Below are 143,741 nucleotides of genomic sequence, written 5' to 3' on the forward strand. Positions count from 1 at the left end.
ACTCTCGCCTGGAAAATTCCATGAATGGAGGAGACTGGTAGGCTGCAGTCCATGGGGTAGCTAAGAGTCGGACACGACTGAGCGACTTCACTTTTCACTTTCATGCATTGGAGAAGGAAATGGCAACCCATCCAGTGTTCTTGCCTGGAGAATCCCAGGGACAGGGGAGCCTGGTGGGTTGCCGTCTATGGAGTCGCACAGAGCCGGACACGACTGAAGTGACATAGCAGTAGCAGCAGCAACATTCTAAAGAATCCCCTTCCAACTTCTATCTCTCAGGGTGGGGAGGGACCAAGCTTCTCCCACTCCTGCAAGTTCCTTTTCCCTTCCAAATTCTTCTGATCAAACTAGGACCACACCTCATCTCCCCAGAGGGATAATTCCTGCTGGGACAACTTTCATCAGTCAATCAGCCCCTGTTATCAGAGTCAATTTGTCAGTTCAGCTCAGTCTCTCAGTTCTGTCCAACTCTTTGCGACCCCATGAATCGCAGCACGCCAGGCCTCCCTGTCCATCACCAACTCCTGGAGTTCACTCAGACTCACGTCCATCGAGTCAGTGAAGCCATCCAGCCATCTCATCCTCTGTCGTCCCCTTCTCCTCCTGCCCTCAATCCCTCCCACCATCAGAGTCTTTTCCAATGAGTCAACTCTTCGCATGAGGTGGCCAAAGTACTGGAGTTTTACCTTTAGCATCATTCCTTCCAAAGAAATCCCAGAGCTGATCTCCTTCAGAATGGACTGGTTGGATCTCCTTGTAGTCCAAGGGACTCGCAAGAGTCTTCTTCAACACCACAGTTCAAAAGCATCAATTCTTCGGCGCTCAGCCTTCTTCACAGTCCAACTCTCACATCCATACATGACCACAGGAAAAACCATAGCCTTGACTAGATGGACCTTTGTTGGCAAAGTAATGTCTCTGCTTTTCAATATGCTGTCTAGGTTGGTCACAACTTTTCTTCCAAGGAGTAAGTGTCTTTTAATTTCATGGCTGCAGTCAACATCTGCAGTGATTTTGGAGCCCAAGAAACTAAAGTCTGTCACTGTTTATACTGTTTCCCCATCTATTTCCCATGAAGGGATGGGACCAGATGCTATGATCTTCCTTTTTGGAATGTTGAGCTTTAAGCCAACTTTTTCACTCTCCACTTTCTCTTTCATCAAGAGGCTTTTTAGTTCCTCTTCACTTTCTGCCATCAGGGTGGTGTCATCTGCATATCTGAGGTTATTGATATTTTTCCTGGCAATCTTGATTCCAGCTTGTGCTTCTTCCAGTCCAGCGTTTCTCATGATGTACTCTGCATAGAAGTTAAATAAGCAGGGTGACAATATACAGCCTTGACGTACTCCTTTTCCTATTTGGAACCAGTCTGTTCTTCCATGTCCAGTTTGAGCACTCTCTACAATTTAGCTGTGAGATTATGACCACAGAAGGAGAAAGACAGTATGGCCATGATAGTAGACTCTGGAGGAAACTGGTTAAAACGGAATCTTTTGAAATTACAACACTGGTTCTTGCATGAAAAAGCTAGCTTGTTAAACAAAATTATGCCTAGGAGAAAGTTTGAAGTTAACTCTTATCATATGCATGAAATATACAGACCACTTTGCCTGAGACTTCAACTTTGAGCAAATTAAAACTTCAAGCGGAGAAAAAAAGGTTGGGGGGAGGGCAAAGAGACATTTTAAATCTCAAGCAGATAACTATGAGGTCCATGTCTGTCTGTCTGGATTTATGCATGTCTCAGTGTATGTCTTTGATTGCTGAGGTTAGGTTGTAAATGAGTTCTAGTTTAAGTGACCTAAAGAAAAGTAAGCACTTACAAATCAAACAATTCTAAATATAAGAGAAATTAACCTGAATTAATTTCAGCTTCACATAAACTAGGAAATATTCAGTATTAAATATCTGGTATTAATGTTTGGTGATCTAATTAATGTACACATGTCTAAGAGTCACTTATATTAAACATAACATTTTCATTATATCTAGGTTTAATATATTTAATCTTATTATATCTGTCACAAATTTGTCACCGAGGAAAGTGACTGGAGTCCAAAAAAACTCTTCAAGAAAAAAAATGTGAAAGAGATATGAGCTTTTAAATAAACTTTGTTAGGAATAATTATGCTTTAGGAATGTTGTTTGAAATAGTCTCTCCACATTGAGGCAACTTGAATTTCTAGGGTTTTGTTAAACTAAGTGATGGAAGTTTACTAAATAGCTAGGTCATCTCCAAATAAAATAAGTTTCTGAAACATTAATTACTGAGCACTAACTTCCTCTTACAGAGAAACTAGAGATTATGAACTATTAATGAATACGTGTGGTGCCATCCTGAGATGTTCTCTATAAGAAAACAAGTGTTTTTAGAAATTATCACAGGTATTTATGTTCACAAATCTACAGAATGCTAATATAAAGGACAGCTGATGGTTGTTTAAGGAAGGTAGGATATATGTTTTTAATAAAGAAGGTATAAGGAATGAAATTTCATTTTATTAAGGGAAAAGAAAGTAGGTCTGACTTACAGGTAGCTGTTTCTAAATGAACAAAGTGATAGATTTTTTTTTTAAAGGTTTATGGAAAGTGGACCCCAAGAAAAGAGTTTTGTGTATAATACAAATTTTCTTAATATGTTGAACTGCCTTTGATAATGGGTTTTAAGTTTCTTTACCTCTAAAGTGATCTGTTCTATGTTTACCTTTGAAATCTTGTGTTACTTTGGACAAGCAAATAACTATTGTTTCAGTGACCTATATGATCCAATCTGACTGTGTGTTATAAACTCTTTAGATATTTTTGGAAAAACTTCCTAAAATTAAATTCTAATGAAGTTCTTTGGACTTCTTGCTAATTTTGGAGTGCTTCAGAGGGCCCCTGAGACATCCCAAAGAGACATTAAAGTATTTGGGTTCATTTGACATGTTAAATTACTTGGGAAGTATTATTAGAGGAGTGATGAATCTTCTCAGGTTATATTGTCTGGTTGATGTTACTAATGTAGATATCCTAGAAATCATATGGAATTCATGAAAATCTAATATGTTCTGATAAAATATCAGTTATAATTCTAGTTGTCATGTTAAAGTGTCACATGTCATAGCAATGACCAAGTTGCTTTGTCGATTGCAATTTGATTCTAAATGTGCCTTCTATGATTTCATTCATAGAGGCACTAATGGTAAATGCTTCAAAAGCATTTCTGATGCTTTTGCAAGAATACTGCTACTTCTTCAAGGTTTTAACCAGATAAACAAATTTTGTAATTAACAGTAAACTGGTGCCAGAGTGAAATTTAGTTTTGTTTTTTCTTTTTCGATTCATAAAACAAAGTTTTCCCAAAATGTGGCTTTTGATAACAGACTATGTGAATTTATTTACCTTTATGTGATTTATATTTATTTTTAAAAGCTTTTCTTACTCTGGTAAAGTAAAAAAGCATTATTTCACAATGATCTGTGAAGATTATGGTGCATATAGAAAAAGCTTATTCTGCTTCTTAAAATATTAACCCCTCACTGTCAGACTTTTGCTATCCTGATGTCCTTAAACATGGCAATAGTCTACTCCTAAATCGGGGAATTAAAAATGGGTGAACAATAGCTGTAAGTCAGTCAGGGCTGTGGGAAATCCAAGACAGCTGCTTGGGTTTCCCCTGCTCCCTGACAAGCCTCATTTTTATGTGATGGGTTAAAGCCTTCCCAGACTGCAGGGTTAATACCCTCACACACACACACACACACACACACACACACACACACATACACACACACACACAACTATGTCTAACTAAATATTAAGTTTTAGTTTTGTTCATTAAAGTCTGTGTTTACTTTGACTCACTTCTGAGACAGTTCCTTGTTTATGTTATACTGCTAAAAGGTTTAAGTTATTGAAGAGGACACACTAAGTTTGTTTCTAAAGCTTATCTCAGTAATCAGTCTTTGGATAAAGATCAGATGCTCCAAGATCTACAAACAGGAAATTAACACCAGTCTATAGTCTTTGGGGCTTCCCAGGAGGCACTAATGGTAAAGAACCCACCTGCCAAGGCAGGAGACATAAGAAATGAGGGCTCAATCCCTGGGTCAGGAAGACCCCCTGGAGGAGGGCCTGGCAACCCATTCCAGTATTCTTGCCTGGAGAATCCCATGGACAGAGAAGCCTGGTGGGCTATAGTCCATAGGGTTGCAAAAAAGAGTTGGACACAACTGAAGTGGCTTAGTATACATAATCATTTACCAAACTAGGTCAGATGACCTGGGGATATACTGGGCTATATCCTATAGGTATAAGGAAATTCTTGCCTTAAATTCTTGCTTATGATCTTACTAATAATGGCTAGCTATATTTTCTATGTTGCCTGTTTCAGAAAATTGCTTCTTACATTATCAAACATGTGACTGAGCCTCTGATAACTGATGATATGTAGTTCCATATGTGATCAGTAATTGTAAAAATGCAACTCTAGATATGGGAAGAAGCAACAAGAGGGAATATTTTCCTGGGCCAAGAGGCTAGAAATACAGGTATGGTCCAGAGACTTTTGCTACTTGTGAGGCCTGGTCCAGTAACAGCACATTGAGTGGCCTGTCTGCGCAATCTTTGACAGAACTGGGAATGAACATTCCTAGCACCGTGGGACACAATGGCCATGAAATGCCCCCAAACAAAAGTCAAATTTATAACACTGAAGGGGCTCTGTCAACTGGAAATTGGCACTTGCCGTTTGCCTCTGTAAAGAATTAAATCATGACCACTGCAAGCTGCTGACCTTTGACACCCCCTGAAAGGAGTTCAGGGTGGAGATCAGAAATAAGCCACTCTGTGCTCTGGGAAAAACTGGAAGAACAGGCCTTCAGATAGTCAGGCATTTTCAGGTAAAGAATTTCATGAGCTCAAATTCTTGTATCTTCTCGTACCTAGAGAAACACTAACATCACAGATCAGCGTCTGGTCCTGGTTCTCCTGGCTAGCCTCGTGGCAGCTTTTCTACTTCTATTAATCTTTGGGCCATAAATCCTTAACCTTCTTGTTGAGTTTCTTTCTTCTAGAATACAACTAAGTCTCCCACTGGTAGTACAACAAGAATATCACTCAGCCCACACCCAGACAGTGGTGGAACAAGAAGCCTTATCGTTCCATGCACTCTCATCTCCCTCTGTAAATGTACCCTAACCGAAATCAGGCTTTGGGACCCAGGAACCCACAACACCCCTGTCCAGCTTGAAGAAGCCAGAGCAGTCATCAGCCCTTTCCCCGATGACCTGGGTCCCCATGGCTCAAGACAGGGATAGGTAGACAGTTATTCATGAGCAAGGTGTTAAGGGGCTAAAGATTTGGTCCATAAATAAAAAGAGAGGGAATGTGGCACTGTATACCAAGGCCACAGGTGTGGAGCCCTGTACCAAGATCACAGGATAAAAATCTCTGGAACTGACCAAGCCCCATAGCAACCGTTGCCATGAGCCTCTGGATGTAAACTGGCTAGTTCTCTGACCCCATACTAAGAAAAATACCCACCATATTACCTACCCCATAGCAATCTAACCAATCACCGAATGCCACTATTTCAGTAGAAATTTTCTCTGTTTTGATGCTATAAAATTTGGCTACTAGCCTGTTTGAAAGGGTTTTGCTCTCCCTTGTATTGGCCCACTGTTCTAACAGTGTTCCTCACTCTAATAAACTTTATTCTCCTTTCATTCTGCCTCATGTCTGAAAAATCTTTTCCAATCTGCACATGGACCCAAGACAATTACTTTAAATCTAAATGAATTAAATGTACCAATCAAAAAACATAGACTAGCTGGGCAGATGAAAACTTGTGCATGTATGCACTTCTACTTACCACATCACGATACTTACCCCCAAAATTGTATGTAATTATTTTATATTGTTAGGTTGATCATGTTTCCATTATGGCTGGCAATTGTAATCTTATTTTTTGCCTGGCTATTGATTGTGAAAACTGATAAACTTCTTTTACTATTATGATTATGTAACTATTATTCACTTAATATCATTGTATCATAACTGGTCAACAGAAAATAGTAGAATTCTATGTCATTAAAAGTACCGCTTAGTAGAAAAGTCTGTATCACTTTTTAAAATCAAAATTATCTGGGAATTTTTTGAAAAATACAAATGCCCACATATTGCTTTTTTCTCCAAAGCTCTAAATGTGTTTCTAATGACCAGCCATGTTTAAAAACAACCAGACTATATGATGACCTTTTACTTTTATCTAGTGTGTTTCACTTTTTCTATTTCCTGTGCAGTACTCTCATTTCAATTAGTTTATGTTTTCCAATTTCTCCAACTCTTTGTTGTTGTTGTTCTTTCTCAAACCTTTATCAAGAGTAGTGGAAAAGCTCTTGTATACAGATATATATGTGTGTGTATATATATGTAGTATGAGTAATGTGATAACTATTTTTGAAAATGTATGAACTTTTTCCTAGCTAAAAAATTATTTTGATTCCACTTGTTTTACTTCATATGAGTAGAATGCTAGATTTCTAACTTATATTCACTCAAAACTTCAATAAAATTCCATGTATTTTGGCATCTAGTATTACTGCTAAAAGTCGAAAAGTTTATTATCTTAGTGATTTTTCTAAAAATCGAAAGAGGCTTGAAACTTCTAATCCAACTCTGAGAACATGAAGAACTACTATGCTGTAAAAAAAATAAAAAAACAAAACAGGAAATAAACAAATGATATAGCATTATTAACTAAAGGACAAATTTTATTCAAATTTCACAAAATTTTATGTTAGTGTCTATTATTTGTTTTCATACCTGATCCAAGATTACACATTGTATTTAGTTGCATTGAGCAGCTCCAGGTTAATGCAACAGATTCTGGTAAATTCTCTTTTCATTTTTATTCTGTTACAAATATTTGCTAATTTGCCTTGCTATGGCTTCTTAGGTACACCCATCACTTAAAAGTAGATATTTAATTTACAAATACCTCCATTTTAAAAAATACCTTTGATATTAATTTCTCATTTTGAGAATAATTTCTCATTAAATGCATTTTTCTCTGCAATCACACTCTGTTTTTTTCAGTCTTCTCACTTTACTGAGGTTTTCAATGGCTAAGTCAAATATCTCTCTTGGTAAATGTCACATTGCACTTGAAAATATGTAGGGGTATATTCAAATCTTTTGATAGTGATTTCTAACATAATTCCACAGTGATAAGACAACAGGCTCTATATGATTTCAATACCTTTATAGACTATGAAATTTTTGTACCTTGTTTTATGTCCCTGGATATGTTCCAGTATCTCCTAGTTTATAGTCTATGGGAACCCAGAGAGAATTTGTATCCTACTTTTGTGTGAAAATTGTATAAATCTTAATTATGTTGAATTGATTCATGGTGCTTTCAGGTCTACTAGAACCCTCCTGCCAGTGTAGGAGATGCAGGAGATGCTGCTTTGATCCCTGAGTTGGGGTGATTCCCCTGAAGGAGGGCATGGCAATCCACTCTGGTATTCTTGCCTGGAGAATCCCATGGACAGAGGAGCCTGGTGGGCTACAGTCCATGGGGTCACAAAGAGTAAGATACGACTGAAGCAACTTAGCCTGCCCACATGCATACCCTTCTACTTTTCCGGATATTCATTCTATTAATTTTTGAAAGTTTGATATTGAAACTCCAACTAAAAATCTTAATTTATCTACTTAAAGAAATATGTGTAATATATAGTGGAACTACATAAAATTGGTTCTGTTTTTTCCTAGTGTTCTACAAATGTATTCTCATACTTGCATAATTTAAAAAATAGAAAAAGAAAAGGAAAAACAAGAACAAAGGATTACTGCACCTAAAAGTTTACAAAAACCAGCCACCTCCACCTCTTCTTTTAGTATTGATAAAAGAAGCCTGAGTTCTAACTCAGGTAAGATGGTTCTTTGGAACACTACCACTATCTTCTTGGTCTTCTGACTTTCCCAATAAAGTCACTATTCTTTTCCCCCAAACCTCATCTCAGTTTATTGGCCTCTCATGCAGGGAGCAGTAAGAGCCTAGATTCGGTAGTAGTGGTGGTGTAGAAAAAAACTGAATGGTAAGAATATAAGAAGGAAAATCCATGGGGAAGTTTGTGATGGTCAAGACAATGAATAGTGGTGACTAACTGGTCCAAGGAGATGGTGAGGCAGATTCAAGAGTCAGTCAGTAGGTGCAATGTCAAGTTATCACCAGTCACCACCATCACTTTAGGTCAATTTTTTATCTCTTAAAAGGACCTCCCAATTCCTACATAGTTACTTTTGTTTTATCCCTTATATTCCTCTCCCCATTTAAAATAAGCAATCAATTACTAATCCACAGAAATAAACACTTAGGACTGACTTTGACATCATTTAAGGCAATTCTCTCATTAATGACAAAATAGAGGTCACATTGTCCAAAGCCAAACAAAGAGTTGTTCCCCTGCTCTCTAATCCACTCTTCATGCCATTGCACAAGGACTTTTGTTTTCCACTCCTTATTTTTACTTACATAAATCCTCAAACAGAGATATATGTTCCTTCCATCATTGCTTTCATAATTTGTATTCTTTCTCCAGGGAGTAGGTAGGGTTGGAAGGATGTTAAAAGAGGGACACAAAATCCATCTACCAGCAGCAATGGCACTACTTACCCACTGAGCCCCTCCCTAGGGTCACTGGGCTGTAGAACACTCTCCTGAGTTGTTAGGTTCCACACTATAATCCTGCCTGCTTCCAGCCCAATGGGTATGCCTTCCCTTGGAAAGCTCACACTTTCGTCTGTTTGGGTATGGCATTAAATGGAATGTCATTCCAGTGACACAAAGCCACCTTTGTGGCTTTCCATCAATATCTCCCATTAAGAACAGCCAAGTGAGTGTCTGATGGGCTGTGTCTGATGGAAACTTCAATGGTTTAACAGTTCCAAACCCTGTCATACACGTCTAATGAAGGAACATACATATTTTCAGCTTGTCACAGAATGTGATACCCATGGTATAATAGCTTTCCGTATTTCAGTGTTTACCTTTAAAAGCTCACCTGCTACTTCCATATCACTGGCAGCTGTTGTTAAATTTCTAAGTAAAATAAAAAGATGGTAACATACAGATTGACATGTAGCATGCTATTTTTTTATGTAATAAAAAAGAGAACTAAAATTGTATACATCTGTATATGCTTGATTTGCATCAAGAAGCAAGGGAAGGGCAAGGCTACCCTGGTGATGCAGTGGATAAGGATCCGCCTGTCATTGCAGGGGACATGGGTTCAAATTCTGGTCTGGGAAGATTTCACATGCCTCGGAGAAACTAAGCCTGGTGTGCCACAAATTCTGAGCCCAAGCTCTAGGGTACATGAGCCCCAGTGAATGAGCCCCTATGCTGCAACTATTGAAGCCTGTGCCCCTAGAGCCCCTGCTCTGCAACAGGAAGAGCCCCTGCAATGAGAAGCCAGTGGACTGCAACGAAGGGTGGCCCCTGTTCTACGCGACTAGAGGAAGCTGGGGCACAGCAAAAAAAAAAAGACGTGGTCCAGCCAAAAATAAATAGATAAACCCTTGAACAAAATGAAAAAGAAGAAACAAGTGAAGGGCTCCTGTGAATTCAGTGGAGCGGTCACCTGGTCCTGGAGGGGGCGAGGAGCTGAGGGGAGAGTGGATGGAGACTCAGGTAGAAGTGATGCCTCTCAGGGTGTGGCTTTTTAGAGCATTTTGGTTTCAAACTTTGAAAATGTATTACTTTTTTAAGAAAATAAATTTTAATTTTCAAAAGTATACAAAGTAAAGAAGAAGGGGTCGGAGAGGGATAGGTGACCGGATGGTCTCCGTGCTCCCTACAGCCTCGATGGACAGGCTAGGGGAGGAGCTGAGAGATGCCCCCACAGGCCTGTCTCCAAAGGCAGAGGGAAGGAGGTGGCTTGGGGTCTGGGATCTGGGGAGAGGGAGCTGTGGCCCCCAAGCCCGCAGCTGCGTGGTCAGGGTCTCCCCAGCCCTTTAGCACACAAAGTTGATGGAGAAGATCCCTGGTGCCCAAGCCTCAGGCGCTTTCCTTGCTCTCAGCCTGGCCTGGGCTCCCTGTCTCCTGGGGGCTTGTGGTCAGAGGCTCCATCCTGAGCTGGTCAGCCAGAGCCTCCTCCATGCAGCGTGACTCTAGCTGACACATTTCCCCCCACCCACAAGACTGTGTCCTGAGCCACATCCAGAACAGAGCTGGGGGCCCAGATGTTCCCATTTTTTGGCTCTAGACCAGCTTAGAAAAATTACAGACCCAGCCTTCCTCAGTCCTCCTCTAAGTGGAGAGAGAATGGACTCTGCTCTTGAGAGGCCTCAGGTACTCATCCCGGGGGCCAGGCATCGACTGTCAGTCCATGTGATCCTTGTCTGTGTGGCTGTCTCCTGTGGAAAAATCTCTGTAGGATGGCTGATGGGCCCAGGAAATTAAGGCAAAGCTCCAGTCAGCCCTCCCTAGTATCTGCACCCTCTCTGTCATGTTCTGCTGGCTTGTCAACAGGAAGTGGGCTGGTTGAGATGGGGGCACTGCAGCCAGAGCAGGACAGACAGGAGCCAGGAGATGATTCCTCGACTCACGAGAAGAGAGAAGGGGCTCAGTGTTTACTGAGATTCTATTACCTGCTGAGCTTCACGGGGAGACAGACCTGTATTCAAATCTGGGCTCTGACAGAGAGTAACTGTGTGACCTTGAGCAAATGACATGATGTTCACTCTAAGCCTCAGTCTCATCATCTATAAAAGGAGGATAATAATAATAATAGCCCTGAAGATGAATGAAATGGAGATAATGTCACCTAGTAAGTCTGTTGGTGCTGAAAAAATATTGGCCACTCTGTCCCTTTGGGTCTAAGGTACAAATCAAACCCAGGCAGATTTTAAGGTCCTGAACCCACATGACTGGGTTCAAATCCAGCTCTGCCACCTACACCTGTGTGATCTTGACCAGCTAACTTCTCTGTGCCTGTGAAAATGGGGACACTAAGTGCACAGTTCAGGGGCTGCTGGGAGGAACAAATGAATCCGCAGCAGAGCTCAACCTGCAGTGAGCACAACACGTACGACCTCTTGTAACTGTTGTGTCCACAGCAGCCCCGCTGCAGCCCAAGTCTTCAGGGCCCCTTTCTCAGCCGACAGAACCTCTGAGCTGTCACCTGAGGTTTCTTCTGGAGCCAGGCTGGGCTGGTGAGGGTGTGCCCAGTTGGTCTTTTCTGGGTCTGCTTTTGACCAGGGATGGAGAAGTGGTGGGGGTGGGAGAGCTTAGTTCAAGCCCATCTCCTCACCCCCCACCACAATCGGTATCTGTTTCCATAAATCCCTCAAGCTCTTTGCCTGGAAGGAGGGTGAGCTTCCTCAGGGAACAAAGTTCCTCAAAACCACCCATCTGGGCCACCAAGCTGCTCATGGTGTGGGGAGTCCCTCAGATCTCTCCCCTCCCTAGATTGGCCCTGACCAGCCTTAAAGCTAATGACACCCTCTCAGCACTACTGCCAAGGGAAGGCACTCCCCTGGTCCCAGCTGCAGTGCCCCTGCCCCTCGTGCTCCCAAGTGTCCACTGCTGCCTGCAGCACACCATCCCTCAGGGCACCCGGTGACCGCAGTGATCCGTGTCCATGCTGAGCTGGGGCCAGCTGCCCATCAGCCCAGATGACTGGCCCCGGTTACACCCTTGTTACTAGTCTGGGATCTCTCCTTATGCAAATCCCATTAAAAAAAAGAGAGAGAGAGCTTGAGATCTCTGGTGCTTTGGGGAGAAGGAAGCACTTCCAGAACATTCTGTTTCTGGACCCTGGCAGACTCTAGCAGGGGCCCCAAATCCCTCCATTGCTCTTCTCACCTCTGCTCACTTCCCACGGGAATCTGGCACCCCATCTTTCTCCTCCCTCTCCTCCACAAACTTAATTTAAGCTTTGTTCTTGGTGTCAACCAGAAGTTGCTCAAATAATGCACAAAAGGAAACTGCTCTGCGTCATTAAGCAAATAGGGCAGGGAAGCCCACAGTCCATTAGGAGGAAACCATGATTTTGTCTTGAAATAAGCATGATATATTATGGGTATATTATTAAAAGTGCACACGTGCATGCTCAGTCATGTCCAACTCTTTGTGACCCCATGGAGTGTAGCCCACCAGGCTCCTCTGTCCAAGGGATTTTCCAGGCAAGAACACTGGAGTGGGTTGCCATTTCCTTCTCCAGGGGATCTTCCAACCCAGGGATAAAACCTATATCTCCTGTGTCTTCTGCATTGGCAGGCAGATTCTTTACCACTGAGCCATCTGGAAAATGCCAGGGTTATTTTTTAAATATAACATGAGGACAGGGAAGCCTGGCACGCTGCAGTCCATGGAATAGCAAAGACCTGGACACAACTGAGCGATTGAACAACAACAACAACGTGAGCTTACTGCCTCAGGCTCAGGCTGGGTCTCCTGGCCAGGATATATTCCATTTCTTCAGCCTTCAGTGGAAATGTTTGAGAATTCCTGGATTTGGTGCTATCTCATTTAATCCTCCTAAAAGCACCATGGCCTTGTGTGCTGGACATCTCCAGGGAGGGGAACCACTGAGAACCTAAACTCCCCACTATATCTGAGGATGTCCCCATTGTATATTTGTGACAGACTGGGCTTCACCCTAATAGGAAACTTAAAAGGTCAGATAAATATTGGACCTGCCCCGCAAGTGGGGCCTGGACACACACCTAGGGAGCAGGTAACAAACAGACACAGGTCAGATTAGAATTCCTTCTGCAGGGCCTGAAGCAGCATCTAGTGTGTGCTTCCAATGGCGGTGGTGCCTGGACCAGCTGCCCTTGACTGTGCCCTGGCTGCCCAGCTCACTTCCTTCCTGTTCTGAGCATGGTCCCTCCATAATAATTCTCCAAGCTACCCAGCATCCTTCTAGTACAGTTGTTCTCTGCTAAAGTTGCCAGGGAGAGTCTCCACAGGGTGTAATCATGTCTAAAAGCAGATGCTATTATCTCCATTTTCTGGTTGAGGAAACTGGGGCTTAGAGCAGCATAGACTGAGCACAGGTCAACTGTGTGCCAGGCTGAGTTCTGGTCTCAGTTCAGGGCTGGGGGACTTGAGACATGTAAGGGGGAAGTCCCTGAGATGACAAAGAGGGACTGGGAGAAGTTCTCAGTGGCTGGAGAGAGAGATCATGAGGCTGGAGAGGTAGAAAGGGGTCTGAGCTCACAGGGCTTTGGAGGTGATGTTTTGGAGTCTTTGTTTCTACTGAAGAGAAGCTTTCAAAGGTATCTTAGTTAGAGTTTAGTCCAAAACAGGCTTTGAGGGAAAGAATGGAAACAGGAATCAGTTAGAAGCTTATGGCAGGTGTCCAGCTGAGACGGACGGATGGATCTGGACCAGGTAGCCCTGCAGAAGAGGAAGAGTGGGTAGATTCATGAGTGTTTTGTGAAGAGCATCTGTGAAGGTGGTGCCATTGACTGAGATGGGAAAGATGAGGAAGGATCAGTGTGTCTGTGCGGAGGTGGTCCGGAGGTTCAAGAGATGTGATTGGACATGGTGAGTGTGAGGAGTCCTGAGACATCCAGAGGGAGAGATCAGGAGGCAGCTGGATTTGACTCTGGACCCCAACCGAGATCAACTCCGGAGGCAGGAATTCCAGAGTTTTCATCGTACAGCCTATTCACTTCATTCAATATCTTCATAAATGCCTACTATGCCCACTCACCCAAAAGAGCAGCCTGGCCACTCATACCCACACACTCCAGTAACTCTTCTCACCAGTTTTCCTTCATCACGGCATTTATCATCCACTGACCTAATACTGCATACTGGTTGTACATTGTCCATCTTCTGTACTAGAGTGTCAGCTCCACGAGAACAGAGTTCTTAGTTCTCTGCTCTCTGTCCAGACCTAGAACTGTGCCTGGCACACACTCGGTGCACAAGGATGTTTGTCTATTGAGTGGAGTCTTAAAGCCATCAGACTGGATGAGAACACACACAGAACATGGCACACAGAGAAGATGTGATCTAGCTCTAAGTCCTGAGGTCCTGAGAGCCTCAGATAATGGGGAGGAGCAGGAGGAGGGAGGGAAAGGGGGAGGAGACGCTGAGCCGCAGGGGCAGCTCTTCCTTTATTAGGATCATGGTGACGGTGCTGTTTGTGGGTCCCCACCTCCCCCAGCCCAGTGCTGGGCACCCTGTCTATGGGATCTGAGTCCCCTTCTCAGCCCTTTGATGCAGGAGACCCTGATCTCACAGAGGGAGACACAGAATCAGGAGGGCTGACTGAAGCTGGGGTCTCTCTAGAGCATCAGCCTCTCCTTCCCCATGATGGGGCTTCGTCCACTGAGAGCTGGCTGTGCAGGAGGCAGGGGCCAGGGGTGGGGGCGGGGCCACAGCACACACTGTCCTCTGGGGTCTTGACCCTCACCTCGGGGGCACCTAGGAAGTAAGGGGGGGTCTCCCCAGCTTTTCCATCCCCTGGGGCGTGCAAACCCCAGAGCCAGCAGCAGGACGTCAGGTTAGAGATTTCCTTTAGGGAAGCTCTTCCTCTGGGAATCCTGGTTCCTCTTCTTTCCAGGAAGCCTGACCCTCTGGAAGGAAATTGGGCCGGGATTCGGGGAACCTGGGGGTCACCTTCCAGGCCAGGCTGCACTGCTACCCCAGCCCCCTCCCAGTCTCAGCTCAGTGGCTGAGTGAGGGCATCTAGAGGGTCCCTGGAAAGTGAGTTAAGTTGCTTCAGTCATGTTCAGCTCTTTGCGATCCTATGGAAGCAGCCCACCAGGCTCCTCTGTCCATGGGATTCTCCAGGCAAGAATACTGGAGAGGGTTGCCATGCCCTCCTCCAGGGAATCTTCCCAACCCAGGAATCAAACCCAGGTCTCCTGCATTGCAGGCAGATGCTTTATCATCTGAGCCACTAGGGAAGCCCAAGAATACTGGAGGTCTCTGGAACCGCCCCCTAACCTTGTCAAAGACCCAGCCCCTCCCATTTCCTGCCAAAGTATGCATCAGGCTGGTTCTGCAGGCAAGTCAGCCTGGGAGGAGAGATAGTCGAAGCGCTCTCCCTGGTGGCCAGTCATAATCAGACAGGCAGCCACACCCAGCAGCTTCTGAGGTTCATGAAAATAGTTAACAGTAGAAGCCATGACCCTAAACCCTAGAGCCTGGACAGGAGAGAATCCCCAGAGGTCAGGCTACAGCTCCCTGCCCTCCAGACCAGGTTCCCAAAGGTCAGTGGTACAAATGGCAGGTATGGCCACTTTAAAGTTGAGTGGAAAGCACAGTAGTTTGATGTCATATGAACTAGGATTTAAATTCCCTGAGTTCTTAACCTCACCTGGAGAACCTCATGCATGTGGTGGGTTGTTAGGACGTATCCTGCCGGGCTGAGCCCTCTCTCTGCATGAACAGGTAGCCAAGGAAGTTCGCAGGGGCGAGGCTGGACCAGTGACCGGAGTCCCCTGGAGGTGCTCAGCCCTTAGGCCAGTGGCTCATCCATGGCTGCACAGCATAGTCGTCTGGCCCTCGGGCTGAGCTTCTCAAAGCGTGGGCTCCCTGCCTGCTGCACAGCCAGCTCTCAGTGGAGGAAGCCCCACCCAGAGGTCCTGAACAGCACCCCCTCTGCCAGAAATATCCTGAGAGGGTCAAGATGCTAGGCAGGGTCCGATTGGAGCCTCCTTGCCCTTCCCCCAGCCCACCAGCCTCCCTACAGGGACCTTGGGACAGGAGCCAGCCATACAGACAAGGGCCACATGGATGGACCACCTACACTGGCCCCCAAGACAGATAGTCAGGTGCCTGAGGCTGCAGGAGAGAAGAGACCCTCTTTTCTCCACTCAAAGGTGGATAGAGGAAGGCTGACTCTGTGATCCTTCCAAGAAGCTGCTCCAGGGTCAGAGAATGGACCCGGGCTCTGTTCTACACCAGGCTCCTGCCACAGTCTGAGCCTGGTGTCAGCCAGGAGGCTCTGGCTGGCCAGCTGAGGAGGGAGTGTTTGGCCACTGCTCTGGGAGGCAGGGAGGACAGGCCAGGCAGGGAGTAAGGGAAGGGCCTGATGCCTGGGCACCCGGTCTTCTCCATCAACTGTGTGTACTAAAGGGCTGGAGTTGACCCTGGCCACTCAACAAGTGGGCTTGGGGGCCACAGCTCCTTCTCCCCATGTTATAGACCAGGGTTCTTGGCCTCCTTAATCAATAGAAATTGATTTGGTGCGGTCCAGGTGCAAGCAAGGGTTTCAGCAAAGGGTCCAAGATCGCAGCCTGTCTTGTATCCAGAACCCTGGACCCAAGGCGCCTCCCTTCCCTCTGCTTTTGGAGACAGCCTGTGGGGGCATCTCTCAGCTCTTCCCCAGCCTGTCCATCAGGGCTGCAGGGAATATGGAGACCATCTGGCCAACAATCCCTCCCCTGACCCTTCTTTTCCACTTGGTATATTTTTCAAACTTTAATTTTGTTTTCTTAAAAAAGCAATTTGCTTACATGTTTCAAAATCAAAATGCTCAAAAAGGCCATATTCTGAGAAATCTCCCTTCTACCCATGGCTCCATCCACTTTTCCCTCAACTCCCCGACCGATACCAGGTTTCTGAGTCTAAATGAGGGCATCAGGGGACATCAGAAGTTGGTGAAGAAACTGCAGGTGAAAAGAATCCAGAGTCCCTGGGCTGAGCCTCAGTCCATACAAAAGCCTCGAGGATCAAGTACACCATGTCAGCCACATAAACCAGCAGGTTGATGGCCACAACCAGTCGCTGGTCCCAGACGCAGACAAAGGTAGTGAGTTGATCACTGCATCTCATATCACTGGACCGCTGGGGCTGCCCCCCCAGCTTCTCGTGGAACTGGTAGAGGGGCCAGAGGATCACTGCGGTGGCGTAGAGGAGGACGGAGAGCACAGTCTGCACCCACAGTAAAACGGGGAGGCGGAGGGGCAGCTTTTGGTCGTTGTCACAGTCACACCCATTCACAAGGAAGTTCACGACCCCCAGGATGAAGCAGATGGAGTACACGAAAACACACCACACCAGGGCCGGCTGGTCCCGGTACAGGTCAGTGTTGCTGATGAAAGGGAAGATGACACAGGCCAGATAGTTCTCCAGCCTCCTGAGCACACCTGGGAAGGTGGGCACAAAGCAGACCATGTCGCCGGGTCGGACACAGACCCAGGCCACTTCGATGGCATAAAGCAGAGTAGCAACGAAGGATAAGGCAGTGGCGGTGATGGCGCGGTTCTGGGCGGGGCCTGGAGAAAAGACCTGGATGTAGGAGGTGCTGAAGATTAGGGATGTCACGATGCAGATGATGCCGAAGTGGAAGGAAATAGCATAAAGAAAACCATCCCAGGAGAAAGGGAGGTGGGACTGCAGCCCACATAACTCCACTATGGAGGTGATGAGGCTCATGGCAAAACAGAGACACCAGATGAACATGCACCAGTTAGCCAGGCTCTCCTTCCAAATGCCCAGGCTGGCCCCCAGCGAGAAGGACACGCAGGTGGAGAGCAGCTGCCCCACGCGGAGGAAAAACCCCATGATGGGCTTGGAGGGCAGGCCTGAGGACCAGCTCATGGGCATGGTGCCAGTCAGGCAGGTCAATGTCACCGCTGTTGTAACCTTGCTTGTTTCTCAACCAAAGGATTGTAAACAGTTTAAACACAGCTCCGGATTTGACGTTCTGAGTTCAGTTTGGCTTTGCCGGTTAACTCTGTTTCTGTCTCCGTTCTTTTTTCTCTAGAAAATATATGACTGCTGACCCCTAGAACTGAGGTGCTGATCTGAACAAAGTAAGGACCATGCTCACCTTCTCAAAATCCAGCAAGGCGGTCCAGAGGTTAATGTAAAGTCTCCCCAGATAGAAGCACAGCGCACCCCTGGCACACAGCCTGCAGCCTTTTCAGCTTCCTTCCTTGTATAAATTCCCGCTGAGCCTTGCCGTGCTGGGAGTTGGTTCTTTTTCTCAGCGATCCACCTTCTCTCCTGCTCGCCCGGCTCCTTAACATAAAGCTACTTTTCTTCTGCCCAAGACTTTTCTCTCAGTACTGGCTTCTTCAGGGACGAGCAGTCGAGCAGTCAAGCCGGAGCTGGATGACAATGTTATTTATATACCCAGGCAGCAGCCAGGTCCCCGGGGTTCCTGCCCTCCCCCTCTTCCTGGGGTGGAAGGGACAGTGCGGCTGGGAAAGTTGTGCTGTCCACTGCTCCCAGTTAAGATCTGTGGGTATTTTTCCAGGAGCTGTGAAACATACCTACCCCTCCCCACTCCTTGCTCACAGCCTGCTTTCACTTTCTGTTGGGGGCAGGAAACTGGCCTCTGCCAGAGCAGCGGAGCTCTTAACAGAGGGAGTGAAAGAGCATGCATCCTGCGAGCCCCTCTTCCCCCTATTTGGGCATATTCTTTGCTCTTTGGACTTAGGGGTCAGTAGGATGCTGCAGGAGTGGGGAATGGCTTATCTGTGACTCTGTACCACTCTCTTCCCAAGGAAGAATTGGTTTGGTTGCTTTAAATCTGTTCTGGGGGAGCTGGTGTAGTGGGGGGAGGGGTCTACATCTGTCCCTTCTAGACGTCCACTGGCATGCATCTTGGCAGATTGGCAACACTAGAGCTATTACGCGGTAGATAACCATGAATAAAATGCTGTTTTAATTTTAATATAGCCCAAGTCGTGTATGTTTTCGATTCTGAAGAACAGTGGCCCTGGAATGGGTCTCTAAATTACTATTTTCCAGTTAGAATTCTTTTGTCAATGATCTGATAAGTGGGAGGCTTTCCTGTTCCTCATAATAAAGATTCTTCCAACAAGGGCACCAAATTAAAAGCAAAAAGAAAATGAAACTTCTTTACAGAGGTGACTTTGCAGGCAAGGAAGGAAGAGGGGGTCCTCTTTTTAGGGAACTGAACCCACACCAACCTCTATGGTTTCTGTCCTGGTGCCCCAGGCAGGGGATGCCCGGGTCTGTGCCCCCTCCTCCCCAGTCTCCAGAAGGAGAAGGGTTCTAGTACAGAGGCAGGGGTGGGAGGAAGAGCCTCAGCGCCCCCACAGCTTGAGGAAGAAACGTGGTATGAAGTAGTTTCTCCTTTTAAGACCCCAGAGGACACTCAATTTGCCTGGAGCGTGTCCCTTACAAGGGGAGAGGGAGGGAAAGTGGATTTTCGCTAAGACAATTCCCTTAGTTTGAATGCACAAGGACAGCCAGTTGGCTGTTGTTGGACATACAATCTTTTTTTCACCTCAGACCTACTAAACTGGAAAAAAGAAAATCCTCCATACCAAGACGATTCACAAAAATTGGTGGAAATGTTCATTAGTACTTTTTTTAACCCACCGCCCAACATGGGCTGATGCAGACACGGGTGGTGATTGTATTCACAGCGGAGGAGCGGCTCCTTGTCCCAGACAAATCCTGACACTCATCTCTCGGTATTTGGCTTCTTGAGGACTGAAGACACAAGCCTGAGTTCAGTAACACAGCCACAAGGTAAGGGGCCTCCAGAAGCTAAAAGAGGCAAAGAGAGACCCTTTCCTGGGGCATCAGAGACAGCACAGCCCTGTTGACACGTTGTTTCAAAACACTGACCTCTGGAACTGTGAGAGAATACATTTCTGTTGTTTTAAGCCACCAGGCTTGTGATAATAGCCCTAGGAAACTTTCAAGATGAACTTCCAGAAATGAAAAATATATTATTTGTCACATATTTTTTATAGTTTCCAGAAAAACTTGCTGACCTCCTGCTCTAGAGCATGGTGGTCACATGGATCCCAGGATCCCTTGTCATACCCTGTGTCCCGGTGTCTGAGACTCACAGGGAAGGGTCCACTGATCTAGAGAAGAGGGGGTCAGTCCAAATGCCCACAGGAGCCATGAGGGAAGGAAATAAGTAAAGGGGATGGAGAGGACAAGTGTCCCAGGAGAGGACGAGCTGCACCTGTCGGGGGTGGTGGAAAAGCAAGATGTGGTGTGTGATGATATGGTCTCATGTTTATAAAACAGGGAAAAAAGATACAGATACTCCTTACAAACATGTGTGAATGTATGCACACACATGTCTACATATGATCAGAACCTGTGAAATGTGTTGAAGGCTGTACATGAAGTTGAGGACCTGGATGCTCCCTGGATGAAGGGATGGACACTCTTGGCCACACCCAAGAGGGGGGATGGGGCACTTTTGAGATGATCACAGTCCTGCTTTATGTCAGTTAAACATGAGAAGAAGAAAATGTAGAAAATACTAAACAGAGATGAAAACCAAAAATAATATAAATGGCAGAGAATTTGCTCAGCTTCTCCCCACCCTAAAGGAACACAGCCCAGTGACACCAGATCTCCTGCGGCTTGAAAAGGAGCTGGAAATGTGGATTTTCGTGTGAAATTCAAACACTTTGCAGCTGCCAAAAGCAACAGAAATAAATAACACCAATTCTATACCATCTCTTTCTGAAAACACTGAAGGGACACCGAACACATCCTTGGATCACCTTCAATACAAAGTGGTTTGCAACCTCTGACCTGGAGGAAATCAAGCTTGTATGTGCTATGTCCAGAATGGGCCAAGGGCCTGCTGGGTCCTCTGTGAGGGAGAGAGGGAGGAGAACAGGCAGCTGGCATCGATTGAGTATGCCATGTGACAGGCCTTCTGATAAGCTGTTTACATGATTTCGTTAATTAAAGAAGGTATTGAGCCCATTGCACAGATGGGAAAACTGAGGCTCTGGTGAGTAACTTTCCCAGAATCATCCAGCTATGAAATGTCTGCCAAAGGTCCAGAGCCTCCTTGTAACTCTGGTGACCATCTCCCCTCCTCCTTCTCTGCCCTTCTGGCACCTCATTCCTTCCTTCCTTCCTTTATCGTGGCCATGACCTTCCCGGCTCCCTGTCTTCCAGTCCACACGCCCGGCTGCTGGGCAGGCAGGGCTCAGCCACATCCAGGCTGTGCTCTGACAGGGGCACCATGTCCAGGCTCACAGATTAGAGTGGAGGAAGGGCTGCTGGGAAACTCAGGCAAATCTGCTGCTTCCCAGTTGGGCAACTGAGGCCCAGATTGGGCACATGCCTTACCCAGGGTCACACAGCAAGAACACCCATGCCTCTCCTTCCCCAAGCCCTCCTTCTGTCCCATTGTGCACAGCTGCTCAGTCGTGCCCAGCACTTTGCAACCCCATGGACTATAGTCCACCAGACTCCTCTGTCCATGGGGATTCTCCAGGCAAGAACACTGGAGTGGGTTGCCATGCCCTCCTCCAGGAGATCTTCCCAACCCAGGGATCAAACCCAGGTCTCCCGCATTGTAGGTGGATACTTAAAACGTCAGAGCCACCAGGGTAGCCCAAGAATACTGGAAAGGGTAGCCTATGCCTTCTCTAGGGGATCTTTCTGACCCAGGGATGAACCAGGGTCTTCTGCATTCCAGGTAGATTCTTCACCAGGTGAGCTACAAGGGAACCACCTCTGTCCCTGGATGCAAAGCTGTCATTTCTCCTGGGAAGGAAATTCCAGATGAGTTCTGGGAGGTTGGTGGGAATAGACTGGCAAACAGCAAGCAGGACACCCCAGCCTCCCTCACCCTAGTGCCCTCCCCACCCTGGCAGTGCCCACTAGGAGGCCCGCAGGCTCCACGGCTCCACTGGCAATTGGGGCTCAAGGAGTTTTGCGAGTCCAGGGAGGTTCTCGGGTTTGCTCTGTGTTTCTCTTTCCAGCCTCAGCTTGTCCCAGGGTTTATTATCAGCAAAGGTGATATAATAATCCCCTGATGGCAGGAAGCTGACTGGGGCTCAGGGTGCTGGCCCTTCCGCCCTGGGGGCCTCTCAGCAAATAGTCCCTTGGAAACAGGGCAGCTGTCCCTGAGGAGGGGGCAGGCTGGGAGGGGCCTCACTCCCCCCACACTGGACCCTGGAGGAGCCACTGTCCCTGTGAGCAGGACTGCAGCCCTGGCTGGCGGGACTGTCTTGGGCAGGTGACCTGGGCAATTCCATGGTCTCCAGGGTCCCTGCCACTCTGGCCACGTGTCCCTGTCACAGACCCGAAACTCCTTCAGGCCTCTGTTCTCTTGCCTCAGTTTCAGTCCAGGCCCCTCCTCCATGGGAAGGTTGTCTCCATGCCTGCATCCCTTCTGGGTTAGAGGACCCCTACTGGGCTGCCTCAGGGCCCCTGGGACCCTGGAATCCGCCCCACCCAGTCATCTCCACTCTGCCACTCCTACCCTCGTCCCAGTCCTGGGTGCCTTCTCAGGGCTGTCTCCTCCCAGGAGTCCTGCAGGGGCCTCCTGTTTCAGCTCTTGCCTTTAAAAGGGGGCCGATCATCCGTCCATCCCCACCCCTCCCTGGATGCCCTGAAAGGCTCCCCATCAGCATCAGACACAGCATCCTTGTTCATTTCCAATCCTTTCTTCCCAGCTTGGAAGCTGCTATCCAGTCTCCCAGGCCAGGAGAATCCTCACAGGTAGGACTAGTCCTAAATCTTTCCAGACTCCCACCTGGATGGCAGTTTTGGAACTTAAGGGCTCAATATTATGCTAATTTATTCTGTGTTTCTTCCATTATGCTTCTTGATGCTTAGAGTCATGCTGAGTTGGGGTCTCCCTTCCCCAATGCAGAAGAGTCACACATGAAGGCAAAATCGGGGGAGGGGATTCACAACAGCCCCTACTTCCCATGTCATCTTGTCCCCACGGCCTTGCTCTCACCCCATGGGCTCCTCCCTGTTCAGACCTGAAGCTGCCCTCCTCCAGGTGGGGCTGTGTCCTCTCAGATGGCAGCTCCTTCTAGTGATGGCTGCAGGGAGGACAGGCTGGGACACGTGTCTCCAGGTTACTGTGGAAGGAGGCCGTGGGCCTGAAGGTGGGTCCTGAGTCCCAGAACTCCCACCCACAAGGGACCTGCTGACATGTGGGCTGTAGAGCAAAGTGCTCAAACCCACAGCTTTGCTATTTTTATCTGGGGTTTATGCTTTCTAGCCTTTTCACCGTGGTCCCCCAGCCTTAGTTTTCTCATCCATGAATGGATTATCAGACTTTCCTGGTGGTCCAGTAGCTGTTTCACTGAAGGGGGCACAGGCTCAAACACAGGTTGGGGAATTTCCACATACCATGCAGCACAGCTGAAAATAAGCATTAACAATACAATCCACTACTTCTTTTCTGAACTCATGGGCTCAGATGTGCTTGTTATTCAGAATTTTTAAGTCAGACAGGTACATGGTGAATCTACTTTATATGCCATAACACTCAGCCTTGTGTCTGAAAGCACCTTGAAATAAACACATAAGTGTTTTGGCAACTGAATTATAATCAAACATGTTAGTGTTTCAGCAACATAAATTGTCTCAACTTTGTTCAAGTCAAGTTTGTTACTAAACAATTAAACTTTTTCTTTCATTTTGGAGAGAGTTGAAATTTGGGATTGTAGAAAACTATCCCTGTAACCAGAGCTTTCCAGATAGCAATAGTGGTAAAGAATCTACCTGCCAGTGTCGAAGACGCAAGAGACAGGGGTTTGATCCCTGGGTTGGAGAAGATATCCTGGAATAGGAAGCAGCTATCCAATCCATTATTCTTGCCTGGGAAATCCCAAGGACAGAGAAACCTGGTGGGCCACAGCCTATAGAGTCAGAAAGAATCAGACACGACTCCATTCTTGTACCCTGTATGGCTGTAGATAATGGCATACAGAGCAAAGAGCTAAAAAATGTGCATGGCTTTGTGGCTAGACTCAACTCACCTTTGAGATAAGACAAGTTTCTTGACAAAGCCAAGGGTGACGGGTGGGGAGAATAACTGTAGAGCAGCTGTGCTGTTACCAGGTGTCTGGTTCTAACTCCATAGATTCTGAGCCTCAGCCATCACAGGGCCCTGTGTCATTTCCAGACGTCTGACTTAATCCACCTCCAGAGCTAGGTCTTTCTCTGGTGGGTCCTCAGCGAAGACCACTGCTGTCCTGGTGTCAGTGACATGCCTGACCATCACAGCACCATGTCCACCAACAGGACATTCACTTTGTCCATCTCAGCCTCTTTGGACACCATATGGTTCTACCTGCGCCTGCTGCAGCTGTTCTCCTCTTGTGTGGCTTTCTCGCTGGTGGCCAGCATGGGCACTGGGAGAGAGGATGTAGGCAACTGGTCCATGGCCATCTGGTGCTTCTGTTTTGCTGTGACCCTCATCATCTTCATTGCTGAGTTATGTAAGCTCCAGTCCCCCTTCATTTCTTCTGGTACCACCTCGACACCTACACCTGCTATGCCGCCCTCCTCTGCCTCTTGGCCTCTGTCATCTACTCCATCACCTTTGTCCAGTTGCTGTTCAGTCACCAAGTCATGTCCGACTCTTTGTGACCCTGTGGACTGCAGCACGCCAGGCCTCTATGTCCCTCACTGTCTCCGGAGTTTGCCCAAGTTCATGTCCAGCTGTGCAACATGGAATACAAGCTGCCCGTCAAGCTTGTGCACACCCTGCTCATCGTGCTCCTCTACACCAGCACTCTGGTCCTCTGGCCGCTCTACCAGTTCTATGAGAGGTTGGGTGGGAAGCCCCAGTGGTCCAGTGATGAGGACTGCATTGATGGGTTCACTGCCTGCTTGTGCACCTGGGACCAGTGCCTGGCTGTGGCCATCCTGACAGCCTCCAACCTGCTGGTTTATGTGGCCGGCCTGGTGTACTGGGCCCGCCAGCTCTCTGTAGGAACTAAGCGCCTGCACAGCACTCCTGACTCCCTCCGCTCATAGGAGGTATCCTCACCAAGCTCTGACATCCTCTGACATCCTTAGTGGACGTGAACTTGGGCAAACTCTGAAGACAGTGAGGGACGTAGAGGCCTGGTGTGCTGCAGTCCGCAGGGTCACAAAGAGTCAGACATGACTTGGTGACTGAACATCAACAACAGCTGATCTTCTCTTCCTGGCTCCCTGTTGCCTTAATGGTCCAGGAGCAAGTGACGAGAATGAAGACAGAACACGAAATCTGGTGCAATGGGTCAGGGGACCTGCAGCCTCTGTTGGACTGAGGTGCAGAGAGTCCACTCTCAGTCCAGTTTTTATTCCTAATTGCAGACTACAAGACTTTGATCTTATCTTTCTCAAGACAGCTCTGGTTTAAACACGTACTCCTAAATGTCATGGACTTCATTGACATGGTCCAGATCTCCCTGTTTTTACTCCAGGCCATTGCCTTCCAGGCTAGTCTCAGGAACAATCAGCAAGTACTAGGCAGTATTCATGCCTGGCGCTCACGCGGTGTTTCAAAGTCCGTGCTTTCGTGATCCTGGTCATACTCCCTTCTGGGTCTGGCCTTGGGGTTTGTAACAGGGCTATTATTCTAAGAAAAACATGAACGATAATCATTAACTTAGTTTCTTAATATATGCTGTTTTTCCAGCTTCTATTTCTGTGGAATCTCTCAAGGCTGGGTAAGTACATTATTAGGAAGTCCCAGTAAATCTCCCCATTTTTATTTTTGCAGGCATAGATACACCAATCAAACAACTTCTTTCTTCATCAGTTCTTGGATGGTTTCTTTCGGTTTCTCTCATTCATCTGAGGATTAGACACAAAACAGTCAAAAATATATATCCTGATATTATAGTACGAAGCAATCCTCCTCCTAGAGGGGTTTAGTTTATGTAAACCTTCCTCAATTTCTTCAAATAAGTTTCTGGGAGTAGTTGTAAGTGAGCATTCTGCATATTAGAAATAGTAGCCTGTAACTAAGAAATATCTAAGGACAGATTATTACAAACGTGTCCTCTCAGATGTTTAGATAATTGATCCCAAGTATATCCCAAGCACTTCGATTACACTTATGAAGTGTGACACAAAATGAAGAGATATTCCAATCACACTTCAGATGATTTTGTAATTTTGAAATTTTGTACTCTGTCCCCTCATAGGAGAACTGCGTTTTCTAAATCAATCGTTCATTAATTTCTTGGTCTATGTGAGCCTGACTTCCCCAGGCAGGACTTGCATTTTGGTGCCACTGCTGTGCAGATATTGTCCTGTGGATAGTCTGACGCAGTGCCACCCCGGCTACTGCCATGGTTGTGGCTATAGCAATGATTCTCATAATAGCTACGGAGTCCAGTAAACCTTGTGGAATGTTGCAGTACTTCTTTATAACCTTTAAAAGAGGTTGTGCTTCAAGGGAGCCTTCCCAAGGTCTGGTTTGATTTACTGGAAGCCATATCCCCAATCTCCTTCTTAATATAACAAATGAGTGATTAGAATTATAAAGTGAAGAATTTAAGCAGGTGTATAATTTTCAATCCTGGCAAGAAAGTTCCTGTACATTTTCATTGATAAAAATTGTTCCTTTCAAGAGCACATAAGGATCTCTCACGCAAGCCTGAATATAAAATGTCCAATTTGTACTGGTATTAAATGTCAATGAATAATTAGTTTTATCGGAATAATACCCATCCCAAATTTGGAATCTTTTAAGACTTAAAGCTAGTGTCCAAATCCCTCCTTGCCCTCTCCCTTGATCTAACTATGGGAAGGGGGTGACATGCCACTACCACGCCATATAATTGGATGATCTGAAGAGTGGTGATAGTAGCATGGTTAAAGACTTTATGCACCTGCCAACGCAGCCTTTTATGAGGATAGCAGAACTGCTTTTGATGAGAGCAATTAGACACTGCATACCCCTTAGGGGACCAGTCCCATCCAATTCCATAGGAACCAGTAATCAAAATTATTCCCTCAGTCCCGCTGCAATTATCCCACTGAATACGATCTTGCTTTTCAGTCCATAGCTTGTGATGCTCGCATAAAGGTCTGTCCAATTTGTTGTCGTTATGGGGTTCCCTGGTGGCTCAGATGGTAAAGCGTCTGCCTACAATGCGGAAGACCCGGGTTCGATCCCTGGGTCAGGGAAGATCCCTGGACAAGGAAATGGCAACCCACTCCAATATCCTTGCCTGGAGAATCCCATGGATGAGAAGCCTGGTAGGCTACAGTCCACAGGGGTCACAAAAATTCGGACACGACTGAGCAATTTCACATTGGGTTCTGAGTTATTATAAGCAAAACTCAGACCAAAGAGAAGATGTAGCTGAACCTTAGTATAGTTACTATTTAAAGAATTAGTGGACAGCCAGGCTTGCATAGACAGTTTAAGACATCTTGTAGCTGGTCCTATACAAGTTGGCCAGAATTCATACCCATAAGTAACATTGAAGGGAGTCCCTTCCTCTTGTTTAAAAAGAGAAAGGTGTGTATCTTTAAGTCTTGGTATCCAGGAAGAATAACAAACATAAATGGGGATCATAGAATCCCCCCAGTCAACAGGTTTTAGTAATGGGAGGCTAGGTATATATGCCCAATAAGTTTAATTTTTAGATTCAGCTGTTGCTAAGGGTATACTCACTGTGGTGGTGATAAGAGCAAACAACACAACAGGCAGATTGTTAGGAGTGACAGCATTCACTTTATTTTCTAAGAGCTCTTCTGATTTCTGTGTTAATCTTTTAATTTTTTATCCCCAAGTGGGGATCTTGTTCCGATAAGTCAATGGGAGAGGAATCGTTATCTTTGTCTGTTTCAGACTCAGGCCTTTGAAACTCATTACTGGAGATGCAAAGTTCCACGCAAAGCGTCTTTTCCGTGGGAGTTCACTCATGATATGGTTTCAGATGATGTGAAGGGGTGTTTCTGAATCACCTGGTGAAACACAAGTGAAACCCCTTCCCCAGGTTGTCAGAGTCCCCCTCTGCCGTGAACGTGTTACTGGATCACACCACCAAACAGGTGGTTTGGGGTGAATTTCTTTTTGTTCCTTTTTAAAATGTCATTCTACTGCAGTGAAATCATTATCTTGATGCAAAAATTTAAAATAAATAATGCTTTATATAATTTTTGCGGTGGAGGAAGTGACATTCCATTTCCCACCTTTTTGTTTTTGTAGCATTTCTTTACGAGATCTGTTAGCTCATTTTACAATATCTTGTCCTTGGGGATTATAGGGAGTTCATGTATGATGCTTTATAGACCAAGCCTTTTTAAAAAATCCCTAAAAGTAGAACTAGTGTAAGCCGGGCCATTGTCTGCTTTTATATTTTGTGGGAGGCCCATTGTAGTAAAGCAACTAAGCAAATGTGAAATAACATGTTTAGTAGATTCCCCAGAGCAAGCAGTTGCCCAGATAAACTTAGAGTTAGTATCAGCCATGACGTGTACATAAGCAAGCTTTCCAAAGGATGGAATGTGAGTTACGTCCATCTGCCAGATCTGATTTGGCTTCAGGCCACGGGGATTAACTCCCAAGGCTTCTGTTGGAGATGTGGTTATCGCAACCATCTGGCACGTAGGATAAGTCCATACAATTGTTTAGCTTGAGCCCAAGGGATATGAAACTTGGTTTTTAAATATTTGAATTATAGTGTGTCAGATCATGAAGGGCTGATGCCTCTGTAAATACTGGAAATAAAAGGGCATTGGCTTGATCATTTCCGAGATGGTTGGATGGCATCTCCGACTCAATGGACATGAGTTTGAGCAAACTCCAGAAGTTGGTGATGGATAGGGAGGCCTTGGACAGGAAGGCCTGGCATGCTGCAGTCCACGGGGTCGCAAAGAGTCAGAGACACCTGAGCGACTGAACTGAACTGTTAGAGGCCCTGGTAAGTCAGTATGACCTGGAGTATGAGTACTGTAGGAGGGAAACTGTTGGTATCTAATCACTTTTTGTAAATTTATAAAAAGTGTATATAATGTGGATAGGATAGTATCCTTAATAGTTGCTGTTTCTATATGTTTAGTTACATGTACAGAATATTGAGAATCTGATAAGATGTTAACTGTTTGGGCAATATTTTGTAATGTGTGTTTAAATAACTAGCATAAACGTGCCTGTATATCCTGTTTTACCTCAGCTAGTCCCATCTGTCAGAGAAGGCGATGGCACCCCACTCCAGTACTCTTGCCTGGAAAATCCCATGGATGGAGGAGCCTGGTAGGCTGCAGTCCATGGGGTCGCGAAGAGTCAGACACGACTGAGCGACTTCACTTTCACTTTTCACTTTCATGCATGGGAGAAGGAAATGGCAACCCACTCCAGTGTTCTTGCCTGGAGAATCCCAGGGATGGGGGAACCTGGTGGGCTGCCATCCATGGGGTCGCACAGAGTTGGACACGACTGAAGCGACTCAGCAGCAGCAGCAGCAGCAGCTCTATCCACACAGGCTGATCAGTTTCCCAATTAAGAGGTATGGGTGTGGGTGGAGGAAGATTAATATGAGCAGTGGACACTAATGAAAAGGGGGCGGTTTGAAATCTTGAGTAGTCAAAGGATAAATCTTTCTTGTTGATTTGTGTCCAGTCCCAATCCTGGTATATAACCCTGACTGAACATAATTCAGCGACTGGCCTCGCTATATTGATTTGGAGGGATATGTATGTCAGCATGTCATTGTTCCAAGAGATCACGACCCCGTAGATTGACAGGTATATCAGCAACATAAAGTTGGATAGTGGCTAGTTGTTTATTAGGCCCTGAACAAGACGATACCACAGTGCTCTGCTTTAGTCCTTGTGCCTGTCCCGGACCTACAATAGATATTGGAGCAGGCCTGGTCAGCGACACTTTAGGCCGATGTTGAGAGCTGATGATAGAAACATCGGCTCCAGTATCTATTAAACCTTGAAAGTTTTTGCCACTTATATTGACTTGTTAGGTAGGTCTGGATTCTAAAATTTTTTCAGTGAGAAAAATACCAGCCTTTCCTGTGCTTCCAAATCCCCTAGAGCCCTGCTTTTTGTCCGAATGTCCTATACCCACATAAGGTAGAATTAAACGCTGAGCAATTCTATCCCCTTTGGAAACCTCCCAGGGAAGAGCAATAGAGGCCATAACCTCCAATTCTCCTTCATAATCACTGGCTATAACTCCGGTATGAATTTGAACTCCCCGGGAAGTCAGCCCTGATCTTCCTAACAATAATTCAACTGTGCCCTGTGGAAGGGGTCCCAATATTCCTGTTGAAATAACAGTTGGTGTCTCTCCAGGAGTAACAATAGTATCCTGACTACTACTTATATCAAGGGTTGTGTTTCCTTGGGTTGCTGGGGATAATTCCATGACACGGCATGGTAATTCTTGTCATGGTCTAGGTGCGGGTGGGAAAAGAATTTCCAGACATAAGACAGAATGAGAGAGAAATAAAGTTTATTAGAGTGGGAGACACTGTTAGAACAGCGGGCCAGCTCAAGGGAGAACCAACATTGAAGAGGGGTCTTTAGTCCACTTTTATACCTAGGGTACAAGTAGTGGGATAGGGGTCTTGTGGGTCATTTGCTGATTGGATGAGACATGTATACTGGGTGGAGGGAAGAGTAAGGCAAATACCTTCTCCCCATAGGGTAAGAGGGGAGACAGGTTATATTGCTCAGGAGGACTTGAAATCCATTAATAGTTACAAGAAGGGGGAGGGAAGGATGACAAGGGTCTGGTTTTTCCTTTCCTGCATTGCAACCTCCTTGGTTTTATCTGCTCGTTTGTCCTTGGGTCACCATATCCCTCCCTCTCTTTATTTTTAGGGCTAATTCTTTGGCCTCTTTTGATACCCTGCTCATGTCTGACTGTCTACCTATTTCCCTTCTCAGGCACTTGGGAACCCAGTCTCCGGGGGAAAGGGGCGATGACCAGTCTGGCTTCTTCAGGCTGTACAGGGGCGTCGTGGGGCTCTGGGTTCCCTTTGCCTGCTCTCTGTCAGGGTGCATTTACAGAGGGAGATGAGAGTCCATGGAACGACAAGGTGACTTGTTTCAGCATTGTCTAGGTGTTGGTCAGGGAATATTCTTGTCATCCTACCACTTGGAGATTTGTTGTATTCTGGAAGAAACAAACTTAACAAGAAAGTTAAAGGTATGTGGCCCAAAGATTAATAGAAGTAGAAAAGCTGCTCAGGGGCTACCAGGGGAACCAGGACCAGACACTGATTTATGATGTTAGTGTTTCTCTAGGTATGAGAAGATGCAAGAATTTGGGCCCATAAAATCTTTACCTGAAAACATCTGACTATCTGAAGGCCATTTCTTCTGGGTTTTCCCCAAAGCACAGAGTGCCTTATTTCTGATCTCCACCCTGAACTCCTTTCAGGGGGTGTTGAAGGTCAGCAGCTTGCAGTGGTCATGATGTAATCTTTGTAGAAGCAGCTGGCAAGTACCAACTTCCAGTCAGCTGGGCCCCTTCATAGCCACATATTTGACCATGTTTGGGGGGCATTTCATGGCCATTGTGTCCCACGGTGCTGGGAAGGCTCATTCCCAGGTCTAGGGAAGATTCCACTGATAGGCCACTCCAGGTGCTGTTATTGGACCAGGCCTTGCAAGTAGCAAAAGTCTCTGGACCACTGTCTTACTAGCCTCTTGGTCCAGGAAAATATTCCCTCTTGTTGCTTCTTCCCATATCTAGAGTTACATTATTACAATCATTGATCTCACGTGGAACTACATATCAGCATTATATCACAGGCTCAGTCACACATTTGTTAGCAAAAGAAATAATCTTCTGAAAAAAGTGACATAGAAAATAATATAGCTATAGCTAGCAGTTATTAGTAAAGTCATAAGCAAGAATTATAAGTCAAAAACTTTCATTAGGTAGAGCATGGTATACCCCAGGTCATCTGACTTCAGTTGTTAAATGACTATAGCCTGGTGTTAATATCCTGATTGTACATTATGGAGCATCTGATCTTTATCTGAAGATTGGTTACTGAGATAAGCCTTAGAAACAAACTTAGAGTGTCCTTTTCAATAACTTAATTAAATCTTTTAGCAATATAACATAACAAGGAACTATCTCAGAAGTGAGTCTTAGTAAACACTAGACCTTAATTAACAAAACTAGAAACTTAGTTTAACAATTTATAAAACTTAATATTCAGTGATTTTTTTCATTATGGAGGCATTAACCCTGTAACCAGGGAAGGCTTTAACCCATCAAATAAAAATAAGGTTTGTCAGGAACCTGGGAAAAGCCAAGCGGCCGTCTTGGATTTCCATAGCCCTGACTCTTTGATTTTCAGCTATTATTCACCCATTTTTAGGAGTAGACTGTTGCCATGTTTTAAGGACATTAGGATAGCACAAGTCTAACAGTGAGGGGTTATTTTTTATAGAAGCAGAATGAGCTTTTACATGTACCATAATCTTAAATAACACTTATTTACTTTACCAAAGTAACAAAAGATTTTAAAAACAAATATAAATCACTTAAGGGCAAAGAAATTCATAATCTGTTAATGAAAGATTCATTCTAAGAAAACTTTGTTCTCTTAACATAGAGAGTAGACTAAATTCCAGTCTGTTACCAATTTATCAGATAGCAAGCAAACAAAACTTATCAGTTAATCTAAGAAAAGTCTTTTCCATACACCTTGAAGAACTAGCAGTATTTTTCTAAAGGTGTGAGAGTGAAACCATACAAGGCATGTTTAAAATCTAATTAAACTGTAAATGACAAAGTAGCCTGGTCATTGCTGTGACTTGTAACACTTTATCATGATAACTAGAATTATAACCGACAACATTTTACCAGGACATATCAGATTTTCATGAATTTCACATAATTTCTAGGATATCTATATAAGTAACATCAACCATACAATTTAACCTGAGAAGATTCAACACTTCTCCAATAATATTTTCCCATGCAATTTGACATGTCAAATGAACTCAGGTAGTTTAATAGCTCTTTGGGATGTCTCAGGGGCCCTCTGAAGCATCCCAAAGTCAGCTAGAAGTCAAGCTATTTAGGCAGCTTTGTCAACAAATAGCAGAAGGGTTTATAACAATCAGATAGAATCGTAAATATCATTGTGAAATAATATATTCACTTAGCCAAAGTAACAAAGATTTCAAAGGTAAACATAGAACAGATCACTTCAGAGGTAAAGAAACTTAAAATCCATTATCAAAGGCAGTTCAACATCTCAATAAAACTTTTATTTATACACAAAACTCTTCCCTTGGGGTCCACTTTCCATAAAGCCTTCTTCTCGCTCTCATTGGTTCTCTCGCCCTGGAACAGCCAACTGTAAGTCAGACCTACCTCCTTCCCCTTCATAAAATGTAACTTCACTCCTCACACCTTCTCTACTGAACATGCACATCCTACTTTCCTTAAGCAACCAAGAATTGGCCTTTATATTAGCATTCTATAGATTGGTGAACATAAATGCCAGTGATAACTTCTCAAAAAAATTCTAGCAAACATCTCAGGATGGCATCAAACATTATTTATTAATAGTCCAAAATCTTTAGTTTCTCTGTAAGTTAGTATTCAGTAACGAATGTTTCAGAACCTTATTTTGTTTGGAAATGACCTAGCTATTCAGTAAACTTCTGTTACTTAGTTTAGCACAACCCTAGAAATTCAGGTTACCAAAATCTAAAGAAACTGTTTTAGACAGACATTTTTAATCTTAATAGAGTTTATCTTAAAGCTCATATCTCATTTACATTTTTTTTGAAGTTTTTTCACTCTAGGTACCTTCCTTGCCGACAAACCTGTGACAGATATAACAATATAACAATATTTAACTTATAATAAACCTAGGTACAATGAAAATATGCTTAATCTTAATGACTCTTAGACATGTCTATATTAGATTAGCAAACAAACATTAATATTAGATATTTAATATTGAATATTTCCCAGTTCACGTGAATCTGAAATTCAGTTAGGTTAATTTCTCTTGTATTTAGAATTGTCTCATTTGTAAGCGCTTACTTTTCTTTAGGCCAATTAAATTAGAACTCACAACTTCAGCAATATTATTTTTAAAAAAAACCGAAAGACACACATTGAGACATACATAAACCCAGACAGACAGACAGAGATCTCATAGTTTTCTGCCTGAGATTTAAAATGTCTCTTTGAACCACCCTCCCCCAGCTTTTTTTTTTTTTTTGCTTGAAATTTTAATTTGCCCAAGACTGATGTCTCAGGCAAAGTGGGCTGTGTATTTCAGGGACATAGAAAGAGTTAACTTCAAGCTTTTCCCTAGGCAGACTTTTATTTATTTATTTATTTTAGGGATGAATAAATTTTATTTTTTATTTATTTTTTTAATTTAAATTTATTTTAATTGGAGGCTAATTACTTTACAATATTGTATTGTTTTTGCCATACATCAACATGAATCCACTACAGGTGTACACGTGTTCCCCATCCTGGACCTCGATCCCACCTCCCTCCCCACACCATCCCTCTGGGTCATCCCAGTGCACCAGCCCCAAGCATCCTGTATCATGCATCAAACCTGGACTGGCGATTCGTTTCACATATGATATTATACATGTTTCAATGTCATTTTCCCAAATCATCCCACCCTTGCCCTCTCCCACAGAGTCCAAAAGACTATTCTATACATCTGTGTCTCTTTTGCTGTCTCGCATGCAGGGTTATGGTTACCATCTTTCTGAAGTCCATATATGTATACGCTAGTAAAGTAATGCTCAAAATTCTCCAAGCCAGGTTTCAGCAATATGTGAACCGTGAACTTCCAGATATTCAAGCTGGTTTTATAAAAGGCAGAGGAACCAGAGATCAAATTGCCAACATCTGCTGGATCATGGAAAAAGCAAGAGAGTTCCAGAAAAACATCTATTTCTGCTTTATTGACTATGCCAAAGCCTTTGACTGCGTGGATCACAATAAACTGTGGAAAATTCTGAAAGAGATGGTAATACCAGACCACCTGACCTGTCTCTTGAGAAACCTATATGCAGGTCAGGAAGCAACAGTTAGAACTGGACATGGAACAACAGACTGGTTCCAAATAGGGAAAGAAGTAGTGTCAAGGCTGTATATTGTCACCCTGCTTATTTAACTTCTATGCAGAGTACATCATGAGAAACGCTGGGCTGGAAGAAGCACAAGCTGGAATCAAGATTGCCGGAAGAAATATCAATAACCTCAGACATGCAGATGACACCACCCTGATGGCAGAAAGTGAAGAGGAACTAAAAAGCCTCTTGATGTAAGAGGACAGCGAAAAAAATTGGCTTAAAGCTCAACATTCAGAAAACGAAGATCATGGCATCCGGTCCCATCACTTCATGGGAAATAGATGGGGAAACAGTGGAAACAGTGTCAGAATTTATTTTGGGGGGCTTCAAAATCACTGCAGATGGTGACTACAGCCATGAAATTAAAAGACGCTTACTCCTTGGAAGAAAAGTTATGACCAACCTAGATAGCATGTTGGAAAGCAGAGACATTACTTTGCCAACTAAGGTCCGTCTAGTCAAGGTTATGGTTTTTCCAGTGGTCATGTATGGATGTGAGAGTTGGACTGTGAAGAAAGCTGAGCGCCAAAGAATTGATGCTTTTGAACAGTGGTGTTGGAGAAGACTCTTGAGAGTCCCTTGGACTGCAAGGAGATCCAACCAGTCCATTCTGAAGGAGATCAACCCTGGGGTTTCTTTGGAAGGAACGATGCTAAAGCTGAAACTCCAGTACTTTGGCCACCTCATGCGAAGAGTTGACTCATTGGAAAAGACTCTGATGCTGGGAGGGATTGGGGGCAGGAGGAGAAGGGGATGACAGAGGATGAGATGGCTGGATGGCATCACTGACTTGATGGACGTGAGTCTGAGTGAACTCTGGGAGTTGGTGATGGACAGGGAGGCCTGGCATGCTGCGATTCATGGGGTCGCAAAGAGTCAGACACGAGTTAGCAACTGAACTGAACTGAACTGTATTGGTGTTTTTCTTTCTGGCTTACTTCACTCTGTATAATAGGCTCCAGTTTCATCCACCTCATTAGAACTGGTTCAAATGTATTCTTTGTAATGGCTGAGTAATACTCCATTGTGTATATGTACCACAGCTGTCTTATCCATTCATCTGCTGATGGACATCTAGGTTGCTTCCTTGTCCTGGCTATTATAAATAGTGCTGTGATGAACATTGGGGTACACGTGTCTCTTTCAATTCTGGTTTCCTCAGTGTGTATGCCCAGCAGTGGGATTGCTGGGTCGTATGGCAGTTCTATTTCCAGTTTGTTAAGGAATCTCCACACTGTTCTCCATAGTGGCTGTACTAGTTTGCATTCCCACCAGCAGTGTAAGAGGGTTCCCTAACAAGCTAGTTGTTTCCAATTGCACATGCAAAAAGAACCAGTTTTGCAGTTTCCAAGAAAAAAAAAATTTCATTTTAACCAGTTTTATCTGGAGTCTAAAGGATATCATGGCCATCCTGTGTCAAAAAGTCATCTTTCCTTTCTGTAGTCATAGTTTTACACCTAAATTATAGACCAAATATGCTCAAATTGACTCTGATATCAGGGACAGATCAATTGATAAAATTCTTGGATTGTCCCTCTGGTGGAAGTGAGGTCTTTGTCCATCAGAAGAATCTGAAGGTTTAAGGAAATTTGCAGAAGTGGGGGAATCTTGATCCTTCCCCACCCTGAGAAACAGGAGTAGTTAGAAGGGAACTCTTTAGGATGTTTAGGAGTGGGGGGAACTTGGTTCTCTCCCCACCTGAGAGATAAGCATAGAGGAGAGTTTTGATCCTTCAGGCTTTTGAATATAGGAGAAAGACCTGGACCAAAGGGAACCCCAGAATTCTTTCCTAGAGATCATGTGGATATGAAAGGTCAAGTAGGGGTTGTCTAGGAAATCTGATGGAGAGAGACAGAGGGGGACAAGAGATAGGGAGGCAACAGAAAGACACACGCGGCATGAGTCCCTCAAATCCATATTCTAACTGAGGGCCATGAAGGACTGAACATAAGGAAATTCTGGGTCCTTTCCCTGCTTTTGGCAAAAGCTAGTGTGCCATTCAGAGGCCATTTTTGGGGGGCCCCCCAGTTTGTATTGGGGCCAGGCCTTTTGCAGGGTCAAAATTTTCCAGTTTCTGAGAACATAGCCAAGGGGTGAGTCTGAGAGAGGCTCCCAAGACATACCAGAACCCATCCTTAGCCTCCATGCCATAGAACGGGGGTACTGAGAGTCACCAATGGCAAAAAGTCGTCCCTTTTTGTCTCAGTGATGTCTCCGTGCAACTATTGGCACAAAAATAGCCAACCATCCCAACAGTCACATACAACAGTGAGAGGTGACCTCTGAGAACTATGCAGCTAAGGCACCATGTGACCTGGGCAGAGAAAGACAGAGATCCCTGGGATCAGCTGGGTGACTCACCATTGGGCGATTCCCTGAAACATGGAAGGCACTCTTGGGATGGCTCAGCGGCAACACCGAGGCTCCTGTAAATCAATCCGGACCGAAAGGGAAAGAAGTGAAAGTGACAGGGGAGAAGGCTGAGGAATCTGCCTTACAATGCTATGGGGGAGGCGGTGGCCAGGGGCAATGGTCTGTCTCTGTTTTGCTTCAACCACTATGTGCCTGACACGGTGCATGGAAGTTGTCTTGCTGGGGGTGGATGCCGTTGTGGCCTGATCCGTTCCGCATCCCCCTTAGTGGGCCAGCTCACGGGAGTCTTCATGTGGCAGGGACCCTAATGGCTTTTAAGTGCCTGAGCCATGCCCACACAACATTGGTTGGCCTAGTCCTCAGTTGGAAAGAAGACAAAGGAGAGACCCTCACCCATTCGGGTGGCAGCTACTGGGGCTCAGGGAGCTGTGGGCCTTTGGAACACACGAGAGGGTAACCCTAGCCAGAGTTCCTCAGTTGCTTCCATAGCACCTGCCTGTTCACAGAGGGTCCCTATGAGAAAGGAGAAGTGAGGATGTGGGGAAGAGACCCCAAGTCCCCATATAGGCCACAAAAATGTCATGGTCTAGGTGCGAGTTGGAAAAGAATTTCCAGACATAAGACAGAATGAGAGGGAAATAAAGTTTATTAGAATGGGAGACACTGTTAGAACAGTGGGCCAGCTCAAGGGAGAACTAACATTGAACAGGGGTCTTTAGTCCACTTTTTACCCAGGGTACAGGGGTGGAATAGGGGTCTTGTGGGTCATTTGCTGATTGGATGAGGCATATATATTGGGTGGAGGGAAGAGTAAGGCAAATACCTTCTTCCTATGGGGTAGGAGGGGAGACAGGTTATACTGCTCAGGAGGACTTGAAATCCATTAATAGTTACAAGAAGGGGGAGGGAAGGATGACAAGGGTCTGGTTTTTCCATTCCTGCATTGCAAGACCCTCCTTGGTTTCATCTGCTCTTTTGTCCTTGGGTCACCACGATTCTGACTGTTCTTGTTGCTGGCAGGAGTAGTTGGGGAAGACATCTGTGGAGGCTGAACTGGACAGGCTCCCTTTTTCGATGGGGCTGGGAACTTGCCCTGGGAGCCATTTCCCCAAAGGGGGGTGCCATCCTTATGAAATTTAGAACGACATTGATTTGCCCAGTGATTTCCTTTTTTACATTTTGGGCAGAGGCTGGGGACATTCCCCTTTTGTGAATTTCCTTTTTGAAAGTTCCCTTTTTTGAACTTACATTCAACCCTAGTATGTCCGGGTTTTCCACAATTAAAACAAGTGCTGGGGAATTTAGGAAGTTGTAATCTAGCCATAGCTTGAGCTAATAAATCCGCTTTAAAGGATTCGGTTCCCACTCCCTGGCATAGCTTAACATAATCATTTAAACTAGCTTTTCCTTTGAAAGGGTTCATTACTTTTTTGCAATCAGTGTTAGCATTATCGTAAGCCAACAATTGTAATAAGACGTCTGCTGCCTCGGCATCTGTGACTTGCTGGTAGATTGCCTCTTGTAATCGGGCAATAAATTCAGTATAGGGCTCCTTAGGCCCCTGGACAACTTTTTGAAAGGAAACAGAGGTCTGGCTTTTTGGCTCTATTTTCTCCCAGGCCCTCAAGCAACACCTTCGCAATTGTTTTATGGCTTGATCGCTCATACGTATTTGATCTTGCACTCTCCCCCATGGACCTATCCCCATAAGTTGTTCCAAAGAAATAGGGATATTATGAGTCTGATTATGTGCAGCCAGAGTCTCAGCATGATCCTGCCACCAAGTTCTGAACTGACGAAACTCGCCTGGGGTCAGGACTGTTTTTGCTAATGCCAACCAATCTGCTGGAATGAGGCAACTGCCCTCTGCTACACTCTGAACTATTTCTACCGTGAATGGGGAATTTACACCGTAATTTTGTATTGCTTGTTTTAATTCCTTTAGGATTTTAAAAGGAAAAGGCTCACGAACAGCCTCATAGACTCCATTAGGGTTCTTAGGATCGACACCAAGAGCTACACTCTCATGAATAGTCATAGGAAAGGTAGTACAAAAAGCCTCTAAATCTCCTTCCCATTGTGCTTGTAAAATTCCTTTCTGTATGGATGAAAGGTGAGGAGTGGGCATAGACTCTTGACTGAAAATGTTTCCTGCAAAAGCAGGTGGTAGGGATGGAGAACAATGGGAAGGAGATGGAGAAAAAAATCCATCACCCTCCTTGGGAGCTGAGGGAGCAGGTTTTGCAGATGGCTTGCCCTTTTCCTCTGGCTTCACATACTCTGGACTTTGAGGCTTTTCAGAAGAGTCATCATCACTTTCATCAAAAGAATCAGAAGTCGGTAAAAGTTCCAGTACTGACTTAATTAATGCCCACGTACTCCAAATAGAAACAGGGAGCGGAGTTCCTTTTGCATATTCTTTCTTCAACTCAGTGCCAACCTTTTCCCAGGCTTTTAAAACTAAGGTCCCTATTGATGGGAACCAGCAGCAGTATTTATCCACTGCTTGTAACAATTCTAATAATTGCCCTTCACTAATAGAAACTCCTCCCGCTTTCAAGAGCTGTCTTAATAAACAAATATATGGGCAATAGTGTTCTGCACTCTCAACATTTCCCATTTTAACCCTGATTAAATGCCTGAAAGACTTACCAGTGGAGACTTTCAGAGGCCTCTCACTCGTCCCAGGTTCTGCATCCCTGTAGTTTCACTTGCACTCATAGAGGTCTTTTGCTTCAGCCCCACGTTGGGTGCCAGTTGTTACCTAAACAGTCCGGGAGCGAGCCACGAGAATGAAGACAGAACACAAAATCTGGTGCAATGGGTCAGGGGACCTGCAGCCTCTGTCGGACTGAGGTGCAGAGTCCACTCTGAGTCCAGCTTTTATTCCAAATTGCACACTACAAGACTTTCTTTGATCTTGTCTTTCTCAAGACACATGCTGTTTTAAGCACGTACTCCTAAATGTCATGGACTACACTGACATAGTCCAGGTCTCCTTGTTTTCACCCCAGGCCTTTCCCTTCCGGGCCAGTCTCGGGAACAGTCAGCAAGTGCGTAGGCAGTGTTCGTGCTTGGCGCTGACCCAGTGTTCCAAGGTCCATGCTTTCATGATCCCAGTCATACTCCCTTCTGCGTCTGGCCTTGGGGTTGGTGACAAGGCTTTTATTCTAAGAAAAACATGAAAGATAATCATTAACATAGCTTCTTAACACATGCTGTTTTTCCAGCTTCTATTTCTGTGGAATTTCTCAAGGCTGGGTAAGTACATTATTCGGAATCCCAGTACGGCTCCCTCTCGCCCTCCTTTCACCCTTCCTCACTCTCCTTTCTGTTTCCTTCCCTCCTTCTGCCCTGTCTCCTTCTGGTTTTTGTGGCTTACCACACCCTGTTTTGCCTCTTTCTCTTGCTTCTCACATCTTTCCTTCATTTTCTGCTTTTTGCCCCTTTTCTGGTCATCCTTGGTTTTCTCGTCTCCTGTGTCCAGACCACCTCTCCCCATTTTCCTTCTTCTGATCCATCAGGACCTGAGACTCCTTCCTTCTCTGCCCACTGCCCGCCCCCCCCCCCCCCCCCCGCCTCCTAAGGTGCTGACTCCACAGCACACAGCCCTCTGTGCAGCTGTTCACACCCTGGGCCTCTGGTGGGGCCTCCTCATTGCCAAAGCGTATCTGTCCCCCTGGCAGTGCCTTAGTTGGTGTGTGTTTCTGGCTTTGAGGGTGGGGTGGATATATAGGGATTGGGGCCTGTCTCAGAGGAGAGGGATGTACTGTGTGTCTCCTCTTTAAGTTAAAACGAAATCTCTGGAGATCAATAACTTCCAGTGGGTGAGAGTCTTGAAGCAGAGACCCTGAGTCTCTGGGCCCTACCTGGTGCTCAGCCCCACCTAAGATTGGCTCCAGAATTTTGGCAGGCTCATTAAACACTGGCTGCCTAGAGGGCATCTTAGAGGAAGCTGGAGGCGAATGCCTTCCATCCCAATACTCTCTGGGGAATCAAAAAAAAGGAGCCAGTAGAGAACCCCAAGGTCTTGAAGACACCCGTCGGCAGTGTTGGTGAGGGGCAGTGATGTAGCCCTCCTGTCTCAGTGATGGAAACATCATGTCCTGCCTCTGCAGGGAGAAGAGCATGGCCACTACAGCCTTAAAGGCGATGCTAGCCTGGAGTTTTTTTCTTTTCTCCTGTTCAAGGGGTCAAAAATTGCTGGGTGACCGTTTTTAAAGGGGAAGTCTCTTTCAAATTTTCCTGGGCAGGTGGTTTAGGGGGTGAAGTTTGCTGCTTCCGTTGTCGTAGGAATTGCAGCGCCTGGCTGTGAGGCGACACACGTGTGTTTCTGTGTGCCAGGTGCTTTCTGCTTCTGCTTCCTGTTTCTCTGAGCCTCAAGCATAATACGATCTATATCAGTGTATATTATTTTTTAAAAATTTCTGAAGCTTCCGGGTCCCATCAGCCCCTTCAGTTAATCACAGAGAAAAACCTTGTCCCTTCTCCCATATTGATAATGTCCTTTGTAATCTCAATAGAAAGATGGAAGGAAGAAAAAAACTGCAAGACAAATTCACATATACTGATGCCCCAAATTTGCTCACAGCAGAGACAGAGGAGGTCAGAAGGGTCCTACCCAATTTTCACCCTCACCCAAACCTAGGTTTACCACTGCCACTGATTCCCCACCCACACCTGGACCACAGCCAGGGGTTGTGGCTCAGCCTGTGACTTAAAAGGTTGGACCCCACCAAGTGCCAATATCCTGTCCCCCTAACTCTTAAAGGGGCCATGGCAGCACCCGGATGCCTCTCTTTAAAGGTATAGGCCTGTGTGCACACTCAGTGGGTGTTTCTGTGTGTGTTTGTATGTGTGTCTGAGTATATGTGCCCACTGCTCCCCTGCACTGAGATGGGCAGCCCTTTACAGTAACTGATGGCTATGAAGGCCCCACAAGTCTCTCATGAACAGAGCAGTCTGGTGGGCTACAGTTCTTGCAGTTGCAAAGAGCTGGACATGACTTAGTGACTAAACAACAGCAACAATTATGGATATGTGAAAAAGCAACAGGAGGGAACCATTTCCTCAGGACTTGGGCCCAGACCACTTCTTCTCTGGGAGCCCTTTCAGCCTCATAAACAGTCAGATGACTTTAAGACTCCACTTGGTCAACAAATACTATTGTGCACCAAGTGAGTGTGTGCCAGGCGCTGATCTAGGCACTGGACAGAGAGCAGAGAACAGAACCAAGAGTTCTGTCCTCATGGAGCTTGCACTCTAGTACAGGAGACGTGTACACCAATATATAACACCAAGTCAGTGAGTGATAAATGCCACATAAAAGGAACACAGGTGAGAAGAGTTATTGGAGTGCCTATGCGGGGGTGGGGGGGGGCAAGGCTGCTAGTTTAGGTAGGTGGGCCGGGTAGATATTTAAGAAGATACTGAATGAAGTGAATAGGCTGTATAATGACAACTCCCCAATTCCTGCCTCCAGAGCTGATCTCTCTTGGGATCCACAGTCACAGCGAACCACCTCCTGATCTCTGCTTCTGGATGTCTCAGGACACATCATACTCAACATGTCCAGTCCCATCTCTTCAATCCCCCAGCCCCAACATACACTGATCCTTCCTCATCTTTCCCATCTCAGTCAAGGCACCACCTTCACAGATGCTCTTCATAAAATACTTGTGAATCCACACACTCGTCTTCATCTCTAGAGCCACCTGAGGGGATCCATCCAGCCCCTCACCTGCACTCCTGCCATAAGCTTCTAGTTGCTTTCTCTATTTCCATCCTTTCCCTCAAAGTCTGATTAGGAGTAAAGTCAAAGTAAGATACTTTGAAGGCTTCTGTTTGCTCCCTTAGGATGGAACACAGATTCCAAAACATCACCTCCAAAGCCATGCAAGTTCAGACCCCTTTCTACCTCTCCAACCTCCACACCTCCCTCCCTCCAACCACTGACAACTGCTTCCAATTCCTCTTTGTCATCTGAGGGCCTTTCACCTTACATGGCTACACACCACCCAAACCTGAACTGAGATGAGAACTCAGCCTGGCACACAGTAGTCAGTCAGGTGCCCAGTCAATACCACTCTGAGCCTCAGTTTGCTCATCCAGAAAATGGAGATAATAGCTCCTGCTTTTAGTCATAAAGGCTGTTAACTGCACCTTGAAGAGAATATCTCTGGCCACTTAAGCAGAGATTAACTGTACTAGAAGGATGCAGGATAGCTTGGAGAATCATTAGGGAGGGACCAGCCTGACTACAGGCTGAGACCAGGAGGAGGGGTGCTGGGCAGCCAGGTCACAGCCAAGGGCAGCTGGTCTAGACACCATGGTCACTGGGAGCACACACTAGATGCTGCTGCAGGCCCCGCAGAAGGAATGCTGATCTCCTTGTTTCTGTGTATCACCTGTTCTTGTGTGTCCAGGCCCCACTTATGAGGCAAGTCAAATATTTATCTGGCCTTTTAAGATTCTTATCGAGGGTGAGGCCCAGTCTCACGCCAGGATGCACACAATGAGTTTGTTCTCAAATATGGCAGGAAGTTCACATTCTCAGTGGTTCCCCTCCATGGCAACATCCATCAAACAAGGCCAAGTGTTGTTAGGAGTATTAAATGAGACAAAATATGACTCAGCGATTCTCAAAAATTTCCCCAAATGGCAGAAGGATGGAATGTCTCCCAGTCAGGAGGTTCATCCTGGAGCCTGAGCTATAAGCTTATGTTATATTCATTTAACAAACCCTTGCCATGTGCCAATGGGGTAGTTATGGACATAAAAGTTATAAGAGGTATAGCATTTACTGCATATCAGGTACTGCTTTAAATTCATTTGTTCTTTCCAGCAGCCCATGAACTTTGTACTCACTGTCTCCATTTTCACAGGTACAGAGAGCTTGACTGGCCAAGATCATACACTGAGTAAGAGGCCAAGCTGGAATTTGAACCCAGGCACTTGAGTTCAGGATATTAATTTCTGATTGGCATTGACTTTGTACCTTATATACAAGAAAGATAGAGTAGTCAACATTTTCTCATCAGTAACAGACTGACTGGGTGACTTACTACCTCTATATCATTTCATCATAAGGGATATTATTAGTATTATCCCCATTTAAAAGATGATGAAACTGAAGCTCAGAGTGTATATTATATCATTTGCTCAAGGTCACAGAGTAACTTCCTGACAGTGTCAGGATTTGAGTAAAAGTCTGTCTGCCTGCAAAGCTCAGCAGGTAATAGAACCTCAGGAAATGCTGAGTCCCTTCCCTCTACTCTCGGGTCCAAGAATCATCTTCTGGCTTCTGTCTGTCCTGCTCTGATCACAGTGCCCCACTCAGAGGTCCTGCAGCACTGCCATCTCAGCCAGACCAGTTCCTGTTGACTAGCCAGCCAGAACATGCCAGAGAGTGTGGAGACCTTATATAGGCACTGATGAGAGCCTCACTGCCTTCTCCTCAGCTCACATGACTCCCTACAGGCACCTTCAGGCAGGAGCCAGCCACACAGACAAGGGCTGCATGGATTGGCAGCCAGCACTGCCACCCCCAACCAGGGTGGACAGCCAGGTGCCTGAGGCTGCAGGAGAGAAGGATCCCTCTTCTCTCCACTCAAAGCTGGACTGAGGAAATCATCTTCATGATTTTCCATGAAAAGCCAGAGAACGGGAACAGCTGTGCCCCTGTCTGTGTTCTGGATGCAGCTCAGGACAGAGTTTGGCGGGGCATCAGCTGGAGTCACCTTGTGCAGAGGAGGCTCTGGCTGGCTGAGGAGGGAGCCTCTGGCCGCTGCCCCAGGAGACAGGGAGCCCAGACCAGGAAGGAAGCAAGGGAAGGGCCTGAGGCCTGGGCACTGGGCAAATGAGGGATGTTCTCTATCAGCTGTTTGTGCTTAAAGGCTGGGGGAGGCCCTGGTCATGCAGCAGGTGGGCTTGGGGGCCACAGCTCCCCCTCCCCAGATTCCTGGACCCAAGGCGCCTCCCTTCCTTCTGCCTTTGGAGACAGGCCTGTGCGAGCATCTCTCAGCTCCCCCAGCCAGTCTGCTTTGGAGTCAGAACCACATGTGACTGTCACCAGGATGTGGCCCCTGATCTACCTCGCTCTTGCTCTAGGCTTCCTAGGAGCCAAATCATCAGGACCATCTGTCTTACTAGTCCCTCAGGCTCTGGAAAGGGCTCCCTCCTGTTGCTTCTTCCCCAGTCGAGTCACACTGTTACAGTCATGGTTGTTCTTCTTGTATATGAGGTCAAGTGTTTCAGTTAACTGGTTAGTATCATTTTTGTCAGAGGCTCAGGGACACACTTGTTAATATAAGAAACGATGCTCTTGCAAAATGGGAGAATACAAGTAATATACCTAATGACATTAATAAAGTCATAGGTAGGCAGTATCATATAAAGATACAAGGCTGAAGTTAGAGGAATAAAAATTGATCTTTATGGGGGTTCAGGTATTTCTGCCCTTAGGAGGACTGGTTAACACATACCGCAGATGCACACTGCACACTAGAGGGGAGGCAGGAGGTCAAAACAGGCAGAGAAAGCTCTTAAAACGCTTCTGGTCTTGCCTGAAAATAGTAATTTTATTTCATTGCTTCTTAAGATTTATCTGCCATAAGGACTACCTCCTGGAGCCCTCCCCATCCACCCCACCCGCCCCTGGGTGAAGATCACATGCTTCATTCCAGAATAGGAGTGAGGGGCAGCCATGGGGGTCCTTCCCCTCCCTTCCCCCGCAGCTCTGTTTGCCTGGCCCCTCTGGCCCTGGTGACACCAGGATGCTGGGCTCTGGGGCTTCGTGGCCGAGAGCAGGCGAGGAAGAAAGACTGTGGTGTTTTCCTGGCCACCAGCTCCTGTAAAGTCTGCTGGTCCAAATGCGGGTGTGAGCACAGACATACAGGCACATACACAGGCAAACTCACACACTGGGCATGCATGCAGGGACAGCAGCTTTAAATACAGTCATCTAGGGCGGGGCCCTTTAAGAGCTAAGGGGACAGAAAGTCTAGTGTTGGGGGCACAACTGCTAGTCATCCAGGGCCGGACCATGTCCCTAGGTTCTGGGGAAAGGTGGGAGTAGGGAGACATTGGGAAGGGCTCCCAGAGATGGGGGTTTGGGTGAGAATAAAAATCTGCTCAGTTTTTCTGAGTTCAAAGAAAATTTGGGGCAATTAGACTACGGCTGGTATGTATTTTTTTTCTTTTATATTTGTATTGAGATTTTAAAAAGAACATTATAGATATGGGAGAGAGGACAGGTTTCTATGAACAGCAAGATTTGATGGTATCCAGAAATTCCAGAGAATTTAAAAATATATGTATATTTACACTTATTTAGATGCAGTACACACTCAAGCCATGCAGTTTCTTCAACTATGGCATCAGCAATACCCACCCACCCAGCACCACCCCTCAGTAAAAACTTGAAAAGAAACTTTCTGTATAAACATATAGTCACCCAGTAACTTTTGCCCTTGAGACAATAAAATAGAAAAGAAAACAATCTCAGGCTAACATCAGCTTTAAGGCTGCAGTGGCCATACTCTTCTCTCTGCAGAGGCAGGACCTGCTGTTTTGATCACTGAGGTGGGAGGGCCACATCTCTGCCTCTCACCAACACTACAGAGAGCTGTCTTCAAGACCCTGGGGTTCTTCACCAGCTCTTTTTTTTTATTTCCCAGAAAGTAGTTGGGATGGAAAGAATTCATCCTCGGATTCCTCTAAGAAGCCCTCTAGGTAGCAGGTGTTCAGTGAGCCTCCAAATATTCTGGAGCCAGTTTTAGGTGGAGCTGAGTACCAGGTGGGGTCTAGGGACCCAGGGTCTCTGCTTCAAGACTCCTGCCAGTGAAAATTATAGACCTCCAGAGATTTTAAGTTAAAAGGCAGGTGCACTGAACACTCTTCTCCCATGGAAGATGGGGGCCTGAATCTCTAGCTGCTGCTGCTGCTGCTGCTGCTGCTGCTGCTGCTGCTGCTGCTGCTAAGTCGCGCCAGTCATGTCCGACTCTGTGCGATCCCATAGATGGCAGCCCACCAGGCTCCGCCATCTCTGGGATTCTCCAGGCAAGAACGTTGGAGTAGGTTGCCATTTCTTTCTCCAATGCATGAAAGTGAAAAGTGGAGGTGAAGTTGCTCAGTCATGTCCGACTCTTCGCAACCCCATGGACTGTTGCCCACTAGGCTCCTCCGTCCATGGGATTTTCCAGGCAAAAGTACTGGAGTGGGGTGCCATTGCCTTCTCCAGAATCTCTCTACCCATCCTCATCCCCAGCCCTTCCCCCCACATCTCCAAATAAGACACTGTCAGGGGGACAAACACACTTTGGCAATGAGACGTCTCCAGAGGCCCAGGGTGTGAACAGTTGCACAGAGGGCTGTGTGCTGTGGAGTCAGAACCTTAGGGGGCGGGAGGGGGCAGTGAGCAGAGAAGGAAGGAGTCTCAGGTCCTGATGGATCAGAAGAAGGAAGATGGGGAGAGGTGGTCAGGACACAGGAGATGAGAAAACCAAGGATGACCGGAAAAGGGGCAAAAAGCAGAATATGTAGAAAAGATGAGAATGGAAAAAGAACAAAGCAAAACAGGGCTTGGGCCAACAAAGAAAACAAGACAGAGCAGAAGGAGGGAAGGAAATGGAAAGGGAAGGAGATGAACGGGGAAGGAAGTGAGAAGGGAGAGAAGGAACCAGGAAGAGAACATCCCGAGCTCAGTGAAGAAACTGCAGGTGAGGAGAGAAATCGGGAGCCCCAGGGCCCATCCTTAGTCCCTACAAAAGCCTCCAAGGCCAAGTACAGCAGGTCAGCCAAGTAAATCAGCAGCTTATTGGATGTCAAGATGCCCACAGTCCAACGTTGATCCCAGATGCACACAGAGCAAGTGAGTTTTTTAATCACAGCAGCTCACGCTGCTGGACCACAGGGGCTGCCCGCCCAGCTTTTCTTCAAAGGGGTAGAATGGCCAGAGGAGCAGAGAGCTGGTGTAGAGGAGGATGGAGAGCACAGTCTCCGTCTATAGTAAAGGATGGTCCACAAACATGTATGTTTCATTGTCATCCCTGAGCAAGAGTGGCCATGGTCCCCAGGGAGAAGCAGATGAAGCACAGCATCATCTGTCTTACCATGGCAGAAGTGTACTGGAAACAGGTGTCACGGTTGACAAGGATGCTATAAGTGAAAACAAGACTGACAGACCAGGAAGATCAACAGGCTCCCAAGCACATCTGGACCAGCAGGCACAAAGCAGGATGCAGCACCAGTCAGGGCACAGGTCCAGGCCGCTTTGGTGGCATAAAGCACAGAACTGATGCAGGAGAAGGCAGTGGCAGTGATGGCCTGGTTCCAGGTGGGACCCTGGAGCAAGAACTGAACATAGTTGATGGTGAAAATAACAAGGCAGCAAAAGGCAAAATAGAAGGCATAGTGGTAGAGAACATCATAGCAGGACAAGGGAAAGTGGGATTGGAGCCCACACAGCTCCACTATGAAGACGGTGAGGGTCCCACCGAAGCAGAAGCACCACAGGATCACAGACCAGTTAACTGCGCACTCACTCCAAGCGTCCATGCTGGCCACCAGCAAGGAGGGCACGCAGGTGGAGAGCAGCTGCCCCAGGTGCAGGAAGAAGCCCACAGTGGTCCTGGAGCCCAGGCCTGAGGAGGTTCTCATGGTGATGGTGACGGTCAGGCAGGTCACCCACGCTGGTGTTGTAATCTTGCTTATTTTACAATTAAATCTGTGAACTACACAGCTCTGGGTTTTGATGGGCTGGTTCAGTTTCATTTTGCCTGTTTTGTTCTGTTTCTTTGTTTTCATTTTTCCAGGAATATATGGCCACTCACACCCAGAGCAAACATGCTGATTTGGACAATGTAATGACCACAAACTCAGGTTCTCAGTCCACCAAGGCACCTTATGCTTAATGCAAAGTCTCCAAAACTAGAGGCACGACATACCCCAGCACGCAACCTGCAACCATTTCCTGTTTCTCTTGCGAAAATCCCAGCTGAGCCTTGTGGTGTTGGGCGTTGGTTACCACCTTCTCCCCTGGTTGCTGGCTTCCTGAAGATAAAGTTACTTTTCTTTCATCCAACACTTGCCCCTCTGTATTGGCTCTTCAGCAGACTAATCAGAGCCTGGTGACAGTCAGAGCCTTTGTGCAACCAGGCAGGGGTCAGTTCCCCTAACCTCTGCCCCTCTAGCTACACTTGGGTTGATGAGGGGGTTGCTGCTGGGAAGGTGGGGGAGGATCTACAGGTAAGTTTTACAGCTGCTAAACTCATTGTGCTCAGTCGTGTCCAACCCTGTGTGACCCCATAGACGGCAGCCCACCAGGCTCCCCCGTCCCTGGGATTCTCCAGGCAAGAACACTGGAGTAGGTTGCCATTTCCTTCTCCAATCAATGCATGAAAGTGAAAAGTGAAAGTGAAGTTGCTCAGTCGTGTCCGACCCTCAGCAACCCCATGGACTGCAGCCCTCCAGGCTCCTCCATCCATGGGATTTTCCAGGCAAGAGTACTGGAGTGGGGTGCCATTGCCTTCTCCACTAAACTCATTAGTTTCTGGAATTTCCCTATCCCTCCCCACTCATTGTGGACAGCCTGTTTTAAGTCTCTGTTGAGAGAAGGAAACTGGCTTCTGAAGGAGCAGCTGAGCTCCTGACTGAGTGAGTAGAGGGTTGTGCACCCCAGAGGCCCCCCATTCCTACCCATTTGGACATAATCATAACCCTTTGGAACTCAGACATAAAGAATCTGCCAGCAATGCAGGAAATGAGAGTTTGATTCCCGGACTGGGAAGATCCCCTGGAGAAAAGAATGGCAACCCACTCCAGCATTCTTGCTGGAGAATCCCATGGACAGGGGAGCCTGGCAGGCTACGGACCATGGAGTCACAAAGAGTGGGACGTGATTAAGCGACTAACGCCTTCACTTTGGACACCGCAGGAGTGGGAAGTGATTCGCTTGCCACTCTGCACTAGTCTCTCCCAGAGAATTAGTTTGTTCGTTTGTAATCTGCTCTAGGGGAGCAAGTGACGTGAAGTGCATTGGGGGGCGGGGAAGGGGTATCTTTATCCATCCTTTCTAGAAGTTCACTGGGATGCATCTTTGACAGATTGGCAAAACCAGAGCTGTAACCCTGTAACCAAGAAAAAGAGGTTTTTAAATTATAATACAGCCTGGCTCACATATGTTTCTGATTCTGAAAAGCAGTAGTTTCAGGTGGGTCTCTAAATTACTCCCCTATTTTGCAGTTAGAACTGATTTGTCAGAGATCTGATTAAGTGGAAGGACATTCCAGATTTGAGCCTTCCTGTTACTCATAATACAGATTTTTCCAACAAGGGCACTAAATTAATCGTACAAAAGGGAAACTAAAGTGTGAAAAGTCTGCACTCTTTACAGAGGAGTCTTTGCAGGTAAAGGAGGGAGAAGAGGGGCCAGCTTCTTAGGGAACTGAATCCACCCCAACCTCTGGGCTTGCTACCCCAATGCCCCAGGTAGAGATTGCCTGAGGTCTGTGCCCAGCTCCCTGAGTCTCTGGAAGAAGGAGGGGCCCTGGTGTGGGGGTGAGGCACAGCCTTAGCGTCACCACAGTGAGGAAGAAAGGGGGTCTGAAGTAGTCTCTCCCTTTAAGACCTACAGGTCACTCAGCTTGGCCTCAATGTATCCTCTAGGGTGGGTTAGGGTTGGATTTCCACTAAGACAGTTCTCTGCAGGAGGACAGGCCGGTGGCTATTATTGGACTTACACTGTTTTCAACCTCAGACCTACTAAACTGGACAATTGCCAGTCCTCTTTACAGAGATTATCCACAAAAAATGGTGGAAACGTTTATTATATTTTTCAACCCGCTGCCCATCATGGGCTGATGCACAGATGCGGGTGATGAGTGCGTTCACAGCAGAGGTGCAGCACTTTGTCCCAGGCAAGGCCCAGCATTCATCTCTCAATGTTTGGCCTCTTGAGGAATGAGCAAACAAGCCTGAGTTGGGTAACACACCTAAGCGGTCTCCAGAAGCTAAACGAGACAAAGAGGGACCTCCCCTGGGGCATGAGAGACAACACAGTCCTGCTGACACCTTGTTTCAAAACGCTGACATCTGGAAATGCGAGAGAACACATCTGCTGTTTTAAGCCACCAGGATTGTGATAATTCACTGCAGTAACCCTAGGAAATCAAGATGAATTTCCAAAAATAAAAAGTATATTTTTTGTCTTTTTTTTTAAGTTTTCAGAAAAGCTTGCTGGCCTCCTGCCCTAGAGCATGGTGGTCACATAGATCCCAGGACCCCTTGTTATTTCCTGTGTCCCCCAGTGTCTGAGGCTCACAGGGAAGGGTCCACTGATCTAGAGAAAGGTGGTCAGTCCAAATGTCCACAGGAACGAGGAGGGAAGGAAATAAGTAAAGGGGCTGGAGAGGACTAGGGCCCTTGGAGAAGACCAGCTGCACCTGTTGGGTGTGGTGGAAAAGCAAGCTGCCATGTGCATATTGTTTCATGTTTATAAGATGGAAAAAAAGATATAGATACTGCCTAAAACCATATTTGCATTATGTACATATGTTTCTACATATCATTGTAGAGCCTGTGAAATGTGTTGAAGGCTATACATGAGGTTGAGGACATGGATGGAAGGGTGGATGCTCGTGTGAGCAGGAGGAAGCCTGGCCATGCCTAAGAGGGGAAACCAGGATGTGGGAGATGATCGTACTCCTACTTTATATCAATTATACATGAGAAGGGACTTCCCAGGTGGTACTTGTGATAAAGAACGCATCTACCAATGCAGGAGACGTAAGAGATATAGGTTCAATCCTTGGTCAAGAAGATCCCCTGGAGGAGGGCAACACACTCCAGTATTTTTTTTTAATTTATTTATTACTCCAGTATTCTTGCCTAGAGAATCCCGTGGACAGAGGATCCTGGTGGGCTACAGTCCATAGGGTTGCAAAGACTCGGACACAGCTGAAGTAATTTAGCATGCATACATACATGAGAAGAAGTAAACCACACAAAGATATGAATGGAAAACAATACAGAAGTCATCACAGTACAAGCCACAATCCTTTTTTTCAAACCCTTTTTTCTAAGGGTCTGAAAGCACCTTATAAACAAACATATTAGTGTTTTTGCACTGAACCTTTGAACGTTCACACTAAGTGAAATAAAGACTCTAAATTTTCTCCTACCATCTTGTTGGGGCTTCTCCTTTCCCCTTGCACGTGGGGTATCTTTTTTGGTTGGAGCCAACATTCTCCTGCTGATGGTTGTTCAGCAATGCGTTGCCAGTTCTGGAGTTCTCACAGGAGAAAACAAGCGCACATGCTTCGACTCCACCATCTTGTTGTCGACACCTGGAATGGGCAAATTTAATTCAGATGAACATTAAATTTACTACTGTGGGCAAGAGTCCCTTAGAAGAAATAAAGTAGCCATCATAGTCAACAAAAGAGTCCAAAATGCCATACTTGGGTGCAATCTCTCTCTGTTCATTTACAAGGCAAACCATTCAATATCACTGGGATCCAAGTCTATGCCCCAACCACTAATGCCAAAGAAGCTGAAGTTGAACAGTTCTATGATGACCTACAAGAACTTTTAGAGCTAACACCGAAAAAAAAAAAAAAGATGTCATTTTCATCATAGGGGACTGGAATACAAAAGTAGGAAGTCAAGAGATACCTGGAGTAACAGACAAGTTTGGCCTTGAGGTACAAAATGAAGCAGGGCAAAGGCTAACAGACTTTTGCCAAGAGAACACACTGGTCATAGCAAACACTCTGCTCTTCCAACAACACAAGAGATGACTCTACGCATGGACATCTCCAGAGGGTCAATACAGAAATCAGATGGATTATATTGTTTGCAGCCAAAGATGGAGCAGGCCTATACACAGTCAGCAAAAATAAGACTGGGAGCTAATTGTGGTTCAGATCACGAACTCCTTATTGCCAAATTCAGACTTAAATTAATGAAAGTAGGGAAAACCGCTAGACCATTCAGATATGACCTAAATCAAATCCTTTATGATGATATAGTGGAAGTGACAAATAGATTCAAGGGGTTGGGTCTGATAGACAGAGTGCCTGATGAACTATGGACGGAAGTTCATGACATTGTACAGGAGGTAGTGATCAAGACCATCCCCAAAAAAAGAAATGCAAAAAGGCAAAATGATTGTCTGAAGAGGCCTTAGAAATAGCTGAGAAAAGAAAAGCTAAAGGCAAAGGAGAAAATGAAAGCTATACCCATCTGAATGCAGAATTCCAAAGAATAGCAAGGAGAGATAAGAAAGCCTTCCTCAGTGATAAGTGCAAAGAAATAGAGGAAAACAATAGAATGGGAAAGACTAGAGATCTCTTCAAGAATATTAGAGATACCAAGATGGGCACAATAAAAGACAGAAACTGTATGGACCTAACGAAAACAAGGTATTAAGAAGAGGTGACAAGAATACACAGAAGAACTATACAATAAAAGAACTTAATGACCCAGATAATCATGACGGTGTGATCTGCTGGCGACGGAATGAAATACCAACACTGCAGAGCGGTTTGAATCTTTATATTTTAACACTTGCTTCTTACAGCTGCTTTATTTTATATCCCTTGCACAACAACCTACAGGGCAAGTTGCCAAGCACTATGATTCAGTGACTATACAGTGCGCAGGTGCAGGGCGAGATAACCTTTACCTTGACTTATTTACTGCAGCTAAGACTTTGTTTTGGGGAACTTCCTTATCAACTTAGAATCCGTTTTGTCCCTGGGTCCGTTCCTTTTGAGGAATCAGAGAAACATCCTTGTGTGCAAGAAATGTTCTTTTCCCACGGGAACAAACAGGATTCTTAGCTGAACATCTCGTTTGCAAGAATGTTCAGCCCTGGTTGACAGTCTCGTTTGCAAGCACTTCTCAACCTTCCTTATACCTAGTTCCCTACACTGGGCAGAACATCTCGTTTGCAAGAATGTTCAACCCTGGTTGAGAGTCTCGTTTACAAGCACTTCTCAACCTTCTTTATACCTTGTTCCCTACAGTGATCACTCACCTAGGGCCAGACATCCTGGAGTCCATAGTCAAGTGGGCCTTAGGGAGCATCACTACAAACAAAGCAAGTGAAAGTGATAGAATTCCAACTGAGCTATTTCAAGTCCTAAAAGGTGATTCTGTTAAAGTACTGCACTCAATATGCCAGCAAATTTGGAAAACTCAAAAGTGGCCACAGGACTGGAAAAGGTCAGTTTTCATTCCAATCCCAAAGAAAGGAAATTCCAAAGGATGTTTAAACTACCATACAATTGCATGCATCTCACACACTAGCAAAGTAATGCACAAAATTCTCCAAGCCAGGGTTCAACAGTATGTAAACTAAGAACTCCCAGATGTACAAGCTAGATTTAGAAAAGGCAGAGAAACCACTCTTGTGGTTTCAAATTGCCAACATCCATTGGATCATCAACAAAGCAAGAGAGTTCCAGAAAAACATCTGCTTTTTTGACTATGCCAAAGCCTTTGACTGTGTGGATCACAACAAACTGTGGAAAATTCTGAAAGAGATGGGAATACCAGACCACCTTACCTGCCTCCTGAGAAATCTGCATGCAGGTCAAGAAAGAACAGTTAGAACTGGACGTGGAACAATGAACTGGTTCCAAATTGAGAAAGGAGTACGTCAAGGCTGTATATTATTTAACTTATATGCTGAGCACGTCATGTGAAATGCTGGGCTGGATGAAGCACAAGCTGGAATCAAGATTGCTGGGAGAAATATCAATAACCTCAGATATGCAGATGATACCACCCTTATGGCAGAAAGTGAAGAAGAGCTAAAAAGCCTCTTGATGAATGTAAAAGGGGAGAGTGAAAAAGTTGGCTTAAAACTCAACATTCAGAAAACTAAGATCATGTTATCTGGTCTCATCACTTCATGGAAAATAGATGGGGAAACAAAGGAAACAGTGACAGACTTTATTTTCTTGGGCTCCAAAACCACTGCAGATGTTGACTGCAGCCATGAAATTAAAAGCCACTTGTTCCTTGGAAGAAAAGCTATGACAAACCTAGACAGAGCATTAAAAAGCAGAGACATTACTTTGCTGACAAAGGTCCATATGGTCAAAGCTATGGTTTTCCCAGTAGTCATGTACGAATGTGAGAGTTGGACTATATACAAAGCTGAGCGCCAAAGAATTGATGCATTTGAACTGTGGTGTTGGAGAAGACTCTTGAGAGTCCCTTAGACTGCAAGGATTTCAAACCAGTCAGTCTTAAAGGAAGTCAGTACTGAATATTCATTGGAAGGACTGATGCTGAAGCTGAAACTCCAATACTTTGGCCACCTGATGCGAAGAACTGACTCATTTGAAAAGACCCTGATGCTGGGAAAGATTGAAGGTGGGAGAGAAGGGGATGATAGAGGATGAGATGATTTGATGGCATCTCAGACTCTATGGCCATAAGTTTAAGCAAGCTCCGGGAGTTGGTGATGGACAGGGAGGCCTGGCGCGCTGCAGTCCATGGGGTCACAAAGAGTCGGACACGACTGAGCGACTGAATTGAACTGAACTGATAAATTTTTTCATGTCTGTTCAGGTAGATTCTCTAGCCAAAGGGGTTTATAAAAGTTCTTCTTTTCTTTTTGGAGCCTTAAAATGTTGGGATTGTGGACAAGGGCCACATTCCACTGTATCTCCAAAAATAATGGCACACAGCCAAAGAGATAAAAAGTCTTTATGGCTTGAGGCAAAACCGACTGGGCTGTGAGGTTTGGAATGGGATAGTCTTATCACAAGGTCAAGGGCGATGGGTGGGGAATATAATTCTGGAGCGGCAGTGCTGTTGCCCAAGTGATTGAGTTATTGGTTTTAACTCCACAGATCCTGAGCATCAGCAGTCACAGGCCCCTGAGACTTTTCCAGGCATCTGATTTAATCCGCCTCCAGAGTGTACGTTGGCTGCTGGGTCCTCAGTGAAGACCACTGCCATACTGGTGACGGTGACTTGCCTGACCATCCCAATACCATGTCCACCGGTAGGACATCCCCAGACAAGTGCGGCTTGTACATGGTGTTCAGCTGCCTCTGCATGCCACAGCTGGTCTGCATCATCTCGGCCTTCTTCCTAGTGCTTGACATGGGGATTCGGTGGGGGGGACATATGTAGCCAGATCATGTTCAGCTGGTGCTTCTGCATCGTCGGTACCTTCAGCATTGTCATACTGGAATTATATAGGTTCCCGGCCGACTTTCCTTTCTGCTGGTACAACTTCTCCATCACCTATGCCTCCTACGCTGCCCTCATCTGCTTCTCGGCCTCCATCTTCTACCCCATCACCGACATCAAGTTCTTGCCTTATGATGCCAGCTGATACCGGGCCATCGCCACCACGTTGTTCTCCTGCACCGCACGTGTGGTTTATGTCATGGAAGTGGCCTGCGTATGGGAACGCTACAAGCTCAAGGAGATCCCCTGCCATGTGCACACCATGCCAGGCCTGCTGAAGGTGCTGGAGACCTTTGTGGCCTGTGTTATCTTTGTCTTCATCAGCAACACTTCCCTGTACATGGACCAGCCGGCCCTGGAGCGGTGCATGGCCGTGTACTCCATCCGCTTCATCCTGGCAGTTGTGGCCATGCTGATGGACCGGGAAGAGTGGGCGAACAGGCTGCCCATCTCCTTCCCCGTTTTTCATCTGGGACTGACCTTGCTGTCTATCCTCCTCCAGTTCACTGCTCTGGTTCTCTGGCTGCTCTACCAGTTTGATGAGAAGTATGGCGGGCAGCCCCAGCAGTCCAGCGATGTGAACTGCATTGACAGAACTACCAACGGCATGTGGGCCTGGGAGCAGTGCCTGGCTGTGGCTGTCCTGACGGCCACCAACCTGCTGACTTACACGGCCGACCTGGGGTACTAGGCCCACCAGGTTTCTGTAGGGACTGGGAGTCAACCCACAGACTCCTGATCCTCTCTGCTCACAGGACATTTCTACTGAGCTCTGACGTCCTCTGATGCCCTCTTCCTGGCTCTCTCTCCCTTCTCACATCCCTCCCCGTTCATCTCACTCTCGTTTCTGTTTCCTTCCCTCCTTCTGCTCTGTCTCCTTCCTGTCTTATGTGATAGCCCTATTCTCTTTTGCCTCTTTCTCTTGCTTCACTCATCTTTTCTACATTTTCTGCCTTTACCCCCATTCTGACTGTCTTTGTTTTCTCACCTTCTGTGTCCTGACCACCTCTTCCCATCTTCCTTCTTCTGATCTGTCAGGACCTGAGACTCCTTCCTCCTCTGCCCACCACCCCCTCCCACCTCCTACGGTGCTGACTCCACATCACACAGCCCCCTGTGCAGCGGTCTCACCCTGGGCCTCCAGAGGGGCCTCCTTGCCAAAGGATGCCTGTCCACCTGGGGGTGCCTTAGTTGGTAATTGTGTGTTTTTTTGGAGAGTGAAGGTGAGTGGTAAGTCACTGGACACTCTCTCCCAGTGGAGCACTGGAGGGTGGTGTACAATGTGCCTCCCATTTAAATTTAAAAAAAAAGTCTCTGGAGATCAGTAATTCCCACTTGGCAGGATATTTAATGCATAGACCCTGGGCCCCTGGGCCCCACCTGGTACTCAGCCCCACCTGAGAGTGGCTCCAGAATTTTTGCAGGCTCACTAAACACCCACTCCCTAGAGGGCATCTTGGAGGAAGCCAGGGGTCAATAACTTCCATCCCAGCTATGCTCTGGGGAATCACAAAAGGAGCTGGTGAAGAACCCTAGGGTTGTATTGGTGAGGGGCAGCGATGTGGCCCTCCTGCCTCAGTGATCGAAACTGAAGTCTTGCCTCTGCAGGGAGAAGAGCATGGACCCACCAGCCTTAAAGTGATGTTAGCCCGCTTTTTTTTTTTTCTGTTCTCATCTTTTTTCTGATTGGGAGGGCAAAAATTACTGGGTGACCCTGTTCTTAAAGGAGAAGCTTCTTCTCAAGTTTTCTTGGGCAGGTTGCTTGGAGAGGGGAAGGAGTTGCTGTTCCCATCGTCAAAAGAACTGCATTGCTTGAGTGTGCAGTGACACACAGTTCTTTTTTTTTTTATAAAGAATTTTTTTAAATTATTTATTGATTGTGTTTTCGCTGTGCTGAGACTTCGCTGTTGTGAGTGGGCTTTCTCTAGTTGCAGAGCACTGACTATAGTGTACACAGGTGTCAGTAGTTGTGGCACACAGGTTTAGTCACTCTGCTGCGTGTGGGAGTCTCCTGGACCAGGGATGTGCCCTGCACTGGCCAGTGTACTCTACCCACTGCGCCACCAGGGGAGGCCGCACGTGTGCTTCTGTGTGCTGGTTGCTTTCTGCTGCTGCTTCCTGATTCTCTGGGACTCAGGCATAATGCAATCTATAAAATGCATACAATATTTTTTTTTAATCCCAGAGCTTTTGGTTCCCATCAGCCCCTGCTGTCAATCATTGAGAATAACATTGTTCCTTCTTCCACATTCATAATGTAGCTTTTTAACCTCATTATAAAAGTGAAAGAAAAAGACAAAGACAAAACACTCCAGAACCAAATCCACATACTCTAATTGCGCCCAATTTGTCTAGAGCTCAGGAGGTCCTAGCCAATTCCCACCCTCACCAAAGCTAGGTCCCTGGGAGCCCCTCCCACTGACTCCCAGCCACAACTGGACCAGAGCCTGGGAGTGTGGCCCAGCCTGTGACACAAGAGGCTGGGCTCCACCCCAGTGCCAGCATCTTTTCCTCTAACTCTTAAAGGGGCCGTGACAGCACTTGGATGCCTCTCCAGGACAGTGTGGGCCTGTGTGTATGCTCAGGGCAGGTAAGTGTGTGTGCACGTGTGTGTGACCATGTGCTTCCCTGCATCGAGACCACAGCCCTTTACAGTAACCGGTGGCTGTGAAGGCCCCTCAATCTCCCGTCCTCAACCACAAAGCCTCCAGCTCAGCATCCTGGAGTCACCAGGGCCAGGGGAGCCAGGCAAGCAGAGCTGTGGGGGAGGGGAGGGGAAGGACCCCCTCTGCTGCCCCTCACTCGTGTACCGGGATGAAGCGTGTGATCTTCACCCAGAGGCAGGTGGGGTGGAGGGAGAAGGCTCCTAGGAGGCCGTCCACATCACGGGGAAATCCTAAGAAGGACTGAAATAAAATTTGTATTTTAAAGCAAGATAAGAAAAATTTAAAAATAAAAATTTTCTGTCTTTTTCGGCCTCTTCCCTCCATTCTAGTATGCTTTGTGCATCTGTATTATGCGTTAACCAGCCCTTATCAAGGGCAGAAATACCCACTCAAACGTAAAGTTGAGTTTCTCTGGTGCACGCATGTAACTCCTTAGAAGATACTACTACTTACTTATTTAGGACCTTATTAATGTCACTAGCCATGTTACTTATTCTGCTTATTTTATAAGACTCTTGTTTCTTGCATTAACAAATGAGTGAGTGAGCCTATAATAAACAATCATGATGACCAAGTGACTTGAAATGATTGATCTGATGTAAAGTTCTAATAGTATGACTCTGGATACAGAAAGGAAAGATGCAACACGAGGGAGCCATTTCCTGGAGCTGACATACTAGTAAGGCAGGTGGTCCAGAGGATTTGGCCCACCAGGAATGGGTGAGTAACAGCTCATTCGTGACCTAACAACAAAATCCTGGATTGGTTTTGGAATGAGCATTTCTAGAACCCTGGGACAAATTAGCCAAAAAAAGCCTCCCAAACCTTGTTTGAAATTAAGATCAAAAGGAAGGGAATTGTGCAGTAAAAAATGTCACCTACCACCCAGCTGCACAAGAATCAAGTCATTAGCCACTGTGGTCACTGACCTACAGTCGATCCTGGAAGGAATTCAGGGGGGAAACTCAGGATGAGGCATTTTGTGCTCTGGGAAAACCAGGAGAACCTGCACTCAGATAGTGATAGTTTTTTTAGGAGAAATTTTTATGAACTCTGTTCTTGCTTCTTCTCATACTTAGAAAAGCATGAAAGCCATTAGCTAAAGTATTTTTCCTCAGGAAGAGCAGTAAGCCTCTACCAAGCCATGTGCTTATTTCCATGTTCCCCTTCCCTCAAATCACATACATACTAGTCTCCTGCCTTATGTCTTCAGAATAATTCCCATTGTTTCCTGAAAAACTGGGACCTGGGTTATAGTTGTCAGGTTGGCTTGAATAAAGTTTTCGGCTTCTTTCTTACATTGACTAGTGATTATTTTTTTTTTTTTCATTGAGGAAAGCAAGTGTGCATTTATCCCTGTAAGTCTAGGTACAGGATTTTCACATTCTTCTATTTTCCTAAATCAAATTGAAAACAACCCTGGGACCTCACTTCCCAGGAAGATGAAGGTGCCTCTGTGCTTTAGTAAAAGAATTGCCCAGGGTGGGCTCACCTGAGGGCCTCACTGTCCAAGCCTCATGGTTCATGAGGGCGGCTGCTCCATCCCCCCTGCTGAGGGGTTAAGTGTCATTTGTCACAGTTCCAAAGCTGATCCAGTCCCCTCACTGTGGAGCTCAAAAGAGAGTGTAAAAGTCCTCTGCTTAGTCCAACCCTCTCATCATAGAGGAGGAGCAGCTGGACCCCAGAGAGGGGCAGGAATTGTCCAGAGTCACTCTGTGTGTGGCAGAGTCAGAGTCAGGACCCAGGTGTCCTGTCCCCAGGCTGGCTGTCTGTCCACGGCCCCACGCTGCTTGTGACAAGTGTGGCGGCAGCATCCTCCAGGCTGGGATTCTGCCCCGTCCACCCTCGTTCTGTACAAACCTGCCCCATGCCCTGAGGAGGGCACTCACTGCTGCTGAGTCAGTTTCCTCATCTGCTGGAGGGGGGAGGGGTGCCAGAGACCCCTGGTCCTTCCCAGCCCCCCTCTTCCCAGGGCCCCTGGACTTGCCAGTCTTGGAGACTCAGACGAGATGGAAGCCCCTGTACCTTCCCCATGACCATGCTTCCTCCACTGAGAGCTGGCTGTGCAGGAGGCTTGGAGCTCAAGATGGGGCTGGTGCCACAGCACATGCTACCCTCTGCGTCCTGATGCTCGATCACCTCAGCACCTACCTGGGAGGTAAGGAGGCTTCCCTAGCTTTTACCTCCCCTGGGGACATCCAAACCCCAGAGACAAAGCCAGAGGTCGAGTTAGAGATTTCCTTCGGGAAAGGTTTTCCTTTGGGAATCCTGGTTCCTGTCCTTTTGAGGAAGCTTGAAGCCCTGGAAGGAACTAGGGACTAGGAGTCAGGGAGCTTGGGGTCACCCTCCAGCCCAGGCCGCAGCAAATACATCCCCAAATACATCTTATGGATGAGGGGCCTGGTGCCATTCGCTGAGTTTTAAGACATTCCTTTCTTTCATTAACAGACTGCTAGTGACTATATAACACCCAGCTAAAAATTAGCAGGGGGGCACTCTTTCTGCCCCCTTCTGATACGTATGTCAGAAGCTTTCTCTATCTCTTTTGTACTTTAATAAAGCTTTGTTACACAAAAGCTCTGAGCGATCAAGCCTCACCTCTGGCCCCGGATTGAATTCTCCTCCTCCGGCCAAGAATCCCAGCGTCTTTTCCTGGTTCAGCAACAACCTCTCACCAAGGGCTCTCCCTGGTGGCCACTCACAGCCAAGCGGGCAGCCCCACCCAACCCAACAGCTTCCAAAGTTCATTAAAATAATAATAATAACAACAACAGAGGTCATGACCCCAAACCCTAGAGCCAGAGCAGGAGAGAACCCTGAGAGACCAGGCTATACATCCCCATTCTCCCAGACCTGGTTCCCAGGTGGTACCACCTACATCACCTGGTTCAGTGGTACAAATAGCAAGCATTGCTGTTGTAAAGCAGCACCCCCTCCCCCTGCACCCGAGTGAAAAGCACAGTAGTTTGGTGTCATGAAAGTGAAAATGAAACTGTTAGTCATTCGGTTGTGTCTGACTCATTGCGACCCCATAGACTGTAGTTTGCCAGGCTCCTGTGTCCATGGAATTCTCTCAGCAAGAATACTGAAGTGAGTTCCGATTTCCTTCTCCAAAGTTTGAACTTGGATTTCAATCCCTTGGGTTCTTAACCTCACCTGGAGCCCCTCATACCTGCAGTGGGCTATTTAGGACATGTCCTGCAGGGCTATGTCCTCTCTCTGCATGAACAGGCAGCCCAGGGAGATGGTAGGGGTGAGGCTGGACCGGTGGCCAGAGTCCCCTTGGAGGTGCTCAGCCCTTAGGTCAGTGGCTCATCCGTGGCTGCACAGCACAGTAGCCTGATGTAGGCAGCACTCCTCAGACATGAGCTCTGTGCCTCCTGCACAGCCAGCTCTCAATGCGGGAAGTGCTGACACGTGGGAAGCACAGGCTGATGCTCTAGAGAGACCCCAGTCAGCCCGCCTGACTCCAGGTCTACCTCTGTGAGTTCAGGGTCCTGTCCATCAAAGGGTTGAGGAGGGGGCTGAGGTCCCCCATAGGCAGGGTGCCCAGCACCAGGCTGGGGGTGGTGGGGACCCATGAACAGCACCATCACCCCTGTTCCTAATAAAAGCAGAGCCACCCCTGCTGCCCCTCTGGACCCCTGACCTAGCTGGGTCCCCACACACCTGGGGCTGATGCTGCAAATGCTGGGTTTTTTCGCCGAGGTCGTGATAGGAGGCATGGGAGGTGATGTTTGTTGAGGGGCTGATTTGTGACTGGTTCTCGGCTCCGTGCTTCACACATGTCATCTTTCACGGTCCTCCAGTGACCCCAGCCTGGCTCTTGAGCCCCTGCTCTATCCTCCCCGCAGACCACTGGGAGCAATTCCTCAGAGAGCAGACCTGGGACAACTCAGGAGCCCTACTGTCACCTATGGCTCTACTCATATCTGGGCAACTCCTGCCTCAGTCGTCTCCTCTGTGAAATGGGGATAATAGTCCCAACTCTGTAGCCACCATGGAAACAAGTGGGCTCATGCTGAACTCTGCTCCAGCCTGTTCAGGCATCCGCATGGAGGACACTGCCTCCTGCCCTTCTGCCCTCAGTTCTGAAAAGAGCAGGTCAGGGTCCATCCCAGGCAACAGGGAGAAGGGAGAGCTGTGCTTCTCAACACCCTTCGCCTTTCGGTCTCCTCTTCCCAAGCCCTTTAGCTGCCGCACTCTGCTTCTCCAGGTTAGTTCCCCAGCCCCTCTTCTCACCATCCGCCCCCCATCTTCTTTCTGCTCCGTTGCTTCTGCCATCCTGTCCTGGGCCAGGAGAAGGATGCGCGTTCCCATGTTGTCCTTCATCTCGGCTCACAGAACACCTGCCCTTGTGCCCTTCTCAAGCCCTCGACATCCACGGTCTGCTGCAGGGCAGGAGGCTCCATGAGTGACTCTGCTGTCCTGGGTGGTAGGAACCAGTCCCTGGAGACCAGGATAGACCCAGCAGGATGGCAGCTGGAGGAGAGGAAGGAGGAACAGCCTGTGGGGAGTCTCCAGTGTGTGGGGGGGAGAGGAGGGCATCTGGCATGGCAGTCCTGGCTGGGATGTGCTGTCACCTGAGCCTGTGGGAAGACATTTGTGCATCCCCTCCTGCCCCAAGAGGGCTGCATGTGAACCTAGAAATGGGGAGAATGATGAGCGTGGTCAGGACCTCTGCTCCAAGGCTCACCACCCCCAATGCCTAAGCGGCTGATCCAGGAACAAGCGAGTGACCCCAGCTTGGTGCTTGTCAGGACTGAGAATGCAGGCTGCATTGGGCAGGTGCCTCTCAGCCCAGCTGATGGTGCCTGTGAAGAAATGCTGGCCCATGGGAATACGTTCAGGGCTGTGTCTGGACCACAGGACACCAGGTTGAGCCCTGAGCCCTAGCCCACCTGCCCCCTGCCACCTGACTCCTTTCACCTGGGCCATGGACCCTGGCCCGGATGTGCCCAAGGACAGAGGAGTCTTTGTCTGGAAAGCACTGCTTGGATGGTTGAGTCTCTGGTTTATACACACATGGCTTTCCCCACTGAAGTTTCCAGCCGGGATAAATCCAGCGTCACTTCCACATGGTGACCTGTCCCCCCTCTTCACCTCATCCTCATGTCTCCATCTCAACCCTGAGTTCTTGACTGTTCAGGTTACAAGGCCCCAGTTTCTTCAATACTTTCCCCTTATGTGGAACTTGATCCCATTTCCTTCTGCCCCACCACCCACCCCAGTATTGGCCTCCTCCTCCCTTCTCTGCTCACTTTAATTTAGTCACATCTGCAAAGATCTTTTTTTTTTCTTTCCCAAATAAATACATTCACAGAATATGGGAGTTCACAAGGTTATCTCTCCAAGAAATATTTTTCCAGCCTACCAGAGGGACTGATTGTTTTTAAGGAAATAGGTATTTTTAGACTATTTCCCAAGGGGAAATTCAATAAGAAATTAACAAGAGCAGAAAAGAAATTGCTAGATAAAAATGAAACTGACCTGAATCAACCTGTAGAATTTTTAGTGGACTGTTTCAGGAAAGTTGGTAGGCCAACTTTGTGTCAAAACCTTATTTTCTGTTATTCCCTTATCACCTCGATTAGCAAAAACACTGAAATATCTGTGTAGATTGTGTAAAGTTCAAGTGTGGCAAGGAAACAATGTGGGAAAATATACTTTAGGTAAATGTAAATTAACTAAAGCCCAGACTGCAAACTTAGATTCTGAGAAACAGAATTTGGGGTAATAAACATCACAAGGGACAAGGAAATAGTTTATGAATTGAGAAAGTGAACAAGGAGACATAACAAGCCCAAACATATATGCATATAACTATATGGCCTTGGAATATAGGAAGCAGGGCAGTCAAGCAGAACTTTTAAAAATATTTATTTATTCACTTCTTTGGCCTCATTGGGTCTTCGCTGCATCACGTGGGATCTTTGGCTGTGGTGCATGGAGTCTCTAGTTGATGCATGTGGGCTCAGTAGTTATGGCATGCAGGCTTAGTTGCTTTGAGACATGTGGAATCTTACTTCCCCAACCAGGGATTGAACCCACATTCCCTGCATTGCAAGGTAGATTCTTAATCACTGGACCATCAGGGAAGGCCCCAGTAGAACTTTCTGCAATGATAGAAATATTCTATACCTGCCTTGTTCAATACAGTAGCCTCTAACAACATGTAGGTAAATGGTGCTTGAAATGTGGCTGGTAGGACTGAGGACTTCCATGTTTCAATCTATTTAATTTTATTTAGTTTAAAATTAGGGGACTTCCTCGTGGCTAAGACTCTGCTGTTCCACTGCAGGCAGCACAGGTTCAGTCCCTGTTTGGGAACTAAGATCCCACATGCTGCACAGCGTGGCTAAAATAAATGAATAAATTAAAGGATATGATTTAAAAAATTAAATAGCCGATGCATCTACTGTCCAATATACTGTGCAGAAGAATTGGGTTCATGAAGTAAGTAACTCTGAAGCGATAATCACAAGTTTCTTCCCATTAATAATCTTTACCCTCTTTCTCTTTATTTCCTGTTCTGACTCCAAAAAAGTTGGACCATTCAGACTGTTTGATAACAAGCTAACATATTTACTATTTATCTAAATGATTTCATACGCTGTCACCATGCTTCACATTTTATCATGTTGTGGACATTAAAAAATATTTTCCCCCTTTGGACCTTGAGTCAGTATTTGGATGTTCCTTTGGGTTGAAGTCAAGCAATAGTAAATGGCCTTTTGCAAACTTATCATCTAGGTTCCCTTGACCCTTGGCTCCTCTCCAACTGTGACCCTCTCTTTCCCCTCACAGACACTAGCTGCCCCAGGAGAAACCTATATTTACTGTCTTTCCTTCTCTTTCTCTGTCTCCAATGCACTGGCTTCTGTCCTGAGAACTTCATGAAAAAGACCTAAGCAAGGCTGTCAATGACTTTCAAATGGTCACATCCAGTGGACACTTTTCAGTGCTTATTTCATGTGATCTCTGCAGTATCTAACCAAAAGTTTATGTTTAAATTTCTCTTGTCTTTCGCCGGGGTCCAGCCCCCACAGGATCCAGGGAAACCCAAAGGAGAAACGGTGTAGGTGATTGATTTAGGGAGAGATAAGGAAAGAATGTTGAAGATAAGAAAACAGAGGAGAGAAAGAGGCTGATATTCCTTGGTTTACATAGAAAGCCAATAAAACTCCGAGACAAGAAGTCTGCCCTGTTCACGGAGGCCACAGGTGCCCTCCCGGTCTCCAGAGGGAGTGAAGACGCAGAACGGCTTCGTTCAGGTGTTAGAAACCCGGGCAGATAAGTGAACGCAGGGAGCCCCTATGCTCCAAGAGATCAGCCTGAAAAAGAGAGAGAGGGAGAAAGAGGAAAAAAAAGAAGAAAAAACACTGGGTGACCAAGCTGTTTCGATGAGAGAGGCCCAAAAGCTTTATTTTTCAAAAGGTACTTTTATACCTTGCCTTATACATAGAGGGAAATGAAAGATGCAAGGTCATACAGAGTCAGCCCAAACATTCCAGCAGTTTTGCCCTTATCGAAACCAGGATTTTTCTGCATACCTTTCCCACAAATGATGTTGTGTAGGTATCTTCTGGCCTTGGAGGCCTGTGAACATTTTATGACCCTCTTTTGATAAAGGCTGCTCAACCAGAAAACTTATTTTCCCTCAAAGTATTTTTTCTTTATATTTCTAATCTATGTCAGCCTCAGAAAATGCCAAACAGAGTTACATTTCACAGAGCAAAGGTGCAGTGAGTTACAAGAAAGAACCACTTAGCTCAAAGATCTAATATGGTTAAATTCAAGGTTACACTTGTTTTTCTTACATTCTCACTATGTTAACTGATGCATTCCCAGGTGCACAGTGGATAAGAGATATGGAACTTAGCAACAAGGATTAGCCCAATAATGAAATCCTACATCAGCACAAGCGCTACTCTAATAACTTTTAACTCTTTCAAAGGCTCTATGTTTTAGGCTTTCTGTGCCTCTCACAGTTGGGAGGCTGTAAATAATCACATGCGTAGCTGTAAGAGTCTGGATATACCTGCCAAGCAAGCTAGAATGCTAACAGAGGGGGTTTGATTTGAAATATTCCTCTCATGTCCAGGAGACTTCTTAGCTATAGCCCTAAGTTGATTTTCTCCAAAGAAAGGTGGTCAGAGTTAGCCCCCTATTAATGTCAGAGGAGTTGGTGAAAGTCATGAAATAGTAAAACAGACAGATTCTGGTTTTGGGGTAGATGCTCGAGAAAGCCTAGGGAGCCCCTTGAGTTCTGAAGCCTTGCTTAACAGTTCTCTTCCACATGAACTTTGTCATGGGTGGGATCTCTCGTGACGGCTCCCAGCAGTCTTTCCTTAAAATGTTAATTTTATTTCAGTGCTTCTTAAGATTTGCTTGCCATGGAGACTACCTCCTGGGAATGCCCCTGCCCTACCCCACCTGCCCCTGGGTGAAGATCACATGCTTGTGGGGCCTTCACAGCCACCAGTTACTGCAAAGGGCTGCTGGTCTCAATACAGGGGATCACATGGGCCCACACCATGCACACACATGTGCACTGAGCATACACACAAGGACACACCTTTCTGGAGAGGCCCCTTTAAGAGTTAGGGGGACAGGTTGTTGGCATTGAGGTGGGACCCCCTCATCTTGTGTCACAGGCTGAGCCGTACCCCAAGGCTTTGATCCAGGTGTGGATGGGGAGTCAGTGGGAGGAGCTTCCAGAAACAGATTTGGGTGAGGGTGGAAATTGGCTGGACTCTTCAGTGCTCTAGACAAATTGGAGCAATTAGAATATATGAATATCTTTCTCACTTTTTTTTATTTTGCTTCTCGCATCATTATATTGAGATTTAAAAGGGACATTGTGGATATAGGCAAAGGGACAAGCCTTTTCTCTATGACTAACATCAGGAACTGATGGGAACCAGAAGCTCCAGGGACTTTTTAAAAATTATATACACTGATCTAGATCATATTATGCCTGAGTCTCATAGAACCAAGAAACAGCAGCAGAAACCAACTGGCACACAGAAACACACAAGTGTGTGTCCCCTTACACTCAAGCACTGCAGTTGCTTTGACAATGGAACCAGCAACCCCCATGCCCACAAAGCCCCTGCCTAAGAAAATTTGAAAAGAAACTTTCTCCTCTAAGTAGAGGGTTACTCAGTAATTTTTGCCCTCCTAATCAGAAGATAGAAAAAAAAAAAAATATATATATATATATATATATATATATATATCTCAGGCTATCATCACCTTTAAGGCTGCAGTGGCCATGCTCTTCTCCCTGCAGAGGCAGCACAAGCTGCTTTGAACACTGGGGCAGGAGGGCCACATTGCTTCCCCTCACCAACACTGCAAACAGGTGTCTTCAAGATCCAGGGGTTCTTTACCAGCTCCTTTTTTTGATTCCCTGTAGAGTAGTTGGGATGGAAGGCATTCACCCCTGGCTTCCTCTAAGATGCCCTCTAGGCAGCAGGTGTTTAGTGAGCCTGCAAAAATTCTGGAGCCAATCTCAAAGGGGCTGAACACCAGGTGGGGCCCTGGAATCCAGGGTCTCTGTTTTAAGACTTCTGTCCACTGGAAATAATTGACCTCCTGAGTTTTTTTTTTTTTAATTGAAGGGAGGGCACACTGTACACCCCCCCTCCACTCAGATAATTGAGGCCCAATGCCTAGTTACTCATGCGATCCCTGAACTCATCCAGACACACCAAGTAAAGCACTGCCAGGGGTACAGACTTGCTTTAGTAACGAGGCCCTTCCAGATGTCCAGGGTGTGAACAGCCACAGAGAGAGGTATGTGCTGTGAAGTCAGCACCTTAGGAGGTGGGAGGGGGTGGTGGGCAGAGAAGGAGGAAATCTGATCTTGATGGATCAACAGGAAAATGGGGAGAGGAGGTCAGGACATAGGAGATGAGAAAACCAAGGATGATCAGAAAAGGGGCAAAAGCAGAAAATGTAGAAAAGATGAGAGAAGCAAAAGAAAGACAAAACAGGGTGTGAGCAAACACATAAAACAGGACAAAGAGCATATGGAGAGAAGGAAACAGAAGAGAGATGAACAGGGAAGGATGTGAGAAGGGGAGCCAGGAAGACGACATCAGAGCTCAGCACAGAAACCTCCATTGACAAGAGGGTTGATCCTCAGTCCTTGACAAAAACCTAGTGGGCTGAGATCACCAGGTCAGCCACGTAAATCAGCAGGTTGATGGCTGTCAGGATGGCCAAAGCCGGTCGATAGTCCCTGCGGCTCGAGCAGTGGGTGAGCCCCAACATGTACACGCCCCAGAATCCCTCAGGCTTATCCTTAATCTTCTTATCTACTGGGTAGAGCCAGCAGAGAACCAAAGCAGTGGAGTAGAGGAGGACGGAGAGCAGGGTCAGCTGGACGGGCAGCCTGTACTCCCAGTTGCCCAGGTTCAGCAGCGTGGCCACAGTTGCCTGGGCGAAGCAGATGCAATAGATGGCCAGACACCACTCATGAGCTGGCTCCTTCAGATGCTGGGAAGTGTTGCTGATGAAGGCGAAGATGACACAGGCCACAAACATCTCCAGCACCTTCAGCACGCCCTGCACGGTGTACACAGCGCAGGTGAGGTCTTCGAGCTTGTAGCAGTTCCACGTGCAGGACAGTTCGAGACCAAAAAGGAAACACGTAATGGAGGTGAATGTTAGGGCAGTGTTGACCCGGCTTATGAAAGGGTCCCAAGGCAAAAACTGGACTCTCTGGATAGACTGGACAAGGAACAGTGAGAGACAGACATGGGCGGCAAAGCAGGCATCTGTGAGGGGCATGTGGTACGAGAAAGGAAAGTGGGACTGGATATTATGAAATTCAACTATGACTACGATGAGGCTTATGGGCAAAGAGAGGAACCAGATAAGCATGGCGCAGGTATTTTTGGCCTCGTAACCTACGCCCCACTTCTGAAAGCCAGGAGTCACCAGCCAGAAGGCCACACAGCTGGAGAACAACTGCAGCAGGCGGAAGCAGAACCACACCAAGGCCAAGCAGTCCTGGTCTGTGCATGTGGACCTGGAGGCCATGGTGCTGTGACGGTCAGGCAGCTCCCGGGCACCAGCTGTGGCAGTGGCCCTCACTGAAGGTCCACCAGAGAAAGATCCAGATCTGGAGACGGATTGAGTCAGATGCCTGAAAACGACCCAGGGCCCTGTGACAGCCGAGGCTCAGGACCTGTAGAGTTAGAACCAATGACTCAGACACTTGGGTAACAGCGCAGCCACTCCAGAATGGTTCTCCCCACCCGTCACTGGTGGCTTTTTCAGGAGACATGTTTTATCTGAAACCTCACAGCTGGATTGAGGGCAGCATCAAAACTGTGTATATATTTTTATCTCTTTGTGCTGCTGCTGCTGCTACTGCTGCTGCTGCTGCTAAGTCGCTTCAGTCGTGTCCGACTCTGTGTGACCCCATAGACAGAAGCCCACCAGGCTCCCCCATCCCTGGGATTCTCCAGGCAAGAACACTGGAGTGGGTTGCCATTTCCTTCTCCAATGCATGAAAGTGAAAAGTGAAAGGGAAGTCGCTCAGTCATGTCTGACTCTTAGCGACCCCACGAACTGCAGCCTACCAGGCTCCTCTGTCCATAGGATTTTCCAGGCAAGAGTACAGGAGTGGGGTGCCATTGCCTTCTTTGTGCTAGGTGCCATTATCTAAAGGAATACAGAGTATGCTGCTCCTTTTCTACAATCACAAACCTTCATGATTCTCAAAATTGAAAAAGAATTAAAAAAAAAAATAGTTTGGTAGCAAATTTTGACCTGAACAGACCTGAGACAATTAACGATTTTTGTTTATTTCAGTGAATGTTCAAAAGTACAGTTGCCAAAATGAATGTGTTTGATCACAAATTGTTTTTAGACACCAGTGGGGTGTGATATTGAAGAAGGAATTCATAGGGCCTGGACTGCCTCTTAGGCCTGTTCATGCTGATCATGCTCGGCCACCTTTCCAATGGACTCTGAACTCTGTGTTTAGTGCCTGTGAAAACAACAGAAGGATAAGACCCCCTCCAGACAGGGGAACCTTGAAGATCATATCTAGGTTACTCATCACCTAAGAGAAAACATACACTAATCACCCCTTCCTCCAGACAGGCCATAAATTTGTCTATATCTGTAGGAGTTTAACCTCGGGTTTATTGATTATTGGCTAATTGTTTGACTGTTTGAGCACACGAGCACATAGCACGTGAATGATGGGGTTATTGAAACTGTATTTTCCTTGGTTTATGTAAGTCTCAAGGAATTTGGAGTGGTGGGTTCAGACAAGTGCACATGGGGTATAAAAGATTTTCACAAATGCTGGTCGGGGTCCTTGGCTAAGAGGAGACTCTGCCTTGGGCCCGCCGATGTAATAAACTGCACTCCACCATCTGCGTTGTCCTTCTGAGTGAGTTTGTTTCCCGGAACATGTGGCTACAACAGTGTCATATAGAGTAGATGCACTGTGTTACTAGTCAGAAGCAGAAAATTTCTGAATTCAGAAGCATGTCTGTCCCAAAGGGTTTACAGAAAAAAGACTATGGATTGTAGTCTTTTGGAGGATGTGTCCCGGCCTGTCCGCCCTGCAGCATCACTAGAAGGAGCTGCCATGAGGGGACACAGCCCCAACCAGAGGAGGGCAACTTCAGCAGTGAACAGGGAGGAGCCATGGGGTGAGAGCAAGGCCGTGGGAACAGAATGACCTGGGAAGTAGGGACTGTTGTGAATCCCCTCCACCCATTTTTGCCTCAACCTGTGACTCTTCCGCATTGGGGAAGGGAGATCTCAACCCAGCATGACTCCCAAGGACGAGTGTCTTGGAGAAATCACAGAACAAATTAACATAATGTTTGGCTCATAAGCTCCAAAGCAGCCATCCATGTGCCAGTCTGGAAAGATCTAGGAGTAGTCCTACCTGTGTGGATTTTCCTGGCCTAGGAGACTGGTTAGCAGCTTCAAAGCTGGGAGGAAGGGATTGGAAATGAACAAGGATGGTGTGTCTGATGCTAATGGGGAGTCTTCTAGGGCATCCAGGGAGGGAGTGAGGATGGATGGATGATCACTACCTTTTAAAGGCAGGAGCTGAAAGAGGAGGTCCCTGCAGGACCCCTGGGAGGGGCCAGCCCTGAGGATGCTCCTGGGAATGGGGTGAGGAGGCAGAGTGGAGATGACAGAGGGGATCCCAGTGTCCCAGGGGCCCTGAGGCAGCCCAGTAGGGGTCTTCTGACCCAGAAGGCATGCAGACATGGAGCCATCCTTCCCCATGGAGGAGGGGCCTGAACTGGAACTGAGACAGGAGAACAGGGGCCTGAAGGGGCTTCAGGGCTGTGACAGGGACACGTGGCCAGAGTGGCAGGGCCCCTGGAGACCACGGAATTGCCCAGGTCACCTGCCCAAGAAAGTCCCGCCAGCCAGGGCTGCAGTCCTGCTCACACAGGGGCTCCTCCAGGGTCCAGTGTGGGTGGAGTGAGGCCCCTCCCAGCCCACCCCCTCCTCAGGGAAGGCTGTTTCCAAGGGACTATTTGCTGAGAGGCCCCCAGGGCGGAAGGGCCAGCATCCTGAGCCCCAGCCAGCCCCCTGCCATCAGTTCAGTCGCTCAGTCATGTCTGATCAGGGGATTATTATATCACCTTTGCTGATAATAAACCCTGGGACAAGCTGAGGCTGAAAGAGAAACACAGAGCAAACCTGAGAACCTCCCTGGACTCACAAAGCTCCTTGAGCCCCAATTGCCAGTGGAGCCCTGAAGCTTGCGGGCCTCCCAGTGGACACTGCCAGGGTGGGGAGGGGCACTGGGGTGAGGGAGCGAGGGCATGTCATACTCTCTGTACCCCAGTTTGAGCCCATCTTAATTACCTGAACTCACCCTGAGATTCCACCTAAGACTAAAAGACAACTTTGGATCCTTCTCATGTCACAGAGGGAAGGCTTGGGGAAGGAGAGGATGAGGTTCCTTCTGTGTGACCCTGGGTAAGGCATGTGCCCTCTCTGGGCCTCAATTCCCCCACCTGGAAATCAGCAGCTTTGCCTGAGTCTCCCCAGCAGCCCCTCTGTCAGGAGGCATTTAACAGGAGGCTTCCTGTGTGCTGTTTTGGATCTGTTAGGAATTCTCTGCTCCTTATTAATTCCTGAATACTCAGGAATTAAGAGGAGAGGCAAGCCTCTCACGGGGGCTGAAGAATCCAGGCATTTCCTTCATTAGTTTTTCTATACAGTGTTAAGTACCCTCTTCCTTCTTGTGAACCATACGGTAAAAGTGATTGTTTACAACTCTCTCTCTTTAATATGGATCGCCTATGTTTTGTAAGTCTGGAATTTTAATCTTTATCTTTGCTGAGAATAACTACCTTGTAAGACAGTATATACGCCCACACCATGTTGATTAAAACACCTTTGCTCCATCAGAGCTCTGGTCCCCGTGTCTTTCTTTCTCTTTCTTTCTCTCTCTCAGGCTATTTCTTTGGAGCACAGAGGCCCTCTGAGTTCACTTTCCTGCCTGGGCTTCTAAGACCCTCTCGAGAAGTCACTCTGCGCCTTCACCCCATCAAGAGGGCGCCAGAGGCCTCCGTGAACAGAGCAAGCCCCGTGTCAGGGGCTTTATTGGCTTTCTGTGTAAACCAAGGAATATCAGCCTCTCTCTCTCCTTTACCTTCTTATCGTCGACTCTGGACCACCAGGTTCCAGTCCATTAAGGACTGCAACACCCCTCCTTCACTCTAATCTGTGATCCTGGACATGGTGCCCCTGTCAGAGTACAGCCTGGATGTGGCTGCCCAGGTACAGCCTACCTGCCCAGCAGCCAGACTTGTGGACTGGAAGACAGGGAACCGGGAAGGTCATGGTCAGGACAGAGGAAGGAGGAGGAGGTGCCAGAAGGGCAAAGAAGGTGGAGGGTAGAGATTGTGGGAGATCCCTCAGAGCTGGATGAACCTGGGCAAGTTACTCACCAGAGCCTTAGTTTCCCCATCTGTGCAGGGGGCTTTAGTATCTACTTTACATTAATTAAGTGTATGGAAGCATGTGAAGGGCTTATCAGAGCCCTGGTGCATGGCACACTCAATCCATGCCATTTACCTGTCCCCCTCCCTGTCACAAAGGACCCAGAAGGCCCTGGCCCCACTCTGGACATCAGCACATGCAGCTTGATTTGCTGCAGACCAGGGGCTGCAAACCAGCTTGTACTGGAGGTGGTCCAGGGGTATGTTTGGTTTCCCTTCAGAAAGTGATGGTAGAGAATCAACATTCTTTTTTTCCTTAAGTGTTTGGTAGCTGCACAGTGCTCCAGTTTCACATGAAAATCCGGACTTCCAGCTCCTTTTCAAGCCTCAGGAGATCTGGATTCACTGGGCTGCATTCCCTCAAAAGGGGGTCACTGGAGCTAAGCAGCTGCTCTCTCCTTCATATTGTTTTTCATTCTCCATTTAATTTTCTGTATTTTCTTATTCTCATGTATAACTGAACTGACATAAATTAGGACTATGATCATCTCCCATGTGCCTGTTTTCCCCTCTTGGGTGTGGCCAGGCTCACAGAAGCATCTACCCTTCCATCCAAGGAGCATCCATGTCCTCAGCCTCATGTACAGCCTTCAGCACATTTCACATGCTCTGACATCACATTGGGCATGTGTGTACATATATGCACACAAGTGTATAAGGCATATCTGTATATCTTTTCCAGCTTTATACACGTGAGACCATGTCATGCACACAGCATCTTGCTTTTTCACCACCCTTTTGAGGTGTAGCTGGTCCTTTCCAGGGGCCCTAGTCCTCTCCATTCCCTTTACTTATTTCCTTCCCTCCTGGCTCCTGCAGGTGTTTGGACTGACCAGCCTTCTCTAGATCAGCTGACCCTCCCCTGTGAATCTCAGACACTGGGGGACACAGGATAGGACCAGGGATCCCAGGATCCACATGACCACCATGCTCTAGAGTAGGTCAGCAAGCTTTTCTAAAAACTTAAAAAATATATATGACAAAGAATTTATTTTTCATTTCTGGAAATTCATCTTGAATTTGTACGGCTACTGCAGCAAATCATCACAAGCCTGGTGGCTTAAAACGATGGCAGTGTATTCTCTCACAGTTCTGGAGGTCAGAGTTTTGAAACAAGGTGTGAGCAGGGCTGCTCTGTCTCTGATGCCCCAGGGAAGGGTCCCTCTTCGCCTCTTTTAGCTTCTGGAAGCCCCTTAGCCATGTTATCCAACTCGGGCTTGTCTGCTTATCCCTCAAGAAGCCAAACATTGAGAGACCGGTGTCAGGAACTAGGTGCCGCTCCTCCACTGTGAACACAATCATCACCCATGTCTGTGCATCAGCCTACGTTGGGCGGCGGGTTGAAAAAAATACTAATGAACGTTTCTACCGTTTCTTCTGGATCACCTGTGTACAGAGGACTGGTGTTTTTATGGTTTAGTAGGTTTGAGGTGGAAAACAAAGTCCAATGATGGCCAACTGGCTGTCCCCTCGCACTCAGACCTCCTGCAGAGAATCGTCTTGTTGGAAATCTACCTTCTCCCTCCCCCTCCCCCTTGTAGTGGACACACCCTGACAAAACTGAGTGTCCTGTCAGGTCTTAAAGGAAGAAACTATTTCAGATCCTCTTTTTCTCATGCTGGGCATGGGGTGGGGGGTGCCCCGGGTTAGAACTCCCCTGGTGTTATAATAATAGAACTCTTCTTCTGTCCAGAGACTGGGGGAAGGGGGTGCAGACCTAGGCAGCCCCTGCCTGGGGCATTAGGATAGGAACCACAGAGGTGGGGGAAATTCAGTTCCATAAGAAGCTGATCCCCTCCTCTCCCTCCCTCGCCTGCAAAGACTCATCTGTAAAGGGGGCAGGCTTTTCACAGTTTAGTTTCCCTTTTGCCTTTAATTTAGTGCCCTTGTTGGAAGAATTTTGCCTTTCAGTGCCCTGTTACTGTTACTATGGAGTAACAGGAAGGCCTGCACATGGAGTTCCCTCCCACTTACCAGATCTTTGACAAATTAGTTCTAACTCCAAATAGTGGAGGAATTTAGAGACCCATTCAGGGGCCACCCTTCTTCAGAATCAAAAGCAAACTGGGCCAGTCTGTATTGCAATTTAAAAAAAGACTTTTTTAAAACAAGGTCATAGCTCTAGTTTTGCCAACCTGCCAGGATGTGTCCAGTGGACTTCTACAAAATCTAGAAGTCCACTGGATGGATGTAGCCCCACCCCCCACTTCACTTCACCCACTCCCCTGGAACAGATTACAAACAAACATAAAATTCCCCCTTGGGTAGAGACTGGTACAGAGTCACAGAAAAGCCAGGTCCCACTCCTGTTCTGTCCAAATTGACCCCAAAGTTCCAAAGGGCAAAGAATATTCCCAAACAGGTGGGAAGGGGGCTTCCAAGGCACGTACCCCTCTACTCACTCAGTCAACAGCTACGCAGCTCCTTCAGAGGCCAGTTTCCTTCTCTCAACAGAAAGCGAAAGCAGGCTGTGAGGAGGTGTTAGGGGAAGCACGCTGATTGAAGCCGCCCACCCTGGCCAGGCACGAGCCCACCCTGGCCAGGCACCATAGTAACCATTTGCATGAGTTGTTTTACGACAGGAAGTCCTGGTAAGGAACAGGGAACAAATAAGCCTCCATCAACCAGAAGAGTTTGGGAAAGGTCAAAAGGAGACACCACCTGTCCGACCACCTCCCAGAATCCTTCTCTCTGGCATCCATCTTGGCTGAACAAGGCACCACCAGGAAGGACTCTGAGTCAGAATGATTGGCTAAAGACAACCCAGAAACTAATCCCATCACCATAAAACCCGAGACTGTGAGCCATGCGGCAGAACAGTCCTGGGTTCCCTTACCCTACTGCTCTCCACCGGGTGTTCTTTCCCAATAAAATCTCTTGCTTTGTCAGCACATATGTCTCCTCAGACAATTCACTTCCAAGTGTTAGACAAGAGCCCGGTTTCGGGCCCTGGAAGAGGTCCCCCTTCCTGCAACAGAAGGACTCGGGAGGGACAGGGCAAGTTCGGAAACTAACATATTTGGTAGCTACTGGCCCATCCCTGTAGATCCTCGCTGGGAGCAACTGACACCTCAACCTTCTCAGACGCACCACCCTTGTCGCCCCTGGAGGAGGGGGATGGGCCGGAGCCCCAGGGACGTGACTGCTGCCTGGATGGCCAACATTGTCACCCAGCTCAGAAGAACTCAGTATTGAGAAACAAGTGTTGAGTAAAAAAAAAGTAGCTTTATTTTAAGGAAATTACAGCTGGGGGAGAAGGCAGACCACTGTGCAAAAGAACCAGCTCGCAGCACTCCAAGGTTGAGCCGGGATTTATACAAGAGGGAAACAGGAAAGGGATGCAGGCTGTAGGCTGCATTGCTGGGGGTGCTCTGTGCTTCTATTTTTAGAGACTTAATTCATTAACCAGGAGACACCTTTCTGGCTTTTAAACTTGAGTGTGGTATTTACATTGTCCAGATCAGTGGGTCATTATTCTACAGGTCACTGGTCATATATTTCTAGAGAAAGAAGAACTAAGATAGAAACAGACGAAAACAGGCAGATCAACACAGTCCATGTTTTGGACTGATCAAACAGATCAAAGCAGATCCAAACAGTCCATCAAACTCCGGAGCTGTGTTTAACTATTCATAAGACTTTGGCTGTAAAACAAGCAAGGTTTTAACACTATTGATAGTGTCTGACCATCACCATCATTATGGCAGGAAGCTGGCTGGGGCTCAGGGTGCTGGCCCTTCCGCCCTGGGCGCCTCTCAGCAAATAGTCCCTTGGAAGCAGGGCAGCTGTCCCTGAGGAGGGGGCGGGCTGGGAGAGGCCTCACTCCCCCTACACTGGACCCTGGAGGAGCCCCTGTGTGAGCAGGACTGCAGCCCTGGCTGGTGGGACTGCCTTGGGCAGGTGACCTGGGCAATTCCATGGTCTCCAGGGTCCCTGCCACTCTGGCCAAGTGTCCCTGTCACAGCCCTGAAACCCCTTCAGGCCCCTGTTCTCCTGTCTCAGTTCCAGTCCAGGCCCCTCCTCCATGGGAAGGTTGGCTCCATGCCTGCATCCCTTCTGGGTCAGAAGGCCCCTACTGGGAACTCCGGGAGATGGTGATGAACAGGGAGGCCTGGGGTGCTGCAATTCATGGGGTCGCAAGGAGTTGGACACGACTGAGCGACTGAACTGAACTGAACTGAACTGGGCTGCCTCAGGGCCCCTGGGACCCCGGGATCCCCCCAGTCATCTCCACTTTGCCCCCCACCCCCACCCCAGTCCCGGGTGCAACCTCAGGGCTGTCTCCTCTCAGGGGTCCTGCAGGGGCCTCCTCTCTCAGCTCCTGCCCTTAAAAGGGGGTGATCATCCGTCCATCCCCACCCCCTCCCTGGGATGCCCTGAAAGGCCCCCCATCAGCATCAGACACAGCATCCCTGTTCATTTCCAATCCCTTCTTCCCAGCTTGGAAGCTGCTAACCAGTCTGCCAGACCAGGAGAATCCTCCCTTAGGTAGGACTACTTCTAGATCTTTCCAGACTCTCACCTGGATGGCAGCTTTGGAGCTTAAGAGTCAGACATTATGTTAATTTATTCTGTGGTTCTTCAAAGATGTTCCACTTTGGAGTCACGCTGGGTTGCGGGGCTCCCCTCCCCAATGGGAAAGAGTCACATGTGAAGGCGAAATTGGGGAAGGGGATTCACAACAGTCCCTACTTCCCATGTCATCTCATCCCCATGGCCTTGCTCTCACCCCATGGCTCTTCCCTGTTCACCTGTGAAGCTGCCCTCCTCCGGGTGGGTATGTGTCCCTCAGATGGCACCTCCTTTAGTGATGGCTGCAGGGAGGACAGGCCGGGTCACGTGTGTCTTCAGGTTGCTGCAGAAGGAGGTCATTGCCCTGAAAAGGTGTCCTGGGTCCCAGAGCCCCGAGCTTTGGTTCTGGGCTCCCACCCATGGGCCCTGCTGACATGTGGGCTGTAGAGCAAAGTGCTCAATCCACGGTTTTGGCATTGCTATCTGGGTTCTCACTCCTCAACTTTTAACCTTAGGGAAGCCACTTGAGTCCTCCAGCCTTAGTTTTCTCATCTGTAAAATGGGGTTAGCAGTATAATCCAGTCTCTTTTCTGAAAGCTTTGGAGTCAGAATTGAGATATGCTCTAGAATTGAGAAATGTTCAGCCCCAAACAGACAACCTGGTGCATCCATGTTATACGACATAATACTGAAAATTCTTTGTAATTAAATACATTAGTATTTATCCAACTGCCTAAATTAAACTTTCACACTAAGCGAAATAAATGCATGCATGCATGCTAAATCGCTTCAGTCGTGTCCGCCTCTTTGCGACCCTATAGACTGTAGCATACCGGGCTCCTCTGTCCATGGGATTCTCCAGGCAAGAATACCGGAGTGGGTTGCCATGCTGTACTCCAGGGGATCTTCCCAACCCCAGGATCGAATCCGCGTCTTCTGAGGCTCCTGCATTGCACGTGGATTCTTTACCCTTGAGCTAATGGGGAAGCCCCAAGTAAAATAAATAAAGATCGTTAATTATCTAGTGTATGTTAAGGTCAAATTCTGTTACCAAATGAATTATTTAATACTTCTTAATTTTCAGAGCCTGAAAGGCTTGGGATGTCAGATAAAGGCCATCCTACTCTGTGTTTCTGTAGATAATGACACAGCTCAAAGGGCAAAAATATGTTCACGGTTTGAAGCCAGACCCAACCCAGCTAGGAGTTTTGGGATAAGACAAGTCTCCTGACAAGGCCAAGGCTGATGGGTGGAGAGAACCATTCTGGAGCAGCTGTGCTGTTACCGAGTGTCTGAGCCATTGGTTCCAACTCCACAGACCCTGAGCCTCAGCAGTCACAGGGCCCTGAGCCTTTCCCTGGCAACTGACTTAATCCCCCTCCGAAGCTGTATCTTTCTCCGGTGGGCCCTCAGCCACGACCACTGTCATACTGGTGAAGATGACCTGCATGACCACCGTGACCTCCATGTAATCGTCCTGAGGCCTGGACTTCTGGGCCATCATGGGCTACTTCCTCCGGACGCTGCAGCTGCTCTCCACCTGCGTGGCCATCTCACTAGTGGGCAGCCTGGACAGCTGGACGGTGCCCACAAGTAACTGGTCCTTTGTTATCTTGTGCTTCTGCTTTGTGGTGACCTTCATCATCCTCATAATCGAATCACTGGCACTTCAGTACTGCTTCTCCTTCTCTTGGGGGGATTTTCTCCTCTGCCATGCCTGCTACCTCGCCCTCTTCTGCCTCTTGGTCTCCGTCATTTACCCCACTACCTATGTTCAGTTTTTGTTTTACACCCCCTCCTGGGACCACGCCATCGCTGCTACTGCGTTCTGCTTCATTTCTACTGTGTCTTATGCCACCGAAGCAATCTGGATCTTGCGCTGGCCTCAGACAGGTGATTTCACTGGCTATATAGGCAGCTTGCCATTCCTCCTCAAGATGCTAGAGACACTGGTGGCCTGTGTCATCTTACCATTCATCAGCAATCCCTACCTGTACATGGACCATCCATTGCTGGTGTCGTGCGTGGCTGTGTACTCCATCTGCTTCATTCTGGGGATCGTGACCATCCTGTTGAACCTGGCTGACTTAGAGAACCGGCTGCCCATCTCCTCCTCCATGTTCCATCTGATGCTGAGCCAGCTGTCTGTCCTTCTCTACATTGGTGCTCTGGTCCTCTGGGCGCTCTACCAATTTGACGAAAAGTTTGGCGGGCAGCCCGAGAGGTCCAGGGATGTGAGCTGTCAACAAAGACTTACCAACTATGTTTGCGCCTGGGACCAGCGACTGGCTGTGGCCGTCCTGACAGCCATCAACCTGCTGATTTACGTGGCCGACCTGGTGTACTGGGCCCGCCAGGCTTCTGCAGGGACTGAGGACCAGCCCAGGGACTGCTGACCACCTCTGCTCACAGGAGGTATCTTCACTGAGCTCTGACGTCTTCCTGGCCCCCTCGCTCCCTCCTCACACCCTCCCCCATTCATCTCACTCTCCTTTCTCTTCCCTTCCCCTCTTCTGCTCTATCTCCCTCCTGTTTTCCTTGGTTTTCCACATTCTGTTTTGCCTCTTTCTCTTGCTTCTCTCATCTTTTCTACATTTTTTACTTTTTGCCCCTTTTCTGGTCATCCTTGGTTTTCTCATCTCCTGTGTCCTGACCACCTCTCCCCATTTTCCTTCTTCTGATCCGTCAGGACCTGAGACTCCTTCCTTCTCTGTCCACCACCTCCTCCCGCCTCCTAAGGTGCTGACTCCACAGCACACAGCCCTCTGTGCAGCTGTTCACACCCTGGGCTTCTGGAGGGGCCTCAATGTCAGAGTGTGTCTGTCCCCCCTGAGGGTGCCTTAGTTAGCGTGTGGGGTGGATTTGGGGTGTGATTGGTAGCTAAGGATCAGGCCTCACTTTGTCCTCGTGGAGGGGGTGGTACACAGCACCTTTCCTTTAAGTTAAAAAAAAAAAAAAAGCTCTGGAAATAAATAATGTCCCTTAGGCAGGAGTGCTAATGCAGAGACTTGGATCCTTAGGCCCCTCCTTGGGGCTCCATCCCACCTGAGACTGGCTCTGGAATTTTTACTGACTTACTAAAATCCACTGTCTATAGGCCTTGTGGACAAAAAAAACATTGTGAATCATTTCTGTAAACGATAACGCTACTGGCCATCAAGCCTTCGGCCACTGCAGCAGCCCCCAGTGGGGGCAGCCTGAGGGGGATTCATGATGGAGACGGGGCACTGGCTTTAGATCATTACGATGTGTAAGAAAGGAATGCTTCTAATGCGCTCAGACTCCTGCACCTTCTGGTCCCGAGAAAAACACTAAACCTTGAGATGTCTGTTTTTGTGATTAGTGATAATCCTTTGATATTTGACTACATGTTCCTTTTTTTTTTTTTTCAGCAAAAACTCCCATTTATCCTGGCCCCCTCTCACCTCTTTGGAACAGTTCTGCAGAGTGATCTGTGAGGTGTCTCCCAAGCTATAGTCTCTAGTGAGGTTTCCAAATAGAACATAACTCACAACTTAGATTGTGAGGTTTCTTGTTTTTTCTTTTCCCTTCAGTCAGCAGTTTTGGTGACTGATGAAGGAGGAGCCCAGAGCAGACTTCTCCTAACTCTACAAGGCACTAGAGACTGGGTACCTTTTGTGCCCATCTGCCTCCTCAGAGAGTCCAGACGAATATGGGGGAAATAATTGGATCTCCTGTTATTGGGTGATGATGCAAAGTTTGATTTGCCGATATTAAACTCTTCCCTGGAGGGGAAGGTTTTCCTTGGCACTTAGTTCAAGAAGCAGTACCTGGGTTATTCTCAGGAGAAAGACACTAGGAAGATTTTGCTCGGTGGAAACACACTGAGTGATATGAAATGAAATCCATATTTTAATGGCAAGAGGAGAAAAGATTAAATATAAAATTTTCCTTTCCCTGTTTGGGCCTCCTCCCTCCCCATATTGGGTATTGTGCATCTGCGTTAACCACGCCTCCTAAGTAGATAACATTCCTTCTTTGTCATGTCAAGGATCACAGCTTCTTAGGAGATAAACTTCTTTCTTCTCCTAAGGGGCCACAATGACCTGTACGCACCACACACTTTGTTGAGCTGATCTGGATCATGCCAAGTGTCAGTTAAACCTCACCTGATGGATAACCCTTTGTCTCAAAAGTATAACTGCGCTTTGACCTCCTGGGTAGAACATTCACAGAGTGTTCTGAATGACTCTCCCCTAGGTTATAATTCCCAGACTGGCCCAAATAAAAGTTTCCACTTGTTTCTTAGACTGTCTGTCAATTAATTTTTTTCATCACAATGGGTTATTTTCAGATGAAAGACACAGAGAAGTGCCTACAGAATTATATCTACAAGGTCTTGCTTAATTGGAAATTAAAGGAAACATTACCCCAAAATGGCCAAATTGGTGTTCACTGGACTTTACAAAATTAATTAGTTTTGCATGTGCAGATAGAAGAACCAGCTTGATAAAATATCTTTTTAGAATTCTGACCTTAAAGGATCAAAAGCCCTTTAGAGGGATCTTACATTTCTCTTCCTGCATCTTTGATAAGTAATCATAACTGATCTTCTGAGGCTTTCTTTCCCCTGTATTTTAAGAGTTTTCTATATTTTAAGAGTCTTTACCATCCAGAAGGAGCACATGGCAGCCAGTCAAATAGATTAGAATTTTAAGGAGATTTTTTTGGTCTGGCTGTGTCAACACTCCTAGCCCATAAGTGCCCTTTGTCACCTTCACCTGCGAGGTATAGGTATCTGCCTACACAGTGAAGGCCCTTTACTTTTTTAGACTATTTTTGAAAGAAAGCTTTCTAGGTCTTGTGAAGGCTATATCCTCTTCTAGGGGGACCTCTTGTACCTTCTTGGTTTGAGTCACTATGAAAATTATTACTCATCAATGGCCAAATGACAACAGATTTTATTTTCTTGGGCTCAAAAATCCCTGCAGATGGTGACTGCAGCCATAAAATTAAAAGCCGCTTACTCCTTGGAAGGAAAGCTATGACAAACCTAGACAGCATATTAAAAAGCAGAGACATCACTTTGCTGACAAAGGTCCATATGGTCAAAGCTATAGTTTTTTCAGTAGTCATGTATGAATGTGAGAGTCGGACTATAAAGAAAGCTGAGCACTGAAGAATTGATGCTTTTGAACTGTGGTGTTGGAGAAGACTCTTGAGAGTTCCTTGGGTGGCAAGAAGATCCAACCAGTCCATCCTAAAGGAAATCAGTCCTGAATATTCATTGAAAGGACTGATGCTGAAGCTGAAACTCCAATACTTTAGCCACCTGATGAGAAGTGACTCATTTGAAAAGACCCTGATGCTGGGAAAGATTGAAGGCAGGAGGAGAAGCGGGACAACAGAGGATGAGATGGTTGGATGGCATCACCGACTCAATGGACATGAGTCTGAGTAAACTCCAGAAGTTGGTGATTGACAGGGAAGCTTGGCATGCTGCAGTCCATGGGTCGCAAAGAGTCGGACACGACTGAATGACTGAACTGAACTGAACTGATGTACCATGAGTTAGAGCTGAGACACTTCCCTAAAACCAGGCCACGTGGCCTACAGGGTCGGAGTAAGGGTAGACAAGGGAAACCATGGCCTTCAGCTAGAGGAAAGGATAAGGCTGACACCCACCTTCACAGGAGTTTGGATTTTTTTTTTTTAAGTCACTACTAGAGAAATAGAAATCTCAAGTCTTCTCTTCTTGTGGGTTTGGGCCAAAATATTCTTGATCCCTGAGCTCTAAAAACTTCAACCTGGGAAATTAACTCAATTTGTGCCCAACAGGTGATTGGCCAGGAGGATTCTGAGCAAGTGCAGTTCTTCTGGGTGAAGCTCCCAACCCAGGCAATAGGATCCTCCCAGGAAAAAGGGGGTCCTGTAAAAGGGGGCTCACAGTTTAATGACAAAGTACACGAGGGCTCAACCCACTGTTAGTCCCAAGAACTCCAGTGAACAGACACCAATCTGAAAGAGACAGCAAATAAATACAATTAATACAATTAATCACATTAGAAAAAGTCACCATGAACAAAGGACAGGAAGATGGGAGCGAGGAGCGTATGAATTGAAGAGTGTCCTCCAAAAGAGTCATGTCTACTCAGAACCTCAGAATGTGGCCTTATTTGGAAGTAGGGTCTCTGCTGACATATTTAGTTAAGGACTCCGGTGCGGAAGTTGTCCTGGACAGAGGGTGGGACCACAGTCCAGTAACTGGTGTCTCTGAGAGAAAGGACAGAGAGATTCACACACATGTAGTTGAGAGAAGATGAGCACGTGAAGGTGGAGACAGAGAGGGAGTTAATTAGGCACAAGCTAAGGGGTCTCCAGAAGCTAGAGGGGGAAAGGACAGACCGCCCCCTGGGGCATCAGAGACAGCACAGCCCTGCTGACCCCTTGCTTCACACTTCTGACCTCTAGAACTGTGAGAGAACAAGTTACTGTTGTTTTAAGGTACCAAGCTTACAGAAATCTGTTGTACTACTGATTTGTTACAAAACCAAGATAAATTTCCAGAAAACTTTCCAGAAATGCTTGCCTACCTCCTGCCCTAGAGCATGGTGGCCACATGGATCCCAGGACCCCTTGTCATATCCTGTGTCCCCCAGTGTCTGAGACTCACAGGGGAGGGTCTACTGATCTAGAGAAGGGTCCAAATGCCCACAGGAGCCAGGAGAGAAGGAAATAAGTAAAGGGGATGGAGAGGACTAGGGCTGCTGGAGAGGACAGAGGCAGCTGCCTCTGTCGGGGGTGGTAGAAAAGCAAGATACCATGTGCATGATAAGGTCTTGTGTTTATAAAACAGGAAAAAAGGTTACAGATACGTCCTACAAACGTGTGCATGTCTGTGCACATGTGTCTACATATGATTTCAGAGCATGTGAAACGTGTTGAAGGCTGTACATGAGGTTGAGGACATGGATGCTCCCTGGATGGAGGAGTGGATGCTCCTGTGAGCAGGCCGGAAGCCTGGCCATGCCCAAGAGGATAAACCAGGACATGGGAGATGATCATGGTCCTGCTTTATATCAATCAGACATGAGAATGAGAAAAATACAGAAAATACTAAGCAAAGATGAGCATGAGGAACAGTATAAAGTAAAGGGCTGAGTAAGTGCTCAGCTCCAGGCACAGACCCCTGCCACTGCTTCCTAAGGGCACACAGCCCAGTGACACCAGATCTCCTGAGAAGTCAAAGAAAGCTGGAAATGCAGATTTTCACTGAAATTAAAATACTGAGTAGATAACAAACACTTACCAAAAAAATAACACCAATTCTATATGATCTCTTCTAGAAAACACTGTATAGGGAAACCAAACACACCTCTGGGCCACCTGCAGTGCAAACTGGTTTGCAGGCCCTGATCTGCAATAAATCAAGCTTGCATGTGCTGATGTCCAGAGTGGGGCCAGGGCCTTCTGGGTCCTCTGTGAGGGGCAGGGGGACAGGTAGCTGGCATGGACTGAATGTGCTATGTTCCAGGCCCTCTGATAAGCCCTTCACATGCTTTCATACATTTAATTCATATGAAGTCAATATTAAGACCATTGCACAGATTGGGAAACTGAGGCTCTGATGAATAAGCTTGCCCAAGGTCATCCATCTATGAAGCATCCTCTCCAGGCCCCACAGCCTCCTTGTCACTCTGAGTGTTCATCTCCCCTCCTCCTTCTCTGCCCTTCTGACACCTCCTCCTCCTTCCTCTGTCCTGGTCTTGACCTTCCCAGCTCACTGTCTTCCAGTCCGCATGCCTGGCTGCTGGGCAGGCAGGGCTCAGCCACATCCAGACTATGCTCTGATGGGGGCACCATGTCCAGGCTCACAGATTAGAGTGGAGGAGGGGCTGCTGGGAGACTCAGAGAAACCTGCTGCTTTCCAGGTAGGGGAACTGAGGCCCAGAGAGGGCACAGGCCTGACTCCGGGTCACACAGCAGGAACCCCCATGCCTCTCCTTCCCTGTCCAGCTCTCCTTCTGTGCCATTAAATGAATCCAAAGTTGTCATTTAGTCTTAGCTGAAATTGAAGGATGAGTTCCTGGAGGTTAGTGAGAAAAAAACTGGGGTACAGAAAACAACCTCCCCAGCCTCCCTCACCCCAGTGCCCTTTCCCCACCCCGGCAGTGCCCACTGGGAGGCCAGCAGGTTCCAGGGCTCCACTGACAATTGGGGCTCAAGGAGATTTGTGAGTCCAGGGAGATTCTCTGAGTTTGCTCTGTGTTTCTCTTTCCGCCTCAGCTTGTCCCAGGGTTTATTATCAGCAAAGGTGATATAATAATCCCCTGATGGCAGGAAGCTGGCTGGGGCTCAGGGTGCTGGCCCTTCCGCCCTGGAGGCCTCTCAGCAAATAGTCCCTTGGAAACAGGGCAGCTGTCCTTGAGGAGGGGGCGGGCTGGGATGGCCTCACTCCCCCTACACTGGACCCTGGAGGAGCCCCTGTGTGAGCAGGACTGCAGCCCTGGCTGGCGGGACTGCCTTGGGCAGGTGACCTGGGCAATTCCATGGTCTCCAGGGTCCCTGCCACTCTGGCCACGTGTCCCTGTCACAGCCCTGAAGCCCCTTCAGGCCCCTGTTCTCCTCTCACTTTCAGTCCCGGCCCCTCCTCCATAGGGAATGAACAGCATCCTTGTTCATTTCCGATCCCTTCTTCCCAGCTTGGAAGCTGCTAACCAGTCTCCCAGGCCAGGAAAATCCTCACTCAGGTAAGACTACTCCTAGATCATTCCTGACCCACAACTAGATGGCAGTTTTGGAGCTTAAGAGCCAAACATTATGCTAATTATTCTGAGGTTCCCCCGTGACATCCCACCGTGAGTCATGCTGGGTTGGGGTCTCCCTTCCCCAACGGGAAGAGTCACATGTTAAGGAAAAGTTGGGCAAAGGATTCAAAGCAGTCCCTACTTCCCATGTCATCTTGTCCCCACGGCCTTGCTCTCACCTCATGGCTCCTCCCTGTTCACCCCTGAGGCTGCCCTCCTCCGGGTGGGGCTGTGTCCCCTCAGATGGCAGCTCTTTCTAGAGATGCTACAGGGAGGAGAGGCTGGAACACGTGTGTCTTCAGTTTGATGTGGAAGGAGGCTGTGTCCTGAAGGCGGGTCCTGGGTCCCAAAACTCCCACCCACAGGGCCCCTGCTGACAAGTGGGCTGTAGAGCAAACTGCTGAAACCCACAGTTGATACTTAATCTGGGATTCCCAGTTCCTAGCCATGTCACCTTAAGGAAAGCACTGGATTCCCCAAGTGTCAGTCTTCTCATACGGACAATGGAGTGAGCAGTACTATACATAGTCCCTTTTCTGAAATCCCCAGGTCAGATCTACTCCAGGACTCAATATTTTTTAGCTTTAATCACATAACCTGGTGCATCTCCCTACATGCCATAATACCCAATGGGGCCTGGAAGCACCTTTTAATCAAACATCTTAGTATTTCTACAACTGAACTCTTGAAACATTTACACTAATTGAAATATAGACCACAAATGGTCTCATGTCTGTTCAGGTCAAATTGCTTACGAAACAAGGTTTTTCTTTTAATTTCTTTTCCAGTTTCAAAGACTCAAAGGTTTGGGGGTGTAGATAGAGACCACACTATCATGTGTCTCTGCAGATAACAGCACATAGCACAGGACGATCGAAAACGTTCGTAATTTGAGGCCAGACCCAACCCAGCTGGGAGCTTCGGGATAAGACAAGTCTGACAAGGCCGAGGGTGACGGGTGCAGAGAAAAAACTGCAGAGCAGCTGTGCTGTTATCAGGGGTCTGAGTCACATATCCTGAGCCTCAGTCATCACAGGCCCCCTGAGCCTTTTCCAGGCGTCTGACTTAATCCGCCTCCAGAGCTGGACCTTTCTCCCTCAGTGAGGACCGCAGCCATATTGGTGACACAGACTTGCACCACCATCACAGCACCATGAGCTTGTTCTCAGGCCTGGACTCTGTCACCATCGTGGGCTATTTCCTCCGCCTGGGGCAGCTGCTCTCCACCTGCGTGCCCTTCTCGCTGGTGGCCGTCGAGGACACCCTGCGGGAGGGCATAGGTAACTGGTGCTTCTTCGTCTGGTGCTTCTGCTTCTCTGCATCCCTCCTCATCCTCCTAACTGAGTTATGTATATTCCGGTCCCGCTTGCCCCAGTATTGGGATGGTTTTCTCCATGCCTACGCCTTTTATTTTACCTTCGCCTGCCTCTCAGCCTCCATCATCTTCGGCATCACCTACATCCAGTACTTGCCTCAGGGTCCTGCCCAAAACCACGCCATCACCGCCACTGCCTTCTCAGCCATGGCTTCTGTGTTTTATGCCCTGGAAGTGGCCTGGGTGTGTGCCCAGCCCGGCAATATATACTGCTTCGTGTCCACCTTTCAAGGCGTGATCAGGAGGCTGGAGCACGCCGTGGCCTGTGTCATCTTCGGCTTCATCACTAACATTGACTTGTACCGGCACCAGCCAGCCCTGATTTGCTGTGTGGTCGTGTACTCCATCTGTTTCGTCCTGGGGGCTGTGAACTTCTTTATCAATGGATGTGACTGCGACAACGACAGAAGGCTGTCCATTCCCTACCCTGGTTTCCTGGTGGGGCAGACCGTGCTCTCCATCCTCCTCTACACCACCGCGGTGGTCCTCTGGCCACTCTACCAGTTTGATGAGAATTTTGGGGGCCAGCCTCTAAGGTCCAACGATATGACTTGCAGCAGTGACCTTTCCCCCACACTGTGTGTCTGGGACCAACGACTGGCTGTGGCCATCCTGACGGCCATGAACTTGCTAGCTTATGTGGCTGACAGCGCATACATGGCCTTGGTTTTTGTAGGGTAACGCTCTGCCCACGAGTCTCCATTCCTCTCCTTAACAGAAATTTCATTACTGAGCTCTGCCTTCTCTGACGTCCTCTTCCTGGCTCCCTCTCTCCCTCCTCACACCCTTCCCCTCTCATATCGCTCTCTTTTCTGTTCCCTTCCCTCCCTCTGCTCTGACTCCTTCCTGTTTTGTATGGTTGCCACATTCTCTTCTGCCTCTTTCTCTTGAAATTAAAAGACACTTACTCCTTGGAAGGAAAGTTATAACCAACCTAGACAGCATATTAAAAAGCAGATACATTACTTTGCCAACAAAGGTCCATCTAGTCAAGGCTATGGTTTTTCCAGTGGTCATGTATGGATGTGAGAGTTGGACTATAAAGAAAGCTGAGAACTGAAGAATTGATGCTTTTGAACTGTGGTGTTGGAGAAGACTCTTGAGAGTCCCTTGGACTGCAAGGAGATCCAACCAGTCTATCCTAAAGGAGATCAGTTCCAAGTGTGCATTGGAAGGACTAATGTTGAAGCTGAAACTCCAGTACTTTGGCCACCTGATGCGAAGAGCTGACCCGTTTGAAAAGACCCTGATGTTGGGAAAGATTGAAGGCAGGAGGAGAAGGTGACGACAGAGGATGAGATAGTTGGATGGCATCACCGATTCAATGGACATGAGTTTGGGTAAACTCTGGGAGTTGATGATGGACAGGAAGGCCTGGCGTGTTGCAGTCCATGAGGTCACAAAGAGTTGGACACGACTGAGCAACTGAACTGAACTGCACTGAACTTACTGTTCCATCTTTCCTATATTTTCTACTCTTTGTCCCTTTTCTGATCTTTCTTAATTTTCTCATCTCCTGTGTCCTGACCACCTCTCCCCATTTTCCTTCTTCTGATCCATCAGGACCTGAGACTCCTTCCTTCTCTGCCCACCACCCGCTCCTGCCTCCTAAGGTGCTGACTCCACAGCACACAGCTCTCTGTGCAACTGTTCATACCCTGGGCCTCTGGAGGGGGCCTCATTGCAAAGCATGTCTGTCCCCTGGCAATGCCTTAGTTGATGTGGGTGAGTATGAGGCAGTGAGGTTGGGGAGCAGGGTAGATAGGGATTGGACCCTCTTTCTCCCAGTGGAGGGAGGTGTCCACTCCACCTTTCCTTTAAGTTAAAAAATAAATCTCTAGAGGTCCATAATTTCCAGCAGCAAGAGGATTAAAGCAGAGACCCTGGGTCCCTGGGACCCACATGTTGCTCCAGGTGTTCCAGCCCCACCTGAGATTGGCTCCAGAATTTTTGCAGGCTCACTGAACACCCGCTGCCTCAAGGGCATCTTAGAGGAAGCCAGGGGTAGATACCCTTCCATCCCAACTACTCTCTGAGGAATCAAAGTAGGAGCTGGCAGAGAAACCCAGGGTCTTGCAGACACCTGTCTGCAGTGTTTGTGAGGGGAAGCGATGTGGCCCTCCTGCCTCAGTGATCAAAACAGCAGGCCCTGCCTCTGCCGGGAGAAGAGCATGGCCACTGCAGCCTTAAAGCTGATGTTAGTTGGATTTCTTTTCTGGTTAGAAGGGCACACGTTACTGGGTGGCCCTAATCTTAAGAGAGAAGGTTCCTTTCATTTTACTTTTTCTGGCATGGTTTGAACGGGGTGGGGATTTCTGCTGCCAGTCAAGGGAACTGCGTTTGTTGAATGTGTGCAGCACACACGTGTGTTTCCGTGTGCCAGCTGCTTTCTGGTGCTGCGTCTTGTTTCTTTGTGACTCAAGAATAATGAGATCCATGTAAATGTGCATCATTTTTAAAAATTCTTGGAGCTCCTGGTACCCATCAGCCCCTGCAGTTAATTACTGCAAGAAGCGTTGTCCAGAGGTGGTGTCCCCTGTACCACGTCTACAATGTTAGTTTTTAAACTTTTAGCTCAGAGAGTAAAGAATCTGCCTGCAATGCAGGAGCCCCAGGTTTGATCCCTGGGTCAGGCAGATCCCTTGGAGAAGGGAACGGCAACCCTCTCCAGTATTCTTGCCTAGAGAATTTCATGGACAGAGGGGCGTGGTGGGCTACAGTCCCTGGGGTCGCAAAGAGTTGGACACAACCAGCAGACACACAAGATAAAAGTAAAAAAACATATGAAATCCACAGATCCTAATTACCCCAAATTTGCCTGGAGCTCAAAGCTGCCAAGCAGACTTCCTCCTCTTGCAAGCAAACCACCCTCTCAAGGAAACCCTCCCTGAGTCTCTATTCCCCTGTCTCCACCCCTCCAGCCCACCATTTACCACCCCGGCCAAATCCTAGAGAATGGCCCAGTGTTAGGAAAGAAGAGGTGGGGCCCACCATAATGCCCAGCAACTGATCCCCGAGCTCTTAAAGGGGCCCTGCCAGCTCCCAGGTGCCTCCTTTTAAAGGTGTGTGTGTGTGTCTTTGTACATGCTGAGTGTGTGTGTGTATGTGTGTGTTGTGTGTGTGTGTCTTTATACATGCTGAGTGTGTCTGTGTGTGTGTTTTGTGTGTTGTGTGTGTGGTATGTGTGGTGTGTGTGTGTGGTGTGTGTGTGTGGTGTGTGTGGTGTATGTGTGTGATGTGTGTGTGTAGGGTGTGTGTGGGGTGTGTGTGTGTGTGTGTACTCTCAGCCACAAAGCCTCAGAGCCCAGCATCCTGGCGTCACCAGGGCCAGAGGGGCCAGGCCAGCAGAGCTGTGGGGGAGGGGAGGGGAAGGACCCCCTCTGCTGCCCCACACTCCTGTTCTGGGATGAAGTGTGTGATCCTCACCCAGGGGCAGGTTGCATAGGTGGGGAGGGCTCCCAGGAAGTGGTTCCCATGGCAGAACAATATTAAGAAGTAATGTAGTAATTTCCATATTTTTAGGAAGACAAGAAAAATATAAATTTATTCTCTGCCTATTTGGCCTCCTCCCTCACCTCTAGTGTGGATTGTGCATCCACGTTATGTGTTAACTAATCTTCCCTAAGGGCAGAAATACCTGCTCAGCCATAAAGATGAATTTTTCTTTTCCTGGTGCAGCCATGTAACTCCTTAGGAGATAACAATGCTTATTTATGACTTTATTAATACCACAAGTTCTATTACTAGTATTCTGCCTACATTACTTTTATATGACTTTTTTCTTATATTACCAAATGTTTAACGGGGCCTAAGATAAAAATAACGATGACCAAGTGACTTGAAACAATTGACCTGATGCATAGTCTGTAAGACCCATGACTGTGACAGTATGACTCTAGATATGGGAAGAAGCAACAGGAGGGAACCATTTCCCGGAGGCTGAGGGACTCGTACGGCAGGTGGCCCGGAGGAGCTTGCTGCTGTTTCTAGGACTGGGTGAGTAAGAGCATTTGAGTGGTTTATCAGGGAAATTCTTAACTCTTGAGACAAATTTGTCAAAGATGCCTCCCAAATTTTATTGAAAATAAAACTAAAATGGACAGGATTGTGTAATAAAGAATGTTGCCCACCACTCAGGTTGACAAGAATCAAGTCATCAGCCATGGTTGTTGCTGACCTCGTATCCATCCTGGAGGGAAATCAGAGTGAAGATCTGGATGAGGTGCTTTGCTCTCTGGGAGACCCGGCAGAACCAGCCCTCAATTAAATATTCACCAGAGAAATATTTATGGACTCAGGGACTTGCATCTTCCCATACTTAGAAAAGCACTAATATCGTTAACTAAGGTATGTGTTCCTCTCAAATAGCAGTCACCTAAAAAGACCTGGTTGCATGGACCCTCTCACCAAAATCACATACATATTTGTGTATGTATGTGGCATGTTTAAAAAGCAGAGACATCACTTTGCTGACAAAGTCCATCTCGTCGACCTATGGTTTTTCCACAAGTTGTGTACACATATGACAGATGAACCATAAAGAAGGCTGAGTGCCAAAGATGCTTTCGAATTGTGGTGCTGGAGAAGACTCGAGGGTGTCCCTTGGACAGTAAGGAGATCAAAACAGTCACTCTTAAAGGAAATCAGTCCTGAATATTCATAGGAGGGACTGATGCTGAAGGACTGAAGGACTGAAGCTCCAACACTTTGGCCACGGGATGCCTAGAGTTGACTCATTGGAAAAGACTCTGATGCTGGGAAGATTGAGGGCAGGAGGAGAAAGGGGAGACAGAGGATGAGATGGTTGGATGGCATCATCAACTCAAAGGACAAGTTTGAGCAAACTTGAGGAGACAGTGAGGGACAGGGAAACCTGGCGTGCTGCAGTCCACGGAGTCGCAAAGAGTTGGACACGCCTGAGCAACTGAACAACAATGACAAATGGTATCACAAAATAATGGCTATAATTCTCCTCAGCTGTTTACTGTATCCTTGTAGCTTATTTATTTTACACATGGTGGTTTGTATCTCTTACTCCTGTTTTACCCCTCCCACCTCCTCTCCCCACTGGTAATCATCAGATCTCTGTGTCTGTGAGTCTGCTTCTGGCTCGTGGATAAGTTCATTCACGTCATATTCTGGGTTCCACACACAAGTGACACCATACGGCACTTGTCTTCGCTTTCTGGCTTTCTTCACTTAGTATGAGAAGCTGTAGGTTCATGTTGCTGAAAATGGCTTTATTTTAATATTTTCTTTATTTCTCATATGGAAATGGGGCAGATTTGCATCTATGAAATATGGAATATTATATATTTCACATATGGAAATAAGGGGAAGATTTCCTTTTATGAAATATGGAATTTTATATATTTCCTGTATGAAAATATGGTGGCATATTTCATATGGGAAAATAGAATTTCCCATATTTCACATGTGAAAATATAGGGGCATATTGCCACATATGAAAATAGAATTTCTTATATTTCCTATATGAATATAATGTGGCATATTGCTATTTATGAAAATAGAATTTCCTATGTTTCATGTATAAACATATGGGGGCATATTTCACATATATAAATACAATGTTCCATGTTTCATGTATGATAATATGGGTGCATATTTTATATATGAACATAAAATTTCCTATATTTCATATATGAGCATAAAATATGGGTGTATAGTTCATATATGAAAATAGAATTTTCTGTAGCTCATATATGAGAGTATGAGCAGTTCTAAAGCTTCTGATTTAGTAAATAGCATCCAGGAACCGCAGTGAAAATCATTGTGCCTTTTGAGTAATGCTTTTAAAGACTTGTGATAACTGTTCTAACTCAAGTACACTGCTTACATCTCAGTATATACATACAAAAGTCTTAATTTGAAATAGTAAGATTTCTAAGTGACTTCTATTTTAGAGAATTGTGAAATGAAATTAAAATGTACGCATCAAAAATAATGCTAAAGTGTTTTATCAGAGAACACTGACAAAAGCAACTCAACTTAAAAAAAAACCATATTTATCCTCTAGTTAGATTTATTGACTTGACTAATTAGTTCTTCATGAAGCAAAAATTAAGAGTAAATCTACTTCATGTGATTTTTAAAAATTTCATCAAAGTTAGTTTCTTGATAGCACCTTTTATTTTTAAAAATTTCCCATTTTTATTCTGCTAATTTTTTTCTGTTGATTATTTTTTGTATTTATAGCTAGCCTTCAACTATTTTTTAAAATGAAGTACAGTTAATTTAGAGTACTATGTTTGTTTTCAGTGTACAACATGCTCATTCATCGTTTTTACTGACTATACTCGATTTAAAGGCATTACAAAATAACACCTATATTTCCCTCTGCTGTCTGCTGTATGCTTGTAACTTATTCATTTTATATGTAGTGGTTTGTATCTCTTAATCCCTACCCCTGCATTGGCCCTCTCACTTCACTCTTCCCACTGGTAACCATGAGTTCTCTGTGTCTGTGAGTCTGTCTCTGTTTCACGGGTAATTTTATTTGTGTCATATTTTAGGTTCCACATGTAAGTTTTCTGATATGGTATTTGTGTTTCTGACTTACTTCACCTTCTATGATGATCTCAAGGTTCATGTTGCTGAAAATGGCATTATTTTAATCTTTTCTTTATTTCATATATGAAAATATGAATGGATATTCCATACATGAAAATAGAACTTTGTATATTTCATTTTTGAAAATATGGGTGGATATTTCCACACATATAAATAGAATTTTCTACATTTCATATATGAAAACATGGGTGCATATTTCCATATATGAAAATAGAATTTTCTAGATTTCCTGTAAGAAAGTATGGGTGCATATTTCCATGTGTAAAAATTGATTTTTTATATTTCCTATTTGAAAATAAAAGTTCTTATATTTCCTGTATGAAAACATGGATGCATATATCTATACAGGAGAATCTAATTTTCTATATTTCCTGTCTGAAAATATGGGAGCAGATCCTAGGGTTAGCTCTCCTGATAATGTTTTTTTCTGGCATTTGGAGACTATCACTGTGGGTGTTGCCATTGTCCTTTCCCAAGACAGAGGAGGGGCATTCCCCCCCTTCCCGCTGCTGTCCTGCATTTATTGTTTGTAGATGTTTGATGGTGGCCCTTCTGACTGGCGGGGATTGAGTCCTTATTGTCACTTTTGATTGTCATTCCTGAGGTAATTACAGATGCTGACGTCTTCTGTGATGGAGATTTGGTGTTTTGGATTTTTTTCCCCCTGAAATCGTGGGAGGAAAATTTACCTGTGGCAAGTGGCTTCTAGAAGGTTTGTTGTGTTTGGAATTTATTTTGGCAGTACCTGCCCCGGGACATTTCTTGAGGATAGCTGTCATGAACAGCCCGCCAGGCTTTCTGAATTGGAGGTGCCAGTGAGCACCGGTGGTCGAGTTGAAGTTACAGGAAATGTCCACAAGGGAGCAGCCGTTTCTCACGCCCGCCTCTGGACCCTCCAGCAAGGAAAGCCTAGGGAAAGTTGGCTTCCTGGGATGTGAATTGGAGTGGACTGTGCCTGACCAAACACTTAAGGGCTGGTGGCTCAGTACTTCTCCTCCCTAAAGCTTCACAACCCTCTGTTCCACTGTCCCATCCGGGGCCACAGCGTCCTGCTGAGGGTGCTGAGGTGCCAGGAGGCAGCACTCTCAGGAAGGAGGCTTGAGTTGGGAACCTCAGCACCAGGAGACGTGGTGGCTGGGTGTCTGTTGCCCCCAAGGTCCTCCAGCCCTTGATCCCACTCGAGACTCTGGTCCCAGCCAGAACACAGCAGACGATAGGCCTTTAAAAGGGGTTAACCGAAGGGCACCGTGCCAGGCTGTGTGGACCCCACCCCAGTCCAGCAATGGAACCGAAGATGCTCAGCCACCAGGGATGGGATAGCATCCCACGTCAGGGAGGCTGGAGATAATAAAGTAGGCACCACTTTTCTTTCCTTTTCTTCAACATCTTGCCGATGCTGCCTTGCAGTATAGTTGATTTGCAATGTTGTGATTGCTGCCAGGATACAGCCACCTGGTTCAGGCAGGACGTATCCGTGGAGTGTATTTGTCCTTTTTCGGATTCTTTCGCCATAGAGCTTATTGCAGAAGGTTGAGCAAGGTGCTGAGCGTCAGGTCTTTGAGGATTATCTATCTCACGGGCAATTTTCTCTGTATATGAGGAAGGAAGCGGATAATCCTTGTGGAGTGTCTCTTAGAGACACGTATTTCTGGGTATAGGTCAGAAATAGAGATTTCTGTGTGTATGCGAAAGGAAGGAAGCTGATAATCCCTGTGTATTACTGATTACAGATACACGTTTGTGCCTGCGTTAGTCAGACAACAATAAGGAGAGAAGCTTGAACCTTCCAACAGCACTGGTGGGAATGGTGAAATGGTGCTGCCGTTTTGGAAAACAGTCTGGCAGTTCCTCGAAATATCAAACTTGGAGTCACCACATGACCCAGCAATTCCACGCTTATGGATAAACCCAAACACTTGTGCACACATGTTCACAGCAGCCCAATTTCCAACAGCCAAAAGGAGGAAGCCACCCAAATGACCATCAATAAGTGATCGAACAGATACACACAGTGAGGTCCATCCACACAGTGGAATATGACTCAGCCATGAAAAGGAGTGAAGCTCCGACATAGGCTACAATGTGGATGGACCTCGAACACACAATATTCAGTGAAAGAAGCAGACACAGAAGGACACATAGCACGTGATTCCATTTATAGGAAATGTCTCGAACAGGTAAATCCACAAAGAATGAAAGTGGGTTTGTGGTGGCTAGGGGATAGGGGAGGGGGTGGATGGATGGATGATGGATGATGGATGTGAAAGGTTGTTGCTGAACCATGAAAGACACCAGGATTCTTGACGTCTGGAGGAGAAGAATTCAATCTGAGGCCAGAGATGAGGCTTGATCGCTGAGAACTTCGGTGTAATAAAGTTTTATTAAAGCATAAAAGGGATAGAGAAAGCTTCTGACATAGACATTAGAAGGCTGCAGAAAGAGTGCCCCCTTGCTAGTCTTTCAGTCATGTTATATAGCTACTAGCAGTCTGCTAATTAAAGAAAGGCATTATCTCAAAATTCAGAGAAAGGCACCAGGCCCCTCACCCACAACATGCATTTTGAGATAACACTGGCACCAGGTAAGTCATCCTAGGCCATGAAACGATTGACATAAACCTTGAAGAAAGGCAGATTTCCACACAAATATATCGTTTCATTAACACAGATTAGGAGAAAAATGAGTATAACATACTGGTTTATCAAGTGGGTTCTGAGCCTTTAGGCGGAATTGACTTGAAGACAGAGTCCAGGGTAAATGCATAGTTTATTAACATAGTTTAAGACAAACATTTCCATAAGAAAAATGCATTGGTTAGCTCAAGGTTTGAGAAAAGTTAAGTTTAGGTAGAACCGGGTGTCATTAAGGCAACACAAAATTTTAAGAGAAACCTGTTTTTATATTTGTATACAGACGGGGTAAATATATAGCACTAGTTTGTTTCCTCCTGGCGCTTAAGAGAGAGGTAAAAATGTCTGACACTTGCAGCCTATTTCCTCCATTTGGAGACCCCTGGCCTTCCTGCCTGTTACCTTCTCAATCTCCGCTTTTCTTCTAGGAGAATTATGTTGCCTAGGGAAAGGGGCTTCATTCTCCTTCCATAACTGCTTCCGAGCTGATAAGGGGCATTGTCCCTAAATTGGTGAGGCATATTCTCCTAATCCTCATATTGAGGGTCTCTGATCCAGGGGCCCCGAGTAGTAGATGGAGGAAGCTGCGGCAGTTGCAGGAGTCTGAGCAACCATTTGTAACTTAAAAGCCTTCATGCAACTAGAAACAAATCCAGCTACACAGTTACAGATGCAGGGAGAAAACAGCAAAAACAGAACAATCAGAATTATTGTTATTAAGATAATTTTCCACCATGGGGAACTAGTTAACGTCCAAAGTGAGGCAGTTGAGTCTTCAGGAGTATCCATAGGCTGAGTCATCCTGTTCATGTGTTTAGTAAAATGAGTAACATTAGTGCTCACATCAGGTATATATGTACAGCACGGGGTGTGAATAATGGCACAAATTCCTCCCTGTGAAGGTGTCAGAATACCTAAGGCCAATCTGTTTTGTAAAACCACCTTTCTAACTTGTGCTTTTTCAGCATTAAGAGCTGAAATAGCTTTTTGAGACTCTTGCAATGCCTGTTGAGTAAAATTAGTCAAAGCATCCACTTGTAGCATAACATCTGTAGTTCCCAAAGAGGGAACAAACTCTGCAGCTGAAGAGCCTGAGCTTCTCCATCTTGTAAAAGAACTCCATTTTGCAAAGGTACTGGGCAAACAGACTTAGACTTTGGATATTGCCTACACTTGCCCCACTGTGCGTGAGCCAGTCAGCCCTTAGGTTAAACCTCCTGACTTTAAGTTCAAGAATTTGTGATTTACCTTGGAAGTAATGACTTACTTTTGTGATTTACCTTGGAAGTAATGAGTTACATTTGTGATTTACCTTGGAACTAATGATTTACCGTGGAAGTAAAAAAAAAAACAATTAGAAATCCACACACAACCCTATAGAAGAGGGTAACCAATCAGTAGTCCTTCAGCCTGAACACCCCCTTTGTTACCCTTTCACCTGAATATTCCCTATATAAGCAGTGTAACCCAAAACTCGGGGCTCCTCTCCTTAGCCGCTGCGTCAGTAACAGTGGGAGCCCCAGCTCAAGCTCGGTAATAAAAACTCTCTTGCTTTTGCATCCGATGTCGGCTCCCTGGTGGTCATTGGGAGATTTCATGACTTGGGCATAACACAGCCAAATAATTACACCAGTGAAATACAGACTTTGCCCACCGAGTTTTAAGGTGTGGTAAGTTGGCTGGCTTTTCTGGAAGCTCTGAAAATATGAAGCCATGAGTAAAAGCTAGACCTAGGGTGCATCTCACTATCCAGCCAGGGGGAAGCCATGCCCATAGGTAAGAGCCACATACCAAAAGGTCCCTTTTGGAGCAAGCCAGCATGACTGAGATATCCAGTCCCAATCAGTGCTTGGCCAGGCAAAGGGAGGACCTGAACTGGGGTTGGAAAACATGGGAATGATTACACTGCATATTTCCTGAGGCAAAAATCCCAATTTTTCCAATCATTATAATTAAGTTGTTGGCTAACTTCTGGGGATGGCTCTATTTGTTCCCAGCAAATAGGCGCACTAGATATTAAACGTCCTTTTTCAGGAGTTAGCCATATAACCTCATCCCATATTTGATAAACGTCAGGTAAAAAGCCACCATATCTAGACCCATTTACCTTATGTGTAGTGAAATAGTCATTAAACCGAGACAATGTATAATCAAAATTAAAAGTCACCTTATGTCCATAAAGTACAAAGTGTTGCACCAGTCCATCTTAGGGTTGTTAGATGTCATCAGATTAAGAAGAGGCATCATATATGATTGCTGTCGAAGGTATTTGCAGACTTGGAGAAAGTCTTTTCCTTGAAATGGAGATGTCCACCAAGGGAAGCCTTCCACTGATGAAGAGAGCAGCGCTCCGCAGACCCAGCAGTTAGATCAGTTGTGAAATGCAGCGTAGGAGCCCAGGACAGGAAGGCATTGTCTTGAGGATCAAACGGCACACTCAGGACGTTTGGAGTCAGCAGAAGTAGGCTCACATAGATGTTCAGGCCCATCTGAAAAGTACAAAGTCAGAGCATAGAAAGTGAAGACATAAAATGACGTCAGTTAGTTCTGGTCAGGGTGCCACCTCTTAACTCGAGTGTGAGGCACCCACGAATCAATTCCTGCCACTTTGACAGCTGTGGGAGAAGAAAGAATAACCTGGTAAGGACCTTTCCAGAGGGGCTCGAGGGACTGGCCTCCAGATCCCAATATTTTTACCAGGACCTCAGTTCCTGGCTCAAATAGAGGCTTGCTGGACTCAGAGGCTGGGTCAGGGGTCACCCCCCAGAGTTTCGTTAATGCCTGTTGAAAAGCTGAGAGCTGAGTTACATATTTAGTTAATTCTAAGGCTTCAGGGTCTATAACAATGTCTGTGCATAAAAAAGACCTTCCATAAATACATTCAAAGGGGGACAGTCCCTCCTTTTGAGGGGCAGTCCGAGCCCTCATTAAAGCTATGGGTAGGACTTTAATCCAACTGTCCTGCGTCTCTTGAGTTAATTTGCACAGATGTCTTTTGATAGTGTCATTAGCTTTTTCAACCTTTCCTGAGGATTGGGGTCTCCAGGAACAGTGTAAGTGATATTCTATTCCTAGAGCTTTAGACACCCCCTGAGTTACAGCAGCTTTAAAGGCGGAGCCATTGTCACTCTGAAGGCCCCGTGGCAGCCCAAACGTGGGGATAATTTCATGGGTTAAAATTCTTATAACCTCCTTAGCCTGTTCACCACGACAGGGAAAATCCTCAATCCATCCAGTAAAAGCCTCCACCCAAACTTGTAAGCAAGAATATGCATTAGCTTTTGGCATATGAGTAAAATCAATTTCCCGGTCCTCGCCAGGATTCCACTTCGTTGTAATCCAGATTTTGCTAGATTTTAAGCCTTTGGATTATTTTTCTGACAAACTTCACATATTCTGATAATGTTCTTTAAAGTGTTCACTACATTTTTACCTTCAAACAAACGAGAAGCCATCTGGTAAGTACTCTCTACACCTAAAAGGGTGTAAGCCCTTAAGAATTTTCCACTGAGCATTTTCAGGAATTAATCATCCATCCTCGGACTGTAACCATCCTTTAGCAGTAATCTTTGCTCCTCTTTTCTCATATCTTTCTAATTCTTCCAGTATATTGTGTTTTTTTTCTGTTTCACAGGACCTGTCCTGATCAAAGGCTTCTGCAGGGAAGGGGTTTCTTAAAGTGCCACTTTTCTGGCTTGAGTCAGCCAACTGATTACCTTCAGCTACTTTACTCCCATCCCTGCTGTGCCCTTTGCAATGCATAACAGCTACTTCTTTAGGACAATAGATAGCAGTTAAAAGTCTCTCAGTCTCTCTGAAATGCTTAATAGGTTCTTCTGTTGCTGTTTCAAACTGTCTTCCTTTCCATATTGCAGCATGAGCGTGTAAGGTCAAATAAACATACTTAGAATCAGTGTAGATATTTATCCGCTGTCCTTTGCTTAGCTCTAGAGCTCAGGTCAGAGCCACAATCTGCTAACTGAGCAGTGGTTCCCTGGGGGAGAGATTTTGCTTCTAAAACCCGTTCAGCCATCACCACGGCGTAACCTGCTTCATGCTTCCCATCCTGAACTAAAGAATTGCCATCTGTAAATATTTCAGTGTCAGGATTGCCTAATGGGGTGTCCATTAGATTTTCCTGAGCTGCATAGTTTAAAGTTAGAAATTGGGAACAATTGTGATCAGGTGTTTCATTTTCCTTCTCAGGAAGGAAAGTGGCAGGATTTAAATTTCCACATACTTTAAGCTTAGTTATCGGTCCTTCTAACAACAATGACTGATATTTAAGAAGCTGACTGTCATCCAAGTATTAACCTTAGAGTTTAAGAGTCCACTCACATCATGAGAAGTCAGTACAGTAAGATTTCATCCATTAATTATTTTGAGTTCTTCAGGTGTTAATAAAGCCGCTGCCCCAATTACTGTTAGGCAGTGGGGCCACCCACGTGAAATCACATCTAATTCTCTGCTTAGATAAGCAATAGGTTGCTGGTGAGGCCCTCAGGGTTGTGTCAAAACTCCCAAGGCTATACTTTTTCTTTCAGTGACAAACAAATTAAATTCTGACCCTGTGGGCAAGCTCAAAGCAGTATCTTGCAGGAGAGCAGTCTGAAGAGGCTTAAAAGCCTTTTGAGTATCTGGAGACCAAACCAGTTTGTCGGTTTGGGCCTGCTGAGTCTCAGTTATAAGTTTATATAAAGGCTGGGCAAGTTCCCTATAACCCAGAATCTAAATGTGTCAGTAGCCTGTGATTCCCCAAAATCCTCTCAATTGTCTTAAAGTTATAGGAAGGGAGTGCTTTAATATAGGCTTAGTTCTCTCAGGGCCTATAGTCCTAGTCCCTTCTGATATGATTAGGCCCAGATATCTACCAGATTGTTGACAAAGCTGAGCCTTTTCCCTTGATGCCTTGTAACCGCAGCCTGTCAGAGAGTTAAAGAAATCTGAGGCTCGCGAACAAGCTTCCTCTCTCTCAGCGCAGAGCAGAATAGCATCTGCATATTGTAGCACCACTGCTTCGGAGCTATTCAAGTTTTGTAGATTTCCTGACAAACTTTACCCAAATAGGTGAGGGCTGTCACGAAATCCCTGGGGCAAAAATGTTCAGGTTAACTGAAAAGCTGGCTGCATAGGGTCTTCAAAGGCAAATAGAAATTGACTTTCCTCCGCGAAAGGCACTGAATGGAAAGCATCTTTTAAATCAATCACTGAGAAATATTTGCCTTGTTCAGGAATTTCAGACAATAGAGTATAAGGATTAGGCACACGGGGTATAAAGGAGCTACAGTCTCATTTATTTTTCATGAATCTTGAACTAGTCTCCATCTACTACTTGATTTCTTTATACCCAAAATAGGAGTGTTGCATGGACTGTTACAGGGAATTAATAGCCTCTGCTCCTTTAAATTCTCAATGATAGGTTTTAACCCTTCCTTAACCTCAGGTTTCAGTGGATACTGCTTCTTATATGGAAATAAGTGTGGGTCTTCTTTAAGCTCTGGGGATCAAATCTATCCCAGTTTTTCAGGATACAGTTCAAAGGAGTGAGGCTGAAATTGTTAGTTCCCATTTGTAAGAGAGAGAAAAAAGCATTGGAGACCCCTGACCTTCCTGCAAGTTAGCCTCTCAGATGGATGGATGGATGATGGATGGATGGCTTTGTTGCAGGAAGGGGGACCCCTTCCAGGGCCCAAAACTGGACTCTTGTCTAACACTTGGAAAAGAATTGTCCGAGGAGACACTGACAGGACCAAACTGAAGCCAGGACAAGCTCTAAGGGGCAGGCTAGGCCTGAGAAAAGCTGAGGCTCTGGGAACTCCCGCAGGCAGTGTAGCTAGACCAATCAGAAAAATCCCCGTAGGCCCCCGCCCACGCCAGACCCGAGCCAATCCAGATAGGGATGCGAGGTTTAAAAGTCCCCCACGCGCATACGGTTTAACCAATCAGCTATGCTGTTACAGAAACAAAGAACCGTCTGTATAAAAGTATATGTGATTCAGAGCTCGGGGCTCTTGTCGGATTCCACTGTGCTGGATGAAACCTGGGCCCTGGCTCGAGCTAGTAATAAACCCCTTTATGCTTTTGCATTGCTGTGGACGTCTTATTCTCTCAGTTTGGGGGACTCGGACTCTGGGCATAACAACACGCGCTGACAAAGCAAGAGATTTTATTGGGAAAGGGCACCCAGGTGGAGAGCAGGAGGGTAAGGGAACCAGGAGAACTGCTCTGCCATGTGGCTTGCAGACTCGGGTTTTATGGTGATGGGATTAGCTTCCGGGGTGGTCTTTGGCCAATCATTCTAATTCAGTCTTTCCTGGTGGCGCACGCATCGCTCAGCCAAGATGGATGCTAGCGAGAGGGATTCTGGGAAGTGGGCAGACACGCGGTGTCTCCTTTCGACCTTTCCCGAACCCTTCCGGTTGATGGTGGCTTCTTAGTTCTGTATTCCTTATCAGGATCTCCTGTCATAAAACAACTCATGCAAATGGTTACCATGGTGCCTGGCCAGGGTGGGCGGTTTCAATCAGTGTGCTTCCCCTAACAGATTGATCGGTGGGTGGATGGGTGGATGGATGGATGATGGATGATGGATGATGGGTAGATGGATGGGTGGATTAATGATGGATGATGGATGGGTGAATGGATGGGTGTTGGATGGATGGATGCTGGATGCTGGATGGGTGAATGCATGGATGAATGGATGGATGGATGATGGATGATGGATAATGGGTAGATGGATGTGTGGATGGGTGGATGGATGAGAGAAGGGGTAGACAGAATGTGGTCCACTCACACAGTGGACTATGACTTGGCCATGAAAAGGAGTGAAGCTCTGACACAGGCTACAGTGGGGATGAACGTGAACACACACTGCTCAGCGAGAGAAGCAGGCCCAGAAGGACGCACTGTTTTGGTCTGCCCGGGCAGCCATAGCAAAACAGAAGGCTGGGGGCTTCAGAAACAGGAACCCATTTCCTACAGCTCTGTAGCCCAGACGTCTGAGATCAGGGCGTCAGGATGGTCAGGTTCTGGTGAAGCTCTGTTCTTGGTGGGGGCCGGGGTTTTTACTGCATCCTCACATGGAGGAAGGGCTGAGGAGGCCTCTTGGGGGGTCTCTTTCATAAAAGCACTAATCCCATTCATGGGGTCTCCACTCTCATCACCTCCTCACACCATCACCTTGGGGGTTAGGTTTCAACATGTGCATTTTGAGGGGGACACCAACATACAGCCCAGAATAATCACAAACTATATGACTGCATTTATAATAAACATCCAGAACAGGCAAATCCAGAGACAGGGAGTGGGTGAGTGGGGCCAGGCTCTAGGGGAGGGGAAGGGCAAAGGGAGGACCTGAATAAACCCTGCACCTTAGGATGTTCATGAAGAAGCCAGTTCTGACTCCATGTTGGAACTGTGTCTTTGACTTGCTCTCTCTTACTTTTGTTACTATAATCACACATAATGGCCTGCCTCAGAGAATCCCGCCCCTCTGCCTGCCTCTTAAAGTGCCTTTGTTCAGAACCCTGTCCACCTGTGGATGGCAGGAAGGAAGAGATTAACATATCCCCTGCCTGAGGCTTGGTGTTCTCCCAAGGTATTTGCAAGATTAACAACTTTTTTAGTTTGCTTCCTCACCTCCTCCTCTAATTCATAAAAGAACCTGGCATCCAGAACCCAACAACAGGGTTATTTGGAGACATTAATCGGCCGTTATTTTCATCAGCCGGCACTTAGGATACAGTCATATCCTTGCCTCAACACCCGTGCCATGTGGCGAGCATAGCGAGCTTGGACCCCTGACACCTGTCCTCGGCTGACTTTAATCTGCATCCTAAGCAGCTCTGTGCCAACTGCAGAGAGGGAGCCTGTTCACAGGGCCCTCCCAGGGCACAGGGCTCACATGAGCAGACCCCTCCCAGGGCAGGGGGCCCGTCTGGGCTGGGCTCAGCACAGAGGTACCCTGCATGGAACCCTCATACAGAGCACCCCCAGCCCTCTTCCTGGTCAGAGCTGGCCCTGAACACCTCAGAGCAGGACCTGGACTAATAAACAGCCACTCCTGGGCAGGTCAGTGACCTTGGGGTTCACTCTGTGTGGCCTCCTTCCGGCAGGTCTGCCACAGGTTCCACTGCAGCCGGAGCCCTGGGCTCCTGTCTCCAACCACCACCCTTCCTCGCCCTGACTCCTGGGCTCCTCTCTTTAGGAGAAGATCTTCTTGAAATTCTCTCCCACTCGTGGGCCAGAAAAAAAGACTAGAAATGAAACCAGAGCTGCAGCCCCATGTCCATCTTGACCCTCAGGCCCACACCTGTTCCTTTCACCTGTCAGGCACAACAAGACCCATTTTCTGCAACTGTGAGCCCCTGGTGGGTGAGGATTGGCTGACTGGATGAGTCGGCCAGCCCTTCCCAGCAATGCCTGGGCTGAGGTCTTTATAAACAACCCCCTCCAGGCAGTGGGGCTTCTCTGGTGGCTCAGCTGGTAAGTGAGATAACCTGCAATGCATGAGACGTGAATTGGACCTCTGGCTCAGAAAGATCCCCTGGAGAAAGAAATAGCAACCCAGTCCAGTATTCCTGCCTGAGAAATCCCATGGACAGAGGAGTCTGGCAGGCTACCGTCCATGAGGTCACAAGAATCTGACACAACTTAGCAGCTAAACCACCACCGCTTCCACAGTAGCTCAGCTGGTAAAGAATCCGCATGCAAGGCAGATCTGGATTCAGTCCCAGGTTGGGAAGCTCCTCTGCAGAAGGGAATGGCCACCCACTCCAGTATTCTGGCCTGGAGAATTCCATGGACTGTATAGTCGCTGGGGTCGCAAAGAGTCAGACACAACTGAGCAACTTTCACTTGGAAAAAACCACCCCCTCCAGGCAGCAAGAGTGCCTGCAGCGGCACCTAACCCCATCTTCTCTGCCCCTCAGGAGCGCAGCTGGGCTGGTGAGGAGGAGTGAGGGGTCGCACATTGTGGGCTGATTTCTTATTTGGGGTTTTTTTTTTCACTGTTCTAAGAGCTGGGTCCCAAAAGAACTTCCTATGATGAGTGACAAAGCTTCTACTGCCTATATTTTCCTTTAGAATTTCATAGTATCTGACCTTACAATTAGATCTTTATCTTGAAAATCTGTTGCTAAGTCGTGTCCAACTCTTTTATATTCCCATGGACCATAGCCTGGCAGGCTCCGCTCTGCATGGGATTTCTCAGGCAAGAATACTGGAGTGGGTTGCCATTCTCTTCTCCAGGGAATCTTCCTGACCCAGGGATTCAAACCCAAGTTTGTTGCACTGACAGGTGAGCTCTTTAATACTGAGCCATAATAAGGTGAGATCTTTATCTTTGTTGGTCAGTGACTCAGTCGTGTCCGACTCTTTGTGACCCCATGGACTATAGCATGGCAGAATTCCCTGTCCATCACCATCCCCCGGAGTTTTCTCAAACTCATGTTCATTGGGTCAGTGATTCCATCTAACCATCTCATCCTCTGTCATCCCCTTCTCCCCCTGCTTTCAATCTTTCCCAGTATCAGGGTCTTTTCAAATGTGTCAGTTCTTTGCATCAGGTGGCCAAAGTATTGAAGCTTCAGTTTCAGCATCAGTCCTTCCAATGAATATTCAGGACTGATTTCCTTTAGGATTGGCTGGCTTGATCTCCTTGCAGTCCAAAGGACTCTCAAGAGTCTTCTCCAACACCACAGTTCAAAAGTATCAATTCTTTGGGGCTCAGCTTTCTTTATGGTCCAACTCTTACATCCATACATGACTGGAAAAACCATAGCTTTGACTATATGGACCTTTGCAGGCAAAGTGATGTTTCTGCTCCTTAATGTTATCATTATGCGGCTGCCTTCTTCAGTTATGACTCACACACAGCATGTCTCTTCTCCTGGGTTCTTTTACCACAGAGGAATTGCAGAGGGTCCAGCAAAGCTCCCTGTGCTGAGCGCCAGGTCTTTGTGGAGTATCTGTTAGAGATGCAGATTTCTGTGTGTATGTTAAAGACACGGATTTTGGTACATGTGTTAGGCATGCAGGCTTGTTTATATCTGGAGGAAGCAAGGAAGCAGACAGTCTTGCAGGCTATCTCTTACAGACATAGACTTCTGTTTATGTTGGTGATACAGATTTCTGTGTATTCTTACAGATTCTGAAATTTTTGTACTTGTGGGAGTAAAGTAATAAAAAAGTGAAAGTGCTGGTTGCTCTGTCTTGTCCAACTCTTTGCCACCCTATGCCAGGCTCCTCTCCATGGAATTCTCCAGGCAAGAATACTGGAGTGAAGAGCCATTTCCTTCTCCAGGAGATCTTCCCAACCCAGGGATCAAAGCCAGGTCCCCTATATCGCAAATAGATTCTTTACTGCCTGAGCCACCAGGGAAGCCCATTTTTGGGAGGAAAGTGTTATGCCCAAGTCTCGAAATCTCCCAGTGACCACCAGGGAGCCAATATCCGATGCAAAAGCAAGAGAGATTTTATTACCAAGCTTGAGCTGGGGCTCCCACCGTTACCGATGCAGCGGCTATAGGCAGGAGCCCCGAGTCTTGGGTTACATTGCTTATATAGGGAATATTCAGGTAAAGGGGGATTTTCAGGCTGAGGGACATCTGATTGGTTACCTTCTTCTATAGGGTTGTGTGTTGATTCCTGATTGGTTTTTGCCTTCAAGGTAAATCACAAGTTCCTGAACGTAAAGTCAGGAGGTTTAACCTGAGGGCCGATTGGCTCGTGGGCAGTGGGGCAAGGTTGGGTAATATCCAAAGTCTAAGTCTTTTTGCCTGGAACTTTACAAAATGGAGTCCTTTTACAAGATGGAGTAGCTTAGGCTCTCCAAACGGGGAAGGAAAGAAGAAAGGAGGTACTCCTTTGGGATTATCTGTTTTAGATACAGATTTCTGTGTATGTGTTGGTCCCGACCTCCTAATTCATCCTTGCCCTTTCAACTGTTTTGGAACCCTCTGTCTGTGTTGGAATCCTCAGCGTCTCTTTTTGTGTTGTAAATTAGTCTGTCTACTTCCTGTTAAGTTTTGCCTAGTATTCACATCATATGCTGTTTTCTCCCTCTTCCTGCCTGACTGGTGTTGACCCTCCACGGTCCACCCTTGCGGTGACCCGTGGATAATCTCATAGTTGCAGCGGCGGTTCTCATGGCTGAGCTGCGGTCCGCTGTGTGTGCGCAGCATGTCTTCTTTGAGCCTTAATGCGTCGGTAGGCGTTCTGCTGGATCTGTGTCTTGGCTACTGTGAGCAGTGCTGCAGTGAGTGTTGGGTGTGTGTGGGTTTTCGAATGATGGTTTCCTCGGGACATAGGCCAGGTGTGGGAACGTCAGATCCTAGGCTTAGCTTTCTGGAAAGTGTTTTTTTTCCCCTGACACAGGGAGGCTGTCCTTTCCAGCGGCTGTTGCCAATGTCCATTCCCACGTACTGGGTGGGTGGGTCTCTCCTCCCGGCTCGCTCCTGCGTGGCTGCTTGTCACAGGTGAGAATGGCCTTCCCGAGCGGTGGGATTCGATTCGTCATTGTCACTTCGATTTGCATCCTCCTGTAATAATTAGGGATTTCAGCATCTTATCCTGGAGAAGGAAATAGCAACCCACTCCAGTGTTCTTGCCTGGAGAGTCCCATGCGCAGAGGAGCCTGGTGGGCTGCTGCCTTTGGGTCACACAGAATCAGAGGCAACTGAAGGGACTTAGCATGCATGCATGCATTGGAGAGGCAAATGGCAACCCACTCCAGTATTCTTGCCTGGAGAATCCCAGGGACAGAGGAGCCTGGTGGGCTGCCGGCTATGGGGTCGCACAGAGTCGGACACGACTGAAGTGACTTAGCGGCAGTGGCGGCAGCATCCTATCCTGTTGCAGGGTGGGAATTTATTTTCCCCCTTTATGCTTTTCTTTAAAGGGTGTCAGGAAAATTTACCTGTTGCAATTGGCTTGTTGAACGTCGGTTGTGTTTGGAATTTACGTCTGCAATGTCAGCCCCAGATCCTTTCCTCAGGGCAGCTGTCATTCACAGCCCCACAGGCCTTGTTCATTGGAGGGGTGAGTAAGCGCGGCTGGTCAAGGTGTAGTTACAGGAAATGTCCACAGGGCGGCAGCACTGTTTCATGCTCTACTCGTTTCTTGGGCAACCAGAGCCTTGGGGAATGCTTCCTGGCCTGTGAGTTAGAGGACTGTGCCTGAGTAAACACCCAAGGGCTTGTGCCCCCCTGCCTCTTCCCCCTAACGCTTCACTCTTCACCGTCCGAATCATCCCTGCCTCGCCCACCCTGCTGAGGTGCCTTGGAGGCGGCTCTCTCAGGACAGAAGATTGAGCTGGGGACCCCAGTACCAGGCGACCTGCAGTCTCGGTTACTTTTCAAAGTTCAAGGCCAGAGGGTCAGGCGACCATCCTTGGTTAAACGAAGGACTCTGGTGGCAGCCGGAGCGAACCTCACAGTGCAGGTTAAAGGCGGGGCTCAGTTAAGGGCACCCTGCCGGGCTGTTCAGCCCTGCTCCTGGCCAGTCATGGATCCGAGGCCATTCAGACTCCAGGGATGGGGTGGCAGTCCAGGTCAGGGAGGCGGGTGGAAATCAGGCTTTGCTTTTCTTTAATCTGATGGCGATGGTATACGGGAATATAGTTGGCCTGCCATTTGGTGCTTGTTGTCAGTATACAGCCACCTGATTCAGTACAACATATACTAACATACAGCATATCTGTTCTTTTATGGATTGTTTTGCCCTTGAAAATCTTGTAGAATTTCAAGCAAAGTCCCCTGTGTTTGTGCAGTATCTGTTAGATATACAGATTTCTGTATAAAGGTGGAATTAGGAAGGAAGGAGATAATCCTTGTGGATTACCCATTACAGGTACAGCTTTTCGGGTATATGTGAGTATCAACCTCCTAATTCATTCGTGGTCTTTCCTTTTTTTTTCTTTTTTAATTCTTTGTGTTTTGATTCTCAGAGTCTCTTTTTGTGCTGTAAACTACTTCCTCTGTATTTCTTTTTTTAATCTTGTCTAGAAGGGACATCTCTTATTCTCTTCCTCTGTTGCTGACTTCACTTAGTATATGATCCACCAAAGTTCATCCTTGTGGGAGCCATTTTCAGAATTTCAGAATTTCAGTGGCAGGTTTTCATGTCTGAGTAATAGCCCATTGTGTATATATGCCACATTTCTCTAAGATTTAATCTGTCCGTGGACATTTCCTGGGTCTGCATCTCTGCTATTTGAAGTAGCGCTGGTGGGAACGTTGCGGTGCACGTGTCATTTTGAATGATGGCTTTTTGTAATATAAGCCCAGGTGTGGGTATAAAAATCCTAGGCTTAGCTCTCTTGCATTTTTTTCTTCTGGACTGTGGAGGCTGTCCTTTCTAGGGGCTGTTGCCAAAGTCTGTTCCTAGGGAAGGTGTAGGGGGATTCCATCATCTCCCTGATCTTTCCCCCTTTCCTATTTGTAGACAGCCAGAATTTCCATTCTGTCAGATGCGATTAGATATCTTGTTGTCATTTTGATTAGCATTCTTCCTGTAATAACTCAGGATGCTGAGCTTCCTGTCCTGTGGCCGTTTGTGGTTTGTTTGTTTGTTTTCATTTCTTTCTCTTAAAGGGAGTGAGGAAAATTTACCTTTGCAGTTGGCTTCTTGAAAGTCAGTTGTGTTTGAAATTTATTTCTAGCTGCCCCAGGTCCTTTCCTGAGGGTAGGGGTAATTAATACTTCCAGGTGAAAGTGAAAGTCACTCAGTCATATCTGACTCTTTGCAATCCCCTTGGAATTCTCCAGGCCAGAACACTGGAGTGGGTAGCCTTTTTCTTCTCCAGGGGATCTTCCCAAACCAGGGATTGAACCTATGTCTCCCGCATCATGGGCAGATTCTTTACCAGCTGAGCTGCAAATAGCTCCAGAGGCCTTGTTAATTGGAGGTGCTAGTAAACACGCAGTGGGCAAGAATGCTCAAACTACTGCACAATTGCACTCATCTCACATGCTAGTAAAGTAATGCTCAAAATTCTCCAAGCCAGGCTGCAACGATATGTGAACTGTGAACTTCCAGATATTCAAGCTGGTTTAGAAAAGGCAGAGGAACCAGAGATCAAATTGCCAACATCCGCTGGATCATGGAAAAAGCAAGAGAGTTCCAGAAAAACATCTATTTCTGCTTTATTGACTATGCCAAAGCCTTTGACTGTGTGGATCACAATAATCTCTGGAAAAAGAGATGGGAATACCAGACCACCTGACCTGCCTCTTGAGAAACCTATATGCAGGTCAGGAAGCAACAGTTAGAACTGGACGCGGAACAACAGACTGGTTCCAAATAGGAAAAGGAGTACGTCAAGGCTGTATATTGTCACCCTGCTTATTTAACTTCTATGCAGAGTACATCATGAGAAACACTGGGCTGGAGGAAGCACAAGCTGGAATCAAGATTGCTTGGAGAAATATCAATAACCTCAGATATGCAGATGACACCACCCTTATGGCAGAAAGTGAAGAACTAAAGAGACTCTTGATGAAAGTGAAAAAGGAGACTGAAAAAGTTGGCTTAAAGATCAACATTCAGAAAACGAAGATCATCTGGTCCCATCACTTCATGGCAAATAGATGGGGAAACAGTGGAAACAGTGACAGACTTTATTTTCTTGGACTCCAAAATCCCTGCAAATGGTGACTGCAGCCATGAAATAAAAAGGTGCCTACTCCTTGGAAGAAAAGTTATGACCAACCTAGATAGTATATTCAAAAGCAGAGACATTACTTTGCCAACAAAGGTCCATCTCGTCAAGGCTATGGTTTTTCCAGTAGTCATGTATGAATGTGAGAGTTGGACTATAAAGAAAGCTGAGCACCGAAGAATTGATGCTTTTGAACTGTAGTGTTGGAGAAGATAATTGAGAGGCCCTTGGACTGCAAGGAGATCCAACCAGTCCATCCTAAAGGAGACCAGTCCTGAATATTCATTGGAAGGACTGATGTTGAAGCGAAACTCCAGTATTTTGGCCACCTGATGCGAAGATCTGACTCATTTGAAAAGACCCTGATGCTGGGAAAGATTGAAGGCAGGAAGAGAAAGGGATGACAGAGGATGAGATGCTTGGATGGCATCACTGACTCAATGGATATGAGTTTGAGTAAACTCCGGGAGTTGGTGATGGACAGGGAGGCCTGGCGTGCTGCAGTCCATGGGGTTGGAGTCAGACAGGACTGAGCGACTGAACTCAACTGGGCAAGTTGTAGTTATAGGAAATGTCCACAAGGCGGCAGCACTTCTTCATGCCCAACTCTGGTTCCACCTGCAACCAGAGCCTTAGGGAAAGTGGGCTTCCTGGTCTATGAATGAGAGTGAAATGTGCTTGAGCAAACGTCCAAAGGCTTGTGTCTCACTACTTCTTCCCCTTAGCGTTTCACTCAGTCTCCCCTCCAGACTTATCCAAACCTGGGCATTGCTCCTGCTGAGGTCCTGAGAGGCTGGGCTCTTAGGAAGTAGGCTTCAGCTGGGACTCCAGCACCAGTGAACCTGGATTCTTGGTGACTTTACCCTGGTCCTCAAGGCCAGAGGGTCAGGCCACCATCGTTAGGGGGCACTAGGGATTCTGGTTCCAGCCAGGGCAAGCCAGACAGTGCAGGTTTATCAGGGGTGTCAATGAAGGGCACCTCCCAGCCTGTCTCGACCCCACCCCAATCTAGCCCTGGGACTCAAGTCTACTCAGGTTCCAGGAATGAGATATCAGCCCAAGTTAAGGAGGTGGCAGGGTATAAACTAGTAGTTCCTTTTCTTTAATCTCATGGGATGCTGTGCTGGGATGACTCCGTTTTGTGCTTGTTGGCAGTGTACAGCCACCTGAGTCAGTTGTGACATATACAGACAGCACATCTGTTGTTTTTTTCAATTCTTTTTCCATAGAGGCGATTGCACAAACTCAAGTGAAGTTCCGTGTGATGATCCTCAGGTCCTTGTGGAGTGTCTATTAGAGATACAGAGTTTCTGCACAGTGGAAGGAAGGAGATTAAAGCCTTCACTCATTTATTCTTTTGGCTCACTTTGTGTTGGAAATCTCAAAGTCTCTTTTTGTCTTGTAAATTAGTTCCCTGTGTCACCTTTTTTATTTTGCCTAGAATGGACTCATGCTATGGTCTTTCTCTGTCTGGCTGACTTCACTTAGTGTGTGATCTTCCAAGGTCCATCCCTGGGGCCAGCAGTGGTGGTATTTCAGTTTCAGCGGCGGTTTCTCTGGGGTGAGTAACAGTGCACTGTCTACATGGACCGCATCTTTTGTAAGTTTCGGCCTGTTGGTGACATCTTGCTGGTTCTGTGTCTTGGCTATTGTAAGGAGTGCTGCAGTGAAGGCCGGGGTGTGTGTGCGTATTTGAATCTTGTTTTTCTCAGGCTATCAGCCCAGGGTGGGAACGTCAGATCCTAGGGTTAGCTGTCTCAAGGGGCTGTCTGTTCCTCACCCTAGTCCTTCTTTCCTTTCTTATTTATCATTTATCTTTTCTTGGCCAGATGTGTGTTTCAAACTTTACCAAATTTTTGGGGGGTTGTTTGGTATAATTTGAGCACAGATCCCTTATCTGATATGTGGAAAACAGTCTCTTCCAGTTTGTGGCTTATTTTTTGATTTTCTGAATAAGGTGTTTCATAAAGTAGAAGTTTTTGTTTTTATAAATAATTTTATAATTTTTAATTTTCTGAGGAAATTTTTAATTTTCAGAGGAAGGTTTTAACTTTCTGAAGAAGTTTTAAATTGTATGAAAGTGAGTAATTGTATGGAAGTGCGTAGTTCTATGAATATTATTAATTATGAAAGATTTATTTTAGGAATTTTAATAATTTGTAAATTTATTCAATTTATAGAAGTTATGCAAATTTTGATATTCAATTTATGAGTTATCAATTTTATGGAAGTTTTAATTTCATAGAAATTTTCAATTTTATGGAGGTTATTAATTTTATGGAAGTTATTAATTTTGTGGAATATCTTTGTAGCGATATAAATATTTACCTACTGGGAGATATAAATATCTATCTACCTGGACATATAAACATCTATCTACAGAGAGATAAACAATTCTATATATTGATCTGTTTATATTTTTTGGCCAGGTGTGATTTTCAGTTCTTATCAAATTTTAAGGAGCAGTCTGATACGATTTGAGTACAGATCCTCTCTCTGATGTGTGTTTTGGAAATAGCTTCTTCCAGTCTGTGGTTCGTCATTTGGCTTCCTGAATAAGGTGTTTCCTATCATGGATGCAGTCATCATCCACAGTGATTCTGGAGCCCAAGAAATAATATCTGCCACTGTTTCCATTTCTTCCCTGTGTATTTGCCATAAAGTGATTGGACCAGATACTATGATCTTCGTTTTTGAATGTTGAGTTTTATTCCAGTTTTTTCACTCTCCACTTTCACCTTCATCAAGAGGCTCTTTAGTTCCTCTTCACTTTCTGCCATTAGAGTGGTATCATCTGCATATCTGACATTGCTCACATTTTTCCTAGAAACCTCATTTCGAGCTTGTGATTCATCCAGCCCAGCATTTAATATGATGTACTCTGCATAGAAGTTAAATAAGCCATGTAGCAAGACACGTCCTTGACATACTTCTTTCCCAATTTTGAACCAGTCCATTGTTCCGTATCCAGTTCTAACTGTTGCTTCTTGACCTGCATACAGGTTTCTCAAGAAGCAGATAAGGTGGTCTGGTCCTCCAATCTCTTTAAGAATTCTCCAGTATGTTGTGATTCACATAATCAAAGTCTTTAATTCTTTTTTAATATAAGTTTTAAGTTTATGAATGTTTCTAATTTTATGATATAAAAATAGATACCTATATTTTATGACATATATACCTATATTTTTGCATATGAGACATGTACCTACATTGTCATATAAGAGATATATACTAATATTTTCACATGGCATACATACCTATATTGCCATATATAAAATATATAACTTTATTTTCATATATGAAATACACATGGAATATTACTCAGCAGAATAGCAAAATATAAATGGGAAAGTTTTAAAAACAGGAGATGCCATCAAGAAACAGGTTTTGATGAAATTTTAAAAAATCACGTAAAATTGTTTTACTCTTGATTTTTACTTTACAAAGAACTTATCAGTCAAGTCAAGCCAATTAATATAACTACAGGATAAATATGCTTTTTAAAAAACTTAAATTGCTTCTGTCAATGTTCTCTGACAAAACATTTCATTTTCATTATTTTTCATGCCTACAAATTGATTTCAGTTTACAATGCCCTATAAGTAGAAGTCACTTAGCAATCTTCTAGCTTCAGATTAAGACTTTTGTATGTATTAAGATGTAAGACAGTATACTTGATTTGGAAGGGTTATCTTAAGTCTCTAAAAGCATTACTCAAAAGGCACAGTGATTTTCATTATGGTCCATGGACTGGTGTTTGCAAAGCTACTAAATCAGAATGGAACTGCCGTCCGACGATTTTAGTAAATAAGCCGTCCGGGTGAATCTGAAGCACTGAAGCAAACTGACTTTTGAGAACTTCAGCTTTCAGTTTTTGCCCTGAAAATCCTGACAAAATACACATTTACCAAGCCCAAGTTGTAAGAATTAGTATCATTAGAAGTTATAGTAAAAGTTTCATCCTTTTGGTTAAAGAACCATAACAAAGGCGTGCACTCTGCAAGTATATGTACCTACATTTTCATATAGGAAATATATACCTATGTTTTCTTCTATGAAATATATACCTAGGGTTTCATATATGAAATATATACTGAGTACTGCTCAGCTAATAAAAAGATTAAAATAATGGCATTTTCAGCACTATAATCCTAGAGATTATCATAATAAGTGATGTAAGTCAGAAAGACAAAGAGAAATCCCATATAATATCACTTACATGTAAAATCTAAAGTACAACACCAATGAACTTATCTATGAAATGGAGACAGACTCACAGATATGGTTACCAGTTACCGGTGGGAAGGGCAAGATAGGTGTAGGGGATTAAGAGATAGAAACTCCTATGTATAATATCCATAAGGTACAAGGATATATTATACAGCATGAGGAAATATAGCCTTTATTTGTAATACCTTAGATGGAGTATAATCTATATAAATATTGAATCACTATGTTGAACACCCAAAACTAATATAGTATTATAAATAAACTGAACTTCAACTTAAAAAATTGTTGATGGCTATCTATGAAAACAATAAAGTAGTCAAAAATAAAAAAATAAGTGAAATAAAAATGGGAAATTTTTAAAACTAGAAGGTTCCATTAAGAAATTAATTTTGATGAGAACTTTAAAAACCACCCAAAATAGCCTTACTGTTTTAATTCTTGCTTTTCAAGAACTTATTAGTCCAGTCAAGCCAATTAATCTGCCTAACACTAAACCTTACCAAGCTAAGGGCAGTAAGCACATTTGGTCACCATGTTTTTCCAAGAAGCCTCTAGTTGGCAAAGGTTTTTTTTGACTTTAACCTTTCTTGTCACTAACTGTAGCTATTTCGGGAGCAATATTGTTCTGGTGGCAATATCACATGGTCTAACAGGTCCTAAGACCACATTACCAAGGGTTTCCTTTTTACCTGAGCAACTTTTTAAACAGTCGTGCTGTGCTTCATCTTGCCAGTGATACACTCTCACTGGAGAGGAAGTCGCCTGTGGAGCTGCTGGCCCCAGAGCCTTCTGCTCCCGTCCTGACGTGTGCCCATGTTGCCGTATCAGGAGCCTGGGGTCTGCAAAGCGAAGAGGTTACCGTGTGGAAGGAGCTGGGAAGTGGCCCGTTTGGAGCGTCCCTCTGGGCAGGTGGAAGGGGCAGAATGATGTTCTGTTAAGGTGATCAGGGAGCGCTCCATGTCAGAAGATGAATTCTTCCAGGAGGCTCAGACCATCAAGTAAGTTTCTTCTGGGGAATCATGGTTACCCCTCACCATGAGAGGATATTCATGTAGACAGGTCTGTCAGTAACATCTCTAAGGCCTGAATCAAGAGTCCACATATCATAGAATATACAATGGAATATTACTCAGCCATAATAAATGAAATAATGCCATTTCATCAACATGAATGACCTAGAGGTTAGCATATAGTGAAGACACAGAAAGACAAATATCATATGATATCACTTATGTGTGGACTCTAAACTATGATGCAAATGAACTTCTTGACAAAACAAAAATAGTCTCAGACATAGAAAGCAAACTTATGGTTACCAAAGGGGAGAGAGGTGGGGGACAAATTAGGAGTTTGATATCAACAGATACATACTACTATATATAAAATAGATAAACAAGTCCCTATGAACAGGAAGGGGAGCTAGAATCAATATCTTATAATAACCTAATAATCTGAGAAAGAACATGTATGTGGGTATGTTTATATATTTGTATTATGTATGCTTATATAAGTATATGTATTCCAAGGCCAAATTTGCCTGTTACCCCAGGTGTTTCTTGACTTCCTACTTTTGCATTCCAGTCCCCTATAATGAAAAGGACATCTTTTCTGGGTGTTAGTTCTAAAAGGTCTTGTAGGTCTTCATAGACCCATTCAACTACAGCTTCTTCAGCATTACAGGTTGGGGCATAGACTTGGATTACTGTGATACTGAGTGGTTTGCCTTGGAAATGAACAGAGATCATTCTGTCATTTTTGAGATTGCATCCAAGTACTGCATTTTGGACTCTTTTGTTGACCATGATGGCTACTCCGTTTCTTCTGAGGGATTCCTGCCCACAGCAGTAGATATCATGGTCATCTGAGTTAGATTCACCCATTCCAGTCCCTTAGTTTGCTGATTCCTAGAATGTTGGCATTTACTCTTGCCATCTCCTGTTTGACCACTTCCAATTTGCCTTGATTCAGGCTAATACAGTTTTGCCAAGAGAACACACTGGTCATAGCAAACACCCTCTTCCAACAACACAAGAGAAGACTCTACACATGGACATCACCAGATGGTCAACACCGAAATCAGATTGATTATATGCTTTGCAGCCAAAGATGGAGAAGCTCTATACAATCAGCAAAAACAAGACTGGGAGCTGACTGTGGCTCAGATCATGAACTCCTTATTACCAAATTCAGACTTAAATTGAAGAAAGTAGGGAAAACCGCTAGACCATTCAGGTATGACCTGAATCAAATCCCTTATGATTATATAGTGGAAGTGAGAAATAGATTTAAGGGACTAGATCTGATAAATAGAGTGCCTGATGAAATATAGACGGAGGTTCACGACATTGTACAGGAGACAGGGATCAAGACCATCCTCATGGAAAAGAAATGCAAAAAAGCAAAATGGCTGTCTGCGGAGCCCTTACAAATAGCTGTGAAAAGAAGAGAAGGGAAAAGCAAAGGAGAAAAGGAAAGATATAAGCATCTGAATGCAGAGTTCCAAAGAAAAGCAAGGAGAGATAAGAAAGCCTTCCTCAGTGATCAGTGCAAAGAACTAGAGGAAAACAACAGAATGGGAAAGACTAGAGATCTCTTCAAGAAAATTAGAGATACCAAGGGAACATTTCATGCAAAGATGGGCTCAATAAAGGACAGAAATGGTAGGGAGCTAACAGAAGCAGAAGATATTAAGAAGAGGTGGCAAGAATACACAGAAGAACTGTACAAAAAAGATCTTCACGACCCAGATAATCACGATGGTGTGATCACTCACCTAGAGCCAGACATCCTGGAATGTGAAGTCAAGTGGGCCTTAGAAAGTATCACTATGAACAAAGCTAGTGGAGGTGATGGAATTCCAGTCAAGCTATTTCAAATCCTGGAAAATGATGCTGTGAAAGTGCTGCACTCAATATGCCAGCAAATTTTGAAAACTCAGCAGTGGCCACAGGACTGGAAAAGATCAGTTTTCATTCCAATCCCAAAGAAAAGCAATGCCAAAGAATGCTCAAACTACCACACCATTGCACTCATCTCACATGCTAGTAAAGTAATGCTCAAAATTCTCCAAGCCAGGCTTCAGCAATACATGAACCATGAACTTCCAGATGTTCAACCTGGTTTTAGAAAAGGCAGAGGAACCAGAGATCAAATTGCCAACATCCACTGGATCATCAAAAAAGCAAGAGAGTTCCAGAAAAAGATCTATTTCTGCTTTCTTGACTATGCCAAAGCCTTTGACTGTGTGGATCACAATAAACTGTGGAAAATTCTGAAAGGGATGGGAATACGACACCTCCTGACCTGCCTCTTGAGAAACCTATATGCAGGTCAGGAAGCAACAGTTAGAACTGGACAAGGAACAACAGACTGATTCCAAATAGGAAAAGGAGTATGTCAAGGCTGTATATTGTCACCCTGCTTATTTAACTTCTATGCAGAGTACATCATGAGAAACGCTGGACTGGAAGAAACACAAGCTGGGATCAAGATTGCCGGGAGAAATATCAATAACCTCAGATATGCAGATGACACCACCCTTATGGCACAAAGTGAAGAGGAACTAAAAAGCCTCTTGAAGAAAGTGAAAGAGGAGAGCAAAAAAGTTAGCTTAAAGCTCAACATTCAGAAAACGAAGATCATGGCATCTGGTCCCATCACTTCATGGGAAATAGATGGGGAAACAGTGGAAACAGTGTCAGACTTTATTTTGGGGGGCTCCAAAATCACTGCAGATGGTGATTGCAGCCATGAAATTAAAAGGCGCTTGCTTACCCCTTGGAAGAAAAGTTATGACCAACCTAGATAGTATATTCAAAAGCAGAGACATTACTTTGTCAACAAAGGTCCGTCTAGTCAAGGCTATGGTTTTTCCTATGGTCATGTATGGATGCTAAGAGTTGGGCTGTGAAGAAAGCTGAGTGCCAAAGAATTGATGCGTTTGAAGTGTGGTGTTGGAGAAGACTCTTGAGAGTCCCTTGGACTGCAAGGAGATCCAACCAGTCCATTCTAAAGGAGATCAGTCCTGGGTGTTCATTGGAAGGACTGATGCTAAAGCTGAAATTCCAATACTTTGGCCACCTCATGCGAAGAGTTGACTCATTGGAAAAGACACTGATGCTGGAAGGGATTGGGGGCAGGAGGAGAAGGGGACGGCAGAGAATGAGATGGCTGGATGGCATCACCAACTTGATGGACATGAGTTTGGGTGAAGTCCGGGAGTTGATGATAGGCAGGGAGGCCTGGCGTGCTGTGATTCATGGGGTCGCAAAGAGTCAGACATGACAGAGCGACTGAACTGAACTGAACTGAAATATATGTAATATATATTACATATATATGTAATATATATATATAACTGAATGAGTTTGCTGTACACCTGGAATTAACACAACATAAAAAAACTACTCCTCAGTTAAAAATGCACCTGTTTTCAATGGAAAGCAAGTCCACACACCATGAACACAAGCATCTGAAGCTATAAGTCGATCAGCACACCCTCACTCAAGCCTGACCCTCTGCAAGCAGAAGCCTTTGGCTGGGGCTGGCTTCGCAGGCTCGGGCTTGCACGGTGCGGGGTCTCCTCCGCACTTCGAAGGGCTCTGTGCTTGGTTTAAGGCGGGCTGTCACCGTCCAAATCCTTTATGATTCTTACACCAGGATTCCAGCGTTTTCATTTTGCACTGATCCCTCCCAATTATGTAGCTCATCCAGTCTCTGGCAATTGTGCTGTCATCAAACTGGGGGAGGGCCTTGATGTCACAACAGAAAAATCCGGCAGAAACTCCCTCAGGCTCATGGTGTAACCCCCGGGTCCTGGTGTAACTTTAAAACATTTATTTTGCTATTAGAGGGCTGTTAATCCTACAGAATCCTAAAATGTCATTAACAACTCACCTAGGAGAAGGAAATGGCAACCCACTCCAGTGTTCTTGCCTGGAGAATCCCAGGGACGGGGGAGCCTGGTGGACTGCTGTCTATGGGGTCGCACAGAGTCAGACACGACTGAAGCGACTTAGCAGCAGCAGCAGTCATACAGAAAGAGGTCAAGCTATATCACGAGGGCAAACTGTTACACCGCAAACGGAATGGTCAGTCTGAGGCCTGAGATGTGGGAAATGTCAGCTGACAAGGTGGTCTCACCATGTGTCCCCTGGGCAGTGACTGAATTTGCTCAAGTAACAGCATTTATTGGGAAGCAGACCTTGGTCCCAACACAAGCCTTCCCTGTATGGGGAGCAATGCAGTTCTCTAAATCTTCAAAGATGCGTGTGTCTGTGTGTGTGCATGTTAGTTGCTCAGTTGTGTCCAACCCTTTGCGACCCCAGGGACAATAATCCACCAGGATCTTCTGTCCATAGAATTCTCCAGGCAAGAATACTGGGTAGCCATTCCATTCTCCAGGGGATCTTCCTAACCCAGGGATCGAATCTGGGTCTCCTGCATTGCGGGCATAACCAAGATCACTGCCTTAAGTAACATGATACTGAATGTCCCCTATGAAAGGAAAGAACTAAATATTCAATAAATCCTCATCTGTGAAAATAATGGTCAAGTTGACAGGTTACACTTAACGTACTTCACATATCTGAAAATTAAAGAATCATCCTGTAATGCTCCTCATTGTTACTTATTAGAGAAATGCAAATCGAAACTTCAGTGAGGTACCACCTCAAATGGTCAGAATGGCCATCATTAAAAAAAATCTCCAAGTAACAAGTGTTCCAGAGGGTGTGGAGAAGAGGGAACCCTCCAACAGTGTTGGTGGGAATGTAAATTGGTGCAGTCACTGTAGAGAACACTATGGCAATTCCTCAAAAAAATAAAAACAGAGTTACCATATGATCCAGCAACCCCACTCCCAGCCATACAGACGAAGCTATAATTTGGAAAGATACATGCAGTATTCTAAAAGAATTTGTGCATATCTGAGAAGAAACCTTTACTCTCACATCTGAGATATCAAATTTGTCTTCACATATTGCTTGCTACATGTAGACCCTTGGTTCATGCTCCGTGTGATCACATTCTGTCATAGTTTGAATCTGTCCAATTTGAATTTTAGGATGTGGTTTCTCTCCAGCAGCATAGGAGCATTCCCTTTTCTCCAGGTCCTGTTACCCTGGCATGACATTTCAAACCTCAAAAGTGTTACTTGTTGCTATGAGCATCAGTTTCATTTTAGCTCAATTTGAATAGAGAAGCAAAAAATCAGGGGGGCCTATGATTTCTGTTTTCTTCATGGAGAAAAATGAAACTGTTAGAAGAAAAATTCCTGCAGCTCATGTGATCTTTGTCACTAATTGTTGGCAAGGGTTTACTTTTATTTTATTTTTAAGTGTGACCCTTCATTCATATAATAACAAATAACAGAAGAAAGTAGTTTGAAAAGATGGCTTGAAAATCTGAACCAAAGGAAACAATGAAAACCACAAAGATCAGGGTGCCAAGCTTTTAAGAATATTTTAGGTGTGCAAATAGTAATTAGTACGCTTGCGATTTCAACAATATATTTTTATTCTGATAAGGAATGCATTTTTTCAGAAAGTTTCCAGTGTGGCCACCTCCTGCTGGAAGCCTGGGATGCCGGAATCAGGCCTCTTCGTGTCTGTCTTTACAGGACACTGGGCTGCACTCTGAGAAGTTCCTGTCTCTCCCCTGTATCCTGATCATCATGTGGCCGGAGGAATTGGTAGCATTGTTGTTTTGCCTGTTGAAATGTGTAATAGGGCAGATTCTTTCAGTTCCCTGATGTGGGTGAAGTGTGGAGCCCAGTGATGACTTCTTTCTCCTAGCTCCCACACGAGGGTGAGCCCCCATCCGACGGTGAGACCCCCAGCATGTGTGTGACCTGTGCCTCCTGGGAGACCAGCCCTAGACTAGTTTGAACCTGACCAAGTTCCGTCTACATGGTAGATAGAGCCCTCTGTAAGTCCTATCTACACAGAGGATGTTTAGATGAGACTGTGTGCTTTCTGAAAGAAAGTTACACGGCTGGAAATAGCCCGGAGTTAAACTCCCCTCCGGGTCCTCCCCACCATTCTATGCAAAACAAAGAACTCTCTTACCCGAAGGAAAAAATGGATATTATGGTTGATTACAACCAGCTCCCAGCCGTCCCAGCCTCTGGCCGATCTCCAGAATTCCTTGCCCCAGCCATTTAAGAGATAACTACTTCTAACAACCTTGGAGAATAGGCCCCCTTAAAACAATAGATTTCCACATATATGCCTATGTATACCTGCTCTTTTCTTGGGTTAGTGCAGCAGCTCACTAATCTGACTGCTGCCCCTTTTCACCTCATTAAAGGAGATCTATTCCTGTAAAGTGTTGGTCTCCTTCTTTTTCGGAACCTCGTCTTCTCTAACTCCATTCCCTACACTTTCTGCAGTGAGGACATTTAGGCCTGACCTTGTACTCTCTGCACTGGGACATGGAGACCCGGGTGCAGGCCTGGCCTGGCCTCTGTTGGGAAACTCCGCGCCTGCGTCTGAACGTCAGTGCTCAGATGTCTGGGCTCTGGGGCTGAGGAGGCCATCTCTGGGGAACCGTGCTCTTCTCTGAGTGGGGTTCCATGGCCTTCCCAGGGGGGCTTTTAATGTGGTGCAGAGGTTAAAGCGTCTGCCTGCAATGTGGGAGACCTGGGTTCGATCCCTGGGTCGGGAAGATCTCCTGGAGAAGGAAATAGCAACCCACTCCAGTATTCTTTTTTTTTTAATTTTTTTAATTTTTCCACTCCAGTATTCTTGCCTGGAGATCCCGTGGATGGAGAAGCTTGGTGGGCTCCAGTCCACGGGTCGCAAAGAGTCGGACACGACTGAGCGACTTCATTTTCACCAGGTTCAGCTTCCCTGGGGATCCTGGAGACCCCTCAGGTGGGCTACCTGGTAATTGTTCCAATGTTGCAGCACATTCGGGTTGAGTAGGGAGGTAGGTTCATCTCGTGCACTGATTCCAGGGCACAGGGATTGGGCATAAAGTCAATGGGCAGCGGGTGAGGCTGCTGCTGTGCTCTCCTTCCCGTCGACTCTCTCCTCTGAAGAGAACAGAGCTGCCCCTCCTCTTTCAGCCCAGCTCTCCCGTGTTTTCTCAGCACCTCAGCGGTGTGACAGAGCCTGCCAGAACCAAGGTACTGTGTTTAACTCTAGTATGCGCTTCCAAACCAGTAAACATCACACAGAACCGAAGTGAAAACAGGAGGGGCCTGACTTCTCAGGGACAATTGAGGGGAGAGGAGACGGACCCCACACTTCTTTCTAGGGTCCCGGGGGTCCCACAGACCTGGCTTGTTTACACACTGGGGTCTGGCTGGCCACAGCCATGGAGTCCTGATCGAGGGGGCCTGTGACCCCAGGTGGGGGGTCTGGGGACTGTGTGGGTCTCATCCCACCTGCATGGGTCAGGACCCTGTGTGCACAGAGGCCACGAATCTGCTGTGTGCCTGCAGTGTGTCTCGTCACCTCGGGGATCCCCAGCATGGATTGAGGGTGTTGCCTGGTTAACCTGTGGTCCTCCTTCTCTTCACGCTGTCGCATTCCCGTGCAGTCAGGAGCCTTGTGGGGGTCGCTGCTCCGTGTTCTGCTCAGTGACACCCTTTGTTGGTGTCATATTAATATCATAGCATATCGCATGCTAACGGGGTCACCCCTGCCCGGTTTCCCCTCCACCAGGCTCAGCTATTTTAATTGTTATTGGTTCTTCATGTTATTGGTTTTCATGGTGTTGTTACAGAAAATGGCCACAAGGCGGCAGCACTTCTCCGAGCTACAATGTTTATTTCTTTTATTCTGTAATTTTCTTGTAATTTTATATCGGAACATAGTTGATTTCTGATGTTTTTGCTTCAGGTGTACAAGAACTCGATTCAATTATACATAGATGTTTATCTGTTATCTTTCAGGTCCATTTTCGTATTTAGGTGATTACAATGTGTGGCCAATTATCTTCTCCGTATGTACATTGCAGGCACATAGGTGCAGGAGGGTTCCCTTCTCTCCATACCTTCTCCAACATTTATATTTTAAGATGGCCTTTCTGACAAATGTGAGCACCATCCTCATTAGAATTTTGATTTCCCTTTCTCTAATATTAGTGATGCTGAGCATCTTTTCATGTGTCAAATTGCAGTCTGTTGGCATTCCTCAGAGAAATATCCATTTCAATACTTGGCCCATTTTTTGGGGGTGATGTATCTATTTTTAACGTTGAGTTGCACAAGCTTCTTGTGTGTTTTGGAGATGAATTCCTTGTAGGCATCTCATTGCAAATTTTTTTTCCCCTATTCTGAGTGTTGTCCTTCTCTTTTGTTCAAGGTTTTCCTTGCTATGCAAATGCTTTTAGGGTTAGTTTGGTCTGGTTTCTGATTTGTGGTTTATTTTTCTTTATTCTAAAAGTGTGGATCCACAAAGAACTTGCTGCATTTTATGTCAAATCATGTCCTGTTTATATTTTTCTCAAGGATTTCATAGTATCCGTCCTTATATTTAGATATCTATATTATTTGGTATTTATTTTTGTGTACAGATAGGGAGTATTCTAACCTCATTCTTCTTTTCATGGCTGAAGGAAACTTCATGGAGTCCTTCATAGTGGCTGTTTCTAATTTACATCCCAAGCATCAGTGGAAGAGGGTTCTTGTGTGCACACCCTCTCCAGCACTTATTGTTTGTTGAGTGTTTGGCAACGGCCATTCCTCCTGGTGTGATGTGATACCTCACCGTAGTTTAGAATTGCATGTCTCTAACATTTAGTGATGATGTATTTTCATGTGATTTTTTTTAAAGGAATTAAAATTGCTTCTTGAGATTGAGTTCTTGAACGCCATCTTCATTTCGAATTCTTTTTCAGAGACCGTTCTTAGGACATTTCTCAGGGGCAGGTATTTTTTACTTACAGGCCCTGGATCCTTGTGAATATTAAATACCCAGCAACACAGCTCTGCACGGACTTCCCTTGTGTGGCTCAGCCAGTAAAGCACCCGCCTGCAATGCGGGAATCTGAGTTCGATCCCTGGGTTGGGACGATCCCCTGGTCAAGGGAAAGGCTACCCACTCCAGTATTCTGGCCTGGAGAATCCCATGGACTACAGTCCCTGGGGTTGCCAAGAGTGGAACAGGGATGAGTGACGTTCACTTTCACAGCTCTTCATGGTGTTGTTACAGAAAATAGCCACAAGGCGGCAGCACTTCTCAGTGGGACAATGTTTATTTCTTTTATTCTGTAATTTTCTTGTAATTTTATATCGAAACATAGTTGATTTCTGATGTTTTTGCTTCAGGTGTACAAGACCTCGATTCAATTATACATAGATGTTTATCTGTTATCTTTCAGGTCCTTTTTCGCATTTAGGTGATTGCAATGTGTTCAATAAACTTCCCTCTGCTTTTTGGTAGTTACTTCTGGATCATCTGTCTGACACGTATTAATGTGTATATGTTAACTCCAAGCTCTCAATTTCTCCTGCCTGTATCTGGAGGCTGGGGGCTCTGCAGAAAGGAAGAGATACTCCAGGTCCGTTTTGGAGGTACACTGCCTGCCACATGCTGCCAGCTCCCTCGGCTCCTGGACTCTCCAGCCTTGGGGTGCAAGCCAGTCTGGCTCCGGGGATGTGACTCCAGCCGGGTCACTATTGCCTGCAGGGAATAGAGTTAGCGTTTTTTTCCTTTTTCTTTTCTTTTGTTTTTAATCAATTATTTGAACTAGAGTGTTTAGGTGAATTAAAATCTTGTTTGTTTGTTTGTTTTTTCCTTTCCTTTTCAATCTACCGCGGCTGGTTCACTTCCATATAGATGTATGCATTTTTTGCGAGGTTTTTTTTCTATATAGGTGATTACATCGTGTGGTGTAAAACTCGTGTTACACAGTGGGTCCTGGTGTCTTACTTTAGAAATGGTTATGTGCCTGTATTAGTCTGAAGCAGCTCATGTCTCCCTGCCCACACCTTACATTCTTGGTGTCTGGAGGTTTCCCTTCTAAGTCTTTGAGCTGTGTCTCTTTTGGACAGAGTTGCTTTGTATCCATTTTCAGATCACACCTAGAAGTGACGCCACGTGGCACCTGCAGCTCCCTGTCTCCCTTGCTTCACTTGAACTGGCCGCGTCCCCTTTCTTTGCTGAGGCTGGGCTTCGCATACCCTGCTTTTTCCGGTGGGGGTATGCTGCTCTGTGCACGGGCCCACCGTCTGTCTCCATCCACGTGTGCGTCTGTAACTAGCTTGCGTCCCTGTCCTGGCTGTTGTACGTTGTGGGGTCAAAATCACATGGGTACACTTCTCTAGTAAAGTTCTGGTTGTCTCAACCCAGCTGCCTGGACCCCACCCAGTCCAGACGAGACCCTAGTCTGCCCAGGCTCCAGGGACGGGGTAGTAGCCAAAGTCAGGAAAGTTGGAGGGAATAAACTAGGCGTTACTTTTTTATTCCGTTTCTTTCACCTCATGTCTGTGCTGTGCTGGAGTATAGTCAATTTCCAGTACTTTGCTGGTGGTCAAGGTACAGCCGCCTGATTCAGTTATGACAGATACATGCAGCGTATCTCTTCTTTTTTAGATTCTTTTGCCTAAGAGCTTATTGCAGAAGGTCGAACCATGCTGAACATTAGGTCTTTGTGGAGTATCTGTTAGAAATACAGACCTTTTTTGTATATGTGGAAGGAAGGAGATACGTTTATATAAAATTATATAAGGTAAAATAGATTAAAATTACAGGCACAGCTTTCTGTGTACACATGGCTGCTGTTTAGCTGATAAGTTTTGTCCACTCATTTCGCCCCTACAGACTGCAGCACACTGGCTTCCCTGTCCTTCACTATCTTCTGGAGTTTCCTCAGATTCAGGTCCATTGACTCACTGATGCTATCTAACCATCTCATCTTCTGCCTCTCTCTTTTCCTTTTGCTTTCAATCTTTCCCAGCATCAAGGTCTTTTTCAATGAGTCAGTTCTTCACATCAGGTGGGCAAAATATTGGAGCTTCAACTTTAGCATCGGTCCTTCCGATGAATATTCAGGGTTGATTTCCTTTAGGGTTGACTGGTTTGATTTCCTTGCAGTTCAAGGGACTCTCAAGAGTCTTCTCCAGCAACACAGTTCAAAAGCATCAGTTCTTCAGCACTCAGCCTTCTTTATGGTCCAACTGTAACATCTGTACATGACTACTAGAAATACCCTGCTGCTGCTGCTGCTAAGGCGCTTCAGTCGTGTCCAACTCTGTGCCACCCCATAGACAGCAGCCCACCAGGCTCCTCCATCCCTGGGAGTCTCCAGGCAAGAACATTAGAGTGGGTTGCCATTTCCTTCTCCAATGCATGAAAGTAAAAAGTGAAAGTGAAGTCACTCAGTCGTGTCCCACTCTTAGCGACCCCACGGACTGCAGCCTACCAGGCTCCTCCGCCCATGGGATTTTCCAGGCAAGAGTACTGGAGTGGGGTGCCATTGCCTTCTCCCAGAAATACCATAGCTTTGACTATAAAGACTTCTGTCAGCAAAGTAATTGTCTCTGCTTTTCAAAACGCTGTCTAGGTTGGTCATAGCTTTTCTCACAAGGAGCAAGTATAATCTGCCAGGCTTCTCTGTCCGTGGAATGGACCTTCTTCTCCAGTCAAGAATACTGGAGTGGGTAGCCACTCTCTTCTTCAGGGGATCTTCCCAACCCAGAGATTGAACCTGTGTCTGTATTTCTGTATTTCTTATATGAACATATAGGTGCATCTACTTATAGAATTTTCTGTTTCATATATGAAGATATAACTGGTTATTTCACATATGAAAATAAAATTTTCTCTATTTTATGTATGAAAACATAGGGGTACACATTTGTAGAGTCAACTTGTTCGCTATTGTTCCTTAACCAACAGAATCAAAATTTTACTATAATTTATAATGATACTAAATCTTACAACTTGGGCTTGGTAAATGTGAGTTTTGCCTGGATTTCTAGGGCAATAGTTCTCAAACTTCAGTGTGCTCCCGTGCTTCAGAATCACCTGGAGGGCTTGTGAACTCAAACTGTCAGACGGTAGTTCCAAAGCTCCTGATTTAGCAGATATGCAAATACTAGGCCAGGGATCAGAATGAAAATCCTTGTGCCTTTTGAGTAATGCGTTTAAAGATGTAAAATAACTTTTCTAAATCAAGATAATCTAAATTATCGTACATCTTAATACATACAAAAGTCTTAATTTGAAACTAGAAGATTGCTAAGTGGCTTCTATTTTAGGGCACTGTGAACTGAAATCAACATATAGGCATCAAAAATAATGGTAAAGTGTCTTGTCCGAGAACACTGACAGAAGCAACTTAACTTTAAGAAAAGCATGTTTTTTTCTGTAGATTAATTGGCTTGACGACTAATTAGTTCTTTGTGAAGCAAAAATTAAAAGTAAAATTACTATATGTGATTTTTTAAATCTCATCAAAGTTAGTTTCTTGATGGAATCTTTTCTATCTTCTATTTTTTAAAATATCCCATTTTTATTTTCTAACTTTTTTCTTTTTGATTTTTTTGTGTTTGTAACCAGACATCAATTATTTTTTAAATTGAAGTATAATTGATTTATATTACTATATTTGTCTTGGTTGTACAACCTAGTGGCTCAATGTTTTTATGGAATATACATCATTTAAGGGTATTAAAAATAATGGCTATACTTCCACTGCTTTACACGACAACCTCAGAGCTCATTTATTTCACGCCTAGTGGTTTGTGCCCCTAACCCCGCGTCCTGTCTTGTCCCTCCCCCTCCGGCCTCCTCTCCCCCCTGGTAGCCATGGTTCTCCGCATCCCTGAGTCTGTTTTTGCCTCACAGGTACATTCACATTTTAGACTCAACATGTAGGTCATATCACATGGTGTTGGTCTTTGTCTTTATGATTTATTTCACTTAGATGTTAATCTCTAGGTTCATATTGCTGAAAATAGCATTATTTTAACCTTTTCTACATTTTATATATGAAATTATTGATACCTATTTATACGTGAAAATGAAATTTTCTACAAATCACATTTTAAAATATCAGTATATCTTTCATATATGATAATAAAATATTTTGTATTTCACAAATGAAAATATTGGTGCATATTTCATATATGAAAGTAGAATTTTCTGTACTTCTCATGTGAATTTATCCACGCATACTTCAATCAGAAAACAGAATTTTCTGAACTTCACATATGAAAATATCACTACATATTTCACATATGAATATAGAATTTTCTATACTTCAGAATATAAAAGTGCATATTTTTCTCTAATGAAAATAGAAGTTTCTGTTCACAGGTGAAAATATTGGGGCATATTTCATATATGAAAACACAGGTGTATACAGGTATACAAATGTATATACATTTGTAGCATGAACTCCTTTCCTATTGTTCTTTATACAAAAGAATCAAAATTTTACTATAACTTATAATGATGCTAATTCTTACAACTTGGACTTGGTAAAATGTGTGTTTTTCTGGCACTTACAGGGCAGCAGATCTCAAACTTCACGGTGCTTTAGTGCTTCAGAATCACCTAGAAGGCTTATGAATTCAAATTGTCAGATGGTAGTTCCAGAACTTCTGATTTAGCAGATTTGCAAATACCAGTCCAGGGGCCATAATGAAAATCACTGGGCCTTTTGAGTAATGCTTTCAGAGACTTAACATAATTCTTCTAAATCAAGTATGCTGCCTTACATCTTAATACATACAAAAGTCTTAATTTGAAACTAGAAGATTGCTAAGTCACTTCTATTTATATGGCATTGTGAAGTAAAATCAATCAATATGTGAAGTAAAATCAATCAAAAATAACATTAAATAAAGTGTTTTTCTCAGAGAACGCTGACAAAAGCAACATAACTTTCAAAAAATCATATTCATTTTGTAGTAAGAGTAATTGGCTTGACTTGACTGATTTGTGAAGCAAATTTTAAAAGACTAAAACTACTTTATATGATTATTTAAAATCTCATCAAAATTAATTTCTTGATGGAATCTTTGTTTTTAAAAAATACCGTTTTACTTTGCTTTTTTTGCTGATTATTCTTTGTGTTTGTAGCTAGCCATCAGCTGTATTTTCCAACTGAAGTACAGTCGATTCACATTCCTATGTTTGTTTTGGGTGTACGACATAGTGCTTCAATATTTTTATGGAATGTACTCTATTTAAAGGTATCACAAGATAAGGACTATCTTTCACTCTGCTGTATGCGATATTGTAGTAGCTTCTTTTACAGATCGTGGTGTGTGTCTCTTATTCCCCTACCCCTATCTTGCCCCTCCCACCTCCCTCTCTGCACTGGTAACTATTAGTTCTCTGTACTGTGAGTCAGTTTCAATGCAGGAGACTTGCAGGAGACACGGGTTTGATCCCTGGGTCAGGAAGAACCCCTGGAGGAGGAAATGGCAACCCACTCCAGGATTCTTGCCTGGAGAATTCCATGGATGGGGAGCCTGGTGGGCTACAGTCCACGGGGTCGCACAGAGCTGGACACGACTGAGTGGCTAAACAGCAGCAGCCGCTGTTCTAAGGTGTATATATTGGCCTGAACCGGCTAATCCCCCGCCCCCTCCACGTTTCTTTTTTGGTAGCCCTGAGTTTCCTTTCTAAGTCTGTTCATCTGCTCTCTTTTGTAGAGACGTTCATTTGCCTCCATGTTCTGATTACCCGGAAGTGACATCATACGATACTTGTCTGTCCCTGTCTCCCTTACTTCACGTGGAATGATCATCTTGACTTTCTTTTCTGTGGCTGGGCTTGGAATTATTTCCTGCTTCTTTATGGTTGAGAAATATTGCTTTGGGTATATGTACCCCATCGTGTATCCATTCATCTGTAATTTCATCAATTAGCTTGCTTCCCAGACTTGGCTGTTGTACCTTGTGGGGCCGAGATGGCAGGCGTTTCTCCAGATTTTTGCCCGGGCATGGGCTCGCTGGGTCCTGAATTACTCCTATGTTATTTTTTAAATGAACCTGCATGTTCTCCTACTGGATGAACCTATGTACATTACGATCAACAGTGCAGGAGGGTTCCCTTGTCTCCACACCCTCTCTAGCATTTATTTTTATAAAATAATCTTATTTGTTCATTTTTCTGGTTGCACTGGGCCTTAATCGCTGAGCGCAGGCTTTCTCTGTCTGCAGTGAGCGGGCCTGCTCTCTAGCTTCACTGTGCAGCTTCTGCTTGTGGCGGCCGCTGGCTGCAGAACGCGGGCTCCGGAACTTCCATCTCCTGCATTTGCAGGCGATTCTTAACCACGGCACCACCAGGTAAGTCCTAGCATTTTTTTCCTACCATTTATTCTTCAAGATGTTTTGAAATGGCCATTCTGACCAGTGTGAGTGCTTAGCTCATTGGACTTTGAGTCTAATAATTAGTGATGCTGAGCATCTTTCCATGTGCCCAAGTGCTATCTGCAGGCCTTCCTCTGAGAAATATCATCTTCAATCTTTGGCCCATTTTGTTCTTAGGTTGTGTTTATTTTTGATATTGAGTTGCATGAGCTGTTTGTATGTTTTGGAGATGAATTCCTTGTGGGTGTCTTGGTTTGCAAATCTTTCTTCCCGTTCTGAGGGTTGTGCTTGTCTCTTGTTTAGGGTTTCCTTTGGTAGGCAAATGGTTTTAAGGTCAATGAAATCCGATTTTCTGATTTGTGGTTTACTTTTCATTATTCTGAGAGATAGAGCCACAACAAACTTCCTGCATTTTATGTCAAATCATGTCCTGTTTATATTTTTCCCAAGAATTTCATAGTATCCATCATTACCTGTAGACATTTATACTATATTTACTTTGTGTATGGTGTTAGGAAGTTTTCTAATTTCATTCTCATTTTCATGTCTGAGGGAACCCTCGCTGTGGCCTCCACAGTGGCTGTTACCAATTTCCAGCCCAAGCATCAGTGGAGGAGGTTCCCTTGTCTGCACAGCCTCTCCAGCACTTACTGTTTGTAGGGTGTTTGGCGATGGCCATTCTGACCGTTGTGATGTGATGCCTTGCTATAGTTCAGATTTCCACGTCTCTAATATTTAACAATGTTGACATCGTTTCATGTGACTTTTCTGAAAAGGCTGTGAGTTATACTTACATCTTGAAATTGGCTTCTTTAATGCCTGCCTTATTTTGAATTATTTTTCCATGGCCACCCATAAAACATTTCTCGAGGGCATAATTTGTTTACAGCTCCTGGATCCTTGTGAATATTAAATGTCCAGCAGCACAGCTCTTACTGGAGAAGGAAATGGCAACCCACTCCAGTGTTCTTGCCTGGAAAATCCCAGGGACGGGGGAGCCTGGTGGGCTGCCGTCTATGGGGTTGCCCAGAGTCGGACACGACTGAAGCGACTTAGAAGCAGCAGCAGCAGCACAGCTCTTCATGGTGTTATTACAGAAAATGTCCACAAGGCGGCAGCACTGTTTCTTGCCAACTTTGGTTCTTCAGGCAAACTGCTGCTGCTGCAAAGTCGATAATATATTTGAAACACTGGAGTGGGTTGCCATTTCCTTCTCCAGTGCCTGAAAGCGAAAAGTGAAAGTGAAGTCGCTCAGTCGTGTCCGACTCTTAGCGACCTCATGGACTGCAGCCCGCCAGGCTCCTCCGTCCACGCGATTTTCCAGGCAAGAGTACTGGAGTGGGGTGCCATTGCCTTCTCAGGCAAACTGAGCCTTTGGGAAGGTTGGCTTCCAGGGCTGTGAATTAGAGAGGAATGTGCCTGGGCAAACACCCAAGGCCTTGTGTCTCACTTCTCTCCCGTAAGGCTTCACCCCTCCCCTCCAGACTCGTCCCATTCTGGGGCACCGCTCCCTGCTGAGGTGCCTAGGAGGCTGCACTCTCAGGAAGGGGGCTTCAGCTGGGGACCGCAGCACCAGGAAACCTGGAGGAAGGTGACCTTTCCAAGGTCCTTGTGGCCAGAGGGTCAAGCCGCCATCCTTTGGGTGCACTAGGGTCTATGGTCCCAGCCAGAGCAAACCAGATGCCACCGGCTTAGGAGCAGGCTCAGTGAAGGGCGCCTGGTCTGACTGTCTCGGCCCCTCTCCACCCAGTCATGGGACTCAAGCCTGGTCAGGTTCCAGGTACAGCAAGCGGCCCACGTCAGGGAGACCAGAGGGAATAAGAAAGGCATTACTCTTGTTATGCTCCGAGCCCGTATCTCCGAACCGACCGAGAGAGAGAGCAAGTCCACCACGGTAATGCAAAGGCAAGAAGGGAGTTTATTTCTAGCGCGCTAGGGCCCAAGTCTCATCGGGCACAGCAGAATCCGACAAGAGCCCCGAACAAAGGAGTATGGCGGCTTATATACAGGCAGTTCTTTGTCTCAGTTACAGGAGTAGCTGGCGTTACATGATTGGCCAGGCAGGATGAGCGCATGTCCTGTCTCTTTCTGGTAAACATGACTCAGGTCCTAGAGCCCGTCGTTTGGTCCCTAACACTCTTTTCTTTAATATCATGCTGGTGAAATGCTGACCTATATTTGATTTGCAGTGCTGTGCTTGTAGTCAGTGTACAGGCTCCTGATTCAGTGAGGACGTATACATACAGCGTACCTGTTCTTTTTCCACTTCTTTGTCATAGACGTTATTGAACAAGGCGAGTAAGCTCCCTGTGCTGAACATTCTGTCCTTCTGGAGTATCTATTCCAACTCTATGTGACCCCAAGCACTGTAGCCCAGCAGGCTCCTCTTTCCATGATTTCCCAGGCACAAATACAGAGTGGGGGCCATTCGCTTCTCCAGGGGATGTTTTGACCCAGGGTTGAACCTAGGTCTCCCTCATTGCTTTCATATTATTTACACTTTGAGCCACCAGGAAGCCCACAGTATCTATTAGAGATACAGATATTTATTTATGTGGAAGGAAGGAGATAATCCTTTGAATTATCTATTATGAGTGCAGATTTATGTGTATATGGTAGACGTATGGATTTGTATGTACCTGTTAGACATACAGATTTCTGTGTATATGTGGAAGGAAGGAATAAGGAAGGAGGGCAGGGAAGAAAGGAGATAATCCTTGTGAATTGTCTATTACAGATACCGTTTCTGTGTATATGTAGTCCTGAATTCCTAATTCATCCCTGGCCCTTTATGGTTTCTTCTCTTTGGAATTCCTTGTTGGTGTTTGAATTTTCAGAGTCTCTCTCTCTGTGCTGTGTATTAGTTTCTTTGTTTCTTTTTTCTTTTTGTCTAGAAGGAACCTCATATGCTATTTCCTTCCTCTATTGGCTATCTATTTTCTTCCACTTAGTGTTTGATCCTCCAGCCTCCATCACTGCGGCAGACGGTGGCCTAATTGCATCACTGCAGTGCTGCTTTTCATGGCTGACTGATACTCCATTGCGTTTATTTACCACGTTGTCTTTAAGCTTTAATCTGTTGCAGGATTTTGTCATTCTGTGTCTTGACTATTGTAAGTACAGCAGTGAATGTTGGGGTGCATGTGTCTTTTTGAATGATGGATTTCTGGGGATGTAGGCCCAGGTGTGGATGTCAGACACGAGGCTTAACTCTTGAAAAGTTTATCTTCTGGCATGCGGAGGCTGTCTTTTCTAGGGGCTGTTGGCAATGTCCATCCCCACCGACCATGCAGTGGGGCTCAGTCACTTACTGGCTGCCCCCCACATTTACTCTCTGTGGGCCTTTGAGGATGGCGGGATTTGATTTCTTGTTATCGTTTTGATTGTCATTCCTCCTGTAATAATTAGACGCTGCATGGTTCGTCCTGTGGCCATTTTTTCTTTCTTTTTTTTCCACAAAGGATTTGAGGAAATTTACCCGTCGCAATTGACTTCTTGAGTCGGTTGTGTTTGGAATGTATTTCTGCAATACCCACCCCAGGACCTTTCCCCGAGGGCAGCTGTCATTAGCAGCCCCACAGGCCTTGTGAATGGAGGTGAGGTAAAGATGTTTAAGTTGTAGTTACAGGAAATGTCCACAAGGCGGCAGCACTGTTTCTTGCCAACTCTGGTTCTTCAGGCAAACTGAGCCTTTGGGAAAGTTGGCTTCCAGGGCTGTGAATTAGAGTGAAATGAGCCTGGGCAAACACCCAGGGCCTTGGGTCTCACTGCTTCTTCCGCTTAAGGCGTCACCCCTCCCTTTCAGATTCATCCCATTCTGGGTCACCGTTCCCTGCTGAGGTGTCTAGGAGGCTGCACTCTCAGGAAGGAGGCTTCAGCTGGGGACCTAGCACCAGCGGACCTGGAGGAAGGTGACTTTTCCAAGGTCCTCGTGGCCAGAGGGTCAGTCCACCGTCCTTTGGATGCACTCGGGTCTGTGGTCCCAGCCAGGGCAAACCAGATGGTACATGTTGAAGAGGAGGCTCAGGGAAGGGCACCCGACCCGACTGTCTGGACCCCTCTCCACCCACTCATGGAACCCAAGCCTGCTCAGGTTCCAGGGGCTGGAAAGCAGCCCCTGTCAGGGAGATGGGAGGGGATAGAATAGACAACGCTCTTTTCTTTTCGTTAATCTCACGTGGATGCTAAGTTGGCCTGCATTTGATTTGCAGTGTTGTGCTTGCTGTCAGTAGTGAACAGGCTCCTGTTTCTGTTACGACATTTACATACAGCATATCTGTTCTTCAAGTCTTTGCCGTAGAGATTATTGACCAAGGTCAAGTAACCTCTGTGGGCTGAATATTATGTCCTTTTGGTGTATCTATTCTGAGTGTATGCAACACCAAGGACTGTAACCCACTATGTTCCTCTTTCCATGGAATTCTCCAGGCACAAATACTGGAGTAGGTAGCCATTCCCTTCTTTTGGGGATATTTTGGCCCCAGGCATTGAATCCAGGTCTCCCTCATTGCCTTCATATTATTTACCCTTTATGTCACCAGGGAAGCCCATAGTATCTATTAGAGATAGAGTTTGCTGCTGCTGCTGCTGCTAAGTCACTTCAGTCGTGTCCGACTCTGTGCGACCCCAGAGACGGCAGCCCACCAGGCTCCCCAGTCCCTGGTATTCTCCAGGCAATAACACTATATATATATATAGTGTGTGTGTGTGTGTGTGTGTGTGTGTGTGTGTGGAAGGAAGGAGGAAGGAGATAATCCTTGTGAATTATCTATTACAGATTCAGAGTTTTGTGTGTATGTTATACAGATACAAATTGCTATGTGTATGTAAGAGATACAAATTCCTGTGTATATGGTAGTGCTGATTTCCAAATGTATCCCTGGCCTTTATTGTTTCTTTTTTTGGGAAATTTCTTGTTTATGTTTGAATTTTCCTAGTCTCTTTCTGTGTCGTAAATTAGTTCCTTAGTATCTCTTTTTTTACTTGCCTCAAAGGAACATCACACGCTGCTTTCTTCCTCTGTCTGGTTGATTAAATCTAGTGCGTGGTCATCCAGGCTCCATTCTTGAGGCAGCCTGGAGCATAGTTTCATATTTTCAGTGCTGCTTTTTCACGGCTGAGTAATAGTGCATTGTATTTATGCGTGACATTCTTCTTAAGCTTTAATCTGTCAGGACATTTTCTGGTTCTGTGTCTTGGCTATTGTGAGCAGTGCAGCAGTGAATGCTGGGGTGCATGAATCTTTTTGAATGATGGTTTTTCTCTGCGCATTGACCCAGGTGAAGATGTCAGATACTAGGCTTAGCTTGTCGGAAAGGTTTTCTGAGGTTTTTTTGGCATGTGATAATTGTCTTTTCTAAGGGATTTTGGCAGTGTCCATTCTCACCAACCATGTAGTGGAGTTCAAACATCCCCTGCCCCTGCATTTACTGTTCATACATCTGTGATGATGTCCATTTGGACAGGTGGGATTTGATTTCTTGCTGTTGTTTTGATTGTCATTCCCCCTGTAATATTTCAAGATGTTGATCATCATGTGCTGTGGCTGTTTGGGTTTTTTTTTCCATAAAGAATTTAGGATCCTTACCTGTCAGAATTGGCTGCTTGAATGTCAACTCTGTTTGGAATATATCTCTGCACCACCTGCCCAAGATCTTTCCTGAGGGCAGCTTGTCATTAACAGCCCCCTAGGCCTTGCGAATTGGAGGTGCAAGTGAGCACTGCTGGTCAAGTTGTAGTTACAGGAAATGCCCACAAGGCAATAGCAGTTCTGCCTGCCCAACTCTTGTTCCCCTTGCAAGGAGGTCCTTAGGGGAAATCAGCCTCCTGGGCTGTGAATTATTGTGGAAAGTGCCTGAGGAAGCACTCAAGGGCGTGGTCTCAGTACTTCTCTCCCTAAATCTTCACCCCTCCCCTCTAGACTCCTCCCAGCCTGAGCCATAGCACCCTGCTGAGGGGCCAAGGAGGCTCCGCTGTCAGGAAGGCAGCTTGAATTGGGCACCAGAGCACCAGGAGACCTAGAGTTAGGTGATTTTCCAAGGTCCTGGAGGTCAGAGGGTTGGGCCACCATCCTTTAGGTGCCTGGGGCTTTGTTCCCAGCCAAGCAAACCAGACAGTCCAGGTTTGAGTGGGGGCGGGGGGGTGCTCTATTACCAGCACCGTGCCCACGGTCCGTACCCCATCCAGTCCAGCATGGGCACCCACGCCTGCTCAGGGGCCAGGGATGGGATGGAGCCCAAGTCAGGGAGGCTGGAGGGAACAAATGGGCCTTCCTTTTCTTTCTTTTACTTTTCTTTAATCTCCACTTTTACGCTTCTTGTTAGTGTACAGCCGCCTGATTCAATTATGACACATACATATAGCCTATCACTTCTTTGGGGAATTCTTTTGTCCTAAAATTTATTACAGAAAGTTTATCCAAGTTCCCTTTGCTGAAAATCATGTCCTGGATTATCTTTTAGATATACAGATTTTTTGTGTGTGTTTGTGAAAGGAAGGAAGGGAGGAGCTAACCCTTGTGAATTACCTATTACAGAGGTAGGTTTCTTTGTACAGGTTAGAGATACAGATTTCTGTGTATATTTGAAAGGAAGAAGGGAAGTAAAGATAATCCTTGTGGATTATCATTGTCGTTGCTGCTCAGTTGGCCAGTCATGTCCAACTCTTTGAGACCCCATGGACTGCAGCACACCAGGCATCTCTGGCCCGGACCATCTCCTGGAGTCTGCCCAAGTTCATGTCCATCACCGTGGTGATGCCATCCAGCTATCTCATCCTCCGACATCTCTTATCCTTCTGCTCTCAATCTTTCCAGCATCGGGCACTTTTCCAACGAGTTGATTGTTTGCATCAGATGACCAGAATCCTGGAGCTTCAGCACCAGTCCTTCCAATGAGTATTCAGGGTTGTTCTCCTTTAAGATTGACTGGTGTGATGTCCTTGCTGTCCAAGGGACCTTCAGGAGTCTTCTCCAGTGCCACAGTTTGAAGGCGTCAGTTCACTGGTGCTCTGCCTTCTTTATGGCCCAGCTCTCACAACCACACGTGACGGATGGGGAGACCACAGCCTTGACTATACGGACATTTGTCAGCAGAGTAATGTCTCTGTAATGCATTAGAGTGTTATCATCCACATATATGAGACGGTTGATGTTTCTCCCGCTTATCTTGATTCCAGCTTGTAACTCAGCAGCCCGGCCTTTCTCATGATGGGCTCAGCATATAGGTAAACAAGCAGGGTGACAGCAGACAGCCCTGTCATCCTCCTTTCTCAATCTTGAACCTATCAGTTGTTTCATGCAGGGTTCTAACTGTTGCTTCTTGACCCTCATACAGGTTTCTCAGGAGAGAGCTAAGTTGGTCTGGTATTCCCATCTCTCTAAGAGCTTTCCACAGTTTGTTATGATCCACACAGTCAAAGGCTTTAGTGTAATCAATAAAACAGAAGTAGATGTTTTTCTGGAATTTCCTTGCTTTCTCTATGATCCAGTGAATGTTGGCAATTTGATCTCTGGTTCCTCTTCCTTTTCTAAACCAGCTTGGATATCTGGAAGTTCTTGGTTCGCATAATGCTTTGCCTGCAAGTAAGATTTTAAGATCTTACTAGCATGGGAGATGAGTATATCTGTCCGATAGCACGTCTTTATTGCTGCCCTTCTTGGGAACTGGCATGAGGACTGACCTTTTCCAGTCCTGTGGCTACTGCCGGGTTCTCTGGATTTGCTGACGCATCGAGTGCAGCACATCGGTGGCATCACCCTTATGGTTTCCAGTAGCTCTGCTGGAACTCCGTGGCAACCACTAGCTTTCTAAACAGCAGTTCATGAGCTTCTCATGGCAAGTCTGCTGGGGTGGTTTGCCATTCACTCCAGCGAATCACGTTTCGTCAGAACTCTCTGGTGTGGCCTGTCCTTCTTGGGTGGCCCTGCACGGCGTGGCTCATCGCTTCATTGAGTTATACAAGCCCGTTGGACACGACAAGGCAGTGATCCGTGAAGGGGGGATTATCATTACAGACTCCTGCCTATATGGTTTTTGGGACCTCTGATTTTATCCCTACCCCTTTATTGTTACTTTTTCGAGACTGATTCTTTGTGTTTGAATTCTCAGCAATTTTTTTATGTTTTAAATTGGTTCCTTTGTAAATTTTTAAAACTTTGCCTGTAAGAGAAATCAAATTCTTTTGTCTTCCTCTGTCTAGCTGACTTCATTCAACGTATGACCCTCCAAGATCCACTCTTCCTGTGACTGACGCCATACCTCGGTGGTGGCTTTTCATGGATGAGGGAGGGCCCACTGTGTGTGTGCCACGGTTTCTTTATCTGTCGGTGGACGTTTTCTTGTGTCTGTCTCAGCTGCTGTAAGCAGTGCTGCGGTGAAAGTTGGGGAGCATGTTTCTTTGGAATGATGGTTTTCATAGGATAGATGACCGGATGTGGCTATGTCCTAGGCTTGGCACCTTTGAAAGTTTTTTTTTTTTTTTCCTGGCATAGGGAGGCTGTCCTTTCTATGGCCGTTGCCAATGTCAATTCCACTGACCGAGTCAGGTGGGGCGCGGGGGGTAGACATGGTCTGTAGATATTTTAGAATGGCCATTCTGACTAGTATGTTGTTATTTTGATGACATTCCTCCTGTAATAATTAGGGGAGCTGAGCATCTTGTCCTGTGTCCCTTTGGGGATTTTCTTCTTTACTTTTCCCTGAAAGTATGTGAAGAAAATTTACCTGTTACAGTTGGCTTCTTGAAAGTCAGTTGTGCTTGTAATTTATCTGCAATACCTGCCCCAGAAACTTTCCTGAGGGCAGCTGCCAAGAGTAGCCTAACAGCCCTTATGAACTGGAGGCACCATTATGCAGGTGTTCAAGTTGTAGGTACAGGAAATGTCCACAAGGCGGCAGCACTTCTTCATTCCAACTCCGGTCCTGCAACCTGAGCCTTAAGGTGAGTTGGCCTCCTGGGCTGTGATTTAGAGTGGAATGTGCATGAGCAAACACTCCAGAGCTTGTGTCTCACTAATTCTTCCACCTAAAGCTTCACCCCTCTCCTCCAGACTCATCCCACCTTGGGCCACAGCCCCGGTTGTGAGGTGCCTAGGAAGCTCTAGGTGCCTAGGAAGCTGTAGTCTCATGAAGGAGCCTTGAACTGGGGACCCCAGCACCAGAAGACCTGGAGGCTAGGTAACTTTTCCAAGGTCCTTTAAGTCAGAGCATCATGTCAGCATCCTTTGGGTGACTAGGGCATGTGGTCCCAGCCAGAGAAACAGACTATACAGTTGTCATAGGCTCTAAACTAAGTGCACCCTTCCCAGTCAAGACCAGTGTCCCACCCCAGTCCAGCCATGGGAACCAAGCCTCCTCAGACTCCAACGATGGGATAGCAGCCCAAGTCAGGGAGACAGGAGGAAATGAAATAGACATTGCTTTTATTTCCTTTTCTTTTCTGTAACCTCATGCCATTGCTATGTTGGAATATGGTTGACTTGAGGTTTTATGCCTGTTGTCAGGGTTTATACATCCTTGATTCAGTTATGACATATCCATATAGCATATCTGTTCTTTTTTTGGATTATTTTTCCATAATGGTTATTGCAGAAGGTAAAGCAAAGTTCCATTTGCTGAACATCAGATCCTTGTGCAGTTTCTATTAGAGATACAGATTTTTTGTGTATGTCAAAGGAAGGAATGAGGGGAGGAAATAATCCTCATGGATCTTCTATTACAGATACAGATTTTAGTGTATATGTTGAAGTAGTGGATTTCTGTGTATTTGTCTGTCCCAAGCCCCTATGAATACAACCTGGTCCTTAACTTAAAAAAAAAAAAATTCTTTGTGTTTGAATTCTCAGAGGCTTCTTTTGAGCTGTGAATTAGTTTTGTTTTGTTTTTTTTTTTCATTTTTTTTTATGTTGCCCTGAAGGTTCTTCATCTGGTATTTTCTTCCTTTGTCTGGCTGATTTCACTTAGTGTATGATCCTCTCAGGTTCACCTTTGTGATGACCAATCACATAATTTCATAATTTCAGGTGTGGTTTTTATGGCTGAGTAATAGTCTATGGAAAATATTTTCCCATTTTGTTTAAGCTGTGGGTGAAATTTCTGTGGTTCTGTGTCTCGGCTGCTGTAAGCAGTGCTGCAGTGAACGTTGGGGTGCATGTGTCTTTTTGAAAGATGGTTTTCTCGGGATATACTCCAACTTTAGGAATGTCAGGTACTATAGTTAACTTGAAATTTTATTATTATTTTTTGGGGGGATGCAGAGATTGTTGGCCATTCTGACTGTATGGTGTGATATTTGTTGTAGTTTTGTCATTTTTCCTATAATAAATAGGGATGCTGAGCATTTTGTCCTGTGTCTGAGTTGTTTTTTTTTTTTCTTTCCTTAAAAGGCATGAGGAAAATTTACCTGTTGCAGTTGGCTTCTTGAAAGTCAGCTGTGTTTAGAATTTATTTCTGCAATATCTGCCCCGGGCCTTTCCTGAGTGCATCTTTTAATTTCATGGCTGCAAAAAGCAGAGACATTATGTTGCCAACAAAGGTCCATCTAGTCAAAGCTATGATTTTTCCAGTAGTCATGTATGGATGTGAGAGTTGGACTACAAAGAAAGCTGAGCACTGAAGAATTGATGCTTTTGAACTGTGGTGTTTGTTGGAGAAGACTCGTGAGAG

The 143,741-nt window shown here is 45.9% G+C and overlaps 3 protein-coding genes, 2 long non-coding RNA genes, 1 other non-coding gene and 1 pseudogene across 6 annotated transcripts; 5 read left to right on the forward strand and 2 right to left on the reverse strand.

Annotated features, from left to right (window-relative positions):
* Positions 1 to 16,425: 16,425 nt before the first annotated feature.
* LOC138423877 (myeloid-associated differentiation marker-like) lies at positions 16,426 to 76,501 on the reverse strand. The gene is made up of 3 exons (XM_069560258.1): positions 76,439 to 76,501; positions 69,238 to 70,228; positions 16,426 to 16,723 (listed from the first exon to the last, which is right to left on the reverse strand). The coding sequence occupies exons 2-3, from the start codon at positions 70,078 to 70,080 to the stop codon at positions 16,598 to 16,600; spliced, it is 969 nt and encodes a 322-aa protein (XP_069416359.1). The 5' UTR covers positions 70,081 to 70,228; positions 76,439 to 76,501; the 3' UTR covers positions 16,426 to 16,597.
* Positions 26,786 to 26,858, forward strand: TRNAC-ACA (transfer RNA cysteine (anticodon ACA)). The gene has a single exon. It is a non-coding gene; the product is annotated as a tRNA-Cys (tRNA).
* LOC138423884 (uncharacterized) lies at positions 30,130 to 40,679 on the reverse strand. The gene is made up of 4 exons (XR_011250496.1): positions 40,568 to 40,679; positions 39,803 to 40,320; positions 37,139 to 37,203; positions 30,130 to 30,826 (listed from the first exon to the last, which is right to left on the reverse strand). It is a non-coding gene; the product is annotated as an uncharacterized lncRNA (long non-coding RNA).
* LOC138423882 (myeloid-associated differentiation marker-like) lies at positions 56,079 to 59,602 on the forward strand (annotated as a pseudogene).
* Positions 76,502 to 79,792: 3,291 nt separating the features above from the next.
* Positions 79,793 to 82,817, forward strand: LOC138423881 (myeloid-associated differentiation marker-like). The gene is made up of 2 exons (XM_069560267.1): positions 79,793 to 80,963; positions 81,941 to 82,817. The coding sequence occupies exon 1, from the start codon at positions 80,051 to 80,053 to the stop codon at positions 80,942 to 80,944; it is 894 nt and encodes a 297-aa protein (XP_069416368.1). The 5' UTR covers positions 79,793 to 80,050; the 3' UTR covers positions 80,945 to 80,963; positions 81,941 to 82,817.
* Positions 82,818 to 88,410: 5,593 nt separating this feature from the next.
* On the forward strand, positions 88,411 to 91,471 carry LOC138423440 (myeloid-associated differentiation marker-like). The gene has a single exon (XM_069559327.1). It carries the CDS (start codon positions 88,470 to 88,472, stop codon positions 89,370 to 89,372), a length of 903 nt encoding a protein of 300 aa, XP_069415428.1. The 5' UTR covers positions 88,411 to 88,469; the 3' UTR covers positions 89,373 to 91,471.
* An 811-nt stretch (positions 91,472 to 92,282) lies between these two features.
* On the forward strand, positions 92,283 to 93,667 carry LOC138423441 (uncharacterized). The gene is made up of 2 exons (XR_011250261.1): positions 92,283 to 92,687; positions 92,829 to 93,667. It is a non-coding gene; the product is annotated as an uncharacterized lncRNA (long non-coding RNA).
* Positions 93,668 to 143,741: the final 50,074 nt, after the last annotated feature.

This window comes from Ovis canadensis, chromosome 18 (genome assembly GCF_042477335.2).
Source record: "Ovis canadensis isolate MfBH-ARS-UI-01 breed Bighorn chromosome 18, ARS-UI_OviCan_v2, whole genome shotgun sequence".
In the NCBI taxonomy this organism is placed as follows: domain Eukaryota; kingdom Metazoa; phylum Chordata; class Mammalia; order Artiodactyla; family Bovidae; genus Ovis; species Ovis canadensis.

Coding starts and splice junctions, on each gene's coding strand:
- LOC138423877 (XM_069560258.1), bottom strand. CDS start 70,080: ATGGCCTCCAGGTCCACATGCACAGACCAGGACTGCTTGGCCTTGGTG. Junction 16,724..69,237: donor CCATCCTGACAGCCATCAAC/CTGCTGATTTAC, acceptor GTGGCCATCAAC/CTGCTGGTTTATGTGGCTGA.
- LOC138423881 (XM_069560267.1), top strand. CDS start 80,051: ATGGGCTACTTCCTCCGGACGCTGCAGCTGCTCTCCACCTGCGTGGCC.
- LOC138423440 (XM_069559327.1), top strand. CDS start 88,470: ATGAGCTTGTTCTCAGGCCTGGACTCTGTCACCATCGTGGGCTATTTC.